The sequence below is a fragment of the Poecilia mexicana genome, unplaced genomic scaffold, assembly GCF_051168715.1.
Source record: "Poecilia mexicana isolate PSO_F unplaced genomic scaffold, ASM5116871v1 scaffold_18, whole genome shotgun sequence".
In the NCBI taxonomy this organism is placed as follows: Eukaryota; Metazoa; Chordata; class Actinopteri; order Cyprinodontiformes; family Poeciliidae; genus Poecilia; species Poecilia mexicana.
The window spans coordinates 10,822,531-10,947,521 of NW_028263387.1; the positions used below are offsets into that span (position 1 = coordinate 10,822,531).

A 124,991-nucleotide genomic window follows, 5' to 3' on the forward strand; every position below is an offset into this window, starting at 1 on the left:
GACACCTGGGAAACAATTATGGAGCAGACATGACAGCACAGAGACTCACAGCGAACAGGATCACAATAAGCACAGAAAACTCAAATCCTAACAAAAGTCATCAAAGCATACAGAGAAACACCTGAAATTTGTATTGAGCAAGTTTACTATTTTAGGATTTAACTTTCTAAATTTAAAATTCCTGAAATGAAATGCATTTTTTTTAATTAAACCGTTAATTAAAAAAATTACACCGTGTGTGTATTCAAAAATGTGTCTGTATTAACCTAGCACTGATCAAATACGGATAATTATTCAATTCCAGGTAAACATTGATCAGAGAACTACATCAACAATTCACAACAGGGTTCCAACTTTCTGACGAAATGCGTCTTGTGCGAATAAAGCAGCGATGGAGTGGGGCTGTCAGCGAACCGCGAAGCCTGGAAAGTGAGTCGTGACGTCTGAGTAAAAAAAAAAAAAAAAGGTCTAAATTTAGAAGCAGCCTTTCTGCTGCGTCGCGTCCTGAATAATAACTGAGGCTATGAGGCAAAACTTGGGACAGAAGATGAACTGAGACAGAGCGCAACTGCAAGGTGAGGAGCTGCTGCCTAGAAAATAGCTTTAATTTATTGTGTGTGTGTGTGTGTGTGTGTGTGTGTGTGTGTGTGTGTGTGTGTGTGTGTTTCTGTGCTTCAGATTTGGTGAACAGCTGGTAGCTGAGGGGAGGAAAAGAAAATTACAAAAAGGAGGGTCCTAGAGAAAAGAAAAACAGACAGGAGGAGGCAGCCATGGGGAGGTGCTATTATGTTTTTATATGAAGGGGAAGTATGGATATGAATCCAAACACAAGTCCTCCTGTCTAAACTCTGGAGGACAGAAGAAGAAGAAGACCAGGCTGCTGCTGCTGCTTTTAACCTTCCGCTGGTTTTCCTGCTGCACAGAAGAGATGATGGTTGTGCCTGTTCTCACATCTGGGACAAGGACGCTGTGAGAGCTTTAGAAAAAGAGATATTTATTATTTTGAGAACAGCTTTGAATCGCACACGAATCACGAATAAACTGAGTAGTAACCGGAATATGTGCTTGTGTGCTTCTTCTGCGGTTCTGCCGGTGCGTAATTACTCCAGCCGGGTAAATGAAAACATATTTCTAGGCTGTTTTTTGAAAGCTTGTGGCTTATTTCCTACTATCCTTTAAAAAATATACATATTTTATTTAGTTTTCAACCCCTCCTGAAAAGCTGCTGACATCGCCGAAAAAATAAAACAGGCAATCCTTCCTCATCAGATAAAGTGCGGCACGTTTCAGTGAACATTGTCCTGTGCGCAGGGGAGGACGTGCGCACAAGGCGATTCAAGCGCAGTGGGGCAAGCATCAGGTGCCGTGCGGAGGAAAGAAACAAGACAACTTGGACAATAAATTAAAAAAAAAAAAAACATCTATAAGTGAATCAATATGACGGACGGACCAAGACAACGGAGCAGCACGGCGGGCTCTGCCAAGGATGCGGCCGCTGAGAAGGAGTCTGGGGGAGTTGCGCTCAAGAAGGAGATCGGACTCGTGAGCGCATGTGGGATTATAGTCGGTGAGTGGCTCCCTCTCTTTTTTACTACATCCTCGGTGTGTTACTGTGCTCACTGTTGACTCACGTTAATAAAAATGTAAAGCCCAGACTGGTCAACGAGGGGGTCCAATGCTGTTAAATTTACCTGAGACCTTCTCTTGTTAATCACTAAAACTTTTGTTATCTGCTTTTAATGAGAGTGCACTCACTCACTCACTCACTCACTCACTCATCTCTGCAAGAAAGATTTTAGAGGCACATGACTGGCAAGCTTAAAAATCTGTTTGCACAACTTGAGGCTGATTTTTATTTATTTATTTATTTATTTATTTATTTATTTATTTATTTATTTATTTAATTTCATTTTACTTTGCCTAACATCTCCAGCTCAGTCAGACTGTGCAGTTAGATTCCCCCCTCCCCCATCATGGTACTGCCACCTGCATGTTCCGTCATTGAGATGGTGCATTCAGGGTGATGTGTTCGTTTTCCACCACTCATGACGTTCTGTATGCAGATCGCCTTCTTCTGAACCTTTAATCTGCCCCATCTATGGACGCAGAGGACTTCCTCTGTTGGCTTCTCTCAGCAGTTCAACCCAGCTTCTCACTTTTCCACATTCAGAGACTTAAAGCTTTTCCCCCCCATCAACAGATTCTCCCTTTGTGTGTCTGGAGTTGTTCTGAGAATGGAAAGCTCAGTTTGGGGATGTTCAAAATATCTGAGCACACTTGAAATAAGACAAAACCAACTTACAAGTAACATTTCAGCAACCTTGTTCATATTCATAAAACAGTACCTGTTCCACTTGCAGACTATTTCACTTAAAGCTAGTACATAAAACAATCTCCTATTCCTTGCTTAACAGTATCTTAGAGTTATTTTTGTCTTATTTCGAGCGTATTAAGATATTTGAACTAGTAACGAGACCAAAAATACTTGGTAAGATTTTGTGTTTTTACAGTGTATAACTTAATTCTGCTCCAACACTAAGAGACGTTCACAGAACAAAAAAACCAGGCTAGCTGGATCGACGCTAAGGCTAAATTACATGCATATGGACTCTATGTAACAAAATGACATGACAAAATGTGAAAAAACTCAAAGTGTTTGGACATTTTTTGCAAGGAACTGTAGCTGACAGAGTAAGCTCAGTCTGGTTAATGGGTGTCAAATTGATCCGCATTGTTTCATTTAGCATTTTGATCTTTTTCCTGCAACCTTTTGCTGCCAAAGTGCAATCAGAACGAGTGACCGGCCGTTTCAGCACATATTTTTATACCAAAATTCAAGAACTAAAGCAATCTCTGATACTTTATTGGCACCGTTTGCTTCGCTGTTAAGCCTAACTTAGCCCAGAGACGGTGTAATGACACAGAGAGGGTGACGGGACTGAACCGAGGTCAGTCAGGCCGAAACAATCCAGAGGACAAACATGTAAAGATAATCCCATCAGTCTGATCAATACCAACCAGTGGGCCTAAACATGCTGCAGGATGTCCAGACGGAGCGAGGCTGGTCGTCACTGGGGGTGACTCATTCGTGTGTTTCCAAGGTAACGAGAGGGGGGGGAGTCAAAGTGACAGCAAGAGTGCGAACGGCACAGTGTCCTCCCAGGAGGTTTGCTGACAGAGGAAGAGCGAGAGAAGTGGAGAACAGATAGAAAGATATGGAAAGCAACAGTCGGGAGGTTTAGGATCAGATATGTGGATCTGACTGGAAAGATCACATTTTAGACAGGCATTAAAAGTCAGACCTGGGTCATATTTAGACAAAAAACAGCCACTTTTTCCTACAGTGAACTAGAAAAGGCGTAGATAAAAATAGCAAGCCATGGAAGAAACTCTAAACGCATTTGGCAGCTGGCAAAAAATAGATTAGTAGGAATAGCATAGTGGAGGATATATGATGCTGTGGGTCTCTTCTCTCTAACAACTTTACTGAAATATCCCATTGATTCTTCCAGTAACGTGAGAACGGATCATCTCTGGGTAAAAGCCAAATGAACTAAGAATATGTGTGCAACTCAACGGAGAAACAGTTCAACAAACACTCTTCTTCCTTGGCTGTTGCAATAATCAGGACTAAATCCTACAAAAAATATTAAGAGGGTTATTTTATGCTGCTTCGACTTGGCTGATGAAATAACATTTAAGCCCAGAGCTGTTAACTTGAAGATATATTTCTGTGGCCCACAGAAATAGCTGCGGTGGGCCGGATTTGGTGTCCGGCCTCGAGTTTGGCACATGTGCCCTAAGCAGTCTCTTATTCAGCTTTTATTATTACTACTATTATTTTTAGGTGTGAGATTATGCAACTACAATAAAAAAGGAATTTCTTTCAGGCTTCTTACACATCCCAACCAGAAGGGACAATTAATGCGTCTGGCCACAGCAGACACGGGAGAGTTTATGAGCGCAAACAGCTTACGAATCAGAGTCATTAAAAATATTAACACAGTTTTTAACAGGAGATAACAGTGCGTCCGCGTGCGTATTAAAGCATTAGCTCCGCCCACTGGTAGTAACAGCGCTGCATCACGTTATTTATCTCTCTCCGTTCAAATGAACTGTAACAGAGAACTGGGGCTGACGGCCATTCCGGCGTCGAGGATTTGACAGAGTCGCCACAGAAGGACAAGTTACTTTGTCCTTCACCAAAGTAATTCACTCGCGCTCGCTCCGGTCAGGTCGTCACGCGCCAGAGAGATGGGAGCTCAGGTGACGTGGACGATGCGTGAAAAGGACTTCAAACGCTTTTTTTATGGTCCGTGGTGTGCGTTTATCTAACAGGTAATCCAGCAGCGCGCGGCGTCGCCAAACGAAGATTGCAAATGAACTTTTGGTCACTTCAAAGGACTCCGCCCTGATAATGCTGTTTTATTAACTTCTGTGGTTTGAACTATCAGTACAACTCCAGTGTTCATTGCCAGCACAAGATTTAAAAGCATTTTAGTGGGACGACGTACAAACAGCACCCTGAGCATCCAGTTTTAGCTCGTCATTGTCCAGAAGCCTGAGGTTTCCGTGTCGTTTCCGTTTTGACTGAGAGGCAAATGAAGCGGGGAGGCCCACACTGAGTTTCATTTCTCTTAGGTGTCATAACTTCACTGAGGAATAAACAGTTTCATTATTTTATGCGTCATTGTGCAAATTCTTAATTTTAGTGAATTTTTACGAATCTAAATTTTTCATAATCCCTACAAGATTTCTTCGTAGTGATAAAATAACTGTTTTTCTTCTACTGACCTACAGGCTGCAAAATAAATCAAGTGTCCTTTATAGTTCATTTGTTTTAAATGCAGATCAAATGTGCCTAGCGCTATCACAATGTCCTGCTGAGGCAGAAGGCTTGTTGCAGCCATAAAGAAAACTAAAGTTCACCAGAAGCAGATATGTGCTCTTCTTCTGTCAAACAGCAGTGCAGCAATAAAATAAAAAAGTGGATAATAAAATGTGTGAAACGACATCCTGCTGCAGCTCTTTGTGAAAAGAGGAACTCATTTCTGAAAGCAAGTAATCTGACACCTCAGACGTTTTTCTTTGCTAATCTACTGCTTCTTAAAACTGATTTGAACTGTGTTCAGTTAAAGTCCAGACTCAGCCAGCTGGGTTGGGAGCTGCTTTAACAAAAAAAAAAAAAAAAAAAAAAAAAAAAAAAAGACAGAAAATGCACCTAGAGAGAAGTTGAAATGAGGACAGGAAACGCCACCATTCCCTGACAGTCAGCAGTTTGGCTCACGTCGGTGCGGAGCTGCACATGACCGCTGGACGCAGAGCAGGCAGACTCAATCACTTCATCTTGCAGAGTCAGTCCGTTCAGGTCAGAAGAGGCGGTAAACTTAACCAAAGTTTGTCTTTGGAAGAAGCAAATCAGAGATGGCGGAAGCCGCAAAATTGTGGGCTGACTTAGCACTTTTTTTTTTTCCTTAAGGTGTCAAAGGTCATGTACTGTAGACCTGTCCTCTTATAAATATGTCAAGGTAACCAAGGGAAGTGAGAACTTTTTGTTCTTTTTACCTGCAAGTGAAGTTGCGTAATCAGGGAGGTGACCTCAATGCTATCAGCATCTTCAAACTTTACCGACGGTGAAGCCTTACCTGTAAAGTTTCCAATAAAATCTGAAAGTCGCTCGTTTTATGTGTCTAGACACTTTTAATCAAGAGGATATGATTTTGTAGGGTTTAAAAGTAGATGCTGTGTTTCTCTGACACTAATAGGTTACACAGCTTCCTACACTTTATAGTCAGGAGTGACAGGAGATCAACAATGTGACACTATCATCATAACTCTGACTTTTGAACTGCTGCAGCCGTTCAGCCAATCATCCAGCTCGTTAGGATTCAAAGCCAGCGATCTTTGACTTCTCGCTGCCTAACGCAGAGTGAAATCCCAGTAAATCCTGGACGTTCCTCAAACTCTTCCTCAGGCTTTCATGTCAGCCAATCGGCGCTCCCTCCGACTCTGTGCAAAAACGTCACTTTGACGCTCAGCGGTTCTGTCAGGATATTATGAGTCCACCTTTAATCCCTCTTTGCACTCGTTCACCCCTGCTTTCTGTCGTTCACACATCTCTGCTCAGTCAGCATAACACATCCCCTGTTTTTTTTTTTTAACTCTCTTCCGTTTGAGTCTGTTAATCCGCTGCCTGATTTTGAGTTTGCTTTTCTGCTTAGTTTGCCCGTAACCTTTAGCTGATGTCTGCTAATGCGGCAAATAAAACGATGACGCAGTCCTTTGTAAACAATTTGGATAAATGTGAAAGAAAGAGACGGTGAATGGGAAATATGAGGTAAAATTTTGTAAGTGGCACCAGTTGAAAAAGGTCTATTCTTCTTAAACCTGCACTGAAACCTGACTCCTCTCCCCACCAGGTAACATCATCGGCTCGGGAATCTTCGTCAGTCCGAAGGGAGTGATGGAGAACGCCAGCTCTGTGGGCCTGGCCCTGATCGTCTGGATCATCACGGGCATCATCACCGCCATCGGCGCGCTGTGCTACGCCGAGCTGGGCGTCACCATTCCCAAATCAGGGGGCGACTACTCCTACGTGAAGGACATATTTGGAGGCCTGGCTGGGTAACCGTGCACACTCAGACATCCATAAGTCACCGTCCGGCGACATTTACGTGTTACAGTAAAAGGTAGGGGTGAGGAAAGGTTCGAAGTGTGCGCTATGCTAGTGTTTTCATTTGTTTGTCACTTTTTTTTCATTAAATCTGGAATCAATTTAACTATATCTTAATCCACACTATAAAAAAAGTAAACTTGGATAAAAAAAAAAATTGGTGATTGATCATGAACTGGATCTTTTAGAGATTTTATAAAACATAGATTAATGAAACCTCTAGTCTAGATTACTAGGAGGTCAGAGGTCAAAACAGAGCCACCTCTGATAACTAATAAGCATTTGTACATTTTAATAATCTTTGGAGGGGGGTAGTTCAGTCAGAGAAACATCTTACCAGATGGGAGTGCCAAATATAAATACAGGAAGCAGATGCTGTGTGCGTTTCTGGTCACTATTAAGAAAAATCAATGTGATAAATGAATGTGGAGAAAACATCTTGAAAGTCACGTAGGACCTTATGCTTTAGGGGAAAAGACGTGCTGCTGGTTTATTTATTTTAGTTTGTTTACTCTGCCGCATCCCACAATGCAAAGCAAACCTGGCTAGAGAATGGCGCTCCTCAAACCAAAGATTGTTTTAGACGCTCTGGACGCTTCAAAGTGAAATCGTGGGACTCTACCTGAGGATCAGAGTCAGGGGAAGGACGTGAGCGCACACGACTGAAGGTGACATCCAGGCCTCTTCACGTCCGTCCCGAAAGCCTGTAAAAGCTCAGGAGTCGTGCAAAGCGGCACAAACAGCATTACAAAACCATCCGGCTTGTCGGAGTGGATTTCACACGCCGCCTTCCTGGGGTCCGGACTGTAAACACGGATCCGAGGATTGTTTTGCTAACCCAAGAGCCCATAGTATCGGGGAGGAATTAGACCAGACATAACAGCCACAGGTTGTTTTCGTAGAGCGAGAATCAATACACATCAATGAGCGTATGCCTCCAGAGACTTTGTAGCTTGTGGCGTCAGAAGCCCGGTTTGAAGTGTTTCCCTGTGCCCCCCTTGTTCGACATAAATAAACCAACTTCCACTGGTGATTGTTTGAGTTCTGCTGCAGCTTTTGTCCCCATGTGTTCACATGCAGCGTGTGCGGGTGGGCTGGGTCGAAGGTGTGTCTCCGTGTTCGTGTGAGAAGCCGAGTGTAGTTTTTGTGGTGGATGAATGCTCAGAAACAAAGAGACTTTGTTATTTCACTGAGGCTTGTTTAACTTCAGGTGAGGTGTAGAAGAAAGTGTGCGTTTGTATGCAGCTCCCTTCAATCTGAAACCCCTAAATCAGGGGTGTCAAACTCCAGTCCTCAAGGGCCTCTGTCCTGCAACTTTTAGATGTGCCTCTGCTGCACCACACCTGAAAAGAATAATTAGGTCATTAGCAAGGCTCAGGAGAACCGATCTACACAGGGAGGAGGTAATTAAGCCATTTCATTCCACTGTTTTTTACCTGTGGCACATCTAAACACTGCAGGACAGCGGCCCTTGAGGACTGGAGTTTGACACCCCTGCCCTAAATGGAAAGGAGAGAGAATCCATGGTAGCTCTGCGGAGATTCAGCTTTCAGCAGGACAACAATCCTAAACGTAAAGCCAGAAACACAGCGGAGCCGTCTGGACTGAAGCGAATTCAGCTTAATGAAAATGTAAAACACACCGTTTTAGATTTCTGTTTGGATAAAATAAAATACTTATTTCAGAAGCTGCTACCAACAAACCCTCTGCATGAGCTTTAATATATTCAGCGTAAAATCAAACCTTATCATGTTTCTGAACAAAGAGTTGAGGTAAAGTTGTAAAACAGAACAAAATGTACATTAAAACAGAACGGTCCAGTATCAGCGCTGGTTGCTGAGGATGCTCAGTACAGTCAGGTGTAACGATCCCAACATGAGTTTTTAGGGAATTTCATGGAAGTTCAGCATTCCTGGTTTGTCCTATTGAACTGTGATGCACGTTCTTCTTCTGTCCCTCATCTCAGCACTTTTAATCAGTCTGAGTGTCACTGTGTGCTTCCTCTGCTTTGATCCTCGGTCAGCTTCGCTCTTATTCTTATCTGAATCCCTATTCTGCCTCTGACATCAGGGTCAGCTGGTTTGCTGTTTGTCAGAGGACCAACGAACGTCGTCTTCTTTCTGCTCTGGTGTCTGTAAGTCGTTAATTTGTTTGTGGTGAGACTTTTACGTGTGCCAACAAAGTGTCTTGGTTCTCGTGAAACAAAGTGAGAAGGAGCAGCGACCTGTGGTGACCTCGGAGCTGAAACGGCTGCTGTTTCACTTCACCGGCAAGAAATAAAAATGGGAGGAAGTCTTGGCTGACTACAATGAAGTCGGTCAGAACAACAAACAGCTTTAGTGTGTTACAACATGGGATTTCCCCGTTGCGTTTCTTCTCAGAGCTCCTGTAACCATATCCACATACAACGGTTTATTTATTTAGCTCTGAATCGGTGTAAAATTACTTCACTGGAGTCAAAACAAAGCATAAGAACACAATGCCTTAAATAACATCCTTGAGTTGCATCTGTGTCTTTACTGCTGTGTGTCTTTGCTTTATAGGTTCCTCCGGTTGTGGATCGCCGTGCTGGTCATCTACCCCACCAACCAGGCCGTGATCGCCCTGACGTTCTCCAACTACGTCCTCCAGCCTCTGTTCCCCACCTGCTTTCCGCCAGAGAACGGCCTGCGGCTGCTGGCCGCCATCTGTCTCCGTGAGTAACACGCTTCATACGCGACGAGTGAAATCTACTGTGACAGGAAAACCGTTTGCTGTTTTCATGCGGCGTACTGACAGTCACCCAGGGCGGCATCAGAGAAGGGGCGGAAGGGGCTGCATAAGGAACATGTCAAACTGTAATCTAAAACTTATCCTGTGGCATCCTTTAGCCAGAAGATACTACTGCCTTTAGTCGTTGTCAAGCAGTAAAGCCTGCAGGAATGAAATATTCAAAAACCGGGACTGTTTCTGTTGCTGTAGTGAGGAAGTGGTTGATACAATTTATGCAACAACCACCGTTCAGAAAGAAAAAAATTATAAAAAAATAAATCCAAAAACAAGATGACAGACACAGACACAAAGGAATTAGTATGAAAATGAGGTAGACGGTCAACTAAATGGTCAGGCGTCGGTCGGGTCCGGTGTCAAGACTTTTCTACCTCCTATTTCTTCAACCCACACGCTGCATTTTTAAATCTCCACAGAGACTTTTTGCTCTACTTCAGCTAATAAGCTGGGTTTTGTGATTTGGTCCTGATGAGCTCTTAGCTTAGCCGTTAGAGCGACCCAATCAGAACGACTTGTTTTCATTAAAGTCGGGCTGTTTACATCAAGAACCACTTGCAGCTGCACTGGACTCTGTCATGTAGATCAGTGATCGTGAGGATTTAACATTTTATTTTCCTTTAGTTAAAAGAATATATACGATTAAGGTCTTTGGTCGAGATCGCGAACATGAAGCTCCTTTTGTCCTGTGAAGCGACGACATGTGAGGAACACACTGAATAAGATGTTATGAATCAAATTGCTCCAGGTCAGTTCGGTTTTGGAACATGTTGTTTTCATTTCGTCCCACTTCCTCTTACATGTAAACAAACCGTTTCTTACTCACGTCCTTAACCGCTGAGTGAGCGTGTGTTTCTCAGTAGTTGCAATTTTGGGAAACTACAGAGATAAATGTAGTTTGTAGTTCACCACTCTCTGAAGGCTTTGAATTACTTCCTAATTCAGGCCTGTTATTTACATTAAGCTGTCAAACATGGCACCATCTGATCTGGAGAGAACAAAACAGTCCAAAGTCACTGGAATACACAAATATGTGTATTTTGGCTTTGCTAAGAAAAAAAAATCTCTTTATATCCACTGCCCTCTGCATGTTCTTGAGATGTTATCTGAGGTTAGATGAAAGCAAACAGGGCTGAACAAGGAGAGCAAGCGGTCATTACATGAGGAGAAACGCAGAAATGTGAAGGAGTTTGACTGAAAGCCCTCATCAGTTCACAGACGTGAGTCAAATACTGCAGGAGGCCGACAGACACACAGAGAGAGACGGGCGTGAATGCTTCAAAGAGAGCGGACTGTTTTTATTGTTGAGCGATTTGTGACTGCGTATTGAAAATTCGTGTTCATTTTGTCTTTTTAATGTGTTTGGCTTGGAGTGAATTCTCGAAAGCTGATTTGTAAAACGTCAGGTGAGGCTCTGGCTCTTGTGCGCGTTGCTGTGTGATTGACAGAAAAACAAGAGCGAGTGCAACTGGAAAAACTGGAGCCGTCGTTCTCATTTTTCACGCAGCTCAGACGTCTCTGCTTGCTTTCAAGGTGAAGACTTCGTCATGCGGGGGGTTTTTGTTGTTTCCCTTTTCTCCTACTGTAACAAATGAAGTGCTTTTGAAACCTTAGAGCTGGCATAAAAGTAGAGAAGTTTAATTTATGCCTCATTTAGCTTTTTGTAGCTGTGAACTACAAAGTGAAATTTACCATTAGTGGCCCGTGCGATGGAGCGCTGTCTGAGTTTGCAAACAAATTTACGGTAAAAGTGAGAGAAGTGAAAGTGTTTATTACTACAGAGCCTGCTTTGTGGTACATGTCTGGATAAAAGTTTTTTTTTTTTAACTAAATAGAGAACTATAAACAATTAATGAAAGCCTCAAGTATGAATATTGAATATATTACTGCATCCAGTCTTATATTTAAAATAACGGGAATAAATGGAAAAAATATTGTGAAATAAAACGAGACAACCACTTTAAAGGTCCTGGCATAGTTTCCTTACCTGGCCAAAAAAAAGTACATCATCAAGAAATGATGTCCATTTGTATTTCAAACAAAAATGTTTCTATTTATTTTATTATTTTTATTCTTTACTAATATGCCAGTATTTTTATTGAGGAGAATTTTAAACAGCAAGAAAGTAATATATTCAGAACATGTTCTTAGGATGATTAGTTAATTAAGCCACGCAGCAGCAGCAGTGTCTAATTTTAGTAATCCTATTTATAGGATAAAACTAATTATTTGGGTTGCTGGATGGCTAATCTAATTGTTTTAATAAACTTATTCCCACTTTAAAAAAATAAATAAAAATAAACTTTTTAAAACATTTTTAATCCCCTTGTCCAAGTTTGTGTAATTTTCATCTTAGGGGATTCTTTTGTTTCTAATTTGATGTATAAAATGTTCACAGTAATAAAAACCTTATAAATGGCTTTTGAAAGAAGTGACTTTCAAAGGCAGGGTAGGTTTCTCTCAAACAACTGTGATGGTCTACAATTAATACTTTTATAAAACCATAAAAACTTTCCCAGTCAAGCTTTGTGGTTAGCTCTAAACCGTGTGATTAGCAGAGGGAAAGGACGTATCCAGTGGGGCTAATTGCTGCAAGAGAAAAACACCCGCCTCAGCAGAATCTGCACCGTCTGAACACTTTGTACCTTTTTATACTCGTGACACATTGACCTACATTTAGTAGGCTCCCTCGTCCCGTTTTTGAACTCCTTCATTAAAAACATGTGTCGTGTTGTGCAACAAATTACCCTCGGATATCTTGAAAGTTGCATCGGTGTTTTCACGGCTCCTCTCTGGGACAGATCTTGTAAAGCTGCTTTTTGACAAAAAAAAACAAAAAAAAACCAAAAACCCGAGTCTTCTTAATGATGTTTTCCCTTCTGTCTAATCTTTTTGTTTAGAGCAAAAGTAGGTGAGAGGCGGGATGTTCTGGATGAACTATGACGTCACCGATGTTTATAAGACTCACGAGCTGCATCCGTTTATCTCGGCCTGTTTTTGCATGTCTGGAATTGCCCAAATTTAACCATCTGGAATGTTATTTATTTATCCTTCACCATCTATTCAGAGACATGCTATTCAACGTTGAGCGACAGTTAAATCAGTTCAGAAACGCGTCATTTATTTATAGCAAAAAAGAGAGAGAGAGAGAAACAGACACATTTTTATCCATTTGTAGTGCGTATTTGAGTTACAAATGGATATTGTTTGTCCTAATGTATTTGCAAAAAAAAAAAAAAAAAAAGGTAGAAAAATACTATCGGAGCAACTTGGTAATTTGCTCCGATTACCAGAGTAATCCGAGAGTAAGAGTAAGGAAACTCTTACTCTCAGTTTCCAGAGTAAGAGGGTTGGTGCCTGTCAAACTTGCTGCATAAATTACTCCGATTTTTCAAAAAGAATTGTAGACATATTAATAATCTTTCCTTTTTATATTGAGTTCCTGAGGAAAATGTCAACACAAGCGCCGTTTCACTCATTAGACAAAGAATACATTTAGGGGAAAAAAGCGTTCAAAATGAAGAAAAAGTTTTAACGCTTTTGGCTGAAATGCGTTCAGGGAGAAGCTGCGACATCAGTCAGAGTAAAGCTTGCTTTCAGCAGTCACACACCATCTGAATGAGACCAGTAAGCGGGCTTTGACTAGGACAAAGCCCATTGTGGTCTTACTGGGACGTTGCTTCATTTTGTCTCTTTCCTGTTGCTCACAGTTAACTTGCTCAACATGTTCCTTTTAACTAAGCTCCACGATTAAACGTTTATGCAGCAGTCAGTAACAGAGAAGGTGGAAGCAACAAATCAACAACTGTGTTTACAAGTTGTGGATTAAAAGGTTTAGCCTGTAATTACTTTAATTAGGCCTGCTTACTAAGTTGTGCTTTTACTTCCCTTGCCTGTCAGCCGTAGGCTGGCCTCGCTGCCCTCGTTTGCCCCCTCCCCCGCTTTTCCTTTAACCACAGCTGTAATTTTATTTGGAGAGGAAAATACCCTCACAGTTAAAGTCCCACACAGAGCGCGCTCTGTGTCTGCCTATGTGTCTTTGTTCCCTGCAGCACCGGCTTCAGAGTTATTTAATGTGATGAACTTAATCCAAGCAGGCCCTCTTATTTAATGGCACCCTATTGGTTCAAACCCAATGGCCTGTTTAACTCAGCAGCATACAGCAAAGCCAATTTGGTTCTGTGTGTAGAGAAATGCTGGCTAAAAGCCTCAGAAAGGTGAGCAACATGTGGTTCTACACTGAATTACTGTGAGCTTTTACAAAACAAAGCGACATAATTTTACTTTGCATCATTTAAGCTCTAATTTAAAATCGGTTAAAACATATTTCCAGATTTCCATCCGGAACATAATACAACATCTAATAACAAAGCTCGTCTTCATCAGGCTAAGCGTTGCTTATTTATTAAAGTCTTCAAAAAATGTTTGGATTTTTTTTTTAAGACTTTATAGTTGGTGTTCAGGTATTAATCTTCCAGTAACACATAATTATCAAGTAATATTTTCAAATTTTCCATCAACTTTAAACATTTTTTAACTCAAAAACACGACGGGGGGTGGGAACCTTGGTATGTGTTGAAAATGCATCAACAGGCATTTGTGATACACATAGGCTAAACACTAGATTTTACTGCTTGTGGTAATTTTTGCTTTCCTTTATTTTTGCTTAGTGCTGCTGACCTGGGTGAACTGCTCCAGCGTGCGGTGGGCCACCAGAGTGCAGGACATCTTCACGGCCGGCAAGCTGCTGGCCCTCGCCTTAATCATCATCATGGGAATCGTTCAGATCTGCAAGGGTGAGCTTACCGCTGCCATCTGTGCTCCCCAGAGGACCTGCAGCCACAGCGTGTTTGCATGAAATAACACCTGAAACCCGTCCGCACATGTCCGCGGTCAGAGGGGTCATCCTGGGAGGCTCCAGGCCGCATAGTGGGGTTGACGAGTTGCTCGGGTCCTTTAGGTTAAAACCCATACAGCTAAAGTCAGCACAAGCGTGGGGGGGTTTGTCCTGCAAACATGGATCAGGGCCAGTAATTGTAAGGACAGTCTGAAATATCAGAGTGAGGTTTTTCAGATCCCAAAGTGTTGAAAGTTTGTAGAGTACATTGGGAGATTTGTTGTAAGATTCAACGACCTAAATGAGGGACGGTATAGAGAAAGGACTTCTGGATAGGTTTTGGGATTCTATCTGTTTTCCCTACAATGAAGTAGAAAGAAAGCGATAAGTTGTTTTTAATGTTTTCCGGATAGAAATCAGAAAAGCTGGCAGTGCATTAAAGCCTCTAAATCAGGGCTGGCTGGCTGACGTCCTGCATGCTTTTGGTGGTCAAACACACCTGAATCCAATTAATGGTGGAACCTGGTCACATCTTCAGGAGCTTACTCAGTCTTTGTTCTGGTAGAACAAATTGCCTTTAGAGGTATTCGACAAAAACAGAGAATGTGCTGACTGGACCATTAAGGAACTGTGCACTCTGTACACTGTGGCCAGTGGAAATGAGAAGTCCTGTCTTCAGGTTCCCACAGTCCAAACTGACACAATGACTATGTGGAAGAACTTGTTCTAGTCAGATAAAAGAAAAAATAAATAAAAAAAATAAATAAAAACTGCAAATATATATATATATATATATATATTTGCAGTTTTTAGCCTGAATACGAAAAACTGTGAGCATCACCCTGAATACTCGTTCCCATCAAGAAACCCGGTGTTGGCAGCATCATGCTGTTGCTTCATGGGGATAAGAGAACTGGTCAGAGTCAGTTTTGAAGGAAACTTTACTTCCCGGTTCACATGATTCCCATATTTCAATGCAGGTTGTCGTCTCAAGGTTATACATTTCGACCTTGCAGCTGCAGTTTCTGCCCCTCCACTCACCCTGAGAGATTTTCTCGTTTTTATTATTTCTGCTTCAAGAAGGCCATGAACCGCACTGTGAGACGTTGCTGTAACCTTCCCTGAGATTTCACCTCTGGTGAAACTGGAGCCCAGTACGAGATAACGAAGGCGAGATGATAAGCGATAAAGCACTTCCTAATTGATGCTCTCCATCCACTCTGATTGAGTTTGTGCTAGTTTGTAAAGAAGAATGAACAAAACATTTAGCTTCCAGATGTGCATGAAGGTAGAAACGGTTACCAAACAGTGGTTCTACAAAGTATTGACTTTTTAGGAGTTTTATTTGTAAAATAAAGGAAATCAATGCATCGTGTTGCTTTCATTTCATAATTACGATGTGGATTGATCCATCACATAAAATCCCACTGAGATACTTTGAGGTTTGTGGCGACATTAGTGTGCAAAAGGCCCAATAACTGAGACACGATGGGACGGATTTATTTTAATTCAATCAGGATCCTGCCTCATTCAGTACGAGAATATTTTAACGGTTCTCTCGTTTCTGCCTTTGTTTTAAGAGGAATGCTTGATGAGGGATTGTGGTACAACACATTTTACACACACACGCTGATCTTGTTAGGTGATGGTTTTCAGCTGGAGTTCCTCACAACAAGCCAGAACAGCAATAAAAAAAAACCCAGCCTGTTTACCCCTTCAGCAAAACAAGTTTATATAACCAGACATAAATGATCAACACACCCCCACTACATGTGGTTCGTTGTAATTTAACACAGATATGGCAGCATGTCACTAAATAATGTATCAATACTGCTGTTCTGAGGTCAAGATTGATTTTAGTTTCCTGTCCCGCTCCACCTGCAGGAGACTACTACTGGCTGGAGCCGGCCAACGCCTTCGAGCCCTTCCAGGACTACGACGTGGGTTTGATAGCCTTGGCGTTCCTACAGGGCTCGTTCGCCTACGGAGGCTGGAATTTCCTCAACTACGTCACAGAGGAGCTGGTGGACCCCTACGTGTAAGCAGTCTTTGCTTGTTATTTTCCAGCTAATCTTCACTCGCCGTGTCCAGAAATCTGCCTTCACTCAACTGGAAAAAGGCGGCTTGAAAAGCAGCTTGTTGCTGTTGTGGGTGATTAGCGGTCACATTCCGACAGAGATTCCCAGTTTAAGCCTTTTCCCCTTTTTAGTTGAAGCTGCCTGATGTTAATACAGTCTAGTCAGTCTGGGCTGCAGATACTGATCAATGCTCGCCATCTTCTTTCCTTTTGACTCAGCTGTACCTCCTGTTTCCTCCAGGAATCTTCCGCGCGCCATCTTCATCTCCATCCCCCTCGTGACCTTCGTTTACGTCTTTGCCAACATCGCCTACGTCACGGCCATGAGTCCCCAGGAGCTGCTCGCCTCAAACGCCGTTGCCGTGGTGAGCCCTGGGCCCCGATTCAGCTTGTGCTTCTGCACTTACTCATTTTAGTCGCTGTCGCCCTCTAGTGGCGTTTGCTGGTCGCTGCATGTGTCAGGTTGGCGACTGTAAGCCTCTCCTTTCTGTCGCTCCCTCTCAGACGTTTGGTGAGAAGCTGCTGGGAGTCATGGCATGGATCATGCCCATCTCTGTGGCTCTCTCCACCTTCGGAGGGGTCAACGGTTCCCTCTTCACGTCCTCACGGTCAGTCCGCCTGGTGTCGCGTTACCCGTTTGTTTCCCTTCCAGGGTTCACGTTGTTGAAGTTTTGAGTCGCCCATCATTGGGGTTATCTTCTGCTGCTTCTGAGGTGGTTCAAAAACATTGTTGTTTTGTCTGGCTTCTTTGTCTTTTTGTTCAGCTTATTTTAAGCAAACACTGCCAACGTCATGGAAAGTTCTCTTGATAAAAACCTATTTAATGCTGACAAATTTAGGAAAAATACAAAGAACTTAGTTCTGCGTGGAGCGCATAGGTTCTTCACGCCTCGTATTTCTGTTCATGAAGAATTCACACTCAATTACATTTCTAAACATAGCTTGGATAATTTAATTAGACCTAACAAAGTACAGTGCTAAGAACTAGACATCATGATCTACTGATGTAGAAAGGTTGTTGACATCTATCAGTTGAAATTCATTTTAGGAAATTCAAGATTTAACAGTGAACAAAATGAAGACTTGGAGTGGCCTAGTCAAAGTGTGGAGTTAAATCCAGCTTGGAAGCTTAAATATGAAGTTCGTGCTCAAAAACCCTTTAAAGGGCCAGAATTTTCCCTCTGTAATATACATAGAAAAGTACATCAGGGAGTACCAAATGAAATCATTTGAAAATGTAATGAAACTGATGCGCTGATAAACTCCTGTTGTTGTTCCTGAGGCCTCTGAAGTCACATCTTCTGCCAGCAGAGGTCAGAGGTGAGCGTCTGATGTTTACCTCTGCTTTGTGGCAGGTTGTTCTTTGCTGGGGCCAGAGAGGGACACCTGCCAAGCCTTCTGGCCATGATCCACGTGAAACGCTGCACCCCCATCCCTGCTTTGCTCTTCACTGTGAGTACCGCTCTCATCATCTTCATCGCTGGTCCGTTTCTATCTCAATAACACAGCCAGACGATAAACTAAACCAGGTACACTCGTGTGTCTGTCCTCTGTCAGTGCCTGTCCACTCTGCTTATGCTGTGCACCAGTGACATGTACACCCTCATCAACTACGTGGGCTTCATCAACTACCTCTTTTATGGAGTCACTGTCGCCGGGCAGATCGTCCTCAGAATTAAACAGCCCAACATGCACCGGCCAATCAAGGTGCGTCCATTTGTTCTGGATTATTCTGTACTTCCACAAATCATCGTTTTTTTGTTTTTTTTTAATAACATTACACAAGCAATGTAACCTATATAGTATTCCAGACTCATTCATTTGTGGTAGTTTAAAATGTGCTTCGGAAGTGCTTTGAAAGTAGAAAATATGTTTTAAAAATGGATGATAACAGAATAAGTTCCCACATAGATGAAAAAGTAACAGCGGTCAAAAGGAAAAATGCTGTAAATAGAAAACAGATCAGCTATAATTCAGACGACAGACCATTTAGATTGAAGCAATGCCTTCGTCACATCTGCTCAATAGTCTGAAACTTGGTCAGAATCAATCAATCAATCAAATGTATTTGTATGGCACATTTCAGCAACGAGGCAAGTTCAAAGTGCTTTACATCACACAAAGAAATAGTAGTAGGAGAACACAGGTTCAACGATTGTCAAGTGCAGTCGTTGCACCTCATAATGTTTCATTTAAAATGTTTCAAAAGCAGCTCAGTGTTTCAGCTGTTTTACAGTTTTCTGAAATTTGTTCCAGATTTGTGGTGCATAGAAGCAGAAACTAACCAAAATCTGTAGCCATAAAAATTAGCGCTCAATGATTTAAAACAAGATGTGTATGTCAATAAAAAAAAAAACAAAGCTATATTCATCCTGAGCTGAAAAATGTTTACAATTTTTTTTTGACAGACTCAAAAAAATTGCAAAAATAACTTGATAGGACATATGAAATCAATTTCTTGTAAAAAAAAAAAAATAATAATATTTGAACACACCTGTTATGTTAGGATACAGTAGCATTTAGTATTTTCTGTGAATTGTAAAAATGTCTGCATTTTCCTCCCTTTAGATCAGCCTGATCTGGCCGGTCATTTACCTGCTCTTCTGGGCCTTCCTGCTCATCTTCTCGCTGTACTCGGAGCCCGTCGTGTGCGGCATCGGGCTCGCCATCATGCTCACCGGGGTTCCTGTCTACTTCCTGGGGGTCTACTGGGAGAACAAACCGCAGTGCTTTGACACCTTCGTTGGTAAGTGAGATCTTCACAAAGAAACTTTCTCTGTGACACCAGATGGGACTGAACTTCCCTGTTTCACGTCGGTTTGAGTCAACCAAATTATTTTTTATTTGTTATTGACTGATTCCTAGATGAACTTAAAGAAGGAGCCATTACAGCCAAACAAGCTTCGAAATCCTTATTACAGTTTATTAATGCACTCAGGGACAAATATCTTATTTCTCTCTTCTTCCTGCTCGTCTTCTTCCAGACAAAATGACGTACGTGGGCCAGAAGATGTGCGTGGTTGTTTATCCGGCCGAGACCGGCGGCGGCAGCGGAGGCGACGAGGAGGGCGAGGAGATGAAGGAGGCGAGGTCTCCCCTCTCCATGGAGGACGGAGACAACCACAAAGCAGCGGACTGTTGAATCTGAGTTGTTGATTTTTTTACTATTATTATTATTCCTACCTGGTCCCTTAAAAAAAAAAAAAAAAAAAAGAGAGAGAAAGAAAAATGCAGACAGACACGCCAACATGGGTTCGCTCTACAAGTGCAGACACAATCCGCAGTTTGTTTACTGATCAACACGTTTTTCTCCAAGTGTCTTTTTAATCAGCGATAATCTGCAACCAAATATCGACGCCTCAGCCGGGTGAGTCTGAGGTCCATCACAAGTGCAATAGAGACGGGTTAGCACCTTCTGGTTCCTCAGTTCTCAACATCGACACTTTTAACCCTTTACATTTTTTTTATTGTTATTATTATTGTTATTATTTCCAGAGACTCTTACTGAACTGTGACGGACGTTTTTTCCTTTTGGTTTATCCTTTGTCACTCTTGTAAACCTTCGCTTCGCGTCATCACGTCAAAACTGCGTTCTTGATTGTCGACGCGTACGAAAGATCCCGTTCAGATAATTTCGTGTTGTTTGATACTCGATTTATGGTTTGTTTTTAAGTGAATCAAAGATGTCTCTTTTAAAAAAATATTTAATATCACTCTTAAAATTATTCTTATTGTCCAATCATCTTCAATATTTTTTACCACATAAACTTAATTACTTTTTTTTTGTATTCTGTTTCTCTAACATTCATTTCACCTCGTTTTTATTCCTCCAACTGAAGATTTATATTGATTGTAAAGTCGATGTGGGATTGGTTGTTGTGGTGGCAAAAAGTGCACAAATTTTATCACCTGCCTTAGTCAGAATTATGTTATTGTGCGCTTTAGTGCGATTGTGGCTGTGTTTCGATAGATGTGGAAACATCGTCGTAGTTGTTTTTTTGTTTCCTTTCATCAAAACTTCTACGTAGAAGTGACACTAAGCAAATAAAGTATTTGTTTGCATGTTCCTGCGGAGAGAAGAAAGAAGTCATAATAAGTGCAAATCACTCTAAAAGTGTTTTTCATCGTTTACGTCTGTGTTTTAATTCCCTTCGATGCACAAATGAGAGCTTTACACGTGATTATTGTTTTTCCAGCTCAGTTAGCTACAGGAACCTTTTTGTGCAATATTCCCTCAGACACCAGGAAAAGCCAAAGCATTCTCGCCATCAATGATCTCCCATAGGTTCTCTGTTTATCCAGTATGCTGTATTGTAAAGGAAACAACACACAGAGACTAATTATTCAGTTTTAGTTTTGTTTTTGTCTCAGGGCATCTCCACATACACTGCCAAAAGAAACATGTCTGAATTTAATCCAGTTTAATTATGCTCTGCGCCTTTGCTTGTAGATATTTATTTTTTAAAGATTTTTGATCCTACAAAGAGATGGAAAGTACTAAAAGGAAATTTAAAAAAATGAGATGATAGAATCAAAACGTTCGGTCAGTAGAGTATATCATTTGATCTTGTTAAACTGTGAGGGTCGCAGGGTGATTGGCCTCCTACAAGTACAATAGAGAGTATTTTCATTGTCCTGTATGGTTATTGTGCATTTACAGTATATGAAGACGTCACAGACTGTGTCACGATGTCCCTCAGTAATAAAAACCACTGATTAATGTTTGGACTGGTAATTTGAAGCTCACTTCTTTATGACTAGCCCACGTTGCTGTGGCAACCTTATTTGGTTCAAACCTGTCGCTTTGCTTCTTTGTTAATTTATACGCCTATTTTAACGGCTGCATATCAGTTTATTAATCTAAATTAATCTGTAGAATGATGGAGACAAAAAGAGTCGTACATATTTTCAAATCTCATAATTTAATCTCATCCATAATCACATTTCCTTCACATGCACTGCAAAAACACAAAATGTTACCAGGCATTTCTGGTCTAGTTTCTAGAGCAAATATCTTGGTACATTTGGAATAAGACAAAACTAATTTATGAGTAACATTTCAGCACAATATATGAGCTTTTTTTTTTTTAAGTAATTTTTATTTTTTGCAGTGTAGGCTGAATACCTAAAAAGTCGGGCATGAAACAATGGAGGTGGGGGAGAGCATTCTCTTTATGTTTTAAGTCTTGTTGTGTTTTGTTAACAGATTTGACTCCACACGTTTGCTCATGCAGACATGAGGCCTGAAAACATTCCTTGCTCAAAACGTCAAATGCTGCAACTTTACTTGTCGAGACAATCTAAACGGCGCAAGCTGCAACACAAAGACAAAACCTCGTTTCTGCTCACCTCTGAGTACTGTCGATCGTTGCTCCCTGATGAGCTGCAACCTTCGTTTCTTTGGAGCTTAAAAGAGACGCAAAGTGTCAGCGTGGTCCGATAGTTGCCGATCTGTTGTTTCAAGTGCATACTACATAGCACTGTGACTGCAATGTTGTGATACAAAGTTCTCTAACTTCTGATGTCTCTTGTCATTTGCAGTCTGGCTACCATGCTGAAAAATGTCTCTCAAATATTCCGTCTTAAAATGTAAAATGTACATAACAGTGGTCAATGTTTGACAAGAATAAAAAATGTACACAAGCGGCTCCAGGTTTTGATGTCTTTAGTGTTCGATCGAGAGAGAGAGAGAGGTCTGCATGAGGTGGCCGATTTCCAAGTTCTAGTTTGAGGCTTTCACATCAGTACAGGTCACAAATTAAAGCGGACACAGTGAGCCAACATCAGAGTGTGACCTCAGGGATGGATGCACTTCTGGTCAAACATTCCCATAAAGACACTCCTAAACCTCATGGAAAACCTTCTCAGAACAACAGACTCAGCTGGGATTCCTCAGAAATATGTTTTAGAAAAATATACAGGAAACATTCTGCTGTTCTGCTTTTTTCAGTCTACGTTCGGTGTTCTTGCTACCGACAGTAATTTCATTTTCATCTATTTCTGTACCAGTCTTGTTTATTTTCTTTGCTGTTTTGTTTGCTTTTTTTGACATGTATGGAAAGGTTAAAAGTACCAAAACGAACTAAACTGAAGTTGTTATAGCTGTGAAACGTGATCCCAACATCATACTAAACTCTACAGATTAAGAACAAAATGTGACCTTAAATTACTTGTGAAGGCTATTACCCCGTACTTTAAGCAATACAACGTATTACACCTGACAGAAAATGGCTCAACAGCTTCTCACATCTCCGCTCCATCTGACTGGACCTGGCTGATTCAGATCATCCGTTGTTTTCTCTGTAAATCCTCTGTTTTTAACACAGGACAGTAAAACACAAGGCCTTCACACAGTCTGTTTTATTTCACAAAGTGATACGTTTGAAAGGACACTGAACACAAGCGGAGGGTATTACAGGTGCCGACACAGCGATAAGAAAAGTAAACATACTACTTCTTCATGAGTCGGAGCAAGTTCAAATTATCCATGAGCACGCAGGTGGGGAAAAAAAAAAAAAAGCCATGAGGTTCATGATGGTCGCGCCGACTCTTGACCATCATGGTAATGTTCTTTACTTGCTCTTTTCTCCGTTATAGAGAGAAAAATGTGTGTTTTTGCTGAGTATTGTTTTTGTTCTGAAACAGAACAAGACAAAGCAAGTATAAGATTGTCTGGAAGTGGAAACGGCCTGCCTGGCATTTCATTCGCCAAACCAAAACCCAACAATGGTCCCTGTGTAGTCTAGGGTTAGTCCTGTTATTAAAGCTATAGTCTTCTCACACTTACTCTGCTACATCAGTGCTTCGTAAGAGCTCAATCAAACCCCGTGAGATACTTTGTGACAATCTAACTCTACAAGGGTTGACATCCCTTCTCCGGCTTTAAATTACAGTTGTCTCGTTTATTTCAGGCGCAGCAAACATCCTCTGCTCCATCACAAACATTACTTGCACAGACTGACAGAAAGACGATTGAATAGTGGTTTTTGTCCTTAATAGCTAATCAGTCAAGTGTTAATCCAAAGCTAAAGAATTGATCATCTGCGCACACGGCTTTGGCAACAAAACACACGAAAGGCTGTGAGGGAGCCGGAGACGGAAAGCAGAAACTGGTTCGACGACTCGGCCGGTGACTCCGTGGTGCCTTCGGTGTCACCAGGTGATTGTGCGACCGCTTCCAGTAGCGCTGTGGTTCTTGAAGGCGTCGTGTCAGTTTGAGCTTGTTGTTGAGCCGGAGGTTAAAACATGGAGCGGAGCGGGCAGCCTCCTCTGAGGGCGAGCACCAGGTGAAGGACGGAGCCGCCCTGGATCTTGTAGTCTGCGGCCGTTTTCTCGTCGTTCCTGAACATGAATTTAAAAAAAAAAAAAACAGCGTGTATAAGAAATCCAGACAGTAGAAATACTTTTTATTAAACTAGTGGCGATAGATTTAAAATATTTCAAATTAATGTGTTCAGACTCTGTGGAGGAATCCAGCCAACTTTGTTTGATGTTTTCGTTTTGAGAGCAAAACGCTGCAATATTCTTTCTCCCACAAGGTTTTCCCCCAGAAAACTTGGTTGTGGCGCTCGGCAGTCATTCATCCAGCCGCCCGTCGGGTTTTTGAGTTTAAAAAAAATGTTGAAAGCCGACAGAAAATTTGAAACTATCACTTGATAATTATGTGTTATTGGAAGATTAACAGCTGAACACCAGCTATAAAGTCTTTGAAAAAATGCAAACATAAAAAAAAACTTAAATAAGCAATGCTAAGTCTGGTGGGGGCACAAGTAAAGCCTGGTGGCCCACCAGGCTTATAATACACTGTCGCAAAATCTACCCTCTCATTCTGATTATCGTGTTTTTATCCAATTCTGCCCTTCGCTTAAAGGGGGAGATGTTCTCAAAGGGGCTTTGTTTGTAGCTCTTCTTGTAGCTCCTCCAAAACTTTATAATTATTAAAATTTAATTTAATTAATTAAAATTAAAATTTAATTAATTAAATGAAGGAGGCATTCAAATCTAATTGTTAATACTTGAATTAATAACATAATTATTTGGTGCTGCTAATATAATGTGGGTCTCATTTCTGGGCGCACAATTATGCTAAATTATTTTGCTATTGACAATTACATGATTTAAACACACAAAAAAAACCATCTCACTATCAACTAAACAGATAAATAAAACTCTTTAAATGAAATTGTTGAGTTTGTAAATATATGGCAGCAATTTACTAAAATTACTGCTCACTGAGAGAAAAAAACAATCTTACATCTGTTTTCCACTGTAGATCAACCTCTGCTGTTGGGGAGGGATCCCCTCTTTCTCCTCCACCCTTTCTTTAATTCGCTCCACCTGCATTGGGATATATTGCAGTCAAACAGAGATGAGTGCTTGGAAACACATTAAAAAAATCAGTCGATTTAGGTCTGTTCAAAGTCCAAATGAAGATGTAAAATGCCATCATATACCTTATCTGTGGGCTCTATGTCAATCTCTATCTCCTTGCCAGTGAGAGTCTGTGATAAAAACACTTTAGAGTTAGAGATAAGCAGATTATGATTCACTACGATAACAATTAGCCACACATAGAAGTCATTGTTTCATGTTACTTACCTTCACTTTTATCAACATCTTTGTTGGATGACTTTTGGAATAGATATACACAGGTGTAATAATTTAACGAGCAGTCTGCTAACAGGATTTATTGTTTAACCTGCTGTGGCTGTAAATAAAAAAAAAAGATTTTTCAGCTTCTATGTCGGAGAATAATTGTTCGAGAAATCCAGTGGTTGTTTCCTGTGTTTTTTTTTATTAAATCCCCCGCCACCGCTTAGGAGAGCAACACTGTTCCGCTTCACTTACTATTCGTTTTATTTGTTTTATAATAAATAAATCTACACAGCTGCAAAGCTATCTACATATATGTCGCTCGCATTCACGTAAGTACCCTACAAAGAAAAGCAAAAATTAGATTTGTTATCTAACTGCCTTAAGATGCATTTACGACATCAGTGCAGCGGGACGTAAAGTAAAGCGACTCTCGCGTTTGTAGTTCTTACCCGGCTGTGGCCTTCGAGAGCACGACGTCTAAAAACTACAGCGCGGCAGAGCAGCCGGTGTCCGTCGCTGTAAAACCTCCCTGACAGCGGCGAGAGGAAGTGGGGAGGCGGTGCAGACGATTTTTATAACCTCCTGTCTGACTTTTTTTAACGGTAAACGCTTTCTTCTGCTAAATGTGTCGCATTTTGTTGTGTAATATCCACCCTGTTCTTATGCAACTGCTGTTTGTCCTAATAAAGTAGCGGGAGTTGTGCGGGTGCGCACTGATGTAACCTTGAATTTTGACAAGAGGTTGCCCTGTCTGCACGCTCTGACATGTGGAATCAGCTAGCATGCTTTAGATACATGCTACAAAACTCTCTCTCTTTTTCCATAAAGAAAACATGTTTATCTCTTATATTTTTAGAGTCCTTAAAACTTAAATCGGCTTTTCCGACCTTACTGTCAATATCTAAAGTTGAATGAGGGAGAAGATGGGTAGGAAATGAGAGAGAAGGCAAAAAAAAAAAACGCGGCTCCGTCTTGATAGCTGATCTCTGTCTCTTTCAGAGTCTCCTGTCATTAATCGTTAGCCTACATCCCGTTTCTCCACCATGCCTCGCATTGAGAATGACATCAAGCTGGACTTCAAGGATGTTCTCCTCCGGCCCAAACGGAGCACGCTCAAGTCCAGGAGTGAGGTGGGTCAAGTCCAGCTGTGGACTCTGTGTCACAGACCGAAACAAAGCAACACGTTGTGTGCGTTTGTATCTATTTGCACTCTGACACCCCTCAATGAAAGCCGTCAACTTTGAACAGCGTGCATGTTCCTGCAAAAGACAAACTTCCCCACAGCATGATGCCGCCGCCACCACCACCACGTTTTTACATATTATTCTGAGTGATGTTCACTATTATTTTTCCACCACAGATAGATTTTTTTGCCTATACAAGTTCAACACTAGTCTGATCTGACCAAAACGCCTTCATCTACGGGTTTGTAGTAAACTGCACAGGGGGATTCATTTGACAATTTTTTTTTTTTTACCAATCTCCCTTCTCTTCAGTGAAAAAGGATCAGATTTGTGGAGTGTGTGGCTAAAGTTTTGTTGTGTTCTCCTCTCTAGGTGGACCTGTTGAGGAGCTTCACGTTCAGGAACTCCAAGGGCAGCTACAGAGGGATTCCCATCATCGCCGCCAACATGGACACCGTGGGGACGTTTGAGATGGCCCAGGCTCTGCACGAGGTTCATTAATGTTTGAACACCGCGTCATATTTACCTTCCTCTGTGTTATTTACTGGTATAAAATCAGGTAGTTAAGAAAAATGTATCGAAGCTGTGTAGAAATAATTGCTTGTACTTCCCACTTTGAATAATGGATAATAGAAATAAGCTTCTGGGATGTCCTTTTTTTCCCCCCCTTTAAATAAATAGATGTGAATTAAATGTATGTTTTTTCTTAATTGACTATTTTCATCTTTATCTGTGTCCCCTAGTTCACTCTCTTCACTGCAATCCACAAACATTACTCTATAGATGATTGGTCAGAGTTTGCTGCGAAGCACCCTAAGTGCCTGGAGGTATTCGAGTTCTGCACTAAAACCCAACGTCAAATCCTAAGTGTGTATTTTTACTAATGTCTCAGATTGGATGCTTTGTTTTTTTTTTTTGTCCCTAGAGTGTTGCCGTCAGCACAGGGACCGGAGAAGGAGACTTTGAGAAGATCTCGGCCATCGTGGAGGCCGTGCCACAGCTCAAGTACATCTGTGTAGACGTGGCCAACGGCTACTCCGAACACTTCGTTCACTTCGTCAAAGACGTCCGGGAGAAGTTTCCCTCACACACCATAATGGTCAGTAAACGTCCAGGAAAGAGCTTAAAACCAAAGTACGTTGGACTGTAAAATGGTGTTTTGGCAGAAAATAAAGCCTTTTTTTTTTTTTTGTTCAGGCAGGGAACGTAGTGACGGGAGAAATGGTGGAAGAGCTGATTCTTGCTGGAGCCGACATCATTAAAGTAGGCATCGGACCAGGTGATCATCCTCCTGATTTTCAGCGTTTCCAGGCTGAGTTAAACATTTCCAGAGTGTTATGTTTGCTTTTGTCACAGATCAGGAACTTCCTTAATCTCTCCTCTGGCTTTAACACATCATCTAAATTTATGCCGTTTGCAGACGTTTCAGGCTCTCTGTGTCTTCTCCCTCAGGCTCCGTGTGTACCACCCGTAAGAAGACGGGCGTCGGCTACCCGCAGCTCAGCGCTGTGATTGAATGTGCAGATGCAGCCCACGGCCTGGGCGGCCACATTATATCTGTGAGTCTCCTGGAACAAACGGTCACCACATCAAAACTTCTCAACACAATGAATCAACACTATTAGGATTTCTTTGCCAGAAAAAAAAAAGCATGTTAAGTCCTTTAATTAGTTCTTCATACTGCCTAACAAGTGTCTTCACCTCTGTTTTTTGCATTGTAAAAAAATGGGATCATAAGAAGTTATTTTGAAACTTTTATCTGAAATATTCTGTTCAATTAGTTTGCCAAGAGGAATGCAAGACAGAAGCCTTTTGTTCCAATGAAAACTTTCCAGAAGCGGCTGAAATCTCCCTAAACCTTGTGGGAAAATGTTTCGTGGTCTCATGAAAATCACGCTGAACCTTTTGGTTTCATTTACAAAAGGTTGGCCTTGCACGAAACAAAGCTGGGTTGCTTTTCTTTGGTTTCAGAGCGGCCTAGCTAAAGTTCAGACTTAAATCTGGGAACAAATCAAGAAAATGCAAAACAGGTTTTCCTCTTAAAGCTAAGCTAAAATTGTATATGCTCTGTCATAAAGGCAAAAATAAATATAAACATGACTATCGGTTTTTTATCTCTAAGCATCTTTCTGAGCTCTGTTAGAAATTGATCTCAAGGCATTTTGAGCTATAATGAATCTTAGAGTTAAAGTTAGATGACGCATGTTGTTGCCAATTTGTCCTGCAGGATGGAGGATGTACCTGCCCAGGAGATGTGTCCAAGGCTTTTGGTAAGTTTCATTGTTTTAAAATGAAAGTAGTAAATAGAAATTCAGTAAATTTTGTTTATAGAGCACCTCTATGTCTCGGAGCATAAAAATTGAAAGACGTTGAAAGATGCAAAAAGGTGTTTAAATGGTGCTGATGCCTGAAAACAAGTCTGATATTATTTATACAGCTCTGAAGGAAAAACTGGTTTCAATAATGACGGCATTGTCATGTCTACTCTTTGTCTAACTTTAATTTCTCCTTTGGGAGACTGATAAACATCCATTAACTGGATTTTTATTACCACTACGGTATTAATGTCTTCAGCTGCTTTTAAAATGAGTGAAGACTCAACACAAAGCGATTCCCGTCAATTTGAAATCATCTCACTGTTTCCCGCGGTTCTCTTCAGGCGCCGGAGCCGACTTTGTGATGCTGGGCGGGATGCTGGCTGGTCACTCCGAGAGCGGCGGCGAGATCATCGAGAAAAGCGGCAAGAAGTACAAGCTGTTTTACGGGATGAGCTCCGACACGGCGATGAAGAGGCACGCAGGAGGCGTAGCTGATTACAGGTGAGATTCTGTAAAAAAAAAACAGCAGCTTTGTTGTTTTTGAATCTGATTGTGTTTTTTGCAGTGACGGATTCATGCTTTGTGTTTTTTCTTTCTTTTTTTTTTGTTTTTACGCCTGCAGAGCGTCAGAGGGGAAGACGGTGGAAGTTCCCTACAAAGGGCCGGTGGACGAGACGATACGAGACGTCCTGGGAGGCGTCCGCTCCACCTGCACCTACGTTGGAGCAGCTAAGCTGAAGGAGCTGAGCCGCAGGACGACCTTCATCCGGGTCACCCAGCAGCTCAACACCGTCTTCGGGAACAGCTAAACGTCCACCTCCGCCTTCTGATTCTGATTCCATTCCAGATTCCAGTGTTTTGTTTATAGAGAAACGCAACTGAGCTGATAGAAAGCACTTATAAAATACTGTCCTTCTTATGCCTGTTTTTAATCCAGATTGGCATTTTTAGAAAAGCTTTCCACATGTATCGATCCCTTTAGACGTTGCAGGAGTCACACGCTTTACTAAAAAACTAGAGCTTTTATTCCTCAGCTTATCGTTCCAAAGCAAAAATCCTTCACTGTAGTTTATTTTATTTATGCAACATTCAGTTTTTTCCTGAACAGTAAGCCTGACATCTATTCACTGTGTTCTGCTGCAAGCCTTTGTCCCCAACGTAAGATTTCAAAGCAAATGTCTTAACGCCTGTTTTAAAAGATTTTATATTATATGCAAATGTTTTAGCAATTTAGAGAAAAAAAACTATTTTTAGAAGCTCTATCATTCCAGGACCCATGTATTGCACTTTAAAAAGACTTTTTTTGTATGTCGATTGTAATATTAGTGGACCAATAATGGAATATATTAAGACGGTGTTAAATTAGGAGCAGAGGTACCAATTAATACAAATATATTTCCAGTTCATCTACCAACATTTTTATTTATTATAGGCTTCGTGATAAGAGATCGTTCTTAGGAATTAGTTTTCAAAGATTTTCGACATCACCTTTACACAGTTCATGTAATTATGATTATTTTTAAACTGTTTTCATCTTTTTCTCTGTTATACATAACCATGGTGTTTTAAAGTTGTTGCCAAGTCCTTAAACCCGCCTGGTCTTTCTTTTACAGTGAGTCAATAAAACATTGCACGTTTCAACATTTCTCTGGCTTTATTATTTACTGAAGCAGTTACATTTTCTTTAATGTACATTGTTTAGATTTGTTTACTACCACCACATGGAGACAATTATCACACTGAAATAATAAAGAAATAATAGCAATTTAAAATGTGGCTGCATACAATGCCAACAGAAAACCAAATTAATATCTATTTATCAAGCTGAAGATAATAATCTGATTACAGTGAAAAGTATAACACTTCAAAACTTTCTTGAATTTATCTTTTATTATGTTCCATAATATAGTCACCAACAATCATCAATCACAAGCCACATTCGTGCTCACTAAATGATCAAAAACTATGATCATTACTTTTTAAGAAGCTAGCAAAGCTCACAAACGATTTCTGTAATTAATGGGGCGCCAAGTAATCTGCCACATTGGGGGCAACTTTTCTCATAAGAGTACTGGGAGTACTCTTTCATTCTAATCTTTCCAGAGTTTCTGTACCCACAAGAGCATTGACATTGCTCCCGGGGAGTGTCATGGGGATTTTCTTTTTCCAGTTGGACAAAAGGGACCAGCGGCCAGTTGTTGATAGTCATCTCAATCGTGATTATTTCCTCTCTCTGATGCTGTCCAGTTCTGCTGAAAAAAGACAGCTTCGAGGCCAAAACATTCCAAAAGACTTCCACCCTTCCAGGTCGGGGTATGTCCTTCCCTCCGATCTTTTCCTTAGATCTGAGGAATGCAGATTGAATCTCATGTTGGTTCCTTGTTTGGGCTTTCAGAGGTTTATATAGACTATCAGAAGCCGTTAAATTGTCACAGGCACCTGGACTGTCATAATACTTTGTTGCAACACAGTTCAGGCAGTTATTGAAACAGCTCAGTCCATAGACAGGATCATTCAGTTTGTTTGCAGACTGTTTATCACACAAACCAATCATCCAATCACCCTCATCAGGAAGACTGAGGATCCATCTCTGATAGTTGGGAACTGACTGGGTGCTTTGGATTAGAAAAATGCCAGAACATTGACCCATCCAGCTGTGGTAAAAAACCATCCTTTTGTCTCTGGACAGGGACATGCTGCTATTGGGAGTCCGGGGTTCAAAGATCAGGTCTGAAGAATCATTGACATCCTGGTGGCTTTCAGGATCAACCAGGGTCAACAATGACTCTAAAAAGTTGGACGCTTGGTTCACCATCTTCTCCCCGTTCTGTCTCATCTCCAGAACCAGTTTGTCCCGATTGGGGCCCGGCTCCAAGCCTTTCCTCAGATCCACAGCCTTGGCTTTCTCCACATCCTGGTTCACCTGAGAGTACATCTGCAGGAATCTGAAGGCATCCTTCTCTTTCTGGGCTGCCTGCATGCTGCTCCTGCTGGTTCTGATGGACACCATTCGAGCAGAGACTGAACTTTGGACACTGGTCAGAGAAACGTCCCGTAGATTAGTCACAGCCTCGATGAGACGCACACTGCTGCGAGCCAACTTCTCTCTTTCAGTCTTCTCCCACTTCTCCAGACTCATGTTATCATCCTCAGTTTTCACCTGTAAGTCCTTCTGCTCAGCTTTCAGCTTCTCCAGGAGCTCTTTGTGGGCCGTGGAGAAGGTCTTCATGTTGTGAAGGCGGTGCTGGTCTTCAATGGCGCAGGAAACGCACACACAGGTCTTATCATCCAGGCAGTAGTACTCCAGGAGCTTCCCATGCTGGGGACATTTGGTGTTCCCATCTATAGCCATGGGCTCAGTCAGAGGATGAGTCTGCAGTAACACAGGCGTGGTGAGGTGGGCCTGCAGGTGCTGGACGCACATGGAGATCTCACATTTCATGCAGGTCTTCCGTGCTGGTTTCCTGTCCTCCCCTGTACACATGTCGCACAGAATGCTGCCTGAATCTTCCTGACCGGCGTCAGACATGTTCTCAAATGCAGAAAGATCCTCAAAAGAGCTACCTTTGCGTTTGTGTCCTCACTTCAGTTTAAAGATCCTGAAGGAAGAGTTCTTGAAGTTTTGAGAGTCAAAGAGTCTCTAAATTCTTGAGAGTGCGGCGAGAGCTTTGAATTTGTCGAGGGTTTTTTGTTGATTTTTTTGTGGTGCGTTGTAAACTACGGAGCCCCTAAGGGGACATGGAGAAAAAAAAAAAGGAAAGAAATCTCGACTTATTATCGCGAGATCCCGACTTATTATCTCGAGATCCCGACTTATTATCTCGAGATCCCGAGAAACTAAGTCAAGATCTCGAGATCCCGACTTATTTTCTCGGGATCTCGAGATAATAAGTCCCACACTGACGGTTAGAAAAATTTCCAGTCATCAGACGTGTCCTCAAATACAGGAAGTCCTGTTTACTTTGTTGCAGTGTTATTCAGAGTCAAATAAAGTAATCCTTGTTCTACTCTTTCTACTTCATTTTCCTCTTATTAACTAAAAGCTAACCAATGAGTGAAATTTTCCAAAAAGGAGATTTTGTTTTTGTTGTTCAAGTCTTGGGTCTGTCCCTGGCTAGTCTGCCAAACAACATTCTTGAAGGTTTTGTTTGAGGGTACACCCACTACGACACTGAGGGGAGGAGATTGCTATTTATATTTCACTGGTTTCAGTTTTTAAAGAGTTCATGTACAGACATATTTGTTTGAGCAGTTCTTTAGCAGCTGTCAAGAAAACCCGAGCTCATCCCACTTCCCCATGCTGGAGATTTTAGTTTAATAGCAACAATACATAAAGTTACCTTTAAATTCATCACACAAGTGACATCTAGACCCAACAGTTGACTAAACTTCAATAAAATCAATCAGGTTGTGTTTGTTGTGTTTTGTCTCATGCGAACTTTCTTTAATTCTATTTCTTTTTCTATCTAATTATAATAAATTACAGTCAGGCAGAGAGAGTGTCATGAAACAGGAACAGCAGGCTTCCTGAAAAAAGGAAGTAAGTTTCCAGTTTGCAGATTTATAAAATATAGTTGAGACTACTCCTGATTTCAACGCATAAAACTTTTAAAGAATGATGACTAAACATTTTGAGTAATTGGATAAGACCCAAAGCAAAAAATACTCATATTAATATTGTTTTAACTTGTAAAAATAAACAACTCTGACTTATTATCAAATAATTAGAATAATAGATTATTCCTGTTTTCTTTTCAGAAGAATGCCTGTAATAACTCACATCATGATTATAATAATAGTAATTAATAAGTTATGGTCATAATATCATAAATGAACGCAAAATCAGAGAGGCTAAAAGGTTATAGATGTGATTTTGACATTGAACTGGAAATGATGCTAAATGTGTAACTACATTTAAAGATCACTGATGTTGTGTTGGGGGTAGGTGGTAGGTGAAAGGTTAGGGAAAGGAGGAACTAAAAAGAGAGGAGAGATGACCAACGCCTCAGAGTTCGTGGATTTGAAAACAGATTGTTGAACACCTTAAATTGTGAGGCGGTGCACTAACCTGAGGAATACTGAGGCGTTTGTTTTCACTAAGCTTCATTTTAAAGGGCCTCACTAATCCCATCTGTAATAGTAGATACACTATATAATGCCCAAAATAGCAATTACCTCTGAGAAAAATGTGAAGGCTTTTATTTTGTAGGGTACGTTTTGCTCTTATTTTGACAGTCCAAATTGATTGTTAGGGTGAACATTAACATTTACCCTGTCACACCTCTTTACATTTATTCATAGCTAATTCGTAAATTTCTACAAGAGCTGAGGACGTAGGTCGTTTAGACCCAAGAAGATGGAATTAAATAAATCTTACCCAAAGGTGAGATACTGAGTCAATCAAAAATGAATCAAAATGCATTTTGTTATTTTATTCAATGGTTAGAGAGGAAGAAAATTACCACATTGTGACTCTCCCTAATCGAGGGTGTAGAATAAGATGAAAGTACATCACTTTGAATATCTGCCAGCCCGTTTACAAAGAGAGGAGGGCCGCTCCATATATAACTCTTTAATTTGCACTTGCAGACTTTGACCTTGGACGGTTCAAACCAAGTTCAGAAAATCAACCTCACAGAAGCAGCCCTATACATGTGCTTCCGGAATAAAGGAAGCTTTATAAATAAAATTGATTGATTAATTAAAAAACAAAGTTTGTCATTACAAGCAGCACTAGGACAGCCATCTTTTAGACCAAGACCTGCTATGATGTGAAGTGTGAAGTCCACCCTATCGACTACAACTTTTTATGTTACCATGTTTTACCTTGTTTAATTCTTTCTCTATCCTTTTAGTTAAAGAAATAGCCTTCACCCAAGGGTATAACTTAAGTTTTGTAACTCCTTAAGTTTTAATGGGCCCCTGATGTTTTGCCGAAGCTGACATGTCAAAGCAAAATTGTTGCAGGGTCCAAGTATGAACTAAATCTATAAAGCAAATCAAAAGGTTGTGCAGTTGTAGATTTCATGCATCCACTTGCCTATAAATGGTTGAATCAGTTGTACAAGTGCATATTTGTGAACTTTGAGAAATTTGTGGCATATGAATACAGTGAGACAAATGTAAGATTACGTTACAAGTCATGATGTGAATTTGCACTAGTTTTGAGTAATTTGTGGGGGGGTTTAAACCTGTTATGTCAGAAAAAAGTTTTAACATGAGCTTGGTTGAGAATCCGATTCACTTGTCCTGTTGTACTCCCTATAAAGCTCATCAGCAGCTGTACCTCAGTATTCCACTGTCCGGACAAACAAAAACAATCATTTTGTTGTAAGAATCTTGTCATACTTTTTAAATACATGTGGCGATGCTAATACTTTTGTTCAGCTAATTGCATTAGCATAATGGTTTAAAATGTGAATTGCGAAAAATAATTTATGTATTTATGTAGTAATGCTGTGTGATGCAAGCTGGGAAATTAGCTGAGAGAAGAATACAGTAGTTTATACATTGTTAACTGTCTTTTGGAAATCCTCAACTTTAATATGAATTTTTTTAGCAGGTGATATGTGGTGCTTCAACCAAAAACAGATTAATATGGAAGGAATCTTATTTTATCTTCAGCAACATATCCCAGGAAGTAACATTTCTCCAATATGGCGCGATCACTCTGCTTGTGCAAGTCCTTTGTTTGCCTTGTTTGGTCCAATATATTTTAGCCTTTCAAATCCAAAATCTTGTCTTAAATCATCTGGGGTCGACTTTATAATTGCAGTCTGGTTTACTAAAGCAGCCTATTTCTACAACTGTATAGAACCACCTCTATGCCATAATTTTAACTACGCTGTATCATTACAAGTAGTTGTAATAATGTATGAAATACAGCATATACTAAATAGACATATAAGAAAACTGCCAAATATTTCTTTTGTGGTGAGTCAATAAAGCATTTCACGTATTAGAATTTTTCTCACTTTATTCTTTGATGAAGCAGTTACATTGTTTATAATGTAAATTGTATACATGCCTTTAAAACCACTAGATGGAGACAAATATTAACTTGATAGAATGGAGAATAAATATTTCTTTAACGTGGCAGCATGAAAAGCAAAATATGAACTAACTACAGTGAAAAGTACAATAAAGATTCAAATCTTTCAGAAATCCTCCAGTAATTGTGTTCATATATTCACAGACAACCATCAATCACAGGTCACATAATGCTCATTAGTTGGCAACAAAAGTCATGATCATCATGTTACAAACAATTAGCAAAGCTCACAAACAATTTCTGTGATGAACTGGTCACTGAGCATTTTTCCACAGCTGGAGCAGCTTGCCTTGTAATTTGCCCACGGTGGCTTGGGACTTGACACCACTGGGGAAAATAGACTTTTGGCTTTTGTGTTGCTGCAGACACAAGAGCATTTTCCTTGCTGCTGGGAGGTGTTCTGGGTATTTTCCTTTCCCAACTTAACAAAAGGAACCAGCGCCCAGTTGTTGGTTTTTGCTTCAATTATGACTATTTCCTCTCTCTGGTACTGTCCAGTTCTGCTGAAAAAGGAGAGCCTGGAGTCTTTGACATCCCAAAACACTTCCACCATTTCAGGTCGGAGTATGTCCATCACTTCATTCTTCTCCTCAGATCTGAGGACTGGAGAATGTATCTTAAGTCGGCTCCCCATTTTCTCCTTGACAGAGGCCTCTGAACTGACTGACTTACCATGATGTGCTTGATTCTTAGCACAGCTCTGGTGGTTATCTTCACAGCTTAGTCTATAGACCGGTCCATTTATTGGGTCATTTGCATACTTTTTATCACATAAACCAATTATCCAATCACCCTCATCAGGAAGACTGAGCATCCATCTCTGATAGTTCTGAACTGACTGGGTGCTTTGGATTAGAAAAGTGCCAGAACATTGACCCATCCAGCTGTTGTAGAAAACTGTCCTTTTGTCTTTGGACAGGGACATGCTGAAATTGGAAGTCTGGGGTTCAAAGATCAGGTCTGAAGAATCATTGACATCCTGGTGGCTTTCAGGATCAACCAGGGTCAACAATGACTCTAAAAAGTTGGATGCTTGGTTCACCATCTTCTCCCCGTTCTGTCTCATCTCCAGAACCAGTTTGTCCCGATTGGGGCCCGGCTCCAAGCCTTTCCTCAGATCCACAGCCTTGGCTTTCTCCACATCCTGGTTCACCTGAGAGTACATCTGCAGGAATCTGAAGGTGTCCTTCTCTTTCTGGGCTGCCTGCATGCTGCTATTACTGGTTCTGATGGACACCATTCGAGCAGAGACTGAACTTTGGACACTGGTCAGAGAAACGTCCCGTAGATTAGTCACAGCCTCGATGAGACGCACACTGCTGCGAGCCAACTTCTTTCTTTCAGTCTTCTCCCACTTCTCCAGACTCATGTTATCATCCTCAGTTTTCACCTGTAAGTCCTTCTGCTCAGCTTTCAGCTTCTCCAGGAGCTCTTTGTGGGCCGTGGAGAAGGTCTTCATGTTATGAAGACGGTGCTGGTCTTCAATGGCACAGGAAACGCACAAACAGGTCTTATCATCCAGGCAGTAGTACTCCAGGAGCTTCCCATGCTGGGGACATTTGGTGTTCCCATCTATAGCCATGGGCTCAGTCAGAGGATGAGTCTGCAGTAACACAGGTGTGGTGAGGTGGGCCTGCAGGTGCTGGACGCACATGGAGATCTCACATTTCATGCAGGTCTTCTGTGCCGGTTTCCTGATCTGTGTACACATGTCGCACAGAATCCTGGATGAATCTTTCTGAACGTTGTCAGACATGTTCTCAAATGCAGGACGTCCTGTTTAATTTGCTGCGATGTTATTCAGAGTCAAAGTAGAAGAAAAGCTCTTTTTTCCTCTTGTTGACTGAAAGCTTGCTGATGAGTCTAGCCTTCCAAACAGGAGATATTCATGTGCTGTTTTCAAGTCCCAGATCGCTCTCTTTAGTCTGCCACAGAAACATGCAGTACTTTTAGCTTGGAGGGTGTACTGACGCTGAGTGGGTGGAGATTGGTGTTTTTATTTGCTGATTGGTTCCATTCATAGGTTTCATTTCTTACAAAGGTTTCTCCGTAAATATATCTCAGCAGTGAATGACTACAGTGTTGTATTAAAACACTGGGTGACTGTTGTGGCCCACACCGGACACACAACATAAGGAGTCGAGACCAATTTACATATAGTGGAGAGATTTTATTGAACCCAATTCTGGACACAGAGGTACTGGGAGTCGTGGCAATATAAACAAAACGGTGGGGAGAAGTCACAAACCAGCCAGCAGTTGGCCGTCGGATTCGGGCCTCTCCCCTGACCCTGTCTCAGCATCTCTCACCTCCTACAACTAAAAACCGGAAAACCCAGCTTATCCTGCGATTCCCAGACCAAACAGTTTAACAGATAGGTGGTTTAAGAACAGAAAGTCGCATCTATTAAAACAGGAGCAGGAGCGGGAGCGAGGCTCAGAGTGACACGAACACGCAGGCGCTCAGACGAACTCCCTCGCTGGCCTGGTGGGTGGGGCTTGTTCCTTTTAAACCCCTTTCAGCCAATCAACTGCAAGGAGAAAACAGGGACATGTCACGGTGACATAGTCCATTTTTATTTACTGCCAAATTATTTTAGGTATGTTCAGTTTTTTCTATGCGATTTTTCTATATATATCTTTTGTTTGTCAGATTTCAGCCAATTGTATACAATAGCAATCCATAAAACTGCTAGTGTGATGGATTTAAATTTGGTTATTTCAGAGACTGACTAGTTTGATTTGGCTGAAGCAGTGGTCAGATTCAACCAGCAGGGGGAGTATAGCGCTTGCGGTAGCTTTAGTGAAGATCACCGGTAATAATCGCTGGAGCAGAAGCACCGTGTCCGGCTCTTTTATTAAAATTCTCCCCTTCTTCAGGGCTTTTACACTAGCAGATGTCATTCTACAGAATCTTGTAAAAAAACAATATTCATGGTATTTGAAATCTTTAGCATAGTTTCATGTCATAAGTAAAAATTTGACAATATTTTATTAGAATTTTATGGGATAACTATGGAAAGAACCTTTTTTTTTTTTTATCTTAGACAACTAATGCCAGGAAGTAACATTTCTCCAAAATGGCGCGATCGCTCTGCTTATAGTCTTTTGTTTGCCTCATTTGACCCAATATATTTTTTCATGTAAATCTAAAATCTTGTCTTACATGATCGACTTTATAATTCTATTCTGGCTTACTAAGGCAGCCTATTTCTGCATCTCTAATGAAAAAGAATCATCTCTATATCATAATTTTAACCGCGCTGTATCATTATTATCAGAAGTTGATGTTACCATAACTTTTATTTAACTGTAGAAAAAGTTACAAAAAGAAAAGAAAACAAAAGTAAGAGAAATATAGTTGAGGACTTGATTTAATTAATTTTTTTTAACTCTTCTCATCTTTTTTTCTGTTACACGTGTAGGATATTTCTGCTGTATAAAGTGTCACATTTTGATGTTATGTCATATTTCTTTCACAGTGAGTCAATAAAACATTTCAAGTATTAGAATTTTTCTCACATTATTCTTTAATGAAGCAGTTACATTGTTTATAAAGTAAATTTGATACATGCCTTCAAAACCACTAGATAGAGACAAAGATTAATTTTATAGAATGGAGAAAACATACATATTTATTATTTAATGTAGCTGCATGATAAGCAACTCCCAAGCCAAATCAGTGTTGATTTATCAAGCTAATGATGATGAACTGACTACAGTGAAAAGTATAATAATAATTCAAATCTTTCAAAGTCCTCCAGTAATTGTGTTCATATATTCACAGACAACCATCAATCACAGGTCACATAATGCTCATAAGTTGGCAATAAAAGTCATGATCATCATGTTATAAATAATTAGCAAAGATCACAAACAATTTCTGTGATGAACGGACCACTGAATATTTTTCCGCAGTGGGAGCAATTTGCCTGGCAAGACTGGGAGTACCTGTCATTTCTGAAAGAGTTGCTGTAGCCACAAGAGCATTTCCATTGCTTCTGGGAGGTGTTCTGGGTATTTTCCTTTCCCAACTTAACAAAAGGAACCAGCTCCCAGTTGTTGGTTTTTGCTTCAATTATGACTATTTCCTCTCTCTGGTACTGTCCAGTTCTGCTGAAAAAGGAGAGCCTGGAGTCTTTGACATCCCAAAACACTTCCACCATTTCAGGTCGGAGTATGTCCATCACTTCATTCTTCTCCTCAGAACTGCGGACTGGAGAATGTATCTTAAGTCGGCTCCCCATTTTCTCCTTGACAGAGTCCTCTGAACTGACTGACTTACCAGGATGTGCTTGATTCTTAGCACAGCTCTGGTGGTTATCTTCACAGCTTAGTCCATAGACCGGTCCTTTCATTGGGTCATTTGCAGACTTTTTATCACATAAACCAATTATCCAATCACCCTCATCAGGAAGACTGAGCATCCATCTCTGATAGTTGGGAACTGACTGGGTGCTTTGGATTAGAAAAGTGCCAGAACATTGACCCATCCAGCTGTTGTAGAAAACTGTCCTTTTGTCTTTGGACAGGGACATGCTGAAATTGGAAGTCTGGGGTTCAAAGATCAGGTCTGAAGAATCATTGACATCCTGGTGGCTTTCAGGATCAACCAGGGTCAACAATGACTCTAAAAAGTTGGATGCTTGGTTCACCATCTTCTCCCCGTTCTGTCTCATCTCCAGAACCAGTTTGTCCCGATTGGGGCCCGGCTCCAAGCCTTTCCTCAGATCCACAGCCTTGGCTTTCTCCACATCCTGGTTCACCTGAGAGTACATCTGCAGGAATCTGAAGGTGTCCTTCTCGTTCTGGGCTGCCTGCATGCTGCTATTACTGGTTCTGATAGACACCATTCGAGCAGAGACTGAACTTTGGACACTGGTCAGAGAAACGTCCCGTAGATTAGTCACAGCCTCGATGAGACGCACACTGCTGCGAGCCAACTTCTCTCTTTCACTCTTCTCCCACTTCTCCAGACTCATGTTATCATCCTCAGTTTTCACCTGTAAGTCCTTCTGCTCAGCTTTCAGCTTCTCCAGGAGCTCTTTGTGGGCCGTGGAGAAGGTCTTCATGTTGTGAAGGCGGTGCTGGTCTTCAATGGCGCAGGAAACGCACACACAGGTCTTATCATCCAGGCAGTAGTACTCCAGGAGCTTCCCATGCTGGGGACATTTGGTGTTCCCATCTATAGCCATGGGCTCAGTCAGAGGATGAGTCTGCAGTAACACAGGTGTGGTGAGGTGGGCCTGCAGGTGCTGGACGCACATGGAGATCTCACATTTCATGCAGGTCTTCCGTGCCGATTTCCTGTCCCCTGTACACATGTCACACAGAATGCTGGATGAGTCCTTCTGAACGTTGTCAGACATGTTCTCAGGAAGATCCTCGAAGGAGCTGTTCTTGCGTTTTTCTCCTCGCTTCATTTTCTATATCCCAAAGCAAGTGTTCTCAAATAAGTTTATGAGTCTAACTCCTCTAAGTTATGTCATCAGCTCTTTTGTTTCCTGGCCAATGACCCACCCACACAGATAAAAAAAATTTATTGTTTAACAACAGTACAAAAGAACAATGGTGCCATTGAATAAAAAATGACTTACAGTTCTTATCGATGTGGAATAGTAAACAACATACTGTAAAGGTACATTTAGTTAAAAGTAAAGCAATGTATATGTTTTTTGTTTTTTTATTGAAACCATTTTCAAAAGAATACAATATAATTTAACATTCTGGAGGTCTAATACAGTGTCTAGCAAAACTATGAATACCTCTTCATATTTTTTCACCTGTACAGCCACAAGCCTCATTGTGACTGATTAGGATTTTATGTAACAGTCTGACACAAGGTATTGCATGTTGTGAAATGTGACCAGAACCCCTTCTTCCACAGGTTTCTGTGGCCTGGCTTGTCACAAACTGCAGACGGGATTTCTCATGGCTTCCTTTCAACATTGACTTTTTTCTTGACTTTTTTCTTACCACTCTTCCAAGAAAGACGTGGTTATAGAGCTTAGTATGTAACTTCAGAAGGAAATAGTTGTAATGTATTTTTTTTTTTTTTTTTTACATATCAGAGTATCTTTTCATTTGCAAAATATTTGACAATATTGTGTCCATCTGAACTGTTACATAAAATAAAGTAAAAAGTACATTTTGGGGGGAAAAAACACAAGGGGTTTGAATATTTTTCCAGTCATTAGCCTGTAGATTGAAGAGTTTCACCAATTTAAAATTAATTTTTAGAAGACCAACTTCTACAGTGTTAAATACGGGTTAAAGAAGTCAGTACTTATATTTATAATGAAATTGTGACATTAACTGTTTGATGTTGCAGAGAACTAACCATAAGAATTTTTCCTCCTTTGATGTTTTTTTTTTTTTTATGCTTCTTTTAAGCGAAAATTACAACGTGAGCAGCACTAGCTCACTTGATTTCGCGTCTGGTGAGAAGACATCCCAGTTGCTGTTGATCATGTGGTGGCTCTAAGGTGGCTTAAAAGATTAGCAGGAGCTAAAGGACATATTTTCCCACTTTAGTTTGACCCGGTTGAAGGAAGTAGAAAATCCAACCTAAAACAAAAGGTAAGATCAACATTTTGTGTTCTATTGTTCTATAAAGGTGAGCAGGTAATACTGGGAGACTCAAATTTTAACTGGAGAGCCGTTAGTGGCTAAAGCTAACGAGGCTTCGGCTAGCTAAAATGATACTTGAAATACGCCCGCGCTCAAGCTAACAGGCTAACGGATTAACTGAAATATGCGATGTTGTAGGAAGTTATGAATAATTAACACGATGTTGGTTCAATTAGCGTTGTTTTTAGGATAAACACAGCGGTCAAAAACAACATAATTAATTATTGAAGCAAACTACTATTCAATTTCTTCTCTCTCTCTTCGCCATTGTACTTATAATCCCAATTTACTTTTGGTGGGTAGATATTAAACCCTTCTGCTTCTCGTCCTCAGCTATACGTTTCAATATCAATATACAGGTTTCCTTATAGTCTGGGAGTCTCAAATCTGATTTTGACATTTTTCTGGCTTCCATGTGCATGGAAATAACGTGTTCTTAATGCACTCGCTAAAAGTTAACTTTTAAACTTAACTTTTCAGAACTCAAAGTAAAAATATATCTATGAATTTATTTTTTATTTCAAATTTACTTGTACTCCTGACCCCTCTAGGAATAAGGGTGTAAAGAAGATGGATGGATGGAATTTACTTGTAGTACAGATGAGTGTTGAAGAACACAAAAGTGAGCAAAAACATTCAAAGAGATGCTGAAACATAAATATTTCGCATTGTAATTTTCTATTAAAATTAGCCGTCTCCTTTACCACATGAGTACAGGCTGACATTGCTTAAGGTCATTACGCAGACTAGACTGTGAACTGTGCAAAGGTTGGTCTGTCTCATAAACAATTTGAGCAGAGAAAGGGGTTTGGACAACTAGAGTCAGATTGATTTTGCCCACTGATTCAGAAAATAGTAAACTCAAATTAGTTCACATTCTGTATGTTTCTAACCTCTCTGTTTGTCTACTTTGCATAGAAGTTGACTACGATGAGGCAACTCGCTGACAGAACGAACATCAAACCCATACAGACTCCCAGTTCTCTTGAAGGCAGCCAGTCGGCGTTGGGCATCGCTGTGCCTCTGTGGAGCCCCCGCATCTGTCTCCCCCTGCTCTCTGAGGATAAAAGGGTGTTGTGGGTTCATGCAAATGAGGTTAACGTGCAGACAGATAAAGTGGCGGAGCTCGAAAGTGCCTTTAGCAGGTCCCCCTATCTGACACGCAAACAGACTAATGCTCTAGCCCAGCGCTGCTCCCTGCATCCAGACCAGGTGAAGGTGTGGTTCATAGCGCAGAGGCTCCGCTACGGCATCAGCTGGGACTACAAAGACATCAGGGAGATCTGGAACAAGTTGAATTCCAATCGCAAAGATGAGGAAGGAGATGATGAGTTCCAAGACTTGGTCAAGGATGACCAAGTAAAGAGCAAGAAGACGTCTTTGATGGAACGAAAGGTGAATTGGAATATGGAGCAGGAGAGACAGACGGAAAAAGAAACGGGCAGAAGAGCGATGGAGAACGAAGCCGCCACTCCAGAAAAGCTCAGAAGACAGGCAGTCATGTCAAACAGGAGAAGGAAAAGAATGAAACGAGATGTCGAGTGGATCACCGATCAAGCAGAAGAACTAGGAGCGAAAATTGATACATCTGAGAATGAGGAGCAAACATCCAGCACATGGGGAGGAGCATATGTCTCCAAGATAAAAAGAAGAGCACACACAAAACTGATCTCCAGCCCAGTTAAAAATGCCTACGAGAATCTTCTTGTCGAGGCTGAAATCCCATTTGTTGACTTCTCTTCCGTCGTTCTCCAGCCTCAAGCCCAAACCTCTACCGCCGTTCCCGTAACAGAGAGCCAGTCAGACCTGCAGGGCAGAAGGATGACTTCGCTGAAGAGCAGCTTGGAGGAGAACGCCGACGCACTGGCTTGTCTGGAGGAAGCTCTGTCTTCTGAACCGCCAAAGGAAAACAATGTCGTCTCCGAAGTGGACGAACTAAAGGAGCTCGTTAAGGCCGAAAACAACTTTCTTACTGCCAGCAGTCCGACCGCTGGGAACAGCCAGGAGGAAGTTCTCTTGGCAGAAGGGGCAGTGCTGCGTCCCCGCAGCAGACTGAAGACGCAGTCTCAGCTGCTGATGCTGAGGAGGGCCTTCCTGGAGTTCCAGTACCCCGACGCCGAGCAGTACAGCATGCTGACCAGGCTGGTGGGCATACAGCGCCACCATCTGGTGCAGTGGTTCGGTGACCGGCGTTACTCGATAAAAAAATCCAAACCTCGCTGGATGACGGAGGAGCAGTACAACGAGATACTGGCCAACATCAGGTACCGGCAATACAAAAGCATCCTGGTAAAGGGACTGCTGGAAGAAACTGAATGACGGCGCGGCCTGGATTATTGCAGGCTGAGAAGGAAAGTGCAAAAGAAGCCTTTTCTGACACATGAGCAGTTTGTTCTGTTGGGTTTTTATTGAAGGACTTGAGAAAAAGATTTCCATCAGGTTCTTTACATCTTTGTTTTGTTGTTATACTTTCAGTTTTTGTGGCCGGGTTTGTTTGTGTTGAAATGCTGCAGCTGAGGTGCAACTTTATGTTAGTGAGCTTGTTTGAGCTGTAAATTTAATTTTATTTTTATATATATATATACACTAATTAAAGTAAAAGTCCTTTTGAATAAAAACCCCTAAATGGTGATTGTTCTTTTCCAACTCAAAATTATTTATACATTCCCTTCTGAACACGGCAGAAATGTAGGTATATTTTATTAAATGACACATAACCTTAATGTTTCTTAATCCCCGATGTAAATCCAACTACACGGTTAGGATAACAAAAAAACATTCAGATTATCTCAATGTCAGAATAAGAACAGAGCAAAAAATTATTTAGGGATTTGTTAACATTAAAGTCTCATCCTAAATGTATGAGACTTTAAATCCCTACCGAACCAAGAGGACCTGGTTCGGTAAACCAGGCCCTCTTGGTCTGGTTTACCGAAATAACATTTTGACTAAAGTGAATTAAAGATTTAATCAGTTACTTGCATATATTTACCATACACATATTTTTGATTAATTTATATGAATGTTAACATTTTTAATTTGGTAAATTGACCTAAAGCATCACATTTCTAAAAAAAAATTATTTGACAGATTGCTGGAATAATTGGCCATATACAAGAAACATTTACAAAGAAAATCAATTTTTTTAAAAATAGGACATTTCAAATATATTACATAAATATATTGCACAAAATAATTTCCAAAACAATAACAATGATGTAGCATTTATTTTCTTATTAAGCTACATAGTGCTGCTCTGACTGTTGCTTTTTTCCCCCTCCCTCCAACCTGTTTTTCACTTTTAGGCTTAAGAAATACTGTCATGCCACAAATCATTGTAAATGATGTAGTCAACATGTAGGCCTCAAAAGATCCCTGAGGTCAAACACCAAGGTCTTGATAAGTTTTGTCGCTGCTTGGTCACAAGTCTGATTGTGATAAGACCATGTTTCAATCATAAACAACACCTTCAAAATATTCTAAAAGAATGAATACTCACTCATTAAAAATACAAAATTATGCATCCGTTGATATTGTGTGGTTGTTTCAGATTCCCTTAAGGAGGAAATCATATTTGTAAAACTGTTAACCAGTTAAATGTCCAATTGTAGGGGAAAAGTCAAAACATTTTCATTGTGGGTCGGGGTTTTAATGCCAGGTGGCTGCGTACTCGGCCCTCTGCGGCTGCCAGAGCTCAGTGCCTTCGATGACGCGGCGGATCATGGACGCAGAGGTGATAAGCAGGTGCCCAGCGGCCTGAAGGAGGGTGGAGGCGAGACGCAGCACTTCCCTGAAAACACGACCATCGTCATACAGTTATCAGCTTCAGGTTGCTCACTAAAGTACATGTAAGATTTGTACGAGCCTGAGAAAGTCTAACCACAGATGTAGCTTTGGGACGTCAACAAAAATCTAATTTGAGTATCCTAACACCTAGAGAACAAGCTCAATTTTGAAATTAATAACTCTCAGAAAAGTGCTATGTATAAAAACATTCAAGCATTTCATATCTTAGAAACACAATGATAAGCTTTTTTGTTACACAGAAAAGGTAAGGTGAAAAGTCTATTGCTCTTACGGAAAAAGTCAATATAATTATTCTTAACGTTTCAACATCTGGGTTTAATCAGCTAATGTTAAAAAATACATTATTTCTAAGCTGTCGGTCACAACCTTTGGATTGATCTTCATAACCTTTTGAGAGCTATTGAGAACAATTTTATGAGCTAACAAAAAAAGCATTACCCACACCAAGAAAGATATTTTATGAATTAGGGAAATAAAAAAATTCCACTGTAATTTTCTTTAAATAAATGATCCCAACACCCTTTTTTATGTTTGGAAAGATTTACCAGTGAGGACGTGCCACTTCATAACATCCGTGACCCACTTACCTGAGGACCTTCTTGGGCCCCAGACACTGAAAGTCGGCGCTCACAGAGTACAGGCCTTGGAATGTGGCCTTCACACTCAGCGAGCCAAACACATCCTTGGGGCTTATCTTGTAAAGGTCAAAGGTGACTCGTGCTATGTCTCTGCCTGTGCGAGGCTTGTCGTGGTTTTTAAGCACAACTGCTCCCTGTGGAGACAGAAACCATGGATCAAACCCAAAAGTGATGTTGCCGATGGAGGAAAAAAAAATCAAACCTAGCATATAAAGAGATACTAGGAGCCTCTAGAACGGCGTCTGACTTACCGCTTGCGGTTTCCATGTCTGTCCTGGCTCCAGGGCCATGAGCACGGTGTTGTCCGGTAAGGTCATGAGGAACTCATCAGAGTCCACTTCTGTACCGTCCTCCTCACAAACCAGGTGCACGGATGCTGCAGAAATGGTCAGCAACAAAGCCTGGCACACCTAACAGACGGTATTATAACTCTCAGTTAGGAAGAACTTAACGCTGAGGTTCAGTTTAATCATCACCAAAAATCCTGAAAATATAAACTGTGAATACCAACCGGGATGCACAATTGTGTTTAAGCCAGGCAGGGAAACTACATTCAAATCCGCTGAAATATTTAAAAAACTGGCTCACAGCTGCAGCTGAGAGTCAGATGAAGTTGTGTGTTCAGTGTGTTACTCTGGCTTAAATGTAGACTTAATATATATTTGCATAAATATATTGAAAGAACACATGTCCTAACATTTTCACAAAACTGCATGTCGTAGTTGAAGCAAATCATTTATTTTAGGTTCATTTAAGTCTAAAGCCTTTCTTTAGCTCTTAATTTCATCATAATTCATGCTGTTATTAGGAAACTGATGTTGTTCTCACCCTCTCTTTCAGCTCCTCCAGGGTTCCTGCAGTGATCCCTTTCTTGGTCTCCCTTCTGTTGCAGCAGATTCTGAAAGGTCGCTGGGGCGGGGACCAGACCCGTTTGGTCACAGACCTGACAATAAATCAGGGAGGGAAGCAAACAAATCATGTTAATGTTGTTGTTGTTTTACCCCAGGTACTGACATTTTGACTTTATATAATAAAAAAGCAAAGATCTTTTTTTAATCACACATAATGTCCGACTCTGATCTCCCAGTAAATCCGAGTATAAGGCATCAATCAGTATTTCTTATTGATTGATGCCTTATATGGCATCAATCAATAAGAAACAAGTCAAAGTAGAGTTTCAACTTACTTGAAGAATGACGAAGTTGTATCCATTCTCCTCTCTTTCCTCCTCTCTCGTCTTGCTTGTCGGGTGTTTTGGTGTGACAAAGTGTCTCTGTGTGACCCATGAGCTGGACTTTGCCTCAAACCGGTCGATAATGCAAAAGCAGAACAGAGAAGGGCAAAGTTCATGGTGGCTGTGACTAAGTCAAGCAGGTCATAATACCTCTGATAACTGATATGGGAGGGTAAAGCTAATCAACTCTTACAATTTTTTTTGTTTAAATGAACATTTGATAGAAGAATCCCTTTTATGTGGACAAACAGACTTCGGTTTTAGTTTGTTTTTCGTCAAATTCAGCTGCCATGTAATTTGTATTTATTAACACGTCATATCTCAAAGTAATCTGATAAAAGCCTGCTTTTGCTGATACCTACATCAACACCTATATTCTGTTATGTGTCTGAAGATATTTTGACATAGGCAAATCACTTTTCATAGTCAGCACAACATTATAGATTTTAAGTGTAAAAGGGAGACTTATGTTGGCGTCCAACAATTTTGCAATGTGGCCTTTGTGTTACTTGTTCTTCAGCATATTTAGGTGTTTCCAAAATGTATTTATTAAAAACTATCAGAACATGTACGGCAAGCAAAAGTGAGACTAGGAGAAATCTTGGATTTAATACATTTTAATGTTTTCATTTTTATTATAGCTATCTGCCTTGCTTCTAGCCTACTTATGAAATGTTTATTATTCAAGTTGAGTAAAGCCTTAGAAACACCTGGCACAAACGTCAATCAAAACCAAGGTAGAAAACTGTGAAAAGAAACATCTAAATCTCAACACATTTGTACCTTTATTTCCTGCTAATGTATGCACAATTATTCGTAATGATCTAGTTGAATTGGCTCGTAATACTTTTTATTCCTTCTTTTACCTCCCCACCAACCCACCTGCTAAACAAAGCAAAAAATCTACAGGTCAGTGAATAATAATAAAGAATAGACCCATTATGTCTTCTTTTTCTTGAAATTTATTGGTGGTAGCAAAAAAAAAAAAAAAGTTAGGTGAACATTACAGCCACCAACCGGTAAACCCGTTATGTCTATGAGTTATCATGCTGGTCTGGCGGGTGAAGTTACTACGTCATATCCTGAAAGTTATTTTAGTTGTGCTCATTTACCAAGCATTAGTTCCCACCCGAGCGGAGTTTGAAGTTTAGCCCATGTTTCGCATACAGAGCCAGGAAGCACCGCCCGTTCGGCACATTCGATGAGATTATTCAAACTGATACAACTACTTGAAGGCGGGAGGCAGAGAAGCGGAACTTTTGACAGAAACTTGTTCAGTTTGGCTCGTAACTGATTAACAACAAATAGCGCGGTTGTTGTTTCACGATAGGTACTTTAAATCCACCTGACACGGTTAAAGTTTGCACAGTTGTGTTTGCTGACTGAATTCGCTAACGTTCGTCGTTAGCTCTGCGCCAGTTTTGTACAGTAACTTGACACTGCTAAGCTAACTTTTATTAACGTCAGATATATATATATATATATATATATATATATATATTTTTTTTTTAGCTAAACGGATTCTCTGGGATGGCTACAAGAAAACCGAAAGAAAATGGTAAGTGGAAAACTGAACATTTAGACTTGCTAAATGTTTATCGCTCGCTAACGTTGATAAGCACTGTTGAAGTTTGTCAAAGTTAATGTTTTGGTAGTTCTGAATGGCTATAATACACTCTACTGCAACTAATGGTTCTGTAAAAACCTCAGAAGTTTGTTGGAAGATATCAGTGACGAAAGTGTCATGGAAACCATGGAGAACAGCAGATATGCCGGAGATAAAGTTATGGGGACGTTTAAAGCAGACAGCATATAGGTGCTCGAATTTTACTAGCATACTTCTACACACCTGAATCAAATCACTGGCTCATTAACAGCTTGACCGATTTCAAGAGTTGGAGAAGAGAGGTTTGTGTGTGCATTTCTTCAGTCTTAAGTAAAACCTGGCTCGACGGGGTCAAATACAAATGAGTGGCACACATTTAAGAGACAGAGGTCTAAAGAGGAGTGGCAAAAGCAAATGATGTGGCTGAGCAGTCCTTGCCAACAACCGATGGTTTCATCAAGGACATATTGCTGTGAAATATCGTCTCTCCTGCCTGAACGTTGAGCTGTTACCATGTCATGACGGTATAATACAGCAACAATCTTCAGTCAGAGGCCTCTTCAGATTCGTTGCAAGGCTGATTGCTAGCAGAGATCCTTCCTTCTCACATTATCACCATCCACAATGACTCTTTGAAGATATGTGGGTGATATGAGTTAGAACAACGTTTACGTTTTTGTTTGGAGAAAAAAAAAATGAATTAGATTTTTTTTAATTTGCTATAAAAATGTGCAAGGTTTTTCATCTACTTATCAATTTTGGCATGAAATTCTGATAAACTACATTTTTTTTTAAAAAAGTGCAAGGAGGGTTGAATTTGTTAAGTACTGTTAAGGGCATTAACCATTTGTAAAGGGCACTGAGGGTTTACAGTTTGACTTTATAAACCCTTTTGTTTCCTCTGCAGATGTCAGCCTTCCCTTTGCTGCTCTCCAGCTCTTGGCCCCTCCCGTCCGCCTGGTGTCGGCGGCACTCTGGAAGGTGCTGAAGCAGAGGGATGTGATGCAGTACGGGGTCGTGGAGGAGTTTGTGTCTTCGGCCTGTGAGACCGTTCCTGGCCTGCTTACCCTGCGACACCAGGGCAAGCTAGTGCTGGGCCTGAGAGCACGGGTGACTATTCACTGACGGATGAGTGGTAATTATAAATCTTCAGTTTAATACATTTCTTACTAATCCGTTTTCCTTCTTTCTTGCCAGTTAATATTAGAGTTGTGTCTCAAACAGCCAGACGTTGACGTGATTGCACCACATCTGGAGAGGATCCGTGTTCCTGCTCCTCTTTCGTCTGGATCAGCTGTGGTAAAATGGAGATGGAGTTCAAATTTACATCAAAAATAAAAAAAATTCTGCTAATGGTTCGATTTAACTACATAACTACAACCAAGTGTAATCCAGCTTGGATTGCTTATTTGATAAAAAACGGGCATTATTTATTTAACTGAGTGAATTGAGTTGTGCAGAATTATAGAAGCAAATAAGTTGAACTGTTTTTGTAAACAAGGGAAATAAAACGAGCCCAGCTCATTCTACCTATAAAAAAGCAGCATAAAGGCAAAATGTACTTCAGCTACTCATTCAGGGAAGCACATATTCAGACTTGGTACCTCTAATAAACATTTTTTATGTTAATAATAAAAGTTAGTTGTTTTTAGACAATGCAAGCATATTTTTGCTCATCAGCACTTGTCTTGTCTTTTGACTTTTTTTGTTTGCTTGTAGAGAATTCAAATTTACAGAAAAGAAAAACCCTAGTCTCAGTAAAAAAAAACCCCCAAAAACAATAGTTTTAAAGTCCAGTCTTCTAGTTTTTCAGGTTTTGTAGTTGTTTCTATTTTAATGGGTTGTTTTACATGAAAAACATGCACTTTGCGTTCCTATGTCTTCCAGAAGAAGGATGTGAAAATTCAGAGAACGGTGGAAAGTTTCCATGTTTTTGTTCAAACGCTGCTAACAAATGAAGCGGAGAGAGAACATTTCTTTAAAGTGAGTATCCATCCACCAACGCCCCACTGCGTATAAACACCTGAAACGGTGAGCAGATGATTATCGATGTTTTTCCACTAACAGGAACAGTTCCCCACTGATTACGGCCCAAGGTTTGACCAGGAGCTGGAGAAGCTGTTGTGGGAATTTCTGATTCGACTAGACCAGTTGCTCCCGGTTCCCAACCTAGCTCAGGTAGGCATCGACACACCCACGTTGACCTCTGGTGTTACCGTGTGCTGCTGTAGAGTAAAAACGACAGTAAAACGATGTGATTACAGACGGTGTCGTGGCTGTGTGACGCCCCGCCTGTCCTGGAGGAGTGTGCACAAGCAGCAACTCAGCCACAGCTTCTCAAGATCTTACTTCAACATCAGGCTTGTCTGGGTCACCTGGAGTCGGCAGGTAGGATCAGGAGCATTTGGGTTTATTGTTTTGTCCAACTGGATTGGAAAGGAGGAGAGAGCATTTTATTTTTCCAAACAAATTAACCGAATTGGTTCTTGTATAGTTAAATGGATATCTTCAAAAGGAGAAATGCAAAAGAAGAAAATGTATTTTTTTTTTTTTTTAATGAATTTAGTTTTCAAAAAACTAAGACAATTGAATGTCCCATTCAATAAAAACACGGAACAATTTTAAATGGTTATTTCGATATTTGGGTTATTTTGTTTTTCCAACTCTCTGCTGGAGAGTTGTTTTTGTAACCAGTGACACGCCCACTCCATGCAAAATAAAGACAAGCCTTACATTAATGTCACTGTTAAGAATAATTACTGCTCTACACTGTCAGGTCAGCTTGATATTATAGAAAGCTTTACAGGTGAACTCTTAAAACTGAACTGATTTCTGTAAATTGACATGAATTTGATGTCTAACTGTGTTCCTACACCCTGCAAATGTATTGAATTTGTTTTGTGTAAGATTGGAATAACTGTATAAAGAAAATAATAAAAGACACAAGTCTTATCACTGGTCTTTTTAACCATCCATCTCTATCCATGTATCTTTCCATCCACAGTAACAGTTTTGCAGACGCTGTAGGAATCTGGTTTCAAGAACTCCTGAGATTTCATTCTTCAAATGTGGGGAATTTTGACTGGACAAAATTCGTTGAAACTCTAAATCCTAACAGGACTTTTACTCTGTGTTGTCTCCGTTCGCAGCGTCTCTCCCTCCAAACATGGGCGACTCCATCCTGGCTTCTCTCTCTCTGCCTCCATCTGGAAAAGTCCCATCGGATCAGTCGGCCGCCGAGCGGACAAACTGCTCAAGGCCAGGAGCGACCACGCCGTTGGTCACACCCGTAATCGGACTCATTTCTGACGGCGACGTTCCAGCCAGGGAAAAAACCTCGCAAGGCGGTGAGAAATCCAACTCGAAAGACTCAGCAGACGATCAACGGGATCCAAATGCGAAATTCACCTTAGTCAAACGGAAACCCAAACCTGTTGGCGTGAGTTCCTCAAATGAAAGCAGAGGAAGGAAACGCAAGCTACCAGACACAGAAGAAAGTGACTCTGAGGAGGAAGTCATATCTGGGGAAAAAAGCATCAACGGGAACCAGAAAGCCAAAGAAAAATCGCAAACTTTACAAAACAACGGCTACAACAGAGAACTCCTAAATAGACATATAAGTAAGCTGGGCATCAAAAAGCTGCACCTGCCTGAAGATCCGTCCATTTGCTCTGTGTTTGCTTCCTGCCTGAGCAGCAATCCCAGAGTCGTTATCCGAAAACTGTCAGTTTCTTCTGCTAGCGTTAGCTTGTCTGGAGGAGGAGTGAAGTCCTTCTACAAGGAGCAGCAGCAGCAGAAGAAGAAGAAGTCCTCAACGTGGAAACAAGCAAGTGGCTGTCAAACGCCTGAAAGTCCTGGCCTGGATGACAAAGAGTAAGGTTTAAACAACAAGCTGCTAGTCGGCCTCCGGGAGTAAAACTGTGTTAATGTCCGTTAAAATTACTTTTTCTATTCTGGGTTTTGTTTAGTGGCTGTTGATAATCTGTTATTGATCCATGTTGTTATCATTTGAATGTGATAGTCACACTTCAACGTAGCAATGAACAGAGTAATTGATTGGGTCTCTACTTTGTCCCGACGTCTGGAAATTTAAAACTTTGCTTTTCCAGTTTTCCAAATCTGGATAAGCTTGGAGAAAGGAAAACTGAGGATGTTATAGTTTCCAAACTTCATTCAATATTCTGTCATCTGGAAGCTTACAAAAAAAAAAAAAACAAAGTTAAAAAGTAAGTCCTATAGCAGTTACTAATTAAATTGCATGTTTTATCTTTGAGGTGCAACAAGCAGAGCAAAGGACTAAAGAAAATGTTAGTATTTAGTGTAAAATAATCCATTTAAGTTTGAAAGGTCGCCATATATTTTGAAGTAACGCTGATTTGAATTGATCCAGATGCCAAAAACACAGAAATAACTCAAATCCTCTGTGAAATCTAAAGCATTATGTGAATATAGAAAGCATAAGTTCTATTTTAAATGTTTTCTACTCCACCGTCCAGAAGCGCATAAATAATCAACACAAAAGATCAAAACTGATTGATTAGGAACCAAAAACAACCTTTTAATTTTTTTTTATTTATGTATTTTTTTTAAGTCCATTGAATGCACCATTCTAAGCACTATCTGGTCAAGCTGACCACAACGTCTTTAGGTTTTTACTGGGAGAAAAAGATTTAGTTGGTCTTAGTTTCTGAGCTATAACCAGTTGTAAAGGAAAATGTTTTAATTCCTTTTAGTTTGGTTGCATTTATTCACACCTCCATCTCAAAAAGGTTTTGATTTGACCGTTTCTGCACATTTTCAGGGATGCAAGTAAAGCTCCGTAGCTTCGGGGCCGTTTCTCAGGCAGTTTCAGCTTTATTTTTCTAGAAACATTATTAATTGTTAGAAACATTTGCAACAGTTCAGTGGGATAATGTTCATGGTTCTGTTCTCTAAAAAAAATCTCTGAAATGTACAGCTCTGCTTAAAGAACACTTTGCATGCAAACAGTTGTGAGGAGTCACTGACGTTTACGATCCTGGACATTTTAATGTTTGCTAAGAGTGTAAAATCTAATTAAATTAATCTGACAAAAATAAAAATGTTTTTCATACTAGTTTCTTTGAGCTCATCTTTCTGTTAAATAACATAAATTAGATGAGTTTAAGTGCGCTATTTTGATTTTATTGATTTTTTTTTTTTTTTTTGACCAAGCCTTTGTTTGTTTGGCAGAAATCAGCCGGTTTTATCCAGTGGGAACAGCTCTTCCTCCCAGCAGGGGACTCCTGCAGGTGATTTAACTCATTAAATGACTTCATTATGTGGGTGGAAAAATAACTGACTGGTTCCAGTACGTCTGGACCATCCATTGCCCTGCGTCATGTTTAACTCTGTATGTTTGTGTGTAGAAACCGTTTCTGTGTCGGGAGACGACTACGTAGCAGATTCTGAGGATGAGGCGTCAAAGAACTTCAAAGGGAGGGTATGTATGCACCAAATGATACAAATGAATGCATAGAAAGTACGATAAAATAAATGAATCGAAAATATTTGTATTTTTTTATTGTATAGTTCAAGTCTGACAAGTTTTATGCTTGTTTTTATATAAAGGTGCCGAAATGTCAACTTTTTTTTTTCTTCCACCTCAAAGTTTTAGTTTATAATTTTAGACAGTTTTTTGTGTCTTTTAGCTCACAGAGACATATGTGTGCTGGAACGGCTATCCTGGTTCCTCAGATAGATGTTTCCTTGGAAACCGAAAGGACGATTTATGAGGGGATAATTTGAGATGTTCAGTCAATTTTCTGTCTACCAATCCCTGAATACGTCTTTTCACAAATTTCATTCTTTTCATTTATCCGACAGTCTTTGAATGCACCTGCAACATGTACATTTCTCTATGTGCTTGCATTTATTCTTTCTTTCATCCAGCAGTCTGTGTCTTTCCATCCACTTTCATCAGATTTTATCCATCTGTTAATTTCCCAAATCTCTCTGTCCATCAAGCTGGGTTTATCTATCCATTATTCCTTTCATTTATCGTTCTGCTCTAGTAATTATTCATCTGTGTTCATTTATCTGTCTATGAAATGGTTCTTTACCTGATCACCATTAAGCTTATTGATAACCTTTATGTTCAGGTTATCGGGAACTTCTGGAAACTGCATCGTGAAATAATAAAAATGTGAAGGAACACTTTTGTTTTTTTTAAACACTGAGGACTATTTTCAAAATCAAAATCCTTCATGAAAATATAAAATCTTTGAGTGTTCCTGTGTTTTTTTTTTTTTTCTGGTATTTTATCAAGTCAAACACATCATTTCAAAGTCCTCACACGTCAATGTGTATCCTGTGCTCTACCTCCCCCAGCTGTTCATGAAGCGTTACTACAAGACCAAACACGGCACATACGTTCCCACCCTGAGGGAGTTCTGGAAACCCGGGACGACCCGACCAGACCTGCTGTCCGCTGGCAGCAAACCCAGGCGATAAGAGGGACATTCAGTGGTTTACAGCCTGGAAACTAAAACATTTCATGATGTGTGGAGTTTGGCTTTTATCCTTCCTTCTGCTAAATACATTAAACTGTCTGAAATGCAGCTGTCACTGCAGTTTAGACAATTGCCAGCCAATAAAATTTGACGTTTTCTGCATGTTAAATGTGATCAGAATGCATAAAGTAGAAAATACTGAAAGCATGCCTTCCACTAGAAAGATATGAATTTATAATTTTAGAAAAACTGCAAGTAATTATTAATCTTTAATTCAAATTTATTCGTAGGCCTGTCGCGATAAACAATAAATCAATTAATTGCACAATAAATTGAACCTATCGACCTCATTTTAATTATCGGCTTTATCGTCTCTTCATGCCTTTTATTCTGTTTCTGACACTGAATGAACAAAGGCTCAGCTCCGGTGCTCTCCACTGACCCTCCCTTCCTCATTTCCTTTGTGTAATATCCAGCGCACACTAAGAGTTGTCGGCCGACTGTCGGCCCATTTCCAAAACCTGAGAGACACATTAGCCGACTGAAATCCTAGGTATAACAGTTCGATCGGGTTCGTTGTGCCTTGTAGTGTCCAGCCACATGGGCACAAAATAATGGCTACAAGTCCAGTTAACTAATTTTAAAAGCGGGCATTAATCAATGCTTTACTAGAATCTACCTGTGATGAATGTGGCTAGAGTCAGCGTAAAGTCCTGACTGAATGAAAATCATAACCGTAACACACCACACACTGCAGGATGATCGGTTACGACATCACCAGCGACAATCTTAGATCGGCCAACGATCTAAGATTATCTTAAGGGAAAAATGGGGGCAAAAAATCGTGTAGTATGAACTACTGCATTAGGTAGTCGGATGTGCCCATCTTCTCTATTTAAATCTGATTACTGAAGGTCAATATAGTATACAGACTTCATAATCTGCACTCTTTTGGTTGAATGGAGCATTTATTTCCACTTTGGCTTTATGTTTAGTTTTTATTCAAGTACGTTTTTTGTTAATGGAGACTGAGAATCCGTTTTGTTTTTGTTTGCTTTATTTATTTAGTTTATTTATTTATTTAATTTTTTTAGACAATCACTCAGCAAAATTTGTTATCGTGACAGGCCTATCACAAGACAAGTTATAATTGCAGAATGGTATCTTGTTATAAAATTTCTCATCTGTATTAGCTTTCTTATCAATGATGACTTATGTACAGATCCAGTAGGAAGGCCAAAGTATATGATAGAAAAATTGGACAAGGATAAAATTTGAAGAAAAAAATCATAAACGGGTCTGAAGTCAGACGGGGTTCAGAGTCGACAGCTCATCCCTCCCGTCACCGTGACGGTCTCTCCTGTGATGTAGGAAGCGTCATCAGAGCACAGGAAGGCGATCGTCCCTCCGATCTCTTCAGGTTCTCCAATCCTGAAGCCGCAGACAAATAAACACAATTATTTCAGATTCAGCAGCTCAACCACAACAAGTTAAACTAAACTTCACCTCTTAATGCTGAGCTGCTTTTTTAACTCATCCACAATGTCTTTGTTTTCCCACAACTGGAACAAGAAAAAAAAAATTACAGTCTCATATGGTAATCAGGAACACAACAGGCCTGAAGATCCATGAAGCGTTGGTGTCCTTACTGCAGAACTGAAGCGGGTTTTGATGACTCCAGGGGCCACGCAGTTCACCCTGATGTTACTGTGAGCCAGCTCAGGAGCCAGCGCCCTGGTTAAACCCAGCAGGGCCGTCTTACTCACACAGTAGGGGCCCAGGCCCTGCAGAGAGACACAGCAGGTCCGTTTTGCTGAACCCAGAAGACAATGGGGTATCAAGAGTGACGAGGAAAGCTAGTTTTTTGCTATGCTTGACTGTAATGTATAAAGTTCCTCCAACCATCCCATATAAATATTTTTTTTTTTCCAGTCTTAAATTTCATTGACGGTGGCATTAAAAAGGTCTTCAAAAGTCTTAAATTTGACTTTCTGAAACCAGCGCATATTAAGTGAAGCTAAAAGGGAAAAACTTGATTGAGAACCTCACTTGCATTGGTTGGTATCCACCCACAGAAGACACAAATATCACGTTTCCGCCTCTGAAAGAGAAATTCAGGACCACTGAAAACACAACTAAGAGTTTCATTGTTGGCTCTTCTTTTCCTACCAGTGCCATCCTCACCCTCTCTTCTCCATATGAGGCACCACCAGCTTCGTCAGGAGGAAGGCAGCTTTTACATTTACAGACAGAATCTAAAATGATACAAATATATGTTCTTTTTTTTTACCGTTTCGGTAGAAAAAAAGAAAGAAAGCGGGAAACAGAAGTTTTTCGTTTAACTTGAAATTTGATATTTTGCAAAAGCATCCATACCACTCAACCTTTTTGACATTTGGTCACATTACAAACACAAACGTTAAAGGCTTTCACTGGCATTCATGTTAAAGATAAACATTTATGTTAAAGAAAATGAGTCCTGAAGCTTTACCTTGTCCCACACGTCCTCTGTGGAGTCCAAGATGTTTCCAAAGAACGGGTTGACCGCTGCGTTGGACACCAGGATGTCAATGCCCCCACACTGGTCCACAGTCTAAGTGCAACAAAAAGTGAGGAGTTAAACTGCAGCGTAGCATATAAACGCAAAGAGACACAAGAGACACAGGCCTCAAATAATATGAAACACATTTAAAACCCCGGTGCAGTTCACAAAAAAAAAAAAAAAAGGAAACTCGAAAAGTCAATCTGCAGATTTACACGAGTTTGGAAACTATTAAAGATTCATTTCAAAGGGATGAAACGATTATTGCTTTGCAGACAGACTGTCCGACGGCACGGCACATTAGACGCAGGCAGGAAACAAAGGACGCACAAAACAGGAGCTAAAGAACTGGCTGTTTATGGGTCTACCATATGTACCAATCATTTATAAAAGGCATGGTTTCCATGGAGGCACCTCACACAGCAGTCAGGTATCCTCCAAGTCAAGCAGAGCTGCATGCTTGTGGTTTTCCGAGATGTACCTCAAAACTTATCTCTGCAGTGGAAAAGTTTACGGGCTGCCGAGATTAAGATCGAAGTACTTGGGAAGATTGCTGGTCTCCAGGAATAATAAGAGCCTCAAATGTGAAGTGAAGTGACGCTGGAGAGCACCTCTAGCAACAACAAACATCAGCGCAAACCATCTGAATGTCTTCAGACAGAGAAAATGTTCCCACCCGCCCCCCCAACACCCTCAGACAGACTGAGGCCCCCTTTGGAACGACTTCACCAGAGTCGTCCGCGTCGGGCTCTGAAAGAAAAGGAGCTCAGCTGAAGCTCGGCGAGGAGCAGTGGGTTTCAAATCCCTCCTGAGCAGAACCTTCTACAGGTTCGCGGCAACAGGAAATGTCTGAGGTTTGCCTGGAAAAATAACGCAGTTATTACCCAGGAGTTTAGTCGGATTTTCCATTGACTGGGGGTAAACGTAAATAAAGACGCTCCCTCAATACCTCCGATTCAGTTTTTGTTTTTTTTTAACTAGTTTTCGATGAAGGCCTGCATTATTTCCACATATTTTACCACTGAAGACGCTCGAGCTCACCAGTTGGACCAGCCTCTCCCTGTCCTCTCCTTTGCCTACATTACATGTGGTTCCAGTTACTCGGATGCTCTGGCTCTTCAGCAAAGCCACAGCCTTGTCCACGTTGGCCTGCCGCCGGCTGCTGACGACCACATGGGCCCCTCTCTTTCCCAGAGCCTGAGCTGCAGCCAGACCGATTCTGAGGCGAAAGAGGAAAAACGGAGCCTTATCACGGACGAACAAAGCCTCGCAAAACTTTCCAGACCCGTCTTATCTCCACAGCAACCGCAAACTTCAACGTGGTTTGCTGGGATTTTACGAAGTAGGCCAACAAAAAGTAGGATGCAAGTAAAAATGCACAAAAACTTACAGTACGGATTTGTATTCAATCTCACAATGTCAAATAAACCAACTATGCCATTTAATCGAAGTGTAAACGCCACTCTGCACCTCTTCTCACCCGATTCCCTTAGGGAAACGTGGTGGTGGCAGAATCATGCAAGCTGGTTTAAGGCAATACAAGATAGCAAACATGGTTTCTGCAAGTTTCAGTAACTTAACTTTTGTAAAGACCAAAGCAAATTCTCCAAAATAACTTAAGTAAATTTAAAATATTGCACTTTGTCCAGGACCTTTTTGTAGATAATGGTGTTTTGATGTAATTTTATTAAAGAACCAACAATAAGCAAATGTCAGGAAGAAAGAATAAATAAAGTAATATACTAATTTAAGATCTAAATAAAGGCAATTTTAGACCTTGTAGGAGAATTTAGACTCATCTATGACATTCTTAAAGCCTAAAATTGAAACAGTTAGATGCTCATAGGTGCTCAGCATAGCATATTCACGTGCTAAAAGGTCCCAGTCAAAGTCCAGCGCTAAATTAAATGGAGAATGTGTGGGAAGACTTAAAAACTAACACTTACAGGTTGGTCTATCACAAAAAAACAAACAAACAAAAAAATCCCAATAAAGTGCATTTTAGATTTTAGGTTTAATTGTGGCAACATGTCAAAAAGTGTAAGGGGTAGAAAAACATTTGCAAGGTACTGGAAGTCAACATGTATCATTTGAAACATCATCGTTGAAACATGTATTTATTTACACATTGGCAACATATCGGAACTGAGAAACTACATTTTCTTTCCTCTTTTTGATTTGGAAATCCATTTTCTTAGAAAAGCAGACCACAGTCACGTCCTCGGTTTCTGCTAAAGCTGTTCCAGACACTAAGAGCTCTACAAACAGTTCAGTCATTCTCACCCATCTGTGGAGGCTGTCACAATAGCTACTTTCCCATCCAGACTGCTATGAGACATTCTTCTCTGGACAGAAACCGGGTTGGTCCTCAGAAACCTGGATAAACCCCGAAACATCACCTGCGACACGGAGCAGCAAGGTTACTTCATGCACAGACTAGTTCACGAGGGTAAAGGTCAGGGACTCTGACTGGACTTGTTGTTAGGCGGGATTCAGAGGTATGAAAGGTGGATGACACAGAATTCCAATTGTACATTACGCAAACTGACACCGTTAAGACTCATACTAAATCAGCAATGTAAATAATGGAATACCTGATCGAGGTTCAATTATAACTTTACGGCCAGCGAAGGAATACTGACGTTTTAGCGCCAGGAGGAGGATTATCTCACCAAGAAGGACATGCAAACTGTAACGGACGAAGTCGCAAAGGTGGAACGTTTGATAAAACAAAAAACTCAGGCAAACTCTGGCGAGAGGACCTTTGACTCTTGCTACATCTACTGTATTCCGGATACAGGTACCGCTGTCAAAATAAAAGCCTCAAACAAGCGCCTCGTTTTCATTTGACAACTTTTAAATGTGTGACCTGTAATAATAGCATCAGTTGGTAGAATAACTGTTTACTGTTAGGTTCGTGACTTACTAATAACGTTACGTGTCTCCGTTTTGACTACTTGGGAAGATTAGATATCTGATTAACAGTTGAAATCGACGCCCCTGAACGCACCCACAAAACATCAGCCAATCACAGAAAGAGGTGCAGCTAACTACGGATAGAAGCCAGATTTCAGTGAGAAACGATTGGACTAAATAATTGTGCCAACAAGACAGGTTTCCCTTACAGTTCAGGGGAGCATCCGAACCCATCGATATATATATATTACGAATTATGAAGTAATGTATCCGAACCACTGAAAGAGGCCGAGAGGCACGTCTCTCTAACAAAAAATTATTTTTGATTTAACTGCACAGTAGAAAGTGAGCTCGTCCGCCATCTTGTGAGTGGCATGTGAACCTGGAGGATTATTACTATTAAACGTGGTTTGCACCATAACAAAGGCACTAAAATTTATTGTAAACTACCTCGAATATATATAGTTTTCATACACAATAATGTGAAATCATTTTTTTTATTGTAGATTAATTTACTTCTTAGTATATGCGAAATAATTTAATGAAATGTAGTTTCAGTCTTTTTAACTAAAACAAGTTAAGTTTTTCCAGATTTGTTTAGCTCAAAAAGTACTACTTAATCTATAAATGTTAGACTAGTTTAGGTGTTGAGAATGTATTATTCTTATTTTTCTGCTAATTATTAAAATATGAATAAATAATGAATTACTTAGATTTTTAGGAGAAAGGGATATCAAAGAGCTAACCATAAAGATCTCATTTAAGTGACTAATAGTGTAGTTTTTCTCATTTGTAAATGGTCTAGTATCTCAACCCTGCCAAAGTTATGAAGGTCTTATCTTAATGACATACTCAATGTCAAAACCATGTAAAGACCTGCAGACCTTGTTCCTGGATGAATGATTATGTTAGGGAAATGTTTAGTGAATTCAATACTTTAAATCACGAGGGAAAACACATATTTTAAAGTTAAGTGATTTATGTCAAGTGTCTGTTAACTTTGAAGATTAATGCAGCCAATAGAAATCAAACCTTTGAATGAGTTTTGTTTCATAATCCTCTGAAGACTAAAGATATTCCTTACGCTTGTGCACCTTTTTCTTCCATATTTTTCAAGCATTCAACCTTCCACTAACAAGCTTGGAAACTGCAGTCTTTAAACAACCAGTTTCATTGATCATTACATCTTTGTGTCATATATGGAGGGCGTCAATGACTTTTGCTGGATAGCTGTTAAGTCAGCAGTCTTTCTCTTGATTGTGTCATCATATCTGTTTTAAAAATCATTTTTTCATTTGGCTTGTGTAATATTCTGATTTTCAAATAAACTACTTTTTTTCTTTTGCTTTCTGAAGTTGCAAACCTTTTCCATCAAAATGAACAGAAATGAGAGAAATGTATCAATCAGCTTTATTTGCCAAATTTGAAAGAAAAAAAACAACAAACAAACAAGAAATTCCACCATTTAATGTTAAGCAGAGAGACAGCCTGGAGGAAAAAAAAACTGTTTTGTTTTTGCAAATATCACTCTGCCATGCCTACCTGAAGGTAAAACCTTAAATGTTTTACCTTAAATGTGTCCAGAATGTGTGGGATCTGCAAATATTTTAGTTACCTATTTCTGAGGTAACTAGGATCTTACCTGAAGGTTAGCATTGAGGTAAGGTCAACACTGACATTCCTATGTGCTGAACCTTAATGCTTGAAATAGAATAGGCAGAATAGAAAAATGGAAACTACATGTATTGCTCCTCAGTGAGGAAATTCAGAAGAACCAGAGACAAAGTGAGAGATTATTCAAACTTTCATGCAGATTCACAAAAACACATCATTTTGTGCAATAAATCTATATAGTAGTTTAGTCTTTTGAATTATATTCCTGAAATAAATTTAATTTATAAATACATCAATATTATTATGATACAGATGTAACTTGAACAAAAATTCACGTGACTAAACAGTCTGACAACAGTTTGCTTGTGAGTCCAAAAATAAAAAAAATAAAAATGCCACTCACAATATGGAGGCGAAGTTGGCCTACGACTCTGACGCCCATGCGTCGTCTGCTCTCCGACGTTTGTGTGATCGAACCTCAATGGCCAAAGATTTTCACGCCTGGAAAGAAGCGATTCCTCACATATCTCCCTGAAAGCGTTACGTCGATGGGAAGTTTATCCACGATAAGACAGAAGCCAGGTATTTGTTTTTATTTTAAACCGACGGCTTTGTGCTCTAGCGCCGATTAGACTGGTAACAGCTGGGATTTCATGCTACGCTCCAGGACTATTGTTTTGAATTGAGCCTTAGCAGCAAGGGGCGATATGGATAACCAGCGTTAGAGAGTGTAATCCAGTCGGTTAGTGTTTAAAGCTAGGCCTCGCCACGGCTCGTTGCCGTCTTATCAGCCCATAATTACACGAATTAACAATTATTTTGCACGCGCGCTCCAGCTATTAACGTGCTAGATTACCATTTTAACGTGCACCATTTGCTTTTAAATGCAATCTATTAGGGTGGCATTACCGTAACGTAACGACAATCGCTCGTCGCACGTCGTGTTGCATATGGATGATGCATGACTTTAGGCGGCTGGACCGGTTTGGTGTTCAGTTGTTGTATCTCATCAAAGCGTGAACGTCGTTCCCACATGGATTACAGGATCCGCACGAAGACGGGGGACGTCGAGGCAGCCACACCACTGAGATGAGTCCCGTCCAGAGCCAGCTGTGCCTCGGCAGCCAGTCTCCCTGCTGCTGCCCGTCAACACATCCGACAAAAATCTCTGCAGATCTGATCTGATCTGCACGGATGGGCTGAGCGATCGGAGCACTTAGTTTCACAGTTTCTCAGAGAAATATCTAATGAGTTTGGAGTCATGTCTGTCTCTGTAAGTACACGTATTTCCTTTCTATGTGCATGGATTTATTTAAAAAATAATAAATAAAAAATGCCAATCTTTCTGTGGTGGACAGATGAGATTATAAATGACTGACATAAGCTGAAACATGACGGCCACTTTCTAGCTGTTGTAGATTTTCACTATATTTTTTAATGAGGATCCTTATTGCCTCCATTACTGTTTTGAGGGAGGGAGGGGAGCTCCCTCATGGCTCATTGGAGCCTCTCTGTCCCTGATGGGGGTTTAGTTTAGAAAATGAAAGGGGGTCTGACTCTCTGGCTTTGGGTTGGCAATTAAACCCTAAACAGCCAGGGACAGATGTGCCTCTCATCCCCTCCCCCTCCCTCTCATCTTGCTCATTAACATTAAGCTCCCGTGTCCATTTGATCATTGATCCACCTCCGACTGCTTCCCCTCTTCTCTTTTGGCCATCATTACTGACCCAGCTGGGGATTTTGAGATTGGGATTTTCTGTATGTGTGTGTGTGTGTGTGTGTGTGTGTGTGTGTGTGTGTGTGTGTATTTCTGTGCTTTGTGGTCCACCAATTCTCCTCCCTTTTCATTCAGATGTTCTGAACTCTTCACTATTCAGTGTCATTTCTCCTCATTTAATGGCTCTAAACAATCAACAAACTCTTTATGACTTGGCAGTACCATGTCAATATGACTCTGGGTTACTTCTCCACTTAAAATTAAATAATTATCACTAATTTAAAACGAGGGCAAAGAGATTTGGGATTGACCTTTTGAACCGTATTCAGACACTTCTGTTGGCAATTAGTGTGGTTCGAGGATGTTGTGTGAATTCGCACTGAGATTCCAACAGACAAATGTTTTTACCCACAACACTTGGCTCCAAGTCAAATCTTTCCTTCATCAATATGACCAAATGTTCCCAAGACAGATGCAAATTGACGGCTATTTTTTGTTCCCATGAAATGTCTAACTCTGCAAACAAACAAAAACTAAAAAACTTTGGTTAACAATTTCATGGTACATCTCTCATGCTGAAATTATCATACAAGTGGTTGAATTGAATATTTTTTATATTTACATTGAATATATTTCATTTGCCTTAATTAGCCTGTACAATGTAGTTGGGATTCATTTGAATTCTGAGAGCTTATAACCCCAGATCACAACAAAATAAATTTCAATCTGGAGTCAAATTTACTCTCTTAAAAGTCCGGTATGAAACAAGCAAAATATGGTGACACAATCAACTACTGCTCACTACCGCTTGTGGTGTAAACATGTGAGACAGGACAAACAGGTGTAACCGTATACTGCAGACTACAGCTCTTTTTCATTTTCTATTTGGTGTTTAAATTAGTGAATTAGTAAGTATTCAAAGTCCCCACTGTCAATCCTCTTCTTTTTCTAGACGGTTTTGGCTAAAGCCCTGTATGACAACACAGCAGAAAGCCCTGAGGAACTGGCTTTCCGAAAGGGCGACATCTTGATGGTTCTGGATCAAGAGAAGACTGGCGGGCCAGGCTGGTGGCAGTGCTCCCTGCATGGCAAACAGGGCATTGTTCCCGCCAATCGCCTCAAAATTTTGGAGACCGCTCCGCCGCCGGGCTCTGAGCCTGGTCCTGGACCGAAGGAAGACTCTGTGTACCTATCCCCTGGCCTTCCTTTGGCTCGGACTGCTTTCGGCGAAAGCACGGACGTTGCTGACGGAGTATACCTGTCGCCGTCTGCCACAGGCGAAGGTCGAGGCGGGGGAGTCGCGACTCGGACTGGAGAACTACGCAGAGTGGAGGCCGGCCGTCCGCGCTCACACTCGAGTTCTGGCACTCGCCCCAGACCGGACTGGGATATTGGTGTGACAGGACGGCCGCGATCTCCGTCTTTAAGGGGGCGTGGTTCAGAAATGTCTGGAACTCTTTACCAGAAGCCACTAAGTCCCATGCCTTCTGCAGCTCCGCATGCCAGGCAGCCTGGAGTTCTCCTGGCTTCAGAATCTGTTTACCTTTCTCCCAGTGGCGTCCCAAGGGCTACCGATGAACCAGAAGACACTACATACCTTGTTCCGAGAGACAAGCCAACAGTAGGACATTCAGACGACTGTTACTTGGTGCCCAAAGGGACGCCGCTTGCAAGCGATGATGTTTACCAGTCCCCAACAGGTGGTGGTGTGAGCAGTACTCTCTGCGCTAACGGCACCTCTGGGATCAGTGTTACACCACAGCCCAAAGCAAGTCAGGACACACCTGGGGTTTACCAAACACCAACCCCTGTCGGGTCAAACCTACATCGGCCACCCGCCACAGTTCTGGCTCACCAACACCCATCTTCGCTAACCTCTCCCCAAGCATCTCCCCGAACCTTGCTCAAGGGTCTTCCCCCAAACTCTGCAGCTGGAAGGGGCAAACCCGGTGCGGCTAGTCACCGGGGATCCTCTTTTTCAATCAGAGCAGGGCAAGTTAGGGCTCCGGGATCGCCAAACTTTGCCCGCAAACCTCCTCCACCAGCCCCTCCTGTGAGAGGGGTCACCAGGAAAGAAGCACAGCAAGCAACACCTCAATCAGTTGCCTCCATCCCCAAACCGATGGCTCAGGCAAGTCCCGCAGGCCAGCTGCAACCAGAGGACAAGCAAATCAGAACTCCCCAGGGTAATGGAGAAAAGATGAGCAACGGCCTGGATAGAAGCAGCGGAGTGCCGAACAAAACTGGAGAAAAGCAGGATTACTCGGATGCTGCAGATGACCAGGTAACATGTCTTTAAACTTACTTTTGTACCTTACATCAGTTTTTATGATGAATGATCTCATACAGCTTGATGTTGTCCTCTGCTGCCATGTTAGGTGTATGACACCCCTCCAAGTGTCAGGTGGCAGCAGCCGATCCAATCTACTCGCGTAGCGGATGTCGATGGCATTTATGACACCCCGCGCAGCGTCCAATCACAAGCTGACCCTGAGACAGAGGTAAAGCAAGCATTTAATTTCTGGTATGTGTCTTAAAAGACATGAAATAGCTTTGATGTTTTTAAAGAATCCGAAAATGCGACTAAAATCTTCTGTTAAATCCTGTTAATAATCCTTACCCTTACCTCCAACTGTAGAATGCCCCAACGGCCGTTTAAGGGAAAGTCAAAGCCAATTTTTCTATCATCTCATGGTTTTAAGTTATTTTAGTGAGACCCCCAGAGTAAGTATTGAGAATAACTGGAAGTTTCTAAAGCTGCATTGAACACTCAGCCCCTTCCGTATCTGTTGCTACACACTGCAAATGAGTGAACTGAAAGAAAACTGGTGCACTAAGACAGACAAACTTTGGTGTTTTTTAAAATATTTCAGTACACGTGATTGTGAAGCATGTAATCAGATAAAGTATGATTTAACAATATGCTAAGCAATTGTGAATAACATTATACCATAAAATCCTGGTTTTTACTGAGAATCTGAGACCAGTCTACACCTTAAGGAAACCTTGACCAAGTTTCCAACTGTCCACTAAACTACCCTCAAAAAGCAACGATTCCTTAATTTTATTTGCCATATATCCAACATCCCCAAAGAGACATTTGATACTTTCTGTAATTACATAAAATTCTGAAGTGGAAAGTCAGAGCTCCTCCACAGCTCAGAGTTCAGATTAAATATGGCTGCTGCTCATGGAAAACATTGTCTATTTCGCAGGAGTAAGTTATTTATTTGCACGTCTGATTTTTTTTTTGTTTTATTTAATAACAATAATAGCATTGTGCAATTTCTATATGTGAGCAAGTTCCTTCTGTGTTTTAAATACATAGAATAGAGGAAAATATGCCATTGCCCTGCACGGCTAACACCTGTTTGCACCACAAAAATGAGGAAATGCCAGTTGTTTTGTGACTTTCCAACTGTACGACGTCAAGCAATTTGTGATGCACCAATTAGGTTATTTATCGGCAAATACCAGTTTTCTTCAAAACCTGACCTATAATATATTCTGGTTAATTGAAGAATAAAAAAAATCGTCTGATTACATTCCCGGTCTCTGACTGATCGGTGCTTCCCAACAACTAACATTTCGAATCGTTACCAGACCAGAGATCACAACATAAGTAATCAGGTTCTGTTCAAACTTAAAAAAACTATAGAAAGTGTTGTATAAAACTGGGCTACTCTCAATTTTGGGGGTTTCCTATAACTTTGCCACTTTTCTTTTGATTTAGAACAACAGTTTAACTAGCTTGGAAATGGTTCGTGAAGGAATTGCTTCGATCGGCTGAGTTTTACAGGGGCTGCGAATGCAACTGCTGTATACGTAATCCTGATAGTTTTGTGACATTCGTTGAAGTCATTAGTTTAGAAATTATTGTAAGCTGCGGTATTACTCTGGAATTCATGTCTATACAAGCTCAGTGGGTTGTGAATGCGAGAGATAACTATCACATACCCTGTCACTATTTCTTCCCACATACCACCATTAGTCTGCCTCCCTGCCCCCCTCTAAGGCGGGGCCACACCTGTCTCTGTCGGCTGGGGAAGCCTGTCTATCCAGTCCAAATGTTGTTACTATTTTCTCCCAGTCACACCCATGTGTGAGGGCCGTTCTACGGTTGTCCCACCACCAGCACTACCACCACCCTGACCACAGTGGCCTCCCCTTTAATCTTAGCTTAGAATGTGTGCCAGCTGTTGGACTGTTTTTCCCCTTTTGTCCCGATCCTCCCTGGTCCCAAATGCAATTACAGACACAGTTTCTTGCTGTTATTGGGTGTACAAAAATGAGTGGTCAATAATTAAATAGGTCAGTAATTCCAAATGCTGTATATATTTGCTGATCTTTGTGTGATTTCCTTTTTTTTTTTTTTGCTCATTTCAATTTTATTCTAGACTTTTTGATAATCAAAAGTGCAGTATTTTACTCATTTAACGGCACAAGCTCCATCTAAAAGTGCAGTTAGGGTGAGTTTTGGTGAAGTAAATTAAAATAGCAATATTCTAAAACCTTTCCACTTCTCATGGTTGTGTTCCCGTACAATTCAACTAAAAACAACAAAATCTGTTGGGAGGGAAAAAGGTTAAAAGACAACAACAACAAAAAAAAAAACAATTATTTGATTGCATAAATGTGCGTCCTCTTAAGTTAACACTTTGTTGACGCACTTTTTGATTTTATTTTATCTCTCAACCTTCCTGAGTTCACAGCTGCCCTCGGGTATAGTGCATGTGGTTAACCTGAAATAAAGTTCAGCACTGTCTTGTATCCTTTTGTCAAACCCATGGTGTACAGACAGGTTACGTAAGCTTAAAGGAGCTCATTGTTCAAAAGTATCTGCTGAGCAGCGATAAATAAAGACCCGCTCACATCAATTTTAAACAGTTTTATAACCAGGAGCAACCAGGAACATCTTGTAAGTGTTGGCTGTGCTTCACACCTGACAGCAATCACCTCTGCTCTCCATATGTCCGGACTAAGAACGTTACATCCAGGCTTACGTGGCTAAAACCGTCCAAAACAATGTGGTTTAATGTGTTATGGTCAGATAGCAAAACTTTGTCTCTGGAACAACACAAACAAACGTACTAATGGGGCAACTTTTCCTCAAATGGATACAATTCAGTTTTGACTGAGCATTCAGGTATCTGCTTGGATAACAAGACGATAATCAACACCAGAATGACTTCACCAGGAGAAAAATGTCAGAACGACCTGACAATGATCCAGATCTGAATTTAACACAAAGTCTAAGGAGTACCGTGAAGAGGCTGCGGCAAGACATAGCCGCAGAGTCTGATAGATTTAGGGGATGCTTACAGGGCTTAGAGAGGAAATATTGCCTAGTGAGGATGTGGCCTGCAGATAGACTCCTATTAAAGTTTTAGATTGAGGGTGTGCACACTTGTATAACCAGATTGTTGCTGCTTTCTTTTATGTATTTTTCTCACCAGCAGATTAATTTTCTTAGTGGTGTTGGTAAGAAGTTCTCAAATGCATATTGTTTGAGAGAAAACATCATCCTATCACATTCTCCGAGAATTTTCATTTAACTTTTCCTCATTTCCACAGTTACAAAGTAAAAGGAATATGAATTTGGTGAAAATGTGTTGCTTTCGCCACTTGTAGGTCTATGACGTCCCCACAATCACTCTGATCAAACCCGCGGCAGACATAAAGCCTGAAGAAGATGAGGACGAAGTCTACAGTGTCCCCACTCTTCCAGGTGTCCCTCTGGTGCTGGCTGAGTCCACCGGCAGCCTCCCCACTGAGGACATCTCGCACGTTGGACAGGTCTGTTTTGTCCCGGGACCCGACAAGCGAGCCAGCGGCGGAGATCAGAAACAAGACTCCACTGAGGTTGACTGTGGGATCTACGACATGCCCTCCCTGACCATTGAAGTGCTTCCCCATTCGTGCTCGTCGTCCTCCTCCGCCTCCACTCGCCGCCACTCTGTTTCCAGCAACGGCTCCGGCGACGTCCAGTGGAAAGCTTCGCTGTTGAACCTCGTCCACTCGCTGCTGGGCACCGCCTCGTCCCTGTCCTCGCGGGACCTGGCTACGTCTCTGGCTGAGATCCTGTCCACCTGGAAGGCCAGCCACGCAGGTGACCCACCGCCGCCTCTCCAGCAAGCCTGGGTTCGGCTTTCGGACGTGCTTCCGGCGTTGTCCGCCATCGGGAACGCTCCTCCAAACGAGGGGCTCTTATCGCTGGTCCAGCGCTCTCTAGAGGAGTCCGCCCTCCTCCTGCAGGCTCAAGGGCGACCTCGTCTGTCTTCCCAGGAATCTCTGTCTCGCAGGCCCTTGCCAGCGCTCCCGGTGCCTGATGGGAAGTCATGCGGCGGTGGAATGGGTTCTCGTAAAGGCAGCTGGATCCAAGAACGGCCCCTTCCTCCCACCCCTCAGCCTATGTTTCCTTTGACTCCATCTCCGGCCTGCGTCACCCTAACGATGGGCCCCGTTAACGGAGAAGAGGACCCTAGCAACGAGTATGCAGGGATTGGCTTGACCCCAATCCCAGCCCCGGTTCCTTCAGGAGACAGTGTTGGATATGTCAAGCTGCAGGTCAGTCCAACGGTCACTGTTTATGAGCGAAGAAGTATTCATGGTCACCACTGACGGTTCTTTGTTCCTCATGCCAGGGTAAACCAGATCTTCTTCCCGATGTCCTCTCTGAGAACAGACAAACTTTCACCGGAGAACAAAGGGTGAGTAATCTCCACAATGTTAATCACCTCCACATGCAGTCCTGTGGAACAAGGAAGTACGCTGTGGTTCGGTTGTGGTTTTACTAATTGAAAAAGTCTTTTGGTCTTCACTAAGTCATGGCAATTAGAGAAATATTGCAAATTAGTTGTTAACTGCGAACTCTCTCTCTCGAGTTCTCACCGCTGCATATCAGTCACGTTTAGGTCTAGACTTTGACTCATTCACTAGAAAACCTTAATTATGTTCTTTTTTAGCCCCTCTGTTGTATATTTGCAGTGATGTTTAGTGTGAGTCCCCTGTTGCACGACCCACTTTGGACAAACTCCCTTTGCTGGCCTCATGCTTGACTGTAGAACTTTGGCATGGAGCAGAGTTCATAGGTGACTCAATGACCAGAAGGTACAAGCTCAAATCAAAACCCCTCCACTAGTGCGCTTGACGGTGGGTATGGATCGTTGCCCTCTTATGCTTGTTTAGTTTGGATAGGATGGTGCATTATGCCCAAAGATCTTGTCTTGGGTCTCTTCTGTCAGAAACACATTGTTCCAGAAGTAATGTTGGAGTCATTCTGTCATATTCTTTAGAAAGAATAAACTTTCTGCTTTCAGCAAATCTTTTTTTTTTCAATGTCATACTTCAACGTACCAACTCCGGCCTGCGGATCCAGAGAGCTTAGCAAAGTCAGAGCTCGGGGTGAATTTCCTGGGAAATGCAGTCCGTGGAAGATTGGTCTCAAGTGTTTCCCCGCTTGAGAAAAAAAATCTTTCTCACTGTGGGAGTAAAGGACTTTAAATGTAGGTCTTCCCACAGATTGACGGCCAGCAACAGGTGCTTTGGTGAAGTCACTGTTGACAACTTTCCACCTTCGCGCTGTGTTGACAAACTGCCAATGCTGCTGTTTTTATAGAGGCAACCACACCTGCAGCTGATCAGCAAGACCTGGATACAACTTTCCCTTTTAAAAAAAAAATAAAAATATGGAAGCAGCAGAGGTGCCCTTTTCTTTTCCTTGTGTTTTCTTCTACTCTGTCTTTATTTTTCCCTTGCATTTCGAAAGTGTAGGATCTATTGTGTCTTTGTGCAGTTGAGAGTAGATTTTATTCACTTGAAGATTTTTTTTTATTATGACTTGATATGTAAACTTTTAAAGCTGGAGTGCACTTTCTGTCTTTTTTCCCATGACGGTACCACGCTCCCTCTGCCTGCGGTCACAGATGATTTATGCGCAAACAGCAGCTCCACTCGGATAAGTCACTTATTCACTCTGAGTTGACAGTGCGCTCTGTTCACTAGTAAGCACTGTGACTCATTAATCCAGCTAGCTGTAGCCGTTTGCCTCCCAATTCAGCGCGCGAAGACTCGCTTTGCTTCGCGCTGGCCTTCGCAGCCCTGTCTATCGCTGTCGAAAGTGTACACACAGACATTAGAAACCGTAATTAGTCACTCCAGCGTCAGACTCTGAGGTCTTGTTGTGCTGCACCAAACTGAAGTCACGTCTTCTGTGCAGCAGTCTGCATTTTTCCTGCTCCTTGCAGGGTTCCCTTGTCATCGCGGCTCAGACGAAAAACAAGAGTCCGCTTGTGAGTCCCAACAATCTGGCCTCACATAGTAAGGAGGCCGTAGGACAATAAGTGCCAGAAAGCACAGTCCTTCCTTCAGCAGCGTCTCTTGTTTTTGATATACTGCGCCGAGTTGTGCGCTTCACTCCGACTTTTCAAACCGTGGAGTTGTCCTACACTTTAAGGCAGGTCCCAATAACTGAGTGTGCCTTAAATAATAGTACTTGTGCTATAATTTTGAGAAATAATTGGGACTGTGTCGTATGACCTTGTTTAGGGATGGATCATTTTCTGGGCTGCTGTTTCCACACTGGAATCTGAATCTGTGCTGCCTTTTCGTTTTTGTTGTGTCCTCTGCTGTGGTTGTTTTAGATGTTATAATCATTTCTCTCTTTTTTCACACCTTGGTTGACTAAGCGACCAAGAAAAGGTATAAAAGTAAGAAGACAATGGTAATAGCCTTTTTTGTGCCTCAGTCTGGACTCTCATTAGGGTTGTTTTTATTTCTTCATTGCTCTTTCCCCAAATCATATGTTCCAACAATTTATTGAAATCTGGAATGGCTTTAATTTATCCACATTTTGCCAAGTAAAAACCGTAAACTTTAATTTATTTGAATAGAATTTTATGTAATGGAACAAAACAGGATAGCGCATGTGGAAGGAATATAATACCTGATTGTAAAATTCTCACTGATGAAAATCTTATAAGTGTGGCATGTTGTTTTAATAGCACGTTTTACGGAGCGTCTCTGTTGTTTGTTTGCAGTCTAGAGACTGAAATCTTTGCCTGTGCTAATTTGTAAAATAGCTCAACCTCAGAGAGCGCAAGAGACATTGATTTTCAAGTCCTGCCCCATTTTCTCAATCATGTTTATGTGCTGGTATTTTGCCCATACCAGCACATAAATGTGCTTTGATCTAAACTTTTTCATTAAAGGTGTTTCTGTATGTCTGGGGTTGTTGTCCTTCTCGAATGCTCTGGTTGATATCGATGCACCAATATCTTTAAAAAGCCTGACCTGCAAAGTCGCTAAATATAAATCATCAAAGTATCGACCAGTTTCCCAAATTATTGGTACACGCCTACTGATCGGTACTCTCCTCGGATTATTTGTAAAACTTTGAAAACCCTATGCATCATGTTTGTTCTACTTCATATATATATGAAAAAAAGAGCCTTAAAAATGCATTCAAGTTTGCAGAAGCAATGCAAAAAACTTGAAAGAGTGTAAATACTCTCTCGAGACATAGCGAGTTGAAGTCTTCTCGTCCGTGTCTCTCGTTTCCACCCCTCACCGTTGCGTTTCCCCCGTGCAGCTGACTCCCTCGCCTCCTCTGCCGGTGGCCCTCTCCCTGGAGGACTCGGAGCTTCTCTCCTTCTACTCCTCTCAGAGCTTCGCCCACCTCTCCTGCCTCGCCGACGCCATCAACGTGCTCGACAGCAGCGTGCACGGCAACCAGCCGCCGCGCATCTTCGTCGCCAGGGGGAAGAGCCTCATTGTGACCGCGCACAAGCTGGTGTTCATCGGGGACACTCTGTCTCGCCTCCTGACCTCCGCCGACCTCCGGGCCAAGGTAGGCTCCCTCTCTTCCGAATCTTCCCGTTGTAAAAACGCTCGAACCGAACCGAACCGGAGCAAACGTCGCCTCCTTCCTCCGTTTCAGATCACCACTTCCGGAGGGAGGCTCTGCCAGGTGCTGAAGGCGGTCGTCGTGGCGACGAAGGGAGCAGCACAAAACTACCCGTCGACGACCGCCACCCAGGAGATGATGGACCGCGTCACCGAGCTCTACCAGCAAGCCGCCGGCTTCTCCACTCTGCTGCAGCGTCTGGCTGGAATATCGTCGTGATATTTCATTTCGCTTGTACAAACACTACACCTGTATTTTAGTGTTGAAATGCCTTATTTGTCTTTAAACTATTATATTTCCATACCTTCGTCTGTGAGGGGAAGCCATACCCTGAACCACGTGTTTATCCACACTGCAGCTGTTGCTCAGCTGGGGTTTTTTATTGCATTGAGTCTTTCTACAAAGAGTGTGTGCGTGTGTTTTTTGCTTTTTTTTTTCTTTTTATGTCCGTTTGTATACTGACGTTTTTGCTTTGATGGCAGACACTCTTGTTTCTTTTTTTTTTTTAAGTGTTAACTTATTGAATATTGAAATCCCTGTGAGGTTGAAGCAGTCCTTGTGGACCTGTTATTTTGGGAGCTTTGCTTTAATGCGCTTGCCACATTTCCTTTTCCTCACACATGATAGCTGTTTCTCTTCCTTCCTCTATTTATTTAGCAAGCCCCTGCTCCGAAAATAGTCCAAAAAGAAGGCCTTTTATTCCGGTTCTGGCCTTCCTTTGTACAATGATACCCGATGGGCCTTTTCCTTTTTTCCCCCCCCATCGCTCTGAAAGCATGTTGACTTTTGTATTTCAAAGCAAGCACTGAAAGGAAAGTTTACCTACGTCTTGACACGTGGAGCAGTAGTAGGTCCGTTTCCATTAGAGAGCAAAGGCAGTGCTCACGATTCCCACATTTGCAAGATGCATCACTCGACACATTCTTCGGTTCACCGTTATGCAGGTTATCACAGTTTCTGAGAAGTCACTGAATGCCAGAGAATGACTAATGGTGGTTCAGTGAGAAATTACCTAATCCTGTTCTTTCCCACAGTGATGTGGAAGTATAAGGAACCTGCTGACCGAGTTCACCTGTTGGAACACGTCTCGTTTGGATGTGCACCTTCGCATGACTTCTGCTTTGTGTTTAATCTTCTTACTTCTAAGATGCCTACCAATGATTCGTACTTCAGTAGATTTAAACAGCCAGGCTGAGACCTTATTTCACTTCAGGATGTGTACATTTTTTACATCTAAAACCTGACTGTTGCAATGGTTAATGTGACATTGACCTGACTCAGTGAAAACTGCAGCATAAATCACACTTTGTCATTAGACCTAAAAAAACAAAAAAGAACAGACGTGTTTTTGAACACTAGTATCTGTATGCTTACACTAATCGTCATTCTGAGTACTTTTTGGCACATCTTATACATGCTAGCTACTAATTTATGCAACTAAACGAAGTCAGCACAAAAGGGCTTAAACTTAGAATATAGTTTTAACTTTTTTTCCCCAAGATTATTTTAAATAGTCCTTTATACAACTTGACTTTATTCTGCAATATCTGATCCGAATCAGCAGGGTTTTCATAGGTTTTGTTTTTCTTAAGGACTGTGATTTTATTGTCTTGTTCACCCGCGCCACCTTGTGGTATCCTGAAGTATTGCATAAAAACTATCTACTTCCCTAGTTTTATGTTTGAGGATTTTGATCGATAGTTATAACCATATTGTTCACCCTTTTTGTTCTGGACATTCTTGTTTGTATGATTTTGATTTGCTTCATTTTTATATATGCAAATCCTTCATCTGGAATACTTGAGCAGTGGATTGCAATGCTACAATGTCTTTTTTTTTAAATCAATATTTTACATAATACAGGTATGGCAATTTTTCTTTTTTTACAGGTTTTTTCATCGATAAGAAACCCTCTTTTTCGACCACTACATTTGCTGTATGTCTTTTGTATTTCTGTTCAGAATACAGAAAGAATTTTGAAACAAAAACAAACGTGTTTTCTTGGAAGAATTTATATTTAAATGTGTATTTTACGTCTTATTCAAATTTTGTTAATAAGGGTGTTATTTATTGGTTATTTCCGTAAAGCAGTATAAATCCTAATAAAGTCACCTTTTCTGAATAAACCTTGAGAAATCGCACGGCTCGGGACTGCTGAGCCCTGCCACTTTATTTTTTTTAGCGTTCCGGACAAGCCGAACGACTCCGGAAGCTGCCGAAGTGTGACGCTGAGCAGCAGCCGTAGCGACGTTCGTCGGAGTTCAGACGAGCGGAGGGAGCAAAATGGCGGACGAAGATATTACGCTTGATGGAAAACCTCTACAGTCGCTCCGAGTTGCTGATTTGAAAGCTGCTCTGGAGCAAAGGAACCTACCGAAAAGCGGGCAGAAAAACACTCTCATAAAGAGACTTAAAGGGGTAAGTTTTTGCCCGTGCTTTGGGTGTCTGTGTCGAGTCCGGCTAAGTTCGGTAAGAAGGCGAGCAACGGCATCAGGGGGGTAAACGTTAGAGGCCGTAACAGTGTGTAGAAGCGGGAATGCCTAAATCACCACGCACACGATATTACGCGTCAACAACTGTACGCTGTAATGGCCCCAAGTGACAGTAGGACAAACAAAAAACCTACCGAACAGCTTCGGACTGTATTTCTAACAGTTCGCCGAGCACCGTGTTGCACACTGTTGAACTGTGCACCTGTCAAGTCGAGGCCTAAGCTGAGAGTAGCCAACAGCCGCACAGAGTGTACAGTACATGACAGCCCCCGTCCGCGCGCATTGCATCTCTGTGTGTGTGGGGGGGCTTGCGGGAGCGCGCGTAGCGATGTAAACAGTATACAAACGTCAACAATTACTACGGTAAACGCTTTTTATTTCCCGGAATGTCTCCTATGCATAACAGGACTATGTTGTTGAACCGGACTTTTAGCCAATTAGCAACCAGAAACGTAGTTTGAATAAATGCTAAAGATTAGGTTCAGATGGTCCTAACTGTTGAAAGATGCATCCTCGTTAAAAAGTAGCCAGATTTATGTACTTTTGTCTTATTCATAAAATGCTTATTTTTTCGAGGTCTTAGTATTTATTTTCAAAACACATTTAGGGGTGGCTTTGTACTAACTTTGTAGTATTTGTCCCACCTCGGCACGAATAACATATGCCATGCAGAAATGTATGAAACTCAATACCTAGGAAACACAATCTCTTAAAAATCTCCTTATTATGTGTCTGGTACATTTAAAACTGTCTTTGAAAGGTAAATGTAGCAAAAAAAAAATAAATACATAGACATTTGTAAGAATTTGTGCAATTCAACACGTTTAAATAAAATGTTGAAACATTTAAAATATTGACTCTTAATTTTTATTATTATCATCAATAAAAGAATGACAGAACTTGCTTGACCGTGTATGGAATAAGCAGTCCAAATCCCTCTCAGTGCACTGTGAATTCAGGCCTGCCTACAGAAAGTTTGTGTATACCTGGATAAATCTGGATAAATTGCTTTTCTCAGAATAAACTGGTATCTTGGCTAAATAATTACACGAGTGCTTTTTGCTGAAAATTGTGTTACGAGTGAAATATCCTTAGGGAATGTAACAAAAGCTTATTGCATCCATGAACAAGAAATGATATTGGTGAGTAACTTTCAAAACTCATAAATAAGTTTGAGTATTTTGGTGTTTTGAGTTGTTCCATATGAACTGCTGATTTATTTGCAACTCTGGACACAAATGTAGCAAACGCTGATTTTTCAGAATAAATACTCCCATGTCACACCTATGTCTTCCCATTTGCTTTGTTTCCTACTTTATTTTGTGCAACATACAAAAAAGTTGACATTTTTATTTCATTGATGTAATTTAAGGAGATCTTGCATTATTTATTTATTTTTTATTCGAATTTAAACAATAATCTGAAATTGAATTTTCTGAAACCTCTGAATATGAATGGGATTAGTTGGAATATGTCATTTACTGAGTGATATGTCATTGGTATATTTGTGACATAAGCATTTACAATTGTGCTTGTCTAAATCTTGATATGCAGTAACATTATTAGACATGTAAATATTGTTTGTGGTGAAAATATCTATAGACTGTTAAAAAGTGCTGCACGGTAGGCTTACAATGAACACTCAGAGAAGTCTTGAGTTTAGGTAATATAGACGACCATTCCTGTGATTTGCATGCAGCCAAAACATGTTTGTTTTTGGTGCTAAGCGCGTCATTCAGTGCAGAGTGTAGGCTGTTTGAGTTAGTGTTAACATGAAGTTGGAAGCTGACAGCAAGATTTAGCTTTCAGTTAATAATAAAAGTGTTTTTCAAATGGATTACTTCCTTTAAAAATTCAATATTTCCTTTGAAGTTAAGAACATTTGCGTGTGTTCCTTAAAGGTAATGATTTTCAAGGGAATGCAATCTAAAATTGTTGGTATTTTGACGTCAAAACACATGCGCTGTTGCATTAGGGCAAAATTAAGATTAATAACAAATAACACACGTCATCGTTTGCTTCGTTTAACCTCTTAAATGTTGATTCATTTCCTCCCTGTAGGCTCTGATGCTGGAAAACCTCCAGAGGTCGTCGTCTTCTCACAGCGGGCTGCAGCCCAACTCTCAGGTCGGAGATTATTTTCGAGCGATTTTAGTTTGGCAACATTTCATGTCCAGATCTTGCCGTTTGACCTGTCGTTCTGTGTCGCAGATAGGAGAAGAGATGTGCCAGAACAGTTTCATTAAACAGTACCTGGCCCAGCAGCAAGAGCTCCTACGTCAGAGACTTGCGAGAGAGGCCAAAAAGGAGGAGGAGGCTGACGGTACAACACTTCTACAGATATTCAAGATAACCCAAGCAGCCGTCTGGTACCAACAGCTAATTACTATAAACCCCGCCTTGTGTCCCGTCCCACAGAAAGCGCAACTGGACCAGAAGAGGATGAAGACCACTCTGAAGACAATGACAGCCCTTCCTTTGTCAGCAAGGTCAGTAACCTGAATAGAGAAATGAGAAAGACGAGGGATGTAAATCGTTTAACCTGAATAAATGAAAAGTATGTTTAGTGCAGCTTAAAGGTTGTTATTTTCAAAAGGTGCTCTTAGTCTGACAAATAAGCCTCATCAGAATGCATGTCACTAAATATGACTGTATATCCCATGGAAATTTTTACAATTTGTCCGCCTACAAACACTAAAGTCAATCTCACTGAGATTTTATATGATAGCCCAACACAAAGTAATGTCTAACTCTGACGTAAACAAGAAAATAATGCGGATATTCATTACATGCAAAAACAATATTTTTATAAAAACCTTCAAAGATAAAAAGGAAAATATTCCATCTTCTTTGTCCAATAGCATCCAGGCACCCTGGCCCAGCCCTCGGCTGCTGAGGCCGGAGGAGAAAATTTGGTGATTGGTCACCGACCTGCCGCTGCGTCCCACCACCGGGAGCCCACCGAAGCTCCAAGAGCCAGGACGCAGCGGTCTTCCTTCCAGCAGGGACACAAGGAGCCGGCGGCCGCCTCGCCTCCTCGAGCCGTTGCCTCCTTCTCGGTGCGTGTCGTGGGACAACCGGACAGCCAGGGTCACCCGGCCGCGGCGCCCCCCGGCCAGGAGAAGGACGCCGCCTCCCTGAGCTCTCCCAGAACGGCCCAGCCTGCGCTCAACCTCAGCCGATCCGCCCGCAGTTCGGCTGACAACCACGTCCAGAACGACAGCGACGACGACGACAGCGACGACGACGAGGACTGGGGGCCCAGTTCTGGAGGGGCGCGGAAGAGAAAGGCGGCGGTTCCCTCGAAGCAGCAGGCGGCTCCCAGCATGTCGTCATCAGCTGCGGCGAGATCCAAACGCAAGCTCCAGCCGCCGCAGCACATCCCACCTCCACAGGTCCACGACACTCCCATGCAGTTGCGCCACCCCACGCCTCCTCCATCTCCGCCCCCGAACCTCTTCCCCCTGCCCGACACTCCAAAGCAAAGCCCCCCAGACGATCAGGACCGAGACGGCGTTCGTGACGCAGGGATGGCGTCCTTCCCACCTCCCGCCATGCAGAGGCAGGACTCCGACTCCAGCTCCGACTCCAGCAGCCCCGAACCTCCGGCGAAGCGTCGCTCTGGCCCGCTGTCACTGCTCATGCACAGGATGGAGTCAGAGGAAGCAACCTCATCCCCCGGGTTCTCCGGAGAAACGGCACACTCGAATGCCACGTGTTCAAGCGAATCCCCCCTTCAATCAGCGGAAACCAAAATGCAACAGGAAACCAGGGAGATGGAGGAAGAGAAACAGCTGAAGGAGGAGAAGGAGAGTCTTAAAGCACAGGAGCGAGAAAAGGAGAAGAAACGCTTGGAGGAGGAGAAGGTGAGAAAGCGGCTGGAAGAGGAGAGGAAGCAACGGCTGAAAGAGGAGCAGGAGAAGGAGAAAAGACGCCAGGAAGAGGAAAATGAAAAGAAACGCAGGGAGGAAGAGAAGAAACGAGAGACGAGGCTGAAAGAGGAGGAAGAAGAGAAAAGAGTGAAGAACGACCGGAGAGCGGCAGCTGAAGAAAAAGATTCAGGTTCCTCCTCTGATTCCGACTCCAAATCAGAGTCCTCCTCACGCTCATCATCATCCTCCTCATCTTCCTCCTCCAGGGATAAAATTCAACCTGCCAGTCAGCTGAAGGTTGGTGCTTAATTGGTTTCAGTGTTTTCAATCTCAAGGACTCAGAAAATGAGAAAGTACAGAATAATCTCTTCAGGGTTTCGATACCGATACTAAGGGTTAAATACACTGAGGGGAAATGAATGTTTTACTCACAAATAGCCCATTAGAAATGTATTTATTTATAGAGAAAAATACTGACACTTTATAATCTGTTTACCTATTCTGTTTACTGTTAATGTATCATATGCCTTTTTGTTTAATCTTGAAAGGCTTGGCTGATGCAGCATCTTTACCTCAACAAAAACCATAATGAGACCGTTACTTTATTGGAAACATTGTATGTTGCTGGACAATTTTGTCTCAAATATTAGAAAAGATGTAAATAGGATAAATCTCAGTGAAATGCAGCCCTGATAGTAACTATCCAAAAAAAACAAAACATGGTTTTGCAAATGCCACAGCTGGCACTGATATTAGTGGAGCCTCTAATCAGATGCTAGTTTTTACTATGTTTTATCAAAATCCCAGTTCCTGTATGTGCACCAATCTGAACATTGTTTTGTTTTAGATCTTATGGAGCAAAATAAACTTTAATTTATTCTTGATGTGCATTGTTTTGTTTGCATTTGCCTTTCACTTGTCCTTCTTTCATTCATCTCACAGAAAGCAGACCAAGAGCCTGAGGTTCATAAAAAGACCGAGTTCAGAAAAGACTCAGAGAAACCTAACCTTTCAAAAAGGTAAGTGATCATTTTAATTAACCTATTGAGATGATCTTAATATAACTATATCTGTGTTCAGTCAACAGATTTATTTTCAAGTTTTAAGTTAAGAGATTTAGATATTTTTTCTACACTAACATATTGACAATACAAAGTCCATGGGGTGTATAATGGACATGTGTCCAGTCTTTGGTCTGTTTCATAACAAACAATGAAAACCAGCAGACATCACATGGTGCAATGTGGCCGTCTGCAGGTGGGGTTTTGGACACTATTACATTGTTTATCACTTTCTTGTTTATTGTGATGTTAGATATGATGTAATACATGATTTCATAGATATTACTGTAAAATTCTCAAACCCAGTACCTCTGTGATTTAATAAATGCAGGCATTAATTTAACAGACTTAAGCAAAACCTCTGAATCCTACTGAAGTTTTGAATCAGGGTTTGTGTATCTGCTGACTTTTTAAGCTTATTTAAGATACAAGAAACGAGAGAAGTTTCCAGTTTTTTGATACAAGTAATATCCATATATTAGCTGATATCAAAGCAAACAAAAGCTCAAACATGAAGTGTCCTGAAGTGCGCATTATTTTCAAGATTATGAATGAAGAAGCAGCTTTCTGAGTCATGAGATTATTAGAGATTGAGGTCATAAGATTTTCAGACAGTTCTGAACTTGGAAAGTTTTTGTAAACACAATTGGCATTTGTTATTTTGCTGTTTTTTTTTTAAGATGTCTTGTTTGACAAGCTTCTTTAATTCTGAATTTCTGGATCATTCACACATGAAATGGCTCCTAGGCTTACAGGGAGAGCCAGTGTCGTCTCTACACACAACATAATTGGTTTTGTTAAAAACAGCCTTTCACTTTGAAACAAACTGCTTGCACTTAGATCAAAGGCACTTTCAAAGATGACAAGAATGTCCTTGGATGTAAAATATCAAGAAAAAAAAGCTAAAAGCAGCACACCATGGCACATTAAAAGCATATGTTTTTATTTAGCTGTTTCTTGTGGTTTAAGCTGCTGGGAAATATTAAGTTGAAATCAATTCCCAATAAGTGTTTTACATTCCTGGATGGTCCTTGTATTATTGACTTTGTGAAGACATAGAGAACAGCAGGTGTCATTAGACCAGCAAAAACCTGAGACCGGATCTGGGAGAAGAACTAGGCTTCGGTTGATTTGCAGTCTTGTATTTTGTGCCTGAGTATCACTGGTCAGACTTAGGTGGCAGAATAAGCAAAAAAAAAAAAAAAAAAAAAAAAGAATTAATATATGAACTAATTGATTTATAAAATAGCAATTGTAAAAACGAGCAAGCCTTTAGCATTAAAACAAAGCCTAACAAAATTTTTTTTAAATTGTAAGAACAAAATTGGTGGTTTAAAACAAAAGAGTGTGCAATCTACACTGGTAGAAGTTAAGCTGATGGAGCAGCTTTAAAAAGTGATTAAATATATTTAGAGCCTTACTTATCCTTGAATGCCTGGGGGAGTTGAAAATCTCTTGACTTCTATTTAGTTTCTTTGAAAGGAACTAAAGAAACTGTTACTTTGTGCTTTTTTTAACTGAATAAAGGACAGATATGGAGAATTTACACAGATAAGAAGAGAATCATACTTATAAGACAGAATATTGTCACTTTTTCTTCCAGTTGTTGTCAGACAACATGACCAGAAACTGATTCAGACAAATGCTTACAAAATTTCACAAAACATATTTCATCAATCCAAAACTGTGTTTTTCTTTTAGTCCATTTCATACTATAGTAACAGAACACATACCACCTGCTAACAATAAAAAATAAAAAACATTTGGAAAGACTGTTCAGATTTTTTGTTTATGTCACATATCCAAAAACTAAGCCTGGGAAGGTAACTGGTGCATGATAAATCATTTTAATATTTAATTACTTAAAAATAACGGTGCTGTGTTATAAAACAAACCCATGTCTGGGCTGTTCAGCATCACAACACCTCCATCAAAACGGTGCCCTTATTTTCTCCTTCGAACAATAATTATGGACCTACCTAATAGTTTTCAGCCATTACTCGTATGTTAAAAGACGTGCGCCACGTTAAAGCGTCATGCTAAGCTTTTATTTTGGAACTCCCAGACCGGAACTCGGTCTGTAAGGCTTGCTCGTCCTTAGCCAACATGGCCATCGTGCATGCACCGCATCCCTGATACCGACGCAGTGTTCGGCTTGTGAGAAGCAGAAACGCTCGCGTCAGATTCTGCGTTTTATTTCTCCGACTCCGGCCCTCACCTGAGCGAAATAGCCACTAGCGCCGCAGTGTCGATTTTACCCCACGGGAGTTTTTTTTTTCCTTTCGCGGCCGGTCATAATGCTGTCCGAAGGCAACAAAAACGGGTAAGGGTGAGCCAAAAGGCGACGGAAGGCTTCAGGTTGCAGCTTGTACTTTTCCATCGATTGTGTGGAAATCGGAAGGGAGAAACGTCTGTCGTTTTTTTTTTCTCTCTCTCTCGCCGCATGCTGCTGATTTAGCCGGCAGCTAATGCCTGGCTATGAAATATCGTGTCATCCATTCACATTGGCCTGGTTAGCGTGTTGCATGTTCGCCCATGTGAGGAAGACCGGGGGTGGGGGCGTTGGTGAAAGCCTTTTGTTGGGTGAAGGAGCATTGAAGATTTTGTTGGGGGAGGAGGAGGGAGTGAGGGTCTCCTTTTCTTTTGATCAATGTCTAAAATAGCTGATCATTGAAGGGAACTAATGAATAACTAATGGCCTCAGATACCATGTGGAGAGGAAAAAAACACTGCTTTCTCTCCCTGCTATTCCACAGGAACACATTTCTAATTCTTCAGGTCCATAATGTTCTTGCACGAAGGTCTTTAATGAACATCGTATTTATTTCTGGAGTTTGTGTGGCTATAGCTGGTAATGATCTTTGAGTTGTCAAGGGAGATCATTAAAGCAGACATCTGCTAGCTGTGCAGTGGTCCCTGATGGTGTGAGATAATTCTCCAGCTGGCACCAGCATTCATGATCTCCTGTGGGATTCCACTTTACCTCTTATTTAATAGGTAACAAATGTGTTGGGTCGATCTGGTCATTTGTATTGGATCTGAATAATTTTGTTAAGCTGCTGTAAGTCGTTAACTAGCAGGGTTGTTGTTTGTTGCTTGAACATTTGAAAGTACTTTCACGGCACATTTTACAGCTTATGAAACAGCTCTTCAGGTGACAGTTGGACTTCATTCACCTTCCTCATTCCTGCCTCGTCAGACGGATAGCAGCCTATTTTAAAAGAGCAGCAAGTGAATTGATTATTCACCTCTCTGCTGAGACCTTTTATTGCTTTAAGGCAGTTGTAGCAACACACACACACACACACACACACACACACACACACACACACACACACACACACTACTCCCCCCATGTGTAACAATTTTACCCTCTTGCACTCTCCTGACCATAAAGGTTTGAATCTTTAGTTACACCTACGCAGGTGTGCTTCTGGCCTACGCTTTGAGAATTTGACATTCAATCCAGAGGAAAGTGAGGAGAAATTGTGTTCGGTGTCCCTGAGAGTAAAGAAAAGGATGTTCTTTTGCTGAAACCTAGCCTGTGACTTAATCTTTAGAGTTGGAGGTTGAACAAGTTCTACTGGATCTGGAGCTTATTACTATCAATCAATCAATCAAATTTTATTTGTATAGCACATTTCAGCAGCAAGTGCTTTACATCATTAAAAACAAAACACAGAGTAATAAACGCATAAAAATCTAAAAAAAAAAAAAAAATTAATAAAGAAAATAAATATTAAAACCCGCACCCCTTTCCTAACCCTTTTGAGCTTCATTTGAAACGCCGTCAACTGGGACTCCAACCCTTATTTAGCCATAAGCAACTCTGAACAGGTGGGTTTTAAGTCGAGTTTTAAAGGCACTCAGTGGTTCAGCTGGTTTACAGTTTTCTGGAAGTTTGTTCCAGATTTGTGGTGCATAGAAGCTGAATGCTGCTTCTCCTCGTTTGGTTCTGGTTCCGGGGATGCAGAGCAGACCAGAACCAGAAGACCTGAGGGGTCTAGATGGTTGGTACGGTTGGTACTACTTTTCAGGCCCTCCCCTGAAAGACACTTTGGAACTGTGCCAGCTGGGATATTGCATGTTACACTCAAAGAAATGAATGCAGAGGTTAATTGTTAAAGCATGCTATGTAAAACTAAGTAATTATTGTGTGCGTTATTTATAGTCTGTTACTTTTAGAAATCTTTGACCCGGCAATGCCGATTTTAATTGATTACACTTAAAGGACCGAAATGTTACTTTTTTTTTCTTAAGCTTTCTGCAGTGATTGGTTATTAATTATTTATTGGAGATGGATACAAAGTATCAGTGTGTGAGCGCTGTTGTGAAAACAGGGCTGCACCAGTAAAAAAACAAACAAAAAAACTTTTAATTAGAGTTTGTAAGCCATTTTTGGTGTGTTGTATTAGCTGTTAGTGCAGTTAGCATTAGCAACAGCAAAGTGCCATCTTTGTAAGTAACCCTAGAGAATCTAAATGCTTAGTTTAACTCTAACATTTCCACAAAGCTCCCAACCTCTTCGAAGTCCAGGATGGGGGCTTGACCAGTCGATTCCAGTCAACACAACATTGTATTTGTTCTATTTTCGGTCTGTTAAAGAGATGCGTCGTTGTCTTTGGTTTTTTTAGATCCACGACATCAACAGCTTTGGATCAGACATCATCTGTTACAAGTCTTAGTCTCTTCTCAGTAGTGCTGGCGCACTTCATTCGGATCAAATGTCGCATTATTATTTGTGGCAACTAAAAGGATACTCAGCAAGTGGGCTGTAGTTCCAGCTCGTTCCTTTTTTTATTCAATTACAATGTGGTTTCCTCTTTCTGCTGTGCAGACTAATCAGTTTTTAGCTTAGGATAACTAAACTAAAAACTGATCAATATTATTGGTACATTTGTATTTTGTTCGTCTCATGGTTCATTTAGCCTCATTTTGGAACAGAATAAGAGGATGAACATTTCATCAAGCTAAAGACAAATCATTCCCAATTGTTCTGTTGCACATGCTTTGCATTTCAGAAACGCGTCCTGTTGCATTTCGTAGTTTCTGTTATATGCAAACTCCGGCATACAGATTCAGGGAATTCAGGTGGTGGAGGAAAAGGAGCAAGCAGATAAGAACGAAGGGTGCTGGAGGATGCGATTCTCCCACCCACAGGATGCCACTTCTGTCAAACCATGAAGGCAGAAGCCTGCGATGATGCTGCCAGAGTGGGTTGATGGTTAGCTAAAAATAAAATTCTGTTTTGTTTCATTGTAGAAAAGCCTAAAAACTCTGAAAGTGGCACCATTAGGCGAACAGAGCCGTGTGAGGTCTGACTCATTGTAAGCACAATGGGTGTACAGCCGAGTGACCCCCAGATGGATCAGATGAAGGCCACCCACAGACTCATCCCTGAGTTTACGTCTGGAAGTATGAGTTAGTTTGTGACCCTGGGTGTCAGTTAGCTGGTGAGGTATTTATAGCAGCAGTGACCCAGATCATCAGCCTCCGGCACCCTTCTTCTGACTCTTCCTGTTTCTCCTCTTGTCTTGACCGAACTCATTTTGTGTCCTGCGGCACAGACCCTCATATGGCTCGTTGTAAAACGGAGGGCAGCGGCCATATTGGTCACCTTTTGTCTAGATTTTTGCTCCTTCAATAAGTGATTTAATAGGTAATTATGCAGTTGTTAACCTCCAGGTTTACTTTTACAGTACAGTTGTTGTTGAAGTTGGGAAGATATTTATAGAACAGATTTCTTTTTCTGTTTTTTTAAGCCAGGGGGCAAATAGTGATCATTAAACAGATTAATTATTGACTCTACAAAATGGAGTGTTAAAGCCCAAACCATTTAAATAGTTTCCAGTAAAAGCATTAAAACTGGGATTTACTGACCATCACATTAAGAAAAAAGATTAAAATGGAGTCTGTTGGTTTTGGCTGAAAGTTGAGGTTGTCTGGATCAGGATTTTTTTTTGTAACATTTGAACATCAGCTGTGATACGATGCTCCAATAGGACCCAGACTTGACTAAAGAGCTGCTATAATGCTCTGACACTTGAGCTGCTTTAGTTCATGTATTGCCCTTGCAGATTTTTTTTTCCTTTTTGTTACTGCAGAAACGCCCTTCTGAACTTCAAAGCTAAAGTTAGCAGGTATACTTTCTGTTGTGAAATGAGTTAATGTCTCATCTCATGGCATATTTCAGTCAGGTTCCAGTTAATTGTGTTCAGATATGACTTTTAGGGAAAAAAAACAGTCATGATACCTGTCATTTCAAAAAGATTACTTCAATTTTATGTGGAATTAGAGTGGAAGGTCATAGTCGATTTTCACTCATGAATTTTTAAAATGATGACATTTAATTGCATTTCACTGTCATTCTGTTTAGTATTTAGCAAGCTGATTAGGTAGTCCACATCTTGTCATCATCGAGCTGAACGCATTTAACTTTTTCTCTACAGTGGCGAAGTTTTGAAACTTTTTCAAAACTGCGATATTCTCTCTGAGTAAAGTTAAAACTTGTCGTCAGATTTTTACGTCACCATTTAAAAAAAAGAGAAAAAGAAAGCCAAATTAATGCGACACCTGATTAAGACATCCCTAATAACAAACCCTCTCCAACGAACCTGCTTTGCCTCATTTGCAATTTGTAAATGTGTATTATTCTTAGCATGTTGCTATTGATCGAATACCAAGCAACTTTGATTGTCCATTACTAAGTACTAAAGGCTTCTGAGAAAAAAATTAACTTTGTCCTTTTAAGAAAACACGGCTCATAGTTCCGGTCTACGTCAAACTGAACGTGCAAGGAGCTGCTAAGCTCTCTCGGTATAAGAATTTGAGTGGGATTGTGCTAATAACCAGTTACTTTAACCCCTCTTCTCGCAGGGAGGTGTCTGAGCCGAGCACAGCCGCTGTTACGGAAGCAGAACCGGAGTCTGAGAGCTCCATGGCCCAGCAGCCAGCTTCTGGGGCTGAGCCAGAGAGCAGCGAGAGCCGCATGGAGGAGGTAAGGTCACTGGGAGGGTGTGGGCGTTTGGGTCTTGGCTCTGTCTCCCACTAACCTGCATCCTCACTCATGTGAAAGCATGCTTCGTTAGCAGCGCTCGGGGAGGGTCACTCAAAACCAACATAGCCCCAAACTTAAACTATTTTGGCGCATATAGGACTTTTTGCTCTTGCTACCTTTTCACTGTAAAAGTATTTTCTACCCTCACCAAATTATTGAATCGGATCTTAAGATAAAATCTGAAGCAACAGGGGCTGAGTTGGACTTGGGTTTTTGGAGTTACTTGGGAATTAACTCATTCCTTCCATCTGCTTTTTAACGCGACTTCCATTTCAAAGCAAGCTTAGTCATGTGGATGGTCTCGCACACGTCTGTTGTCTGTCTGGGCCACGCAGCGGGCAGGTTAAGTGCTGATGCTGCTCGAATGAGAGAGGAGAGATGTTGGTCGCGTTTTAAGTCGGGCTTCCATTTTGTGAGGAGAGTGGATGCTTTTATCACTCCTACACACTCATGAGTTAGTGGAGAGGAGGAATGTGTGATTTTAAAAACCTCTTTCTCAGAGACGGCAACTATTGCTTAGCAATTTAATAATGTGTCTGATTATTTCTGCCTCTTACTGACCTACTGGCAGCTGTTTCAATGGATGACAGTAATAACATGATTATAGATGTAGTGAAAGTTTTGTTGTTGTGTAACTTGTTTTAAATAGGAGATGCACCAATCAGATGTCAGAATACGTCGTTTTTACCTCGATGCACTCTGATTTGTAATCGGCAGTTTTTTTATTTTTTCTGTTGGACAGACTAACGGCATGTTCTGTAAAACTCACATGTTCTGTAAAGCGGTGTTGCTTTTATGAATAAATAAGCATAATCTTGAAATTGGATAATCATTTGTTTTATTCAAATGAGGGATAACGGCAGATCAGACATCAAAGAAAAGCCCGATTGGTGAATCTCTGCTCATCAGTCTCACCTCTGTTCATTCAGTCTAGATGCATTTTCCCAACTCATGCATGTCAAACTTGTGCAGAGCTCCTTTATCATCCCGCTTCAATCAGGCCGTGCCCTGCCAGGTGGTTTTTTGCTTCATTACATCAGAAATGAGATGATCCTAGAGCATATTTCACTGCTAGACCTGAGCCGGTTGAAGACAATCAGATGATGGGTTTGTTCTTATGTGGCCGTTTTCAGCGCGTCTCATTTTGGCTCTACCTGTCTCAGCTGTATGCGCCCTGTGGCTCTGCATGGTGAAGGCCGTTAACAGCGTGTGTGCGCATCGAGATGCATGACCAGAGCTTGCTTCTCCTGTTTCTTTCACGCCGTTCTCACTTTGTTTGGATTCCCACTCGTTTCCTTTCTCACTTTTGTTCGCCCTTCCTGCTTACTCTCTCTCCTCCTCTCTATCCATTATTTGCCTCTGTGTCCCATCATGATTGCTTTTCTCTCTGTCTCTCTCTTTCTCTCTCTCTCTCACTATATATTGATGGTGTGACTGCTGTTTTAAAACCCCATTGATTGCTTTGTTATGAAGGTGCCCATGCCTCTTCCATTGTCCCTATTGGTACCTGCTGAGTACTACTACCACCAGCACCACCAACAGCACCTCTTCCACTCCTCCTACTCCTTCTACAACTCCCGCCCCGCTATGCCAAAGTGCGTCGATGGCACCCGAGTTAGGCCCAGAGTCTGCAACCCCGCGGCACTGAGCAGAACCCGCCGGCTTGGCCCTGCAGTGGCGAGCTGAGCCAGCAGGAAGCGGAGCTCGCATCAGAGCTGTGCCGAGCAGCAGCAGCCATGGTTACTGCAGTTGTCATAGCAACATGGCTGCAGGGGTTGGAATCCTGCTGAGCTGAATAAAGCTGGACTGTACTGCACCATGTGGGGTTGATTCCCCACCACCATCTTGAGGAGAATAAAAGACTCAAGGTGTCATCCTGAGGCAGAGGAAAGAAAGAAAGCTTCAGCTCCAGCTCGGATTCGACTCTCATGGTCCCACACCGCCCTCTGCTTGTGTGGTGGAGAATTGACTTTGGACTGAGAATTGATGCAGTACGTCACGATTCACCCAGAGGATTATTTCTGGGTAGAAACATTCAAACGCGACTCCAAGAAGAACCGCTGCCGAAAAATACTTCCAGCCACAAAGTGTTGGATTTTTAAAATTTTTTGTTACTTTTTGATGGACATTTTCTTGTGGATTTTACAATTGCGAGGCTCCTGCTTTGAAAACATGTCGATGCCTGGACACGTGACTGCAACAGAAACTGTTATCTACCTTTCGACTGCGTGGGGGGAGGGGAGTGTGACAAACTTTTGACTCTGAAAGGACACGCCATGCGTCACACCCGACACTTTGATTTCCCGTGGACCCACAGAGAATCGGATCCGTCAGAGTTCACCTGCAGAACTGAACACGTTATGCCTCTTTAAGCCAGATCCACTCCGCAAGTAAACCCAACATGGAGTCTGTGATGCTCTGCCGCTGAATTGCAACAGCTTTTGTCCAGCTACTGCTACTCCAACAAAGTGTCCTCATCCTCTATGTGTGGTCCGATTCCAGAGGCGTTCAGCACTGGGACTACGACATGTTTTGTTTTGGGGTTTTTTTTTTGTTTTTTTTTTTCACTACTTGCCTGGATTGTTGTTTTCTAAAGACTGCATTATTTCACTTGTAAGAGACTGAAAGACAGTAGCCTGCTGTGAAAAATCAACACTCAACCTGCTGTTGGATGTGGGGGAAAGAACTGGAGCGACTCGGTCGACAAATAAAAACATTGTCATCTTTGATGCTGCTTCATCTCAAACCTCTTTGGGACAGTTTCAAGGACTCTTGACTGTTTTTGCCCACCGCCCCCTCCTTACCCATCAGAGGTACATCACACCTCAGAGACACTACCTCCACCCCCGGCCCGCCTCCATCACCATCTACCAGGCAACACTATGAAACCTGAAGTTCCTAAAAGACTGAAACGTGACTGTGAACGGCAGTAAGCCCAGAGCAAGTCCCCCGCCCTGTCCGAGTCCGATCCAGTGATCAGTTCCCGCCTGCCGGTTAATCTGCACACTGAAAGCGAGCCCTGCACTCACTGCTCTGCCTTCTCTGATTGGATCCTTGTTTCCTAGACACAGTGCACACTGTGGTGCGGTTGGGCCCATAGTCAAGCCAGTAAGGAATCAGGTCTTAAATGGTACCAGGAAATGACTTGTCAGTATTCCTCTTATTTAAAAATGTCTACAAGTGATTATCTAGTCACTTTCTTCTTGACCTTAAATTTTTCCTGTTAAGATCTGAGTTTTGTTGTAATGCAGTTAGCTCTTTAAGATCCGCCAGTTTATTGAAAAGTTGTTCTAAATTTGGGAGTTCTCGTTTTTAAACACACCGACTGTGAAGCTAAAGCGGTGCTGTGTTATTAAGGGGGGGGGGGTTATCTGCATTAATGATGTTTAAAAATATACATACATTTTGTTCAACACTTATTTAGTTACACCATCACTGTTAAATTCTGAGCATAGAAACAGACTTACAGTAACTTTTACTGCATTTCTTGTAAATTTATTCATATATATACATATATATATATATATATATATATATATATATATATATATATAAATAAAAATGACCAGATACTTTATTTATAGCACATTTTGAAATGCTGATTTTTGCAGCTTCTTTATTAGCATCAGTCTTCCACATACACATTGCAGCAATAGGTGGATGACTCTGATGTGTCAGTGTGGATCAGCGAGCCCTTAAAGTGGCACAGTTAAAGTCTGCAGGTCTCAGTTACTCTAACTCACCTTTCCCCACCCCTCCTCCACTTTTCCTCTTCACCTCCTCTGTGTTGTTGCCCGTTTGGGTCTGGACTCTGGGTTCTCATCTCGCCCCACACCCCTGGGGTCTCTGTATGCTCTTTCTGTCTCCCTGTCTTTCCAGAGCACCACTCCTAAGGCTTTTGCTGCCCGCAAGATCTCCCTGTCCAGTAAGTATTCCCGTTACACCTTTATCATCTCCCACAGCATCGGTTACAGTGAAAAGAAACGCCAAGTGAGATATTTGTCACTTTTTTTTTTATTATTATTTTGCGGCGTTGTTCTTTGTAGGTAGGCTGAGCCTGTTGTTTGTTGTCCACCAGTTTGGATTGCAACATTTGTGAAAACTTCAAATGTAGTTTAATGACTCGATTTCAAAACGAGTTCTTCATGTTTCTGTTGTCGAAGCCACAGCTCTGTTCCTGAAAAACATCAGTTGTTTTCTGCTGAAACGGAGGAAAGAACTGCTTTGGTCAGGACCCAGAGGCGCGCGCAGGGGAACAGCAGCCAATTCAAACATTGTAGTGTCACGTTTTAAAACTTCAGGGTTTAGTTTTTGAGTTTGGTACCATCCTTTCTGTTTTTAGTCACCGTAAAGTGGCACTTTATTTCTAAGTTTGACCGCCCTGCGATGTGTAGTCCATGAAGGCTTTTATGTTTTTCCTCTTTATGATGCAATTTTTGACAGATGAGAGACGTATAGTGCGGAAATACAGTAATTTTGATGAACGGTTTCTAAGGCAAGTAGTTTTCACAATTAGGAAAGATTTCTCAATCTCCCTTTGACTTGTTTACCAAAGTTAACACAGTCTGATTGATGTAAAATTGTAAACTTTGGCATTCAGATATTTTTTTATGTGTTAATTCACTCAGTTTGAATCAATGAGACATTCAGTCAAAACAAAACACAAGTGCCAAACACACTCCAATGAGACCTTTAGTTAGTAGAAAGGTACGGTTTATTTCTTCTCCAGGAGAAAATATCCCTGTGGAAATGACCCAAATAGTATTTAAAGCAACGGACAAAAAGGAGCCAATGAAAATCTTTGAAGTATGCCACTTGAAAAAAAAACATTGTAGCAAAGCTGTGTTCTTTGGAAAGCTGAAAAGGAAATGGTAAATGGTCTGAAACAGCATGGTGCCTGCTGGACAAGTTTTTTTTTTAATCTTTTTTTCTTTTAAGAATGTCTGTTTTTTTATGTATAAATTTGACCCAAATCAACCAGGGAAAGTATAAAAGGCTGTTGCTCTACACCTAAAGTAACATGCTGAACGCCTGTTTACAGGATATCATTTATAAATCGTAGCGCAGGAGAATTTAGCGGTCTGAGCTATGCTGCTCGCTCTCCTGAGGAACAGCAGAGGCAAAGGGGAGGATGGAGAAAACTGAGTCCGAAAGGAGTTTGGCGATGTACGCTCCTTAGTTTTTTAACTAGGCCTTTAACAAATGGCAACTACTTGAGACTTTCAGACAGATTTCTGAATGAAGCGACATCCAAAAGTGCCCAAAAGACAGCGACGTTGTGTATATTATGGTTTTTTTATAAGCTTTAATTGAACATCTTCATCCAACTGCAGATTTTAAGCTGACATTCACAAACTCTTACACCTAAAGTAACATGCTGGATGCTTTAATCCAGCATGTTAATATATTTCAACTGGATTATAAGGGATTATCCAACAAACCTCAGACTTTTGATGCAGTCTATTTGGATACTTTGCATTTACGTGGCATCACACATTTGGAAGAACTGTAGCTGCTAACGCAAAGTACAGCCAGTATTTCTATAATTAATGTAAATTTTTAAATAACTGGTATGCAGTTAATAAAATAACTTTTCCTAATTATTCATACTCATTCTTCACAAGTTGCTGCTAATCTTGCCTGAACTATTTGGGTCAAAAGGAATCCCTTTCTCCTTTTAGACGGTGGGCCTGCAGTAACTTGTCTGTTGGGTTTCCGTCCCCTGCAGAGCGAGCCACCGATGTTTCACGGTGATAAAGTGTCTCTTTCTAACACCTGCAGGCAGCAAGGTGTCTCCGGCCAGCACAGATGGAGGAACGGGAGAGCCCGAAACAGGAAGCGCCGCGGGGAGGAAGAGGCGGTGGGGCTCCAGCACAGCAGTCACGGTTAAGAAGCCATCGATCAGCATTACCACAGACTCCCTGAAGGTACGGACGGCTCACAGGGAGACGAGCTCACAGCAGAGTGGAAAACGAGCTGAAATGTGTGAAACTCTGTTTAGTGAGTGGAGCATTTGAAATACAATAAGCTGTTACACATGCTGGAAATTGGTTTCTCTTTCATATTTAACCAGCTTTAAGTTTGTGTTCGTGAAAATAAATCCATACGTAGAATATCTTTACGCAAACTTTGTTCGCTTGTTGCTTTTTTTTTTTTTTTTTACTTTATTTTAGTCATTAGATTGTATAGAAACAAATTTGCAATTATTTCAGAAAGAGTTGAACTTTTCCCGGTTCTCTCCTCCAGTCTTTGATTCCAGACATCAAGGTGAACCAGGAAGCAGTGGTGGACCTTCACCCCGAGGAGATTCAGATGTCTGGAGACGAGGAGAACTCCGACGCCGGTCGGAGCGACCCAGACAAAGGTCTCAAGATCCGACGCACCGTCACCCAGGTCAGGCGGGGGAGGGCATCTTGATGCTGCCCTTTTTTTTTTTTAATATTGTTTTTCTCTAAAAGTCTTTCTGTCTCGATTCTGATGACTCCTTTACTCCCTCTCAGGTTGTTCCCAGTGAAAGCCAGGAAAACGGCCAGACTAACGTAGAAGAGGAAATGGAGAAAACAGAGGAGGAAAAACAACACAAGGCTTCCAGAGACACAAAGAAGAGCAGTCTCTCTGATGAACCAACCGAACCACAGATGTCTGTCAAACTGGAAGGAGAGCCAAAGAAAGGTGAAGTTGGGTCACTTTTTGAACAATTAAATATTTTTACATTCCACAGGTTTTTTAAATTCTGATTTGATTTAAAATGTACCTTTATTCTTCTTCTAGTTTAGTTTGTTGTTTCAGTAACAATATGGTTGTTTCAGACTAAACACTTCTCTGTACTTCCATCTTTTTAACATTTATTTGTTTATTTGTGCATCCATCTGTCCGTTTGTTCATCTTTCCATCTATGCACTCTGGTTTTTTGTGGGTTTTAGATTTGAAGCCTCATCATTGCAGAAAATCTGCCACAAATTCCTTTCTAAAATTTTTGTATTTACAAAAAAAAAAAAAAAGGCTGAAAAAAAAATGACTGGGAGCTGCGGAGGAAATTTGATTCTGGGAAAACTCTGGGATTTTCACATGGGAAGAAGTGAAGGGTCTCTGCTGCAGTTTCCCATAATCACCATGAGAAATGCTCTGACCACGTCAAAGAATTAAATGCCTCCGTCTTGAGAAAAGATTCAGCGAACTGAAGCGATCCCGTGCAGCTCTAACCCACCTCCTTCTGCCTGCTTTGACGGTTCTGCTTCTCCATCCCTCCTCCAGTGACTCCCAGCGACAGTCTGGTGCGGCGCTCCATCAGTCAGCAGAAGTCTGGCGTCTCCGTCACCATCGACGACCCCGTTCGCGCAGCCAGGCAGCCGTCGCCGCCTCGGGGGAAAGTTTCTAACATCATCCATGTTATAAACCTGGTGAGTCAGTTACTCTGGAGATGAACTACAAAAAGATTTCTTTTATAAAGTAGAAAAGAAGCTACAGTAAATTTTTTTAAAAATTTGCTCAGCTTGCATCAGAGAAACCCTCCCCCACATTTTTCACGAATGAGGTGAATGAGGCTGCTGCCAGTGTTGGCACCGCATCATCGGCTAGAGCCGTAATTACAGTCAGGAACAATTACCCAGGTGTTCCAGCTGCAGTCAGGTGGAATCTCCAGCGGAGCGGCGCAGGGCATGTCTAACCAGACGATGACAAGACGAGACATTACACATTTAGTCAGTACATTTTTTCAGCCTTGTGTCATAGCGGCACGACTTGAGGGCACACAGCGGTAAAACTCTGTAGATTAGGCTGGCTAATTTCAGCACAGATGGGCTCGTTGCTATGTTTATTATTTACCCTCAAGATACTGAATGGGAATTAAAGAGTATATCTTTTTGTTCTTGCCACTAATGGTGACTTTTCACCAGAGGGTGGCACTAAAACTACAATACAAATCCTGCTGAGCAACAGGAACACATGAGAGAGCAAGGGGAGAAATAAAGAGGAGATGCTGACATGATAAAACTCCAGTTGACAGTTTTGTATGTTATTTTTTGCAAAGATCTGTAGATTTCAGTTTGCAGGCTTATTTTAAAAGACAAATGTATTGCCTCCAAAAATGAAATGAAGCATCTGCAGTAGGTTGTATTTATCACAAATTACATGATTTCAGCTCTTTGACTCTGTTGCGTTGGCCCAGGGATCGTTTACCCGTCCGAGATTCGACGTCCACCATTTTGTTTTTGAATTGGCCAGCACCACCTATCAGCTCATTATAAATAAACTAATTTCTTCTGCACACGTTCCACCGTTTTACCAGAGAACGACTCTGATTCTGACCTGGCTTTTCATGGCAGGTCCGACCGTTCACCCTGCTCCAACTCAAAGAGCTGCTGAACCGAACGGGGAGCGTGGTGGAGGAAGGCTTCTGGATCGACAAGATCAAGTCTCACTGCTACGTCACGGTAAGGACAAGCTGCTCAGCGCTGGGCGTAGATTCACTACACTGAACACGGACATTTTTATTAATCAAACCTGCTTGGTTAATAAAAATGCTCTCGAATTATTATAATTTGTCCTCCTCCTCCTTTTATTAGTTCAACTTAAAAAGCTTACATATGTTGAAGCAGCAGTTGTAGATTTTTGACTGATACTTGCTTTTCTCTTATCCATTTTTTTTGTTTTTAAAGAAAATTAATTCACTTTAATAATTAATTAGTATGGAGGCATGAGCTGATATAAGATCCTCACTGTATGAGAACTTTGAGTAAAAATACAAAAAGATGCCACAAAATGAAAGTAAACTGAAACAGAAAGTTGATGCTGTTGGGTGAAATAATGGGAATAATGTTTATTTTTATTTACCATTTAATAAATGGCAACTAGATTTCCATTTTTAGGCTAATTTAGCCTAAAATGGTGAGCAGCTCAGAGGTTGTGATGTTTGCGCCTCTAGGCTGACTGGAGACCAGATGAACCATCATTGTCTGGACTTTGATGGGGTTTTTTTTTAAACGGTGTTAACGATGATGGATCGGGCTTCCTTCAAAAATATGTCAGGACACCAACAGGTGGGGGAGGGGCAGCACTGTTACTGTTTGCTCCATGAAGCGGTGAAAAGCCTTACGGAGGTGGCCCTACTTTAAAGGATTCTCAGCCTTAGAGAGGTTTAACTGATAATTATGTTGTTTTGAAACGTTCATAAGTCGGTGTGCCGTGACATCATCGACCGACTCATTACTACTACTAAGGCTAATGTCTTAATTGAAGCTTTTATGTTACTTTCCTACATCTTCCTCTAATAAAACCAGTATTTTCACAAGGACGTCTCGTTCATCCTTTGATGTTTTGTTTTTTGAGATGTGGTTACACTTTCAAACTAATGCTTGATTACTTTCATCAGTTATTCTGACGGATTAATCAGATTAAAAAATTGGCACATTATACAAATTTGTCATTTTGCCTCCTAAGGTTTTTTTTTAATCGATTACTAAAGTAGTTGACGGTTTAGATAATTGATTAATCACAATTAATTTGATGAATTGCTTTTGTCCCGTTCTGTTCCGGCAGTACACGACGACGGAGGAAGCAGTCGCCACCAGGACAGCTCTTCACGGAGTCAAATGGCCGCCTAGCAACCCCAAGGTGCTGGGTGTGGACTTCTGTGAGCAAGATGAGGTGATGAAGGCTGAAGTTTGCCTCTGGTTTCTCTTGGGCTCCTGGTCTCTCTTGTCTAGATGTTTTGTTTGGAACTGTTTTTCTCATCAGGTTGTTCATGTCCATTTCATATCGCCTCAACAGCTGGATTATCACAAAGGCATCCGGAAGCCGGAGAAAGAGCAGGATCACGCTGCCCCGGCTGCCCCTCCTCAGCCCCGACTGCCCCCTCTGATGCCTGTGCGCGACAGGGAGAAAGAGCAGGACAGGGACCGAGACCGCGAGCGGGGGGACAGGGAGCGGGACAGGGACAGAGGCGTGCGGGACCTGCTGGCAGAGCGACAGAGGGAGATGGAGCGGCGGGAGCGGGCGCGAGGAGAGCGGGAATGGGACCGGGACAAGGTGCGGGAATTTGCGAGACCCGGAGAGGAGGGACGGCGATCACGATCCAGAGAGAGGGAGCGCAGGAGGAGGGAGCGAGCCAAGAGTAAAGAAAAGAAGACCGACAAGAAGGGTAAGGAACGTCACGGGATCAAACGGAAATATAAAGTGAAAACAACAGACGGGTGTACGCATCTCATTTGCTAATGTTTTACAAAGACGCAAAGCTTTGCAGAAGTGTTCCTCGCCATCTATTGTTGGCCAAGAGGAAACAAACTGAACGTCCAAGCAGCCTAGAAACGTCTTAAATATGCTAGTTAGCAAGGATACAGCTCTCTCTCTGTTTTTTACATCCGTAATGGTGAGTGGAAATGTGTCGCCAGTGCTGGACGATGATCCATGTCCGTTTCCTCTGACAGAGAAAGGTGATGAGCCTCCTGCTAAACTGCTAGATGACTTGTTCCTCAAGACCAAAGCAGCTCCCTGTATATACTGGCTCCCCCTCACTGAGGAGCAGGTCAGTCTCTCTTTACTTTAAGACTCTTTTTGTCTTCTGTTTCATGCTGTGTGGCTGACTGACTGAAACTGATGTATAAACTCAGGCGAACCAGAGGCTTTCAGACCGTGTGGAACGGCAGAAGGAGCGCGAGCGAAAGCGCAAGGAGCTGGAGGAGGAGGACAAGAAACGTGACGAGGAGAAAAAAGAGAGGCTCAAGGGCCGGGAGAAGGATGGCGGAGGTGGAGGCAGCGGCGGCGGGGCCGCAGCGAGCAGCAGCGGGGTGCCTGGGAGAGGAGGCGATGCCGACAGGGAGCGGGGCCGAGACAGAGAGGGCGACAAGAGGAGGGACAGCAACCACCGATCCAGGCGACCCTCGCCGGGGCCAGCCGGCGCCCGGCGTTCCCGTAGCCGCAGCAACCCCCGGGACAGGCGCCGCTGAGGCGCTGGACGCTGCGGGGAACGACGAAGAGAGGGGCGGGGGAGGCAGAGGACGCAGCAGAAACAGCAAGTCCTCAGCCTCGCCACGCTGTAGAAGGCTCAACATGACGCTGGTGTCTTCCACACACTCCCGTCGTTGCCCCCCCCCTCCTCTTTATCGTTCAATTACAGAAAAGCATTTCTGATTTATAGGAAAGTGTCTGTTTGTCTTTGTCCCTCGAAGGGGTTTTCCTTCGACCAGTTCTTTTGTCTCCGTTTTGTCGATCCTCCGTCACTGAAGAGATGTATAGCGGAGGGCGGTTGTTTTCATGCTTCCCGCTTCGTTTTGCCGCGCTGAGGTTTTTGGGGACCGCCTGACTATTTTAGCTCTGTGGTCGCGCAGTTCCTTCCTCCTCGGAGCCCTGTAATAAAACCAGTCCAGAATAGATCCCCGACCGTGACCCAACATGTTTTCTAGCAGCCGTTTTACTGATCAGCACTGAGAGTCAAATATAAGCATCTATGTAAATACCACAAAATTTACAAATGGCCCCTAGTCAAAGCGAAGGTTATTTTAGTTTTGAATGGTGATTATTTTCTCAGATGGTTGTCAAGTTGGAGCAGGTGAGTCAGAGAAGAACTGGGCTCAACACTGAAACAAGCGAGACAGGAAAACGTGTTGCACCGAGCCGACGTGAAGGAAACGGATCTGTAAAGCCGACCCGCCTCACCCCTCATGCTTAGGAAAGCAGGAATACAAAGGTTTATCTTCCAATAGAGTAACATTTGCGGTTTTAATATTTTAAAAAATTTTTAGTTCCAGTTTGTTTTTTGTTTTTTTTTCCTCCAAGTGCTGAATGTACCAAGAATTTAAGAAATGAATAAATTGGTTTACCACACCATCTGATGTTTTAGTTGCATCATTTTGAACGTGTCGGCCATTTTAAATGCTGATTTATTCCATCCAATAGCATATTCTCACTCAGTTATCTTTGAAGATTTTAATTACTTTACACTCCAACATAACCTTGAGTCCTCATCCATCCTCTTTATGCATTTAAGATGCTAGACTTTCTGATCAAACCAACAATGCTCTCAAGGACTTTTCAGAGCAGGCCCACAGCATCACAGATCCTCCCCCATACTTACCAGTTATCTTTTTCTTTCCCATTGTCATCCAGCTTGGGATTTTTGTACAAACCCAGCTAGTTTTTGTTGAAAGATGTAATCTTGGTGTCGTCTGATCAAAGCAGTTTACTAAACTCTGCTAATTTGTTTGTGGTTGGAAGATCAGAAAAAAATGTTTTCCCCGGCAAGCCTCCGAGGCACCTTTTAATGGTTGGATTAAGAGGATTTTTTTCCCTCTTTCTTCATCCTCCTGGCACGATAAATACCAGCTCTCAAACCTAGCAGCTGAGAAATGTCAAATTCCTAGGAACCTAATTTATTGTCTTTTTCTTAACACCTCTCTGAAAGGTGCCACATTTACATGCATAGGGGTTGCTGCAGATCAGAGGGATATTCCCTGTAAATTTGTTAACATCTGCTTTTATTAAAATTGTGACCAATATCTGTAAGAGCACAATCTGAGCACAAATGGAAAAATACTTAACATACAGAAATGACAACATGGTTTCTCTTCAGCTTGCACAGATTCATGTAACAACTTACAGTAAAGTCAAAATTTAAGTGCAAAAGTTTGCTAGTCATAATGTATGTACACAACATAATTCAGTAAAATCCCTTTTTGTTCTTCTACAGCAAACAGTAGCAACACTGGGGTTAAAAAGCAGTAGTTTGTTCCCTTTTTTTTTAATCTATAGTACAGTAATAGTACAAGATGTACAGCAGGCAGCACATGTGACGGACCAATCAGAGGACATGAAATGTGGCTAAATGAAATGTCTCGACGTCAGCAGTTTCGTTTTAAAAGAAGATGCACAAGAAAGACCGAGAACGCGTCGATCGATTCTTTAAGAAAAGGAAAATCCACAGCTGCACGGCGTGATCAGTGTGTGTTGTGTGGGGGAACGCTGTGTGTGCCACACACTCTGCTCATGTGACAGGAGTGGCAGAGGAGATGAGAGTCCAGAGGGAAGCACTGCGAGCCGGGCTTATCGGAGAGCTGCTTGCCACACTCCTGGGAGACGGGAAGGAAAAAAGAAATACTCGGATAAGGACAGGAATGCACACAGAGGGGAAGGCAGCTCAGCCGTTTGACGATTACATAACAGAATTCCTGGAAAGGAGACTGTCAGGAGGAAACCTTTGTTGGCGGATATAACTCACCTCGCAGTGGTAGCACTCAAAGTGGTAGTCCTTGTTCATAGACACGACCCTGAGGATCTCCTCGCTGCCCTGGGAAACAAAACAAAGAGCTAAAATAACGTCTGGAACGCCTGCACTCGCTTCAGGGAAATCCTTCATGCATTTCATGTAGCCTGAACACAGATAACCTGGATGAACTTAAGAGTTTCATGTTCTGTAGATTCAACTGATTCTGTTCCATTAGTATTTCAAAAATGTAGAAACAGGAATGATTGGCTTTGAATCATCAATAGAGAAAGAAATTCAATGGAAAGGTATTGTTCTCCTGTTAAAAACAAAAAAAAACTTTCCAAAAGAAATGGATGGGTGTCGTTTGTGAGCATAAAGTTTTTCAGGTAAAATGATGTTCTCTTTCACAATTCACTTTTATTACATAAATTAATAGCTGCTCGCTTCCCTGAATCAAAATAACAGGTCAATAGTTTCGTATGTATTTTTTTTCCTTCCATCCACTGTATGAGTCGAATATTAAGACAAAATATTGACTTAAGAAAAAGGATGATTTTGTTTGGATCCCATGTGATGCAACAATTGGTAATTCACCACTGGGGGCGACTTGTAGGCTCGTCAGAGAGAGCTTTTAAATGCCTGGGCACTGTGCCGGTTTGTTGTGTGACTAAGCTGCTACTTTGTAACTCAGAATTTCATGCCAAATATTCCCCTTATGATTCATATTCCAAGTGGGAAGTTTGCTTACAGCTGCTTTCTTAAATGCCCAAGTCTTCACTGAGCGAACACCAAGCACATCTGCTTTGTTCTCAGTTCATTTATTTCATGCTTTTTTTTCCCCCTTCCTCCACATACTTCTCAGCTTGACACATAAAAATAACCATAACTACTGCGGGCTACAATCCTAAACACAACAGAGAAAACAAAAGCTGCAAAAACGATGCCCTTTATGACGATATCCAGTTCAAGTCAGATAAAGGATTACTCATTAAAACAGATAAGAGGCTACTCACTTCAGTCGGTAAGATGGGTTGCAAACACGCTGCGCACTTTGGAGCAAAAGTCCTGCAGATGTGACCGGAGAAAGTTTATTTGCTGTGGAAACGTCTGCCAAACATTAAACTAAGTATGCATCTCTCATGTGAAAAAACTATAAAAATATACATTATGGAAATGCAAAAAAAACCCTCAACGGTCAACGTATAGCACGACTTAGAAGGTTTCGCTCTCTCAATTTTTCCAAATCCAAAAGGAGAAAGTAACTCAATAATCCGTGGATCCTCACTTGTTGTAGTCCGCCACGCAGTAGATGTTGCTGTGCTGGTCCACAGTGAAGGGAACCCCGTCCAGAGCCTTGGAGCACACCACGCAGCGGAAACAGCCGGGGTGGTAGGAGTTCCCAACGGCCTGCAGGATCTGGACACACACGTTAAAAAAAACATTTAGATTTTACGCAAAACCGTAGAACAGAGCTACCTTTTATTATCCCTCAGTGGGAAAACTGTAGAAGAATATTTGTCCAATTATTTGTTCCTTTTTTTTTTACCTTTTCATATTGTGTTTAGATCCATTTCACTGATCATTCTCTTAGCAACCTTTATTAGAACACAAGCACAGCCTAGATGCACAAGAACAAAACGTGCTAACGGCTTCCTGCTGCGCAAGACGACGATGTACAAATTCTTGCAGGGTTAATGAGCTGCAACTCTGGAAAAGGTCACATATGGCTGATGCATACAAGGAGGGTCAGCTTTAAAACAAACACAGCTAACAAGATATCTAGATAACTAGTTGGATAAAAACAGGATGGCAAAAAGGAACTATGGCAGGAATAAAAGAAGGAAGTGTAGATAAAGTCAGCGCATAAGAGACAGAGAACGTAAAGAAATACTTTTATTTTTTTTTTTTTTCCCAGACTGTAAGCTAAAATGTCCAGATCGAGGAAAGTTGCTCTCTAGATAAACATCTCCAGCTCTCCTCACACTTCGCCCCTCAAGCTCCCCATGTGAAGTTCGGTTCCCGTGGCTCACAGGCCGCCTTCTATTAATAAGCACGACGTGGTTCATATAAGTTTAAAAAAAAAAGTCTGCAGATAATCACTGCACAGCCTTAAGTCTATTTACCAAAAAGCCAAGGCAAACATTCCAGGCCAAATCTTATCGTGGGAAACCAAAGAAGTGGCAACAGAGAGACGTCAGCGCATTTCTCCGTCCCCAGGAGAACGGCTTCAAAGGGAATTGTGGGAAACGTGGGGATGTGTAAAGTCATCGTGGGGGGGGGAGGAAAAAACACACAAAAAAAAACGTTACCCAACGCAAGATTGGTGGAGCTTGAATGGGATTTTCTTTAAATCTGACATAATCGTCCCTGGGTGTGAGTGTGGAAACGTCTCACCTGCTCCAGGATGAGGTGACCACACACGCTACACTTCTCAGCAGCTGCCTGGAATCCCGAAAACTGTAATTAAAACAAAAAAAAAAAAAAGAGAGAGATTAGAGTTCATCCCGACTCCGAAGGTGTCAAAACACATCTCGACCTCGGCTCTCACCATGTAATCCTCTTTACAGTACACAGAGCCGTTGACATTGTAGAAGTCCTTGTTTCTCAGGGTGCGACCTGCAGAGGGGTCACATTTTTTCATTTAAAAAAAAAAAAAAAAGAGAGAGGGAGGTAGAGGGGGGGAGTTTTTAACGAAGGGCACGGCGCCGACTCTGCAGGAGACGAGACTCACCGCAGGAGACGCAGGTGAAGCAGCGAGTGTGATAGAGGTGATCCAGAGCCTGGCAGGCGTTATCCGCCCCGTACACGCCTTTCCCACACTTCACACAGGTACCTACGGTGGGTTCAGGGGAGAAAACACACACACACACACACACACACACACACACACACACACACACACAAACAGGCGTTTAGTGGCAGCTCCTGTTTACGACAGCATTCCAGGAGGATGTGTCCTGAAATCCACCTCCACACACACACACACACACACCGTCAACACTTGTAAATCCTCTGGTTCGCACCACCTAGGGGATTTTCGCGCGGCTGAAGCCCGTCTCCCCATGCCAGGCTGTTTGCTCATCCACTCATGTGTCTGTTATTAAAGGGGAAACTCCGCCGGATCCCGCTCTCGGAATAGAGCGCTCTTTCTTCCAGGAGTTTGGAGCTTAAGACGGGCCCTTTGAGTTTTATTCAAACCCCCACATTTAGAGCAATTTGGGATGTTTATAATGACAGGGCTTCTTCGATTCGCTCCAGGAGCCAGAAAGTGACTAAAACTTGTTCATTTTTTTCACGAATCCAGATCAGGTTTTCTCCCACAAGTGAAGAGGTGGGGGGGGAGGGGGTTGCGGCCGATGCCCCCGTTAGAGGACGGGGAAAATTATCCGAGAAGCAGATTTAGTGTCTAGAGGATCTACGTTAACCTGTACAGTGATGTTACCAAGCAACAAAACAAGCCTCTTTTCTAAAGTTTGACCCTTAAAACTGGACTCAAATGAGGAAAGTTTAAGCCCACACGAGATGAGGATTGTTCTCTCATTCTACACGGCAAAACCTCAAAAACTCAAAGTATTTTTGGTCTAGTTTCTTGTTCGAATGTCAGAGCACACTTGAAATAAGACAAAACTAACTTAAAAGTAACTTTTCAGCTTGATGTAGGAGCTTAAGTCAATAAATTCATAATACTGATGAAAAAGTCTAGTTTAAGTTTAGACTTAAGGCAAGCTCCACTTTCCAAGTTACTTTAAAGTTAGTCTTATTTCAAGTGTACTAAGATATTTAAACCAGAAACTAAACCAAAACTACTTCAGATTTTGTGTTTTTACAGCGTACAATGACGAGACGGCAGTGGCACCATGATGCTGAGGGCTTGTTTCACCGCTGTGAATTCTTTAACCTGTGGGCTGGAATGTGGATAAAACTGGAGCTTAAAAGTATTGGTGCCCAACACATCAGAGCCGTTTCCGTAACGATTAAACTGAAGCCTCCATCAATTACCCACGCAACAAAAACAAACAAACAAAAAAAAAAAAGAATCATCGACTGTTCTCGGTCAAAATGACCAATCAGTCGGTTTCCTCCTGTCGGAAGCGGCGCTGCGTCCTACGGCAGCGTGTAAAGCGTGAAGCGGAGGCCGCCGGTGGTCCGACAGTCACTCCTTCCTGTGATCTATTTACGGGTGGCACTGAGCGCTTTTTCCTCCTGCCTCTCATGTGGTTGAGGGAGTGCCACACAAATCAAGAATTCCTCCTCACTGCTGCTGCTGCTGCTTTGGGCTTCACACCACCTCTTTGATGTCTCAGAGAAAACTCAAGTCTGTGCCAAAGCCAAAAAAAAAAAAAGAAAAAAAAGAAAATCCCCAGAAGGTGATAGCTGAAACTTTAAATATGCCCCAAATCGCTACATGTAGCAGTGAGCAGGAAAACAACCGCGTGAGGTGCAGAGGCTGGGGAAGGTATGTATGCTCCTTTTTGTCACGCTTAACGTATTTTACTGTGGTTTTAAAAAGTAAAGAATAACTGTATAGGGATGAAAAATGATACATTGTTTAAAAAAAAAAAAAAGCTAAAATGTGAGGAGGTGAATTTATTTTTGTTGGCTCTAGTGGCCTTTTATTTGAAAGTAGTTTGACAGGAAGGAGGGTAATGAGACATTTGGCAAATGTTGCCAGGCCAGGAGTTGAACCTGCAACCACCGGCATGAAGACTAAGGCCTCAATATGTGGGTTGTGCTTTGCCCCTGCGCCACCACCGCACATTTGGTTTTTAAGTCCTTTGTATTTTAATTCAACACAGCAAAAGTTTGAACAGAAACTGGCCAGATTACAAAAAAAGATACAAAAAAAATAATCAAATTTTTGGCCAAAATGTAAAATCTCATGTGAGGAGGAAGTCTGGCATTCTGAACACTGTCAAAACACGGTAGTGGCAGCATCATGCTTCGGGGATAATGTGACGAAAACCAGCCAGAGTTTGCAAAAGACTCGAGACCCTAAACATATAGCCAGACATTAGAGTAGTCAACCTTTAGAGGGGCCTGGTCAAAGTCCGAAGAACAGTCAAAAAAAACAACAACAACAAAAAATATTCTAGCTGGTAAAGACTTTTAGCTGTAATTACAACAAAATGGTTTGAGCTCAAATGGGGCGGAGTGAAAATGCACACCGCACTTTTCAGATGTTATTGACAATAACTATATATTTATATATATGTGTAATTTTTTTTTGTTTGTTTTTTTTGCGCGACGCTACTTTGCGTTGATCTATCACCAAATCAAAAATCACATGGTTGTGACGTAGTGGACCTAAAACACTCAGAGTGGGGGTGTGAATATATTTTGCAAGGCGCCGTGAGGAGGAAACATGGTGGGCGGATCAAACTGGACGCTTAAATTAGTTCTGCCTTTTTTCTGTTTCCACTTTCTGTTTCAGCTGAGGAGGGGAGTTTTCCCACAGGTGTGTGTGTGTGTGTGTGTGTGTGTGAGAGAGCGTCTGTCTTCAGTGGCCCGGCGCAGCGCGGTGTTGTATGTCCCCTCCGGGCACACATACCTGAGCAGAAAAACAGGCTGCAGCACCCCGCCCCTGCACACGCCAAGGCTGCGTTAAACACACACACACACACACACACACACACACACTCTAACGCTGCATTGCTGTGGCCTAAAGTCACTTGAGGTAGGCGAAACACACCCTGCCACAGAAAAACACACACACACACACACACACACACACACACACACAGGGGAGGGCTGAGACTTAATCTTGTGTGACTCAGTAATGGCCAGAGCTGTCTTTATATGGAAGCATGTAATTTGTGTTACAGAGGAATGTTTTGACACATAAAAGCTGTGAGGATTCGGCGCATTAGAAACGCAGACGCTGCGGTGAAATTTGCTACACCTGCCTCATCTTTAAAGTCACACAAAAGCTTGTAAAATCATTTATGTGCTACTTTAACTTTGTTTTTTGTTGTTTTTCCTCCTCCCCATTTTTTTTTTTTAAACACACCTTTGACTTCATCTCCGTTTGCCTGGAGTCGCTTTCTGAAGCCCGATCGCTTCTTTTCTTTCCTTGAGCTCGATGCGCTCTGACCTTGCAAGTCTCTGCAGGTTTCTGCGGCACCTTCCAGCGAGCCAATATGCTCCTTCAGCTATTAATCTGTCCATCTCTCCATGCAACCCCTTCATTTAGAGGGAAACCTGTGATCCGACACCAGACGGCGGTAATAACACGGCGAAGGCAGACGCTGGACGACCCAACACACGATTCTGGCAGCAGCGGCTAAAACTGGGGCTGCGGTTTGACTAGAGATGCACCGATCCCAGTTTTCCTGGCCGATGCAGACCGACAATTTTTTCTTTAAGGCCTGAGTTCCCAACTTTCTTTTTTTTTCTGAAGGAAGATGATAGAAGTTTTGAACGCACCAGGGAAAAAAAAACAAAAAAAACACACACACACACACAAAAAAAAATCGGTTGGAAAAACTAGATTTTCTAAGTGTGTGATGATGATTGATGCACTTAAAAGGACAAACAAATGCAGTAGTTTGTAGTTCTGACCCATCAATACAGTGAGAAACAATAACTACAGTATTAGTAAATAAAAACCATCATCTTCCTGTCTCTGACCAGAGATGCTGATTGGTGCGTCTCTAGAGCAGACAGTGTGTTACCAGTATGGATGCACCGATATAAAAATTTGGGCCGATATCCGATATTAAAATTACTCTTATCGCCGATAACTGACATACATTTTATTTTTCTAACTTTTCGATGCCTTGGGGGGGGAAAAACACAACTGATTTTACCACTGCTTCAGATAATCTACCCACAATCCTTTGCTGCATTGCTATCACATGACCAAACAAATCCCACAAGACTAACTCTCTCGTCTCTCCTTCCAGAGACAAGCAGCAATAAGAGTAATATCGGCTTATTTTATTTATCGGCCTGATACCAATATGTTAAAAGAATTAAGAATATCAGCTGATACCGATGTTAGTGCCGATATATCGACCATCTCCAGTTAACAATACTGACATATCATCATGTCTCTTCCTACCAAGTACCTCAAAACTTTAGCTGAAAAATTTTCTCACCAAAGAACTCCTGCCGGTTCTCCGCCGTCTCTCTTCCAGCTGCCCCGGAGTCTTCCTGAGGTCGGACCGGCCCGGTGGCTGACGCCGTCCCTGGTGAGGGTAGAGGCTGATCCTTCAGCCTCAGGCCCTCCAGCAGCCCCCCGCCTTCTCGGGCAGCATCCCTCAAGAGAAGTCGGGTCAGCTCCTCCTGGTAGCGGGTTCCGGGCAGGTCCGAGTACCGGGCCGCCTCTTTCCCTCTCGCCGCCTGCTTGTCCTCCCACCACTCGGGGCCTCCCTGGTAGCAGGCTGCCGCCGGGCTTCCCACCGCCGGTGGGTAGGAGTGGCGGCTGTCATATGGCCCCGGGCGGCCCCCTGTCTCCAGGTACTGAGTCCAGGCCTCTGCGGCGGTGACCCCGGCTCGGCCTGGAGGCCCGTACCCCGCCGCAGACCCTCCAGCCTGCATGGGCTGCTGCTGGACGGAAACAGAGTAGCGGGAGTCGTAGCCCAAGCTGATGCCGCTGGTTCTGTTGCTGCTGCAGCGGCTCCCTATGGGGCTGCCCCCGCCTCCGCCGCTGGCCGTGCTGGAGGCGAAGCTGGACCTGGGGCTGACCAGCACCGACTCTTGCAGGCTGAACGACGAACACGGGCTCAGGGTGGGACCGGGTGGGTAAAACAAACCCACGCTGCCCCCTCCAGGTATATCAGAGGGGCGATGGGGCGGATGGGACAGGGAAGCGGGTCTGGGGTTGTCCCACACTTCACCCCCGGTGCTGAGGCGCTTGTACAACAGGGCCTCTTGCAGGGAGAAGCGCTTGTGCCTCTCGGGTTCAGGGTTGTAGCCCTGCTCGGCCAGCCCCCCTCTGGGAGCCGACCCGTATCCCGGAGCAGGGTACGGCGGCGGGATGGAGTGGGGCGGTGGCTGGGACAGGAGCTGCTGCCGCCTGACCAGCTGCTGGAGCTCCAGCGAATAGCGCCGCTGGTTCAGAGAGGCCTTGGAGCCCAGCGCCCCCACGGGGTCAGCGTCAGGGGTCAGGCCCAGGTGGGCCTCCACTCCGTCCGTCAGGTAACAGGAGGCTCGCTGCTGGGAGGAGGGCCGCCTCAGTTGTGCCAAGGTGGAGGGATGCAGCGGCTGCTCCCCATCGGCGCCCAGCGTGGAGGACGACGGTGTCGCCGGGACTCCCGCGTCGCCGGCGGTGGAGAACTGGGCGGGCCTGGAGGGCGAGGCGGCCGCGGAGCCGGGAGCAGACGCTCCGGAGATGTTTGCGTTGCTGTTGTTGGAGTTGCTGGTGGAGTCGTGTTTCTTCTTGGAGCTGTTGAACTTCACACTGCCCGCGTCGGTGAGCTTCAGCTTCCCCAGCAGCTTGCTTATAGGCCGGTCCATGATGGGAGCCTCCAGAGTTACAGTGTCTTCCTTTATGCTACAGAGCAATAACTCAGATACAGTGTGAGGGAGATGTACAGCAGAACAAAAGATGCTCTAACACGGCTACACTTGAAATGATTTGAATCAAACTCTAAAAAGATGTTAAAAAAAAACAAAAAAAAGAGAGAGAAATATTCTTGAAATTACAAGGACAACTTCTATACACGCAATAAATACAAAGCAGATAAATAAAATATATATATATATATATATTCTTAAGACATTTCAAGAGTTTAACATGATTCAACTCCACGTGTGGAAAAACCCACAGACACAGGTAGGCTCCGTGGACATAAAACACAAAGAATTCAAGCCAGTCCAGCCAGGAAATAAGACAAACATGGACACTTCGTCGTGACCTATGGAGGGCTTCCTTTGTCGATCCTCCACATCTGCAAGACTTCACCTCTCTGAAATCCACTCCACCAAAGTCTTCTCAGTGTCCAGTTTCTTTCTCTTCTCTTTGAAAACACAAAGCGGAGAGGTTCAGCAGGATGCGGACCGTCGCCTCTTCATGTGGGTCCAGTGTAGACGAGAAAATAAACCCGTTTGTGCTCAGATAGTCGACTCAGCCGACGTCTGCCGTTCATCTCATGTGCTCACAGTAAGATTATACTGGCTTTAAAGAGAGGGGAACAGAAAAGATACACACGGGACACTGGCTGGACTCCGTCCGTACGTCCATCCGCTCGGCTCGGCTCCGGCTGCTTTTATCATTCCCGATTCAAAGGGAGAAGAAGAAAAGAATCCGGCTCGGGGACTCGGTGTTAGTGGCAGAGAAGTTTGGGCAAAGAAACGGGAATGATTTGAATCGGCGCTCCGTTACTCCTAGTCTCCCAGCAGACCGGTGCTGAGCTAAAACGAGTCGGTCCAGATAAATAAAATCCCTCCCCGTGAGCACCGCACAGTCCAACAACTTTGTCTCTTTCTTTCCCCTCAAATAATAACTTGCCTCCCCCTCCTTTTTTTCACTTAGTTTTTGCTAGCCGTAACACAGAGAGGTATTTCCGGTTAGAGCTTTTCAAAGTAGACAGCCTTTGAACAGCACTTAGCTTGAAACACTTAAAAGCGCGGGAAAACGAGTTAGACTCGATTTAACTAAGCATGTAAAAACGTGTCAAATTATTATTACACCAAAAATACAGATAATATCTCAGGTCCTATTTTTTTGTTTCAACTTTTTCCGTGTGTGGTTGATTTTATTTTGAAGGAATGATCTCAAAATGCCGTTATGCTGCTTTGTGCAAATTGACGCGTATTGTTCTTTTATCAGCGGCGGCTTTTTTGCCCCACCACCCCCCAGCATGCCGGAACACCTTTTTACGGAGCCCAACAAGTGCCAGGATGAAATAAAAACACAGAGAAGAGAAAATATGCCAAGTCACTTCATATTGTGAACAGGAAGTTAAAAACATGCTCCAGTGGCTCTCATTGTTTTAATAATATTCTCCATGTCAGTAAATATTTACGTGTTTTACCACAATGATGAGCTGAGGTTTGTTTTCAATTTTAAACAGGTCACTTAAGAGTTAAATATGATTTTTGTTTTACACGTGGTGTTGTGATATCTTCTACTTTATCATTTGTAGAAGATATGGTAATAGGTAATACCATAGCTATTACACATCTGTGTGTTGAGTTTACAGAAGTAAGGGGTCGCCCCAAGATAATTTGTTTCTATCTTTGTTTGCACAATGGCACTTATTAGGCTCCACATACTCACAACTTTAAATTTTTGCTTGATCAGTCACTCCCAAAACTTTCTAGAGAATGTGAATAAGTAAAGTTATTAATTTAGCATATGAAATAAAGTACTTCTTCTAGTCTGTGCCATTTTAAATTAACTTCAATGGTCCATGTCTAGCCCCTGATGGAGGTCTAAAGAAGGTTAGCATACATGCCGTAGCCTTTAAAGTCAATATGATGAGCTGTTCATTTTTTAAATTATATATAAACTGTCTCTAACTTCTGTTTGCTGTAGCTGAGCTACAAATTTCTGGCAAAGTTTGGAATAGAGAGAAAAGTGAAAATCTGTGCTAAAAATAAAGGAATCACCATTAGCTTAAGGTGGGAAGAAAAAGAAACCATTGCATTTTTCAAACTGGCATTTAATTTGATAGAAAATTATCTTCTTTTGAACTGATTTATCTTTGTAAATACCCTGAGAATAGGTTTACTAGTTGCATGTTCATCTTTGTTTATCTTGGCTTTGCATTTGGAAAACAAACAGTCATTTTGAGAGCTCATTGCTTCACGGTTAATGCTATGATTGTGATTCATCTCAGGATATGTGGCCTATTGACTCATTTCAAAGTGCAAAATAACTACCAAGCCAGACCACCATAAAAAACATTTGGGCTTTGTTTACCTCATGGAACTATTTTCTGCTGTCGTGGTTATGGGTTCAGCGATTAACTGTAATATAATAAACTTATGTTTTAAACAAATAGATCCCTTGCTTTGACATTCGTTGGTTTTCTCTAAACATCTCTACTTGAAGGAAAAAACTTTTCTGTCCACGTCAACCGCTGATGCAGACATTTCCTTAAATTGAGCATTTATTGATTGTAACGTTACTGGGAACCTTAAGAAACTTTTTGAAAAAGGTCACCAAATAGAACGAAGGTCACACATAGCCTTCTGGGAACCTCTAAACAGCAATAGTTCTCAGAACGTGAAATTTGGAGGAAATGTACAAACTATCTTCTTTTAGGGAACATCTAGGAAGTTTTTCCTGAAGGTTATCTAAAGGTTCCTTTTGGGAAGTTGCAAAACATTGAGATGGTTGCCTTGTCAATGCTCAACCTAATTTTCAAGGAAACTTTGAGAAAAAGTTAGTTGAAGGTTCTTCCAGGGACACATGTTGAAAGTTACAAATAACCTTCTGAAAACATTCAGTCGCCATTGTACTAAGCTAACGTCCAAAGAACTTTTAGAAAATATTCCCAACATGTTCCTCTAAGGTTGCAATATTAGAGTTGTAGTAAATATTGAAGGGACCTCTGGAAAACATTCTCTGATTTTTTGTCCATATTGAAAATAAGCTTCAGAGAACTCCAAAGGATCCTATGAAGGTTTTCTAAAAGTTAGAAAAAGTTGATATCATAAAGGAAAAGTCCTCTAATTGTTAACCCTTCATTGAAAGTTCCCTGAGAGTTATACACTTTGCAATCTTTATAGACCCCTTTTTTAATATAAAGATTGGGGCTGGTGGACTGAACTGTTTGTGGATGTTCCATGAATGTTCCTGTAAAGTTTCTTGCTGAGAAGTTACTTATTTACATTTCACTTAATTTCTTAAGTTGTTGTTTAACATGGCACACTGTCATTTTACACTACATTGTTGTGAGTAGTCCCAATTCTTCATCTAATAAATAAAATACACAATATATTTATTCTGAGTTGTTTATTATACAAGTCATGTGGGTTTTAACTTAAAATTTAGAGCAACCATGGATATTTAAATTGAAATAGTTTTTAACCTGTTATAAAATGTAAAAAAACAACAACAAATAACTAAATTAAAAAAACACAGGTTCAAACTGTAACTTTTCCTGTTTAGCTTATTAATTAAAAAAAAAAGAAAAAAAAAGATTTGAATGTGATTCCCCAGAGACATGGCGTTGTTTAGGCAACGGGACTACTTTATAAGACCAGGCTGAGGAATGCGCGCAGGGACACAGCGGGGTGTGATGGGGCTGGTGGATTTTTGCGGCGTGTCTGAGTTCTCCAAGGACGATTCAGAGTAAACATCCCGCCACTGTGTGAGGGCCACCCGGCATTAGTCAGGCCTGATTCCGGCCGTTTGGTGGCAGTTAACGGACACACCATAACTCAACAAGCGCTGATAAAGTAAAACTGTGTCCGGCCTGGCGTGTTTGAATAGACTTGTTAGCTCTCTGTGTCCCCGGAGCCCCCCTCCAGAACGGGCTTGCGGTTCACCGAGGAGGCAGCGGCAGCCTCTGCCGGCTTAGGCGTTCCTCCCCGGGCTGCGAGTGGGAACTTGTCTGAAAAGCTAACAGAGAAATTCTTCAGGGCTTAGTCCCGGAGCTGCTCATTCAAAAACAGCACTTTGAAGAGCTTCGGGAGCGACAGACCTCTGTCAGTTATTGTTCCAGTACAATTCACTCAAAAACGTAATATTTGCAGATGAAGTACAGCTTCTTCCACCTGCCTGTAGTTCTCTAATTATCTTCAAAGGGCAGTTATGCACGCACAATTTAACCACACACCCTTTCATAATTAAACTTACCAATAGGAATGTTGGGTGTTTTGAACTAGGCATTCATATTCCAGAATGTCAATCAAAAATAAAACTTGCCATTTTAATAACTTCCATATGCATTTAAACTCCAAACACGGTTTAAAAAGAAGCACAACCTATTTAAAGCAGACTAAGCTTTTCATGTTTTAGCTCAGTCAGGACTGCCTAAATGATTTCTATTTATCTATTTGTCTTGACCTTTTCTATGGGACAGAGTTCTAGCTTTTTTTCTGAGGCCTCTCCAAAGTATTAGGCTTACAATCCCAAGCAAAATTGGGGTTAATTTAGTATGTTTGGGGTTATTGTCGATTTTAAAAACCCATTTCAGACTGAGCTTTCACTTCTCGACTGATGTTTCAATATGTTCACATTATGTTCTTTCCTCATGTGTCTTTGTTATGACAACTTGACATTAACCAAGAAATCATTACTGTTTAAATCAGGGGTCCCCAAACTTTTTCCTGCGAGGGCCACATAGCTGTTCCTTTCTGTGGTCGGGGGCCGGTCTTAGTTTTTGCAGTAAAAAAAAACAAAGAAATTCTTCTCGACGGGGGGGGGGGGTTGGGGGGGGTTGGGGGTTCTGTATTTGAAACTGTCGAGCGGGGGGGGGGGACGACGACGACACATTCGCGCTTTTGGATAGATTTTTACCCAGAATGCAAATGGAAAAAACCGTGAGTGAAACGGTGACTGACGAGTATATATTCCATTGAGGGAAAGTAAGTTTCACATTTGCTCAAAAGCCCCCTGGTGGTTGAAGAAAAATCCACATATAAACCGGAAAATACAATATATGAAAAAAAACACTGAATGCTCGCTGGTATGAGCAGGCGGGCCGGATCCGGCATTGTTCAGGGGGCCGGACCAAATGACGTGGCGGGCCGGATCCGGCCCGCGGGCCGTAGTTTGGGGACCCCTGGTTTAAATTTTACCTTTAATAACATAAAGTTACCTAATTTTTAAAGTGCAATCAGTAATACTTTTAGAACAAATTGATATCAGTAATGATTTCTTGGTTAATGTCAAGTTGTCATAACAACGACATTTTGAATAATGTCAACTTTGTATTAAAAGCGTCACAACTTACCGAATGACGCTTTATGACAACAGTCATAAATATTCATGAAGGCTAATTCATGTTCATGACAGGTGTTTATGACAGTGTCATGTCCCCCCTTCAAATAAAGTGTTACCTTTTATTCTTTCAGTGGGATGAATATACAACCTCCAGCTTCAATGAATTTGTATTTGAGTATGTTTGAATTTAATTTGTTATTTTTATGTAAATTTCCCTTAGTGAAAAGCAGTGAAACCATATAGAATTGGTTTTGAAACAGATAAAACAGACTATTATTATTCTGGAACATCCTCAATTCACCGTTTGAATTTGTGTGCAAATTCTAATTTTTGCACACAATTCTAGTTTTTATAAACTATCGTTGAAGTTCCTTGTTGTGTAATAAAATGAGCGAGTCTTTAGCACCCTCTGCTGGTCGGTACTGAGTAGTGCAGACAAGATGGCGGCGCCCATCAGGACTTTGTGTTGTTCAGGTGAGACAGAGGTTAAGCTTTAAATCTCTCTTATGCACTGTCAGCCCAACATTGAAAGAAGCGTTTTGTAACCGCAAACAGTTTTGCTTATCCGTCGTTGCTTTTTCTGCTATTATCTGCCAACAGTGTTGGTTAATTGCTAATGCTAACGTCGATGCTAACCGTTTGACAGCAAGCTTCTACTGATTTGTGTGGTTTTTTTTTTAAACGGGTTGTAAATGGCTTTAATTTGGTGATTCTGGTTTCTTCTTGTTCTTTTCGAAGCCCTGAGACTTTCAGGAAGACATTTCAGCTCCACATGTGGAGTACAAGCTGGACAAAAATGGAGGCTAGAGTAAGTTGTGCAACCTTTGCCAAACTTAATTGAAATGTCCCTAATTTTTAAAGATACAGGTTCAGATTTCCACCAACATTTAACAATGTCTTTCTTTACTCAGTTCACTTCTTTCACCGATAAGTTTAACACAATTCGGCCAAGTAATTGCTTTGTAATCTCACTTTGAAGCTCGTTGAAAACACCACTAAGTACACAAAACATCTAGATTAGGTACCGGTTAGTCTGTTGACACCTGTGGACTCAGGCTCGTTACCAATTTAGTTTCTTTGCAATATTTTTTAAGACATTTCCTGTACCTATGATTAGTTGTGTTTAGTTATTTGTGTGCATGTGCTTGCAGACATGGACTGGCCAGAAGTGGGACAGAATATGGACCAATGACAGATCTGCCTGACTGGTCTTTTGAAGGTACTTAATTAAGAGACCACTGTTTTGTTGAGCTAAAGCTAAACGGAGCTGAGGGCATCACTGTGTATCAAATGGATGATTCACTGTCCTTTCCTTTGCTACTGTGCGCATCTGCAATGTTTGGCTCTGACCCAAAATTGCACTTTTCTGGGATCAAAAAAGAACTGGAACAAAGAACAGGCGGTGATTTATCTATATTGAAAGTCAGCAATTTCATTATACATAAATCACTGTTTAGTGTTTTTAAAATGAATCAATATTAATTTTACTGTAAGCTAATGTTATTAAACATTTCAAGTAACAGTCACTCAGCCACAACTATGCAAGTAAAGGGAATTATTGGATGTCCAAAGTCTTGGAAAAGTGTTCATTCCTCCTGAACATTTTCAGATGTTGTCCTGTTACAACTGCAAACTTCAATACACAGCTCTGGAAAAAATGAAGAGCCCACTGCACTGAACCTCACTGAAAACCTCCTGGTTATTTCACCAATATTGATTCCTGAACTCTTCCTGAGTCAAAACATTAATTTTGTTGTTTCTAAATGGATATAAACTTGTTTTCTTTGCTATATTTGAGGTCTGAAAACACTGCATGTTTTTCATTATTTTGACAACTTCTCATTTTCTGCTAATAAAATACAAAATTTTTGTTTGTAATTTCAGAGACATGTCAGTAGTTCATAGAATAAAAGACCAATGTTCATTTTACTCAAACATAGACCTATAAAGAGTAAAATCAGAGAAACTGATCATTTAAAGTGGTCTCCTAATTTTTTTTTTCCAGATCTGTATCTTATTGGAGTTTTATTTAGTCAGGTCTGATTTAATTTGTTTTCCAGATAAAATCTCTGAACTGTTTTCGTGTTCACTCTCCTGAGTCAGTACATTTATAGAACTGCTTTCTGCTGCAGTTATGGCTTTTTGTACATCTGGAGTCTGACTTTTTAGCAGAAAAAAAAAGCTTTGCCTCAGTCAGGACAGATTGAGAACATCGGTAAACATAAATTTCTCAGCTCAGACATTACCTCATATTCTCAATTCCATTTCAACACATAGACGATTTGATAAACCATTTCATTGTAGTTCTGACTGTATCAGGACGTTGTAAGGTGAGCCTAAGTACCAGTTTAAGGTTTTTTTTTGTTTTTTTTTTTCAATCTCCTAAAGGTTTTGCCCTGTTTTAGTTCTGTTCAACTTCCAGTTAACTCTGACCAGCTTCTCTGTTCCTCCTGAAGAAGACATGTTTTTCTTGCATCTCCTACTTGACTGTGACAAGCCGGCTTCACTTTGGTCTGTTTCCCATTTGTGCTCAACTTGATCATTCTGCTGACAGACGGACGTCCAGCACCTCCTCTGAAAGGCCAGATTAGGAGAAGACAAGAGAAAGAAACGTTAGCGGTGAGCATCGCCGTTAAAATTTCTCTTATTTGCTGCCGTTTAATTTGAACTTCGCGCTCATCGGTTCTGCGCCGTCTCTCCTCAGAGGCGCATCGTGATGCTGAACTCGGAGGTGGATCATGGAGTAGAGGCCTGGAACAAGAAGCAGGAGGAGGCCAGACGAGCGGAGGAGCACAGAAAGTCTCTTTTGCTCAAACCCAAAGGAAAGCTGCTAACGAAGAAATCCAAGAGTTAGAGAGCCGATTATTCAATATTCTTTAAATAAATGCTGTCTGTTTTGTTACAAGTGGTCGTGTACATTTTTTGTTTTTCTTGTTTATGGGGAAAAACAGAAATGATGCAACATTTATTAAATTTTTTAAATGTCCTCTGCATCCACTAGATGGCAGCATTCCCCCTGCCTGAACCAGATTGAAACTCTTTGGCTCCAGAGGAGTTCTTGTTTTGCTGGAAAACGAACTGATGGACATAAAGAATCTGATTCACTTTCCAGCTCAGTGAGTCACATGATGTCTTCTGGACGAGATTGTGACTTACAAATTCCTATTCGTTTAAATTTGTGTTGTCTTTTAGAGGATTCAGCTAAAAAAAAACAAACACACAAAACCAAAGCAGCAGAATGGAGCATTTCTTCTGACTGATGTCTGCAAAGACGCTTAACTGCTGCTGGCAGGAAGTTCAATCTGACATTTTCTGGCGTCGATGCGACTCTTTTCGTGAATAAACCCAGAGTGAAGCTGGTAAAATGCATTCTAAGAAACCGACCGTATAAAGGTGGCGTATAATGGAATTGGATCATACTTTTAGCCCTTTAAAAGTTTTCTATAAACGTAAAATGTTCTGTATTTCTGCATAACGCCTAAACGTCTGCGTTTCACGCAAGTCCCGGGAAGATGAAACGAACTAAATGAGTCAGGGGGGCTTTTAAAAGCAGACCGAATTCGGCCATGTTGAGCTAAAGAGAGTGTGATCTTTGCAGAGTGTTTTTTATCGTTCCCTTGAGCAAAATTAATTTCTAAGAATCTATAGAAGAGTCCCAAAAACTGTTGGAGGTAATTGGTTCGGCGTTGAGCGTTCAGAGTTTTTCTTCCACCAATCTGCAGTCAGACCGATGGAGCACAAGTGGAGCGAACTTCGGTTGACTCATGTTTTTCCTGGGACTAAATCAACCAGCTTCAGTCCAGGAGCGTGTTGTGTAACAAGCTTGAGCTCAGAGAGGAACCCTGGCAAACCCCTAAATGAAGCCGTCTCTCACACCAGATAGTTTTATTGTCAACTATTAGCAACCAGAAATATGCCGCAGAACTCCAGTCTGCAGTTTGACTAACTGAGAGTGTTATGGTTTCAGAATGCTAACCCTTTTCCAGCGTTGAAAACACGGTGGTGGTTGTATTATGTCAGCTTATCTCACAAAGGGTTTTCAAAGCGGTGCGCATCATATTGGCATGTTTCTGCTCCAGTCAGTGAATAGTTTCAGAATAATGTCTCTACTGCGCTATCGAAATCTGGGTTCAATCTGATGGAAATTCCCCCAAGTTGTGTTTCCCAACATTTTCCACCTTCTGATTCTCGACAGTGGAGGAAGCAAGTGGCTGAGAGAATTAGCTATTTCTTCCTTTTATCTATCGTTTGGTTTGTTTTGTGCTGGTATCCACGCACTCTTTGCCTCCCTAAAATTCTCTTAGCAACTGGATTTCCCCACTGTTGGCCAATTTTGTGAAAAATTTGCAGTAAAAAATCAGATAGAAATGTGGGAATGTTCAGATTTTGAGTGAGTTTTGCAGACTTATTGTAAAACTGGAGGGTCTTATTGATGTAATTTGGAGTGTAGAGGGCCACATACAGTGGGCCACATTTGGCCCCCGGACCTTGAGTTGGACACATGTGACCTACATCATGAAGGGGAGAAACAGCAGAGATCTATGGGAGGTGGAACCTGTGCACAGCTCTGAATGTTGAAAGTTCAGCAGAGAACTTGGGGGCGGCGGGGGGAGACGTAACATCAGACGATTTCCTCAATAAATCAATGACCGAGTCGAGTATTTGAAATCCATTTCTCAGGGTTTCCTTTGACCCTCTTTCAGGGTTTCTGTAAAACTCGGAGGAGGGTTCCTCGTCACGTTATTTGCCTCCAGCAGGGTCCAGGCAGCACAGTAAAGTTTGTGGGGATGTTTTCCTGCAGTCAGCATTAAATCGGTGTGACTTTAACTCATAAACCGACTGTTTACAATCTAAACTAGCCCTCTCCCCCCACTCTGCCCACAGACTCTGCTCACCCCTGGCTTTCAGGTTCCTTCTCCGTTCCTCGCGGTTTTCTCCCTCTTTGCCCTGACTTTTTGTTGCAGACTTCAGCAAAGCCTCACTGTAATTAGGGCCGCTGCAGCCGCTGAGTTGCAGATTCTTTCCTGTGGATATGGGAGTGTTCTTCCCACCTCCCCTACCCCATTATTCCAGTTTTTTTTTCTTTCTTTTTGCTTAAAGAGTTGACCTAAAAGAGCTTGAATGTCACGTCACAGAAATGGAGACAATGATCCAACAATGTGGGGGGGAGAAAATGTCGCCTTCAAAGCCAGAAGTGCAACTTCTCGTTCTCTTTTTTTTTTTTCCACTCAACTCCTCACATGAGAAGGAAGGTCTTCTCATGTGAAGCAACCCCCCTGCTTCCCACCCCTCTTTCTTTTTCCTCCGCTCCTCGTGTTGTTTTGGTTTTTTGGGGAAATGAGAAGCAGATGTTGCTTATTGTGCAGAAGTCGGCGCTGAAGGGAGGTGTAAGGGTAGGGGGGGAGTTAGGTGAGGCCGTTCTGATTCCAGGATGTAGTTGGGGGGGGCCTTGAAGGACGACGGTGCAGATGTGGTTCCATCTGCGGATCCAGACGTGGGGCGGCTTTCCTGGCAGATCTGAGGCTGCCGGCGGTGAAACGTTGTGGAGGGGAGGAGAAGGAGAGGGGGGGCTCTGATTCAGCAGCTTGGTCATAAAGGCCTGTTCCTGACCTGGGTGTTCCTAGAATAACTAACCATGGGGCAGCCTTTGTAGCTCGTCTGATGAACTGCAGAGTCTGAACACTTTGAACTCTACGTGACTTTTGAGAACTGGCTCGGCGGCCTGTAATTATCCCGTTTGCTGCTTTTCGTACAAAAGCGCCGCGTCAAAAATCCTTACTTCGAGCCACACGGAGACGAGAGTTTCTTCAAAAATCGCCTAGCAACATCATCAACGCTTCCAGGCTGTAACTGAAAAGACTCCTGCTCCAACTCCAAGAGTCAAACTGAAGCTAAGGGCGCCAACAAAGCAACAGTGGAAAAGCGTGCGGTGCCAGAATGTAGGTCACCCAGTCAGAGACCCTGGTTGAATTGCCAGCAGCCCATCCCGGCCACTTCCTGCCCGGCATGGAGGAGGCGCTGTGGCTCCTGCACCGCCCAGCCACGCTGTACGGGCTCCGAGGTAAAATGGCCGACAGTGACAGAAAAGCAGAGGATGGAGTGGGGTGGGGGTGGGGGTAGGAATTAAAAAAAAAAAAAAAAGAAAATTGGATTGCAAGTTTACTGCCAAATGTCCCACTTGTGAGACAAAAAAGCAGAGCAGATCAGTTCAGGAGGATGAATATGGTTCCAGATGAAAACAGACGGAGTGAAGAGAAAACGTGAAGACGGGCAGCGTCAGAGGAGGTTTTCTGTAGCTCATCTTTCATTACTGTGATATAATAAAACATCACCTCGTGTTCAGCTGCTGCTCTTTGCATATTATTATCCATACAGAATATTTGTTCATTTCTATTTGATGTAGAGTTGTTTTAATCGTATCCTGGGAACCATGGGGCATCTTTCCTGTGTTCGAGAACCACTGTCACAGTTAATTTAGGATAGATTTATTAAATAATAACCAATGATAAATGGGTGGTTTTTATATTACCAATTGTAACTATACTCTTACAGTATCCTGCAGTGTCTTTGAATTGCTCGAGTTTTATACAGTATTACTCAGAAATCTCCCAGGAGAGACATTCAGGGAAACAAATGGAAACTCCAGGTGACAGAGAGACGGAAAGAGGGCAGCAAAGAAATAAACCAGATGCCGAGAAAGGAAATGTACTAAATGTGGCTTAAAGTATAATCCTTCACAGACATTGAGGAAAATCGTGATTTCACTCAGATGTGTTGCACTTAAAGCAGTTCAGGTAGTGTTGAATCTGTTCGGTTTGGCATGTGGAGCTCGACTGGTCGATTTAATGGTTTCAGTGGAAACCATGCACCGAGTTTAGCTGCACATATGTGCAACAAATCTATTTTCGTCGCCCTTCGCTGCTTTCACACGTCACCTCTGTATGTTTTAGCACCAAAGCCCACCGCTTCTTTTCTGAAGAAGTAACAAAGAGAACAGAAAGAATGTCCTCATAGTTTCAGGTGGTCTGACCGTCAACAGGAACACGTCCTTATTTGTGTCTGTCTCATCTGGGTCAGGAAATGGAGGAAGTTGAGTCAGCCGGAGCTCAGCCAATGGGAGGACGGGCTCAGTTATACAGACTCAGCTAAAAAGAGATTTGTGATGAATAATAAAAAAACACACACATTTTGGGGAAAAAGGAAAAACTATTAAAATACTTTGACTGGAATTTGTATGTCTTCTTCATAGTTGAAAGAGGAAGCTGAGCCGTTCAGAGGAATAAACCAGAAGCGATCAAAAGTTGTCCAGATTCATTGAAAACACAAAAAAAGGAGAAAGTATTTGTATTCATTGGACCACAGATTCCCATGAATTTTTACTTTGCACACACACCCACAGTTGTTAAATGAAACAAGAATAATAAATGGGTTTAAATTTCTTCTTTCCAGTAAAAAGAAAGAAGTGTTTGGTACCCAGTAAAGAAAACCCACGTTGACCAGTTGCCTCCAAAAGTCACATAACTATTTAAAGTCCACATTAGAAAAAACACGATCTCTTCAGAATGAATGAATACAAGCGACGCTTTAAGTGTGGGATCAGGACGGCCATCAGAGAGCAAGAAACACCCAAGATTTATTTCTGGACACATCAAACAATAAGCCACCGAAATGAAACGCGACGCCGAGCCGCAACCTCATACTTTCCTCTCCTGTTTGTGACTCTTTTACTTGGTGGTTGCGGTTGTTTACTGCGCCGCCGCCGGCACACCAGGAGTTAAAGCGCGAAGGAATGAAGGGACGGAGAAAACAGAGAGCAAAAACAGACAAGACATAGTTGCGGATGGAAGGAGTGGTTTGAGGCCGAAGCTCATAAAGAGGATCGTTTCGCGGAGGGTGAGGAAATAATGGAGGGAGGGAAAACGATCCGCAGAAGCCTTAGCTTCGCCTGTCATCATCTGATTCTGCAATATCTTTTCGCAATCGGTTTCGCTTGATGTTTTTTAACCATAAATTTTAAGCCACCACACACACACACACACGCACGCACGCACGCACGCACGCACGCACACACACACACACACACACACACACACACACAGTCTATACAAACACAAGCTGCAGCAGGCCCAGCTGAGGGGGAAAGATGTTTCTAAAATACCAGATGCTTGGCCAGAGCACATTCTTCTGGATGCTGTGAGCGTCCCATCACTTTTTCCAGCTCCGACACATGACTGTTGGCTCGGAGCGGCCTGCAGGGCAGACCGTGTCCAGACCACTCTGCTGTGGGTCAGCGTCATGTGAGCGCCGCAGGAAGAACAGCTGGAGCCAAGCTGCTGCTGCACGCCACTCGGTCAAGATACGGTGGTTTTTCTTCTTGCATATGAACGCAAAGTATAGTTTTCTTTTCTGCATCTTGATTTTGAGACGTAACGCACCAATGTAGGTTGTCAGATGAGCTCTGAAGAATTACTTTACTTTTACTTTTTACTTGAGTAAGTTAGATGTGATGTTGCCACACGCAGCCGCTACTGAACCGTTCACCTTTTGACCTTTGTAGTTTTTCCCCAGGTTGATCTCTACACGAAGGATGTGAACTACTTTTTTCTCTCCTTGATTTCTAAGTTTAAGTTTTGTCAATAATGTTGAAACTGCATTAGAAGTAATTTAAAATCAAATCAACCAACCAACATAGTTACATCAGCAGACACTTTTTTTTTTTTTTTAATAAACGAGTTGACTAATGGAAAAGTTAAGGGACAGATGAAAAACGGTGAAGATGATTTAAGTGAGTGTCTCTCTTTTTATTTTCTATAAACACATTTCTATTTAAACAAAGTAAACATGGTTGTTGTCCTTAATAACCACATAGGAATGAATGACAAACTATCTGGGA

At 41.8% G+C, this 124,991-nt stretch overlaps 14 protein-coding genes across 23 annotated transcripts; 7 read left to right on the forward strand and 7 right to left on the reverse strand.

Moving 5' to 3' along the window:
• Positions 1 to 273: 273 nt before the first annotated feature.
• slc7a8a (solute carrier family 7 member 8a) lies at positions 274 to 22,001 on the forward strand. 6 transcript variants are annotated; one of them, XM_014988858.2, is made up of 12 exons: positions 274 to 575; positions 1,312 to 1,567; positions 6,420 to 6,624; positions 9,217 to 9,368; positions 14,110 to 14,235; positions 16,161 to 16,314; positions 16,595 to 16,718; positions 16,858 to 16,961; positions 17,709 to 17,805; positions 17,911 to 18,060; positions 18,922 to 19,099; positions 19,338 to 22,001. In XM_014988858.2, the coding sequence occupies exons 2-12, from the start codon at positions 1,438 to 1,440 to the stop codon at positions 19,493 to 19,495; spliced, it is 1,578 nt and encodes a 525-aa protein (XP_014844344.2). In that variant the 5' UTR covers positions 274 to 575; positions 1,312 to 1,437; the 3' UTR covers positions 19,496 to 22,001. The 6 variants fall into 6 exon arrangements, with proteins under 6 accessions (XP_014844344.2, XP_014844341.2, XP_014844342.2 ...); XM_014988855.2 differs by lacking the exon at positions 274 to 575 and adding an exon at positions 737 to 1,113; XM_014988856.2 differs by lacking the exon at positions 274 to 575 and adding an exon at positions 737 to 1,092.
• Positions 22,002 to 22,698: 697 nt separating this feature from the next.
• On the reverse strand, positions 22,699 to 25,322 carry nedd8 (NEDD8 ubiquitin like modifier). The gene is made up of 4 exons (XM_014988864.2): positions 24,952 to 25,322; positions 24,807 to 24,854; positions 24,608 to 24,690; positions 22,699 to 23,694 (listed from the first exon to the last, which is right to left on the reverse strand). Exons 1-4 carry the CDS (start codon positions 24,967 to 24,969, stop codon positions 23,592 to 23,594), a joined length of 252 nt encoding a protein of 83 aa, XP_014844350.2. The 5' UTR covers positions 24,970 to 25,322; the 3' UTR covers positions 22,699 to 23,591.
• Positions 25,323 to 25,442: 120 nt separating this feature from the next.
• Positions 25,443 to 30,093, forward strand: gmpr2 (guanosine monophosphate reductase 2). The gene is made up of 10 exons (XM_014988863.2): positions 25,443 to 25,550; positions 25,948 to 26,078; positions 26,505 to 26,624; positions 26,876 to 26,959; positions 27,058 to 27,231; positions 27,330 to 27,411; positions 27,585 to 27,691; positions 28,360 to 28,402; positions 28,792 to 28,951; positions 29,073 to 30,093. The coding sequence occupies exons 2-10, from the start codon at positions 25,992 to 25,994 to the stop codon at positions 29,257 to 29,259; spliced, it is 1,044 nt and encodes a 347-aa protein (XP_014844349.1). The 5' UTR covers positions 25,443 to 25,550; positions 25,948 to 25,991; the 3' UTR covers positions 29,260 to 30,093.
• LOC106918829 (uncharacterized) lies at positions 30,086 to 32,569 on the reverse strand. Its single transcript, XM_088015243.1, has one exon. It carries the CDS (start codon positions 31,977 to 31,979, stop codon positions 30,438 to 30,440), a length of 1,542 nt encoding a protein of 513 aa, XP_087871369.1. The 5' UTR covers positions 31,980 to 32,569; the 3' UTR covers positions 30,086 to 30,437.
• Positions 32,570 to 35,408: 2,839 nt separating this feature from the next.
• Positions 35,409 to 38,047, reverse strand: LOC148154043 (uncharacterized). The gene has a single exon (XM_088015928.1). The coding sequence runs from the start codon at positions 37,255 to 37,257 to the stop codon at positions 35,719 to 35,721; it is 1,539 nt and encodes a 512-aa protein (XP_087872054.1). The 5' UTR covers positions 37,258 to 38,047; the 3' UTR covers positions 35,409 to 35,718.
• Positions 38,048 to 39,004: 957 nt separating this feature from the next.
• On the reverse strand, positions 39,005 to 40,948 carry LOC148154044 (uncharacterized). The gene has a single exon (XM_088015929.1). It carries the CDS (start codon positions 40,921 to 40,923, stop codon positions 39,361 to 39,363), a length of 1,563 nt encoding a protein of 520 aa, XP_087872055.1. The 5' UTR covers positions 40,924 to 40,948; the 3' UTR covers positions 39,005 to 39,360.
• Positions 40,949 to 41,711: 763 nt separating this feature from the next.
• homezb (homeobox and leucine zipper encoding b) lies at positions 41,712 to 44,748 on the forward strand. The gene is made up of 2 exons (XM_014988868.2): positions 41,712 to 42,079; positions 43,049 to 44,748. Exon 2 carries the CDS (start codon positions 43,061 to 43,063, stop codon positions 44,447 to 44,449), a length of 1,389 nt encoding a protein of 462 aa, XP_014844354.2. The 5' UTR covers positions 41,712 to 42,079; positions 43,049 to 43,060; the 3' UTR covers positions 44,450 to 44,748.
• Positions 44,519 to 47,887, reverse strand: cideb (cell death inducing DFFA like effector b). The gene is made up of 5 exons (XM_014988871.2): positions 47,762 to 47,887; positions 47,404 to 47,518; positions 46,827 to 46,985; positions 46,525 to 46,709; positions 44,519 to 45,920 (listed from the first exon to the last, which is right to left on the reverse strand). Exons 1-5 carry the CDS (start codon positions 47,785 to 47,787, stop codon positions 45,779 to 45,781), a joined length of 627 nt encoding a protein of 208 aa, XP_014844357.2. The 5' UTR covers positions 47,788 to 47,887; the 3' UTR covers positions 44,519 to 45,778.
• Positions 47,888 to 48,531: 644 nt separating this feature from the next.
• On the forward strand, positions 48,532 to 56,217 carry tinf2 (TERF1 (TRF1)-interacting nuclear factor 2). Its single transcript, XM_014988867.2, has 11 exons — positions 48,532 to 49,139; positions 49,322 to 49,367; positions 50,323 to 50,525; positions 50,613 to 50,714; positions 51,303 to 51,398; positions 51,483 to 51,593; positions 51,680 to 51,803; positions 52,565 to 53,288; positions 54,627 to 54,685; positions 54,803 to 54,876; positions 55,764 to 56,217. The coding sequence occupies exons 2-11, from the start codon at positions 49,340 to 49,342 to the stop codon at positions 55,884 to 55,886; spliced, it is 1,644 nt and encodes a 547-aa protein (XP_014844353.2). The 5' UTR covers positions 48,532 to 49,139; positions 49,322 to 49,339; the 3' UTR covers positions 55,887 to 56,217.
• dhrs4 (dehydrogenase/reductase (SDR family) member 4) lies at positions 54,942 to 64,005 on the reverse strand. 5 transcript variants are annotated; one of them, XM_014988875.2, is made up of 9 exons: positions 63,867 to 64,005; positions 60,711 to 60,826; positions 59,469 to 59,646; positions 58,377 to 58,478; positions 58,070 to 58,140; positions 57,935 to 57,986; positions 57,535 to 57,669; positions 57,392 to 57,447; positions 54,942 to 57,316 (listed from the first exon to the last, which is right to left on the reverse strand). In XM_014988875.2, exons 1-9 carry the CDS (start codon positions 63,990 to 63,992, stop codon positions 57,202 to 57,204), a joined length of 951 nt encoding a protein of 316 aa, XP_014844361.2. In that variant the 5' UTR covers positions 63,993 to 64,005; the 3' UTR covers positions 54,942 to 57,201. The 5 variants fall into 5 exon arrangements, with proteins under 5 accessions (XP_014844361.2, XP_087871401.1, XP_014844362.2 ...); XM_088015275.1 differs by lacking the exon at positions 63,867 to 64,005 and adding an exon at positions 63,361 to 63,481; XM_014988876.2 differs by lacking the exon at positions 63,867 to 64,005 and adding an exon at positions 61,100 to 61,284.
• Positions 64,006 to 64,095: 90 nt separating this feature from the next.
• Positions 64,096 to 76,704, forward strand: efs (embryonal Fyn-associated substrate). Its single transcript, XM_014988873.2, has 7 exons — positions 64,096 to 64,230; positions 65,627 to 66,958; positions 67,053 to 67,175; positions 70,306 to 71,241; positions 71,319 to 71,384; positions 74,264 to 74,521; positions 74,612 to 76,704. The coding sequence occupies exons 1-7, from the start codon at positions 64,219 to 64,221 to the stop codon at positions 74,795 to 74,797; spliced, it is 2,913 nt and encodes a 970-aa protein (XP_014844359.2). The 5' UTR covers positions 64,096 to 64,218; the 3' UTR covers positions 74,798 to 76,704.
• A 98-nt stretch (positions 76,705 to 76,802) lies between these two features.
• Positions 76,803 to 100,883, forward strand: acin1b (apoptotic chromatin condensation inducer 1b). Its single transcript, XM_014988872.2, has 17 exons — positions 76,803 to 76,996; positions 79,132 to 79,197; positions 79,282 to 79,393; positions 79,489 to 79,559; positions 79,932 to 81,239; positions 81,885 to 81,961; positions 88,880 to 89,000; positions 92,940 to 92,985; positions 94,842 to 94,987; positions 95,307 to 95,453; positions 95,561 to 95,732; positions 96,315 to 96,460; positions 97,385 to 97,492; positions 98,598 to 98,705; positions 98,829 to 99,198; positions 99,485 to 99,582; positions 99,668 to 100,883. Exons 1-17 carry the CDS (start codon positions 76,862 to 76,864, stop codon positions 100,001 to 100,003), a joined length of 3,567 nt encoding a protein of 1,188 aa, XP_014844358.2. The 5' UTR covers positions 76,803 to 76,861; the 3' UTR covers positions 100,004 to 100,883.
• A 630-nt stretch (positions 100,884 to 101,513) lies between these two features.
• ajuba (ajuba LIM protein) lies at positions 101,514 to 111,714 on the reverse strand. The gene is made up of 8 exons (XM_014988874.2): positions 109,356 to 111,714; positions 104,990 to 105,091; positions 104,807 to 104,874; positions 104,653 to 104,715; positions 103,544 to 103,674; positions 103,272 to 103,323; positions 102,271 to 102,339; positions 101,514 to 102,121 (listed from the first exon to the last, which is right to left on the reverse strand). The coding sequence occupies exons 1-8, from the start codon at positions 110,713 to 110,715 to the stop codon at positions 101,990 to 101,992; spliced, it is 1,977 nt and encodes a 658-aa protein (XP_014844360.1). The 5' UTR covers positions 110,716 to 111,714; the 3' UTR covers positions 101,514 to 101,989.
• A 4,783-nt stretch (positions 111,715 to 116,497) lies between these two features.
• mrpl52 (mitochondrial ribosomal protein L52) lies at positions 116,498 to 119,003 on the forward strand. Its single transcript, XM_014988881.2, has 5 exons — positions 116,498 to 116,572; positions 116,837 to 116,906; positions 117,250 to 117,317; positions 118,653 to 118,717; positions 118,803 to 119,003. Exons 1-5 carry the CDS (start codon positions 116,539 to 116,541, stop codon positions 118,950 to 118,952), a joined length of 387 nt encoding a protein of 128 aa, XP_014844367.2. The 5' UTR covers positions 116,498 to 116,538; the 3' UTR covers positions 118,953 to 119,003.
• Positions 119,004 to 124,991: the final 5,988 nt, after the last annotated feature.

Bases quoted from the DNA above. Each gene is read 5' to 3' on its own strand.
- tinf2 (XM_014988867.2), top strand. From the start codon at position 49,340: ATGGCTACAAGAAAACCGAAAGAAAATG. The intron at 53,289-54,626 runs GTAAGGTTTAAA...TTTGTTTGGCAG, and splicing joins CCTGGCCTGGATGACAAAGA to AAATCAGCCGGTTTTATCCA. The intron at 54,686-54,802 runs GTGATTTAACTC...GTTTGTGTGTAG, and splicing joins CCAGCAGGGGACTCCTGCAG to AAACCGTTTCTGTGTCGGGA.
- mrpl52 (XM_014988881.2), top strand. From the start codon at position 116,539: ATGGCGGCGCCCATCAGGACTTTGTGTTGTTCAG. The intron at 116,573-116,836 runs GTGAGACAGAGG...TTCTTTTCGAAG, and splicing joins CAGGACTTTGTGTTGTTCAG to CCCTGAGACTTTCAGGAAGA. The intron at 118,718-118,802 runs GTGAGCATCGCC...GTCTCTCCTCAG, and splicing joins AAGAGAAAGAAACGTTAGCG to AGGCGCATCGTGATGCTGAA.
- efs (XM_014988873.2), top strand. The intron at 67,176-70,305 runs GTAAAGCAAGCA...CGCCACTTGTAG, and splicing joins AAGCTGACCCTGAGACAGAG to GTCTATGACGTCCCCACAAT. The intron at 74,522-74,611 runs GTAGGCTCCCTC...CCTCCGTTTCAG, and splicing joins CCGCCGACCTCCGGGCCAAG to ATCACCACTTCCGGAGGGAG.
- acin1b (XM_014988872.2), top strand. From the start codon at position 76,862: ATGGCGGACGAAGATATTACGCTTGATGGAAAACCTCTACAGTCGCTC. The intron at 79,394-79,488 runs GTACAACACTTC...CCCGTCCCACAG, and splicing joins AAAGGAGGAGGAGGCTGACG to AAAGCGCAACTGGACCAGAA. The intron at 79,560-79,931 runs GTCAGTAACCTG...TTTGTCCAATAG, and splicing joins GCCCTTCCTTTGTCAGCAAG to CATCCAGGCACCCTGGCCCA.
- gmpr2 (XM_014988863.2), top strand. From the start codon at position 25,992: ATGCCTCGCATTGAGAATGACATCAAGCTGGACTTCAAGGATGTTCTC. The intron at 27,412-27,584 runs GTGATCATCCTC...CTTCTCCCTCAG, and splicing joins TAAAGTAGGCATCGGACCAG to GCTCCGTGTGTACCACCCGT. The intron at 28,952-29,072 runs GTGAGATTCTGT...TTACGCCTGCAG, and splicing joins GGAGGCGTAGCTGATTACAG to AGCGTCAGAGGGGAAGACGG.
- slc7a8a (XM_014988858.2), top strand. From the start codon at position 1,438: ATGACGGACGGACCAAGACAACGGAGCAGCACGGCGGGCTCTGCCAAG. The intron at 14,236-16,160 runs GTGAGCTTACCG...CTCCACCTGCAG, and splicing joins AATCGTTCAGATCTGCAAGG to GAGACTACTACTGGCTGGAG. The intron at 16,962-17,708 runs GTCAGTCCGCCT...GCTTTGTGGCAG, and splicing joins TCCCTCTTCACGTCCTCACG to GTTGTTCTTTGCTGGGGCCA.
- nedd8 (XM_014988864.2), bottom strand. The intron at 24,691-24,806 runs GTATATGATGGC...ATCCCAATGCAG, and splicing joins ACATAGAGCCCACAGATAAG to GTGGAGCGAATTAAAGAAAG. The intron at 23,695-24,607 runs GTAAGATTGTTT...ATTCATGTTCAG, and splicing joins ATCTACAGTGGAAAACAGAT to GAACGACGAGAAAACGGCCG.
- homezb (XM_014988868.2), top strand. From the start codon at position 43,061: ATGAGGCAACTCGCTGACAGAACGAACATCAAACCCATACAGACTCCC.
- ajuba (XM_014988874.2), bottom strand. From the start codon at position 110,715: ATGGACCGGCCTATAAGCAAGCTGCTGGGGAAGCTGAAGCTCACCGAC. The intron at 104,875-104,989 runs GTGAGTCTCGTC...ACCCCTCTGCAG, and splicing joins CTTCACCTGCGTCTCCTGCG to GTCGCACCCTGAGAAACAAG. The intron at 103,324-103,543 runs GTGAGGATCCAC...TCACATCTGCAG, and splicing joins TGCGTGGCGGACTACAACAA to GACTTTTGCTCCAAAGTGCG.
- LOC148154044 (XM_088015929.1), bottom strand. From the start codon at position 40,923: ATGAAGCGAGGAGAAAAACGCAAGAACAGCTCCTTCGAGGATCTTCCT.
- cideb (XM_014988871.2), bottom strand. From the start codon at position 47,787: ATGGATACAACTTCGTCATTCTTCAA. The intron at 46,986-47,403 runs GTGAGAACAACA...ACCGTCTGTTAG, and splicing joins TGGAGGAGCTGAAAGAGAGG to GTGTGCCAGGCTTTGTTGCT. The intron at 45,921-46,524 runs GTAAGTGGGTCA...TCGTGTTTTCAG, and splicing joins GGGCCCAAGAAGGTCCTCAG to GGAAGTGCTGCGTCTCGCCT.
- dhrs4 (XM_014988875.2), bottom strand. From the start codon at position 63,992: ATGTGGGAACGACGTTCACGCTTTGATGAGATACAACAACTGAACACC. The intron at 58,141-58,376 runs GTAAAGCTTCAG...GTATCATTTTAG, and splicing joins CAGAGGACGTGTGGGACAAG to ATTCTGTCTGTAAATGTAAA. The intron at 57,317-57,391 runs GTGAAGTTTAGT...CTGCGGCTTCAG, and splicing joins AAGCAGCTCAGCATTAAGAG to GATTGGAGAACCTGAAGAGA.
- LOC148154043 (XM_088015928.1), bottom strand. From the start codon at position 37,257: ATGTCTGACAACGTTCAGAAAGATTCATCCAGGATTCTGTGCGACATG.
- LOC106918829 (XM_088015243.1), bottom strand. From the start codon at position 31,979: ATGTCTGACGCCGGTCAGGAAGATTCAGGCAGCATTCTGTGCGACATG.